This window comes from Barbatula barbatula (genome assembly GCF_947034865.1).
Source record: "Barbatula barbatula genome assembly, chromosome: 12".
In the NCBI taxonomy this organism is placed as follows: domain Eukaryota; kingdom Metazoa; phylum Chordata; class Actinopteri; order Cypriniformes; family Nemacheilidae; genus Barbatula; species Barbatula barbatula.
Genome location: NC_136775.1, coordinates 5,165,736 through 5,309,914, shown reverse-complemented (window position 1 = coordinate 5,309,914; position 144,179 = coordinate 5,165,736). Strand labels below are relative to the sequence as shown.

The following is a 144,179-nucleotide window of genomic DNA, read 5'->3' as shown; positions in this document are numbered from 1 at the left end:
CATCCCAAAATTAAATTTGTGTGATATTTTACTCACCCACATTTTGAGCCCTCTCGGTTTCTTCGGAGCACAAATAAAGACGTTTAGGTGACATCCGAGCGATTTCCTGGCCTCCTCATAGACATAATGGTTATAGACTTCGTTAAATTGGCCCGTCTGCTCATAATGACTCTTTTTTGAAGCGACGACAATACTTTATGTGCGAAAAACAAAGCAAAATGACGACTTTAATCAATATATCCTCCTCTGTCTTGACAGTCTATGATGCGCGTTCACAGGAGCACTTCGACGCATGAATCACACGAATTTGGGATGAACGTACGCAGATAAATGTTAAATCATGTGCTTTTCTTGTTAATCTTTGTAACATGCCTATAAAGAAAAACATTGTGAATAGACACAGAAAAAATACCCAATTTAGTTAAATCCGTAACACAAGTGGTTCAGACTTTTTGCGTTACATTTGGATATACATAAGAGGTCACTTGTAACATCCTACCTTCCATCTGTTTGAGCTCATTGATTTTAAAGGTAAGAAGTCCTTATTTCACTTTTTGATGTAAGTGGTTATTTGTGTTATTTGTACTCTACCATTATACAGCGTTCAGATGTTTTTATCTTAACAAGGTTCCTCTGTTTGCGATGGCAAGAAACACCTGCGTCTCGTCCACGTCTTGAACGTCATCCAGCGCAAAATCGTTCTCTTTATCTTGGTACGAAGTCAAGGACATTGTGAAAGCGAGAAGGTACGTTGCTAATGTTATTAAATCCAAACCACTCTCCCCGCTTCTCCCTCAGAAGTGTGCAAAGGTGAATCATTCAAATCGGTGATTCCAAGAGAAATTGACTTGTCACAGACACAAGCCAATCATAACCGAAGGACACTGTGAAAACATTTATTACGCTCCCAGCAGCATGAAGACAATCACATAAAAATTCCAGGTAATGTTTTCAAACGTCAGCTTAAAAGCCAGCAGGGTCGTGTTTGAGCAGATGGGGTGGAGAACTGGCTCCCATGGGGCGAAATCTATTCTGCCATGGATACCTCACTGTGTTTATCTTTAAGCTTTATTGGATGTTGATGTTGGCCCGGTGAGAGAACCTCTTGTTTAATGGCTATTTTTAAGGGGTGGACAGAGGGGGTAGTTCTTGGACTTAGGTTGCAGCAAACCATTGTGCCGTCTCACAAAATTCTGTAAACCTGGTAATCCCCCATGAAAAATTCCACCGACTAGTTTCAATCACCACATGATTAACTTGTTCTTTAGCACGACCATTTGATTTCTGGTCAGTAGATCTTCTCTGTGATTTATTTATTAATTAATTCTGAAAGATCTTGGTTCAGTGTTTATTCAAAGTATCTTGAAAGATTATCCAGAGCCTTACATCTATATCCAAGCAAGTAAAACAGATTATTAAAGCCAAAGTGACGTTGAAATACTTTCCCATCTTAATATTTTAAGAAAACAAAGCCATTTCCCATGAAAAGTGTAAACACAGTTTTTGCGGCTCTATCAAATTGTTTGAGTGTCCCACGCAGACCCATAGTGTTCAGTTTGGGCAGGGCTTTCTGTTTGTCTGACCTGTGGAAGACGGTGTGAATGTTCAGGAAAACATTTGCTACTTTTTGAGATCCGTTTGCTGATGCTTGTTGAACAGAAATTTTGCAGCTTCAACATGACCCTCTGTCCTCTAGATTGTCAGCAGTGACCCACCATTCCACCTCTTCACAATATTTAAGTAACCATAGAAACCGACACAAGAAACACTTTGAGGGTAATATTATTTTTGCTTCGCTGGCTGTCCGGTGACTGGATGACATCACACGATGTGTGTAAAATGCTGGATTTGAACAGTGTGCACCTGAGCAGAGTTTATAGATGACTCATGGGAAAAATAAACCCCAGACCCAATTGCCCCTGACTGAGACTGGCACTCCCTGGTTCGCTTTCTGGGTAACACAGGGCAGTAGGTGCTTAATTGACCCGTCACCAGATTTGACCAGACCTGTGGTGAAAATCAAGTTTTTAACGTTGTTTATATGTGTATGTGGTGTTTTCAATATTATTTGAAAGCACTGCTTCATCTTTCCGGCATGAGATCCTCAGGTCTGTCCCAAAATTCGCTCACATGTACCGTTGTGGACTCGTGCCTAGTGCCCTGACGTCACCAAATGTGCCATTTAGGACAGGGCCAATCACTGTTCCGATCTTAGGCGGGGACCAATTTGCATATTCATGAATCTGCATATACTAAATAAAGCAAGGGTGTAGTAACATTCAAGTTATTTTAATGCATGTTATTTTAATGCTTTAATGTGACTTTTAAATGATAAAATCAAATGCAGTGGGACTTTGTAGGATATCGAGGGATTGATTTTAATGTAGCGCCACAGATTAGATGCGTAAATACTCTTTTGGCTTTGCTGAGCTGGTTTTGGATACTGTTGTCAGGTTAGCAAAACAATTCTGACAATTCTGAAACCATTTCGTAATTTTGAATTCAGTGTAAAATTCAATTTAATTGTTTTACATAGCATCATTCCCATGCACACTTCGTTCCTCCTTTTGTATACTTGTTTTGGACGGACTTGCCAGAGTTGGGAAATGTTGCAGCGATATCTCATCATCAAGGAAAGATTCTAAACTTTTCTGGCCGAGCTTCACTAGTTTCCTAGTTCAATGCGTAATTAAGCTGTTTTTTTTGTTGCATAAACCAGGGCCAACATCCCAGGCCAGCCTGTTTTACTTTTACTGTAAGTCACAGACCCAGAATTCCTGTCAGGTTCATTCAGAACAATGACTTGACATAAGCTGGATGTTTTGTGGAGAAATTGGAGTAATCCCTGACAGATGTAGTGATATACACAAACATCGCCAATGCATAACCGCCATGGAATTTGAAAAATACATTGTCAATTTTTGTTAAAAAGTGTATACACGGCATGTCAATTTAAATGATTTGCTATTTTGTTATTGTTTTTAGATTTAACCATTTGAATTGAGAGAGTTTGTTAAGAGCTTGCTCGGTAATCCCTTGAGCGCTCAGGTTTACTCGCTGGCCAGAACCTGTTCAGCTACGCCTCAGTGTTAGCATGACTGCCAAGCAAAACATAGAGGTGTATTCGGTTTCAGAAAAGCATAAAAAATATGAAAAATGTGTTATCGGCCTGCTCTTAGTTTTGCTTAGTCTGCAGAATAACATGCTCCGGTGAAGAGACATGCTCTTTACTTACTGCCCATATTCAAACGTGTTCTGAAGACCTTGGCGTACCCGAGTAGTCAATATGCTTTTTATCGAAGCACTATAATGGCTTCCTTCAGTTCCTGCGAGACCTTCGGGTATGTTCACCTCGATGTCGGTGCACAGCAGGTCTGTTGGATATGATGTCACTCGGTTTTTGCTGTTGTTGAACTGCTGAGGATTTAGCCAACTTTGTCAGGGCCTCCAGATAGGGTAGAGTAGGGTAGCCTATCACCCGTCGTTATATTTATCAGTGGAATTGTGAGAAATCTCTTTGATGCTATCTTTGGAACACTCAAGTCCTTTTCTGTCAAACTGTGAAATACTGTATGTAATACCCCCTCTTTTATCTTTCGGACACTAAAAGAGCCTATTTTGGGATAAATCAGTTCTGAAAAGAGATCGTTTACATTTCCTCTGTCTCTCTTCACTATTCCTGTCAACATTTATGGCTTTTGTCCACAGCGGTTCACGCACCCATTTCGTACGTTGCGAGACCGTGAGCGGTTGGTCGAGAGCTAGTTTGATGTAGGTGTGGGTCTGTCTTCTCTGGGTTCTCTTCTCAATGTGATGATGAACAGCCATTATCAGCGAATGCCATCTCTACCTGTCAGCGAGGCCTTGCTTGGTCAGAGAGGCTGAATGCTCCATGGCTCCTCTTCAAAGCATGTGCCAGAGGTGCCCCTTTCTTCTCCATGTCTTTATGCTACATTTATTACTCCACTTAGATGATATCCTGTATAATTGTCCTTTTTAGAAGGTAATGAGGTCATATTGCAGTGACTTAGAAACCGCTGTGCTTGGGTATAAGGAATGTGTTGAAAAGCACTTCACCCTTTATGAAAACATTTTTTCTTTCACCTCACTCCCCAGCAATGAGTGTGTAAACAGTCATCAGTGGTTTCGTTTGGCTCATGGATTAAATAAATATTTAAAGATAGGCAGAGCTGTTGAATTGCAAAAGTAAAAACACACATACAGTATTTTAGTTGCGTTTGGTGCAGTTTGCATGCAGTAGATCGAGAAATATGAGCGGCATGCATCAATGAAAAAAATGCATAATTCGTTTTTTTCATGGAATGCATTTGGTTATTATGCTAGTATCCAAAGTGACATACAGTGCATTAAAGGTGTACATCAGGCCTGTCGCAATATATTGGTATTGACCGTGATTTAAAAAGACACAATTACAAAAGCTGCTAAAACGGCAGTGCAACAGTGTTTCATGCATTCTGAATTATTTACAATGTTGTCTTCTCATGCTTGACGTGGTCAACTTGTCAAAAAACAAGTTACACGTGACGTAGCATTTATGTGCTCGATACACTCCCCCAGTGTTAGTACAGGTTTTGGAAAGTTTTTTTTGAAGATGAAAATCAGTTTCTTGACAACTTTTCTAAGTCCCTTATTGGAAAATTCTCCCGGAAAAGCACATGGCGCGTCCACGCATCAACCAAAGAGAGCCGGAGAAAGAGCATGCGCACAAGTCACATTGACTTGCAAGAGAAAGAAAGAGCACTAAGTTCGTGAAGTTCAGCTGTATTGTTTGTTCGCTGCATTTGGGTGATGAATGTTATAAAAATGGTGGTTATAAAACTGGATTTGGAGATCGTTTGAAACTGATAGATGGAGCGGCGGTCCCAGAGCTAAAAGATGCCGGACATGAACTGCATGCGGTAAGTGAAACTGATGTCTGTGTTTTCTTGGCAATATGTGCGCACACGCATTGCTTGTGTTTTCGGAAATAATCGTACATCTGTATCTGTTTTTTATAAATGTGATCAAACTAAAGACTCTACTGATATTTGAAGGGTGCAATACTATTCTGTAAGTACTCAAGATTTACCGGAGATATGTAGATGCTGTCTGAGTTTCACCCACTTTAATTCTACATAGAATATAATATCGTAAATAGTTTGAATACATTTGAAACCACAATGGTTACAAACTCTTTGCCTCCCTGCTCTTGTACATTGTGTATGATTCATTGGACAAAAAACGAAGACACAAAATAAACAAACTTGAAGAATTTGACTAATACCATTATTAAAAGTGAAAGATACAGTAATATTGCTATCATGGATTATTTTGGCCACGATAAGGTGTAGTTCAAAATCTGAGATCGTGACAGCCCAAGTATACATTTTATCACTATGTGTGTTCCCTGTGATTTAAACACATTTGCAATGATAATACAATGCTCTACCATTAGCTGTTTCAGCGTCAACAACATAAACAATAGTAATATGGCCCAAACTTAACTTCCGGTAGACTTTCGCAAAGAATCAATCACTTTTGATAAGTTTTAATTAAATGAATATAGAATAAAATATTAATATGCATTTACATTAACGTAAATTAAAAACAAAATAATTTTTTATAGTACTAGCCACTAGCCAGAGTGATATTCATACTTAGACTGGAAGTTAACTTCGGGCCAGATGCGTGTTTCCGATTAAACTATGTTAAGATGTGACAGCAAATTCAATTGATTTATTTCTTTCGATTGTGAAATCTCTATCCACTAATTGAGTCACCTTGAACAAGGTGAGCACTGCAGACCACACATCGCCACGAGTGACAGCAGCCTCTCTGGAAATCTGTCCTCGCATTGCAGGTTCCAGATCATTAAAGACCAGACTCTTACTGTGGTATGTGAATGCATCATTTTGTCTGGTGGTGCAGGTCTTGCTTGCAGGAGCTGAGTTTTCTACTTCTTCAGTCATTCACGATAAACCGTGTCAAAATCAGTTGAAAGCTTTTCGTTTTTCCCAGACTATGACAATTCCCTGAACCAACATGATTAGTGTAAATAGTATTTGAACCTATTTCAAATAGGCTTCTAGATTTGGTTCCGGAAATTTTCTAAATGATGACTTCATTCTCAAGCTGTGAAACTGCAGCTGATATTTTACCTTGGATTTGTACATCCCATATGCCTCAAATTTATACCAGTTGTGAGACGTGTTTCTACAAGCAACGTTGCAAAAGCAATAAGAAGGGTATCTAATTTCAACAATCCAATTTTGCAGTTTTAAACCTGGAATATAAACATTGCAAGTGAGCAAACTGAACTGATAATAGAGTCACTTTAACACCGTTGGTCCCCCACGGTCAGACTGTGTATGTTCAATGCATGGATTTTCCCCCAGTACCATTAAAGGGATAGTTCCCCCAAAAATGACAATTCTGTCATGAATTCCTCACTCTTGAGTTGTTCCAAATGTGTAAACATTTCTTTATTTGGTTGAACACAGAGAAAGATATTTGGACGGATGCTTTTTACTACCATTGTAGTAAAAATTGCAATGTCAAAAGTGCCCCAGAAGTCTTTGCTGTCATATATTATTAAAAATATCAAATATAATAAAAAAATGATAAAGTAATTTTCCTACTATGGTTTTCAATGGTGGCCAAGAAACTATTTGGTTACAAACATTCTTCGAAATATATTTATCTGTGTTCATCAGAACAAACAAATGTATACAGATTTGAAACAACTCGAAGGTGAGTAAATGATGACAGAATCTTTATTTTTGGGCGAACTATCTCTTTAAAAGAATTGTTCACCCATAGATGAAAACATAAGTTTTTTCAAAAAAGCAAATCATTATTAGCTTACCACATTGTCCCAAACCATTAGCTATATCCACAGAACTATAGAAATGTACTTTTTCCCCCATACATCCAAGCTCAAAAACACTGTTAAAGTTTGAGTTGTGTGCTGTATTCAAAGTGTTCTGGAACCAACAGGTTAAAATTATTGGTTACCTTATAAGTACAAATTGTCTTACTTACTTTGACTAGTTATTTATTGCTGGTACTTATTAAAAAACAAATAACTTATTTTGATGAGTTAAGTCTAATAATGATGAGAAACACACAATCACACAATTTTACAGTGTAAGAAACAGTCTGTAATTCACCATTTACTCTTTCTGTCATAAAATCTCCTTTTGCGTTCCACAGAAATAAAAAAACAGCATACGGGTTTGAAACAACATGATTTTAATTAACAACAGAATTCTTTTCTTCTTCTCTTTTAACACATCCATGTATAGACAGCTCTTTATTTGCTTGATTCATGTGAAATTGGGTTTATTTATTCTGTTTATGTGGTAAGGGATATTGTTTACAGAGCAATGGCGCACAAGAATATATACGGTAACATTTTACAGTAAAGTTGTATATATTAACATTGGTAAACTCAATGAGAAATACTTCTACAGCATTTAATACACATGTTAATTTCAGCACTTGCTAATGCATTTTGCACAGTGAATAACATGAACAATTGTATTGACATTAACTACCATTAATAAATTCTGAGAACCTCGTGGTTAGTTACCTCAACATTTTTATAATGTTTTATAAAATGTAGAATCACATATAATGTTTTTTTACATTACTGCAAGAAGAGCTTTTGATAACTTTGAGAACTATAAAATATACACAACAAAGATAGCTGAAGGACACAATTATTAACCAATCAGCATGCGTGACTGGCAACATCCAATTTATAATGTTTTTAAAGAGAAGCACAACAGTGTAATTGTGAACATTGTTTGCTAAAACACGTTGCCCTTATAACAGAGTTACAGTTGAGCTTTATTTATCATCATTCATAGTGTACATATATCATGTGCATTCCTCTTATCAGTGAGCAGGACATGAGGTTGTGCGTTCTCATATGCAAAGCTTTCTTTTCAAGCGTGTTATATTATCTATGAAAGAAGCATGTTAAATGAGGCCTCGCCCTCCTGTTGTATCAGAAGCTCTGCGGGACGTCCCGGCATCACCCTGAGTGGGTTAAATGTCTGGGAACCGCTGCGGAGAGTGTAATTAACTTTAGTTGGTGCCCTGCTTTGCTGAACCATGACCTCACTCAGCCCACCCCCTGTGAGAGGCATGTTAGAGCAACATTAGCAGTAATGAGCTTTTATTTGTCAGATCTTTCGGTGGCAGGTTGCCTCCCAAGGCTTACGCTGTGATAAGGAGAGAAAACTGAGGCGCGGGACCATGGCTAGTGGGAGTCTGGAATGCGCCTCAGAAACGATGGAGGCTTCACTAGTCATTTTACATTTACATTTATTAATTTGGCAGACGCTTTTATCCAAAGCGACTTAGAAGTAGGAGAGCATATCAACATTTTGTCAACACACTAAACAGTACCCTTAGTTTACAAGCCCATGGTACTAGGGGGATTTAAGCTGGAGTAAGCAAAGAGAGAGACTAAACACCTTTTTCTCAAAGATGAGAGTGGAAGTTGGTGAACACAGATGGGGAACTAAGGACATTTCTTACTTATAGAGCAAGGAGACTTGATGGAGTTCTCTATATGTTAATTATCAACATTCTCCAAAATACCTAAAGAGCAGGAAAATGCACATAACTAAGTTTGACAAATAGCACTGCAGTGTTAGAACAAAATATCTGATATAGGAAATTATGAGACAAAAGAGAAAAAACATTCTCACATCTCAACTCGAGTTTCAGAAGACATCTCAGCAATGTCACAAACTGAGCCAAGTCTGCAATCTAATGTTGAGTTTGAATGCAAACATTTCCAATTCAATTAACCAGATTATCTTATCCATGCAATCTAATTTAATAGCTAACTTTGAATTGTATGGCTCAGTTCTCCTGAAATTTATTTGGAGAAACATCTGTGACGGCACTCCGTCAACTCTCCTGAGCGATGAAAGCAACCACCGAGCAATAACATTTTTCTCAAGGGACAGACAAAACAATCTAGACTGCGGTGTGGGAAGTGTGATTAGCTTGGTCGTCAGAGGAATAAAGCAAGGCAGTGCAGGAATCCTGACCTGTGGACTTGGTCCTAGCTGCTTGCCGGGCTGGTAGAAAGAACCTCTCCACAGAGGCGGCCTGGAATCTCAGTCCCGCCGCCCTCCCTTTTAAAACTCCCCAGCTCCCGCTGTGGGACAGGGGGATACAGGCGGCCCAGTCTCCCCTGATTCATCTACACCTACGGAGGAGGGCTCAGTATGTGCGGCCCAGTCTTAAAGATGGCGACCTCCTGCTCTTTAACTCCCCTTGGTCCATCTATTGTTGAGAAGAAAAGAGGGGGGCATGTCCACCCTCGTCGCATGAACACTTAAAAAGGGGAAATGAAAGTTGTTTCCCGCTTGTCTATGGTCTAGGTGAACGGCTTAGTGGCCTCCTCTCAGGGGTCTGCTCACTGAGGAGATGAAGCACAGCAGGTTTATGGGAAATCATCTTTTTTCGCTTTGTGGCTTAGCTATTCTCTTGCAATGTCTGCCGTATGTAGCGTTGGCTCTTATCAACATCTTTATTGGTCCCTGAACACCATTCTTGTCTACTTCAGGACCACTGAATAAGAGATAAGGCTTAGGAATAGGCTCAATATACTTTATTGAGAGAAATTGTGGTGCAAAATATGCAATTTATGCAATTTATAATGGGGCATTTTTGGTGACTAGCCTATTGTGTTTCGGATTAAGTGTTTTTATTCTCAGATGTAATCAATATGGTATACTTGTTTTCCAACATAAAAGACCCTTTTTGGAAATCACATCACGTGTTCAATATGTTTTTCCTCATTGGCTGTCTCAAGTCTCTATTTTTTTCGTGTGAATTCTGAAATGAATTTATCAGGTTGGGAAAACACCCAGTCTCAACCTACTGATGCATATCCTATGTGTCAAAAGCCTTGTTATCTTTAAAAAATCCAATGTGAAGAAAGTGCACTATAATATACTTAAATGTGCGTAAAGTGCTCTATTTTTACACACTTATTTTGTACTTAAAGCTGTAGTTCACCCAAAATATGAAATTCTGTCATCATTAACACCCTCTTAAGGTCACGCATATGACTTTCTCTTCTGCAGAACACGAAATAAGATATTTTGAAGAATGTTATTAATCGGCGGTACGCATTGACCCGCAATGGTTTTGTGTCTGTACAATAGAAGTGAATGGGTACCGCCATTGTTTAGTTGCCAACATTCTTCGAAATATCTTCTTTTGAGGAAAACAAGTCATACAGGTTTTAAATGACAAGAGGGTGAATAGATGATGACAGATTTTTTTTTTGGGTGAACTATATTCCCTTAATATGCAAAAAAAATTGTAGTACTTGTTAAGATCAACTTTAGATATGCTGTAAGTGTACTCAACTGTGCTGTTTTGTGATACCATGAATAGAAGTACAAAAGATATATTTGTAGTATTTAAAGTAAAATATTAATGTATGACAAGAGACCACTTCAAGTACATTATGGTGGTGTACTCAAATAAAGTGCACTTTTTTCCTGGGCTGAGTTAAATGATCCTCAGTAGTAAAACAATAAATAAAACATCAGGAAGGATAGATCAATAGTTTTGTGTAAGGGTTACTGAGATATTTATGAGATACAAATATACCATAGTGAGACAGACCTGTGTGTGTGTGAGGGTTTCTATGTGCTCATAAAAAAGCACTTCCCCTCTAATTGAGGATGATATCGTTCCCTGAGTGGTAAAAACAAACAGACTAGGAAGGGATGTCTGGAGCCTGTGAGAAGATCTACTAATCCCCCTCACTTCCCTGTGGATCTATGCATGTGTGTTGTGTTGGTATGTATGCTGTGCTTGAAACCTCCAATTGGCTTTGACAGTGAGAGACGGGTTGAGGAGATAATTTATTGTGGCCCTTTTCAGTACTCCAACTTCGCTCCTCTACAGAAGAACCCATAGAAAAGTCCTTCCCCTCTAATTGACATTATCATTCCCTCAGTGGTAAAAACAATAAGATCCGATTGAGGATTTAGTGAGACCCGTCGGCAATCTAGTCTGTTGAGTCCGGCCAATCAACGCGGGAGGCTGGGGCACTGGAAGGATTGGACATACTCGCACCGAATGCATTTGCAAGTTCGAGCTGCTTCAGTGATCGAGCATCAGTTGACGGAATAGGCATTTGCGCATTATTTTAAGTTATGCCAATTCACTAATACAAACCATTTTCAAGCATCAAGTAGGCCTACTCGCGTGCTCTCAAAAGACCATCTTCAGTCAGTGCACACAGGCAATGCATGCGCACATGGGACTCAGCCGCCACTCAAACTGCTCGCAACAAGTGTCAGATTGAGTTATTTTCGCTATTTATTATGCATACATGTTCAGACACAAACGTTTTGATGCCCGTCTTGGCGAGTATACACGTAAGCACAGTCTGTTGTCTTCAGTGAGTAAATGTGAACAGCATCTGTAATAAGTATTATTTCATTATGTCTTAACCGCCGCCACATCTTTTTTTATTACTGCGGAGAATTACTTAAATACTTTAATTCTGGTCATACAAATAAAGAAAGCTTGAAGTGTCTGCTTTTGAGTGATTCCAATGGATATATTAATATTCTTTATTCTCTGATTTCGTACTATGTATAAAAGTAAAGACAGATGCAGTTTCTTTTGCATCAGCTCGTTGTGTGACTCGGTTTCATTGTAAAGAGCAACAGGCATCAAGTGTAGCGTCTTTCTGACAACTATTGTTTGTTTATTTCATTACTGTTACTGTAGTAACCATGGTTTTTGGCCACAGTTTTTGTCTCGGTTATCGGTCTTCTTGATCTGTAATAATCGACATCGGCCATGAAAAACACATATTGGTCGACCTCTAACCGATTAGCCGTGTGCGTCTGCGTGCCATGGATGAACAATCCAAAACGGTTTGTGTTATATAAGCAGCACCTGGGCTACTTCTCACAGCCACTTGGAAACTTGCGTGTGGCCCGAGCTAACTACTCCCCGTCATGTCTGTCAGTACAACATGGGGCTAGTTTTAAGAATATTCGTCTTCTTCCCCAAAGTGCGTACGAAGACCAAATATGCTTTTAACAGGGTCATTATGTGTTTTGTCAATGTTCAATTTAATTTCTCATATGCACGCTGATATTTTCTCGAGTCGACTCATAAAACATCTCAATACCTCATTGAAAGCTGCATAGGAAACATCGTATTTCTTCTGCTGTTGGTCTGCTGGGAGGTTTCAGGTCGAAGGCAGTATAAATGTCAAACAAAGTACAATAATTAAATAGATTCTAATATTTCAAACATCTGGACATGATGTTACTGACGTCCTTGTGGAGTCCTCATTGGCTGTCTTCACCTAAGCCCTTGTCTGATCCTTCGGGGGGTTTTCCCCACAAAATGTATCACTTTAAGGAGAATTCCATGCCAAAATTGTGCTTCCATTCACATTCTGTTCCAAATGATGCCCCATGCTAGGTTATTTCGACTTAAATAACACCAAACACCTGGGTTGAATTTTCTCTACCTGAAAGTCCATCAAAGTCTATTTAATGCTTCATAAATGTTGCTTATTGTGCAATGTTTATATCAATATGATGTCCGGGGGCCTCCCGAATCTGCAACCCGAGGAGACGCTTACCACAGCCTGAGTGGCCCATTAGCTTAATGGCTGTCTAAAGTTTCACTCTGGATGTTTTGCTGTTATGGCTGAGAGCTTTGCGTTTTCCTCTTTATGGCTTCCTCGGATTCACAATGCCAGAGAACAGGGAAGGGAGATGGACAAAACAAATAGAAAGGGAATGTGAAACTACTGCTGGGAGTACGGGTGACTTGGCTCTTAGTGGCTATGCTTCCTTTAAGTGACTGTTCTGGTCAGTGTCCACTGTGCTGTGAACAGTGTTGACCTCAAGTCAGACCTTTGACCTTAGTCCACAGCTGGTGAATGGAGAACAGAGAGAGGTGTTCCCAATTTAATCCAGATTCCCACTTGCTCAGAATGGGGTCATGGAATGTCATATCAACATTGAACTGGGGACGTGGGGAAACATGAAGCGCCAAATTTAACCACAATTTTGTTTAAAAATCAATCTGGAATTTTTATGGCCATCTCTGCGGGTTACTTGACAGGCTTCTCTTTACCTGGGTTGAAGTAAAATGATATCAAACTGACATTTCCACGCATATCCAACCCGGCAGCTCATCTTGTCATCATAAGCTTACCATTGCGAATAAGTTTAAGGAGACAGTTATATAATAACACTTATTGCTGATGTACTTGCCCATTTTTGTTTATTTTTTTACATTTATTCATTTATCCAAAGCGAGTTACAGAGAGAGAGAGAGCATTAAAATATATATATTAAATATTCTTAAAGTTAACGGAAAAGTTATTGTGTCATTTATTCTCATCCTCATGTCATTTCAAACCTGTGTGCAGAACACAGAGGAGGATAGTTTAAAGAATGTTGGTAAATAAAACAACGGCGGTATCCACTCACTTGCATTGGTTTTACTGATAATGTATCAGTAAATTATGAAATTACCATGAATTTATATGAATAAATGCTGTATATGTATTGTTCATGTCATGATCACGATGGGTGTGACATGGACAGAGGATCCAGGTGCAGACAGCGGGTAAGGGGTTTACAATAATACAAAACACCCACGAGGGGGTAACATAACAAAACAGAGGGAAACAACAACAAGACAGGACTAATACTAACCACACTTAAACAAGACTAAAATCAACTATTAACATGAACATCACAACTACACTAACAAGCCACAGGAACTCACCCAACAACCACAATGTACCAGCACAAGACAGAAGACACAAGGGCATTAAATAAGGTACCAAATCAAGAAGGGAACAGGTGTAGGGCATGAACTAATTAAAACCGGAGAGAGCATATGGCAAGCCAAATAAACAATAGTCGCCTCTCTCCAAATTAAACATGAGGTTCTGTCATGATCCTGCCACTAGACCAAGAGAAAAAAATGACATGATGCGGCAGAATCATGAAAGTTCATTGTTAGTTCATGCAAGCGAATGCATTAACTAATTATTAACAAATAGCACCTTTTTGTAAAGTGTTACCAATATTTTCTTTATTTGGTGTTGTGCTTATAATAGTGATAATAAATACACATATATTGGTACTGGTTTGTTTTTCAAAGGGATAGTTCACCCAAAAATGTAATGTTTGTCTTCATTCTCTCAAATTGTTCCCAATCTGTAAACATTTCTTTTTTTCAGATGAACAGAAAGTTATTTGGAAGAATGTTAGCAAATTTCAGTTCTGGGACATCATCGACTAACCTAGTCGGAAAAGTTCAAAGGTCACCCACGTAATCTACTTTCCTAAATTCTTGAAAATATCTCATTTTGTTTTGTATGTAATGTAATGTAAGCATTTATTTTTCAGGGACAATGCAGCGCACATTATTACATACATAATTATCATAGACAACAATAAAAACATGTGTAAATGTGTTGCATAAAAGGTTTCTAGCCAATAGGCTAATTTGCAACCCCAGTCCCTGGTCAGACCTTTCTAGTCGCCTCTCTCCAAATTTCAGAACAAAAGACATATCATATTTTTTGTCTACTGTGGTAGTGAATGATATCCCAGAATTTACAGAAATCTTCCAAATATCTTTCTGTGTTTTCAACAGAACAAATAAACGTATAAAGGGTTTGTAACAACTTAAGTGTGACTAAATGATGACAAAGTTTTCATTTTTGGGTGAACTGTGCCTTTAGAATACCCATATACACTATAATGTATTTTAGATGTATTTAGACACTAATGGTTATTTACTCTCTAAGATCCCGGATGTAACCAATCCCTATTGTCTGATTCATTTATTATCCATCATAAGGACTTTAGATTGCCAATTAGCTGTATACTGACATCATCTGCACCCTGTGTTTATCATATTGACCTGTTGACTCAACAGAAGAGCTGACGCAGAGATGACTTGTGCTCAGTTGTGACTCAGTTACTCGAACAGTAATTGCTGCTAATTTGATTTACGGGTCACTCTGTGCTGTCTCAAGATCATAGTTTCTCTGGAATACGAATACAATTGCAGCTGGAAAATAAAAACCTAACTGCGTCACTTGGGTTGCTTGTTCCAGGAAAAGAACGCTGGCCTAAATGTTTATTCGAACTGACAGAAATGTTTCACAATGTCACTTTTAAAAAATATGTTTCATGTAATTCCTTTGACTTTTGTGACCTTTCTAGCCTTGTGCACTAATGTTAGAGCCACAGATTTAGAGTTAAACATCTGATACCACTCTTGAAAGGTCCATGATAACGACTTGAACATTTTTCCCTTACGTTGTGGACATAGTTCACATGCAGTTAAAATGTCTGGAATATTTTGAATGCTGGTTGGTCTCTTTTGATAATGATAATGTCTTCCTGTAAAGAATTAAGTTCTATTAGATTTTTTGACTAAAACTTTCCATTTGCTTTTGTTCATGTAGGGGATGATTTTCAAAATTAGAAATATCTCATGCGATTCTTCATACAATTGGTGACAATATTTGCGTTTCCATGAGCAGAGGTGATATTAATAAAAATAAAGTTGTGATAATCTTTTAAGGAGTGCCTTGTCTATTGTGGTTTAGTAATTTCGACAAATGTACATTCATTGCTATAAATACTCCATATGGTGAATATTAAGCTTTTCGAAATATTTGGAAAGGCACTGTGTGTGACAAATGAGTAAATTTGTAAATTTAATAAGGGCTAAAAAGTAGACGTTGTACTTTTCAATTCATGAAATTCTTACAAACACATCACCCACAAAAATGTTGGCCCGGCCGAGTCAAAGTCATTAGAACCCAGTCGGTCTTTTCATGCTCAATAGCAAAGAGTCAAGTTTTATTTCGGCTCCCGCAGGGAAAACCAGCATGCGGCTGCTCGCATTCGTGCTCATATATAGAGCTGGTGTGAGCACTTTCACACAGGCCTGACCGCTTGGCCCTGTTACTTTTATCATGCTCGGTTTGGGGCTAAAGGGAGTAAATACGTGATCTTTGGCTCCTGGTAGAGTAGATCTGACACTGACCATGGTGCCGTTATCTTGGCTTTCCTACCACAGTAAGGAAGCTCTTCTCAATCACCCCCAGTTCTCTTGACCCTGCTTGACCCAGCCTGCCCATTCTCCACTTACTGCCTAAACAAGAGACCTCTCCGATGGCTTGTTTGAGCTATTTCCACTTGGTACAAGTGTCTGTCCGAGTGTCGGTTTTGCCTGTCTTTAGAAAGAAGCTTCTTACACTTGTGAACAGCGTGTCTATGTGTACGATGGTTCTGCAATCTACAACTGTATGTTTGTGTTCACCAGTCGTTCAGTAAATTGCATCAGTCCCTACTGACCTCGTGTAGAATATTTTCATCGTATCGCTTAATTTAAATAATTTTATTTGGAAACTTCTATAAAGAATTAGTCTTTATAGTCACATGCATGTGTGGTGCTTTAAAACAAATGTATTTAATTTAATAAATAGCAATATTGTTGGCTAGATCTTTAAGAAGCTCACTATTTTTTCATTTTATTAAGAATTGTAGCCTTTTTTTAATTGACGTCAAGTTCATTTTAATGGTTGTATGAGGTCAGTTCCCATAGTACCTTAGATGAGTAGTAAATCACAATAACTTTTGACATTTACAAATGTCTAATAACTACTAACTTACTAACTATTAATAAGCAAACCAATGAAGACTTTATCGAGGGAAAAGTCATTATTAATTGTTTGTTAATAGCAAGAATTGCCCCCTATACTGAAGTGTGACCCATAGTTGGGTATATTATATTGCATTTCTGTCAATAGATCATCCATAATATAACACTATTGGTCTATTGGACTACACGCTGGTCCTTTAAAATTTCAGTTGGTTTGATATTCTGTTGATATTCTGTTATAAACGGAACATTCGGAAAGTTTCAAATGTGGCTAAAGTGTCATTCCTTTTTGGCGGTCACTATACAATTTGCTACATTGAACTATTTGTAGTTTTAATGTTATGAATTTGCCTATACCTTTCTCAACAGCATCTGCAGACAGGCAGAGATTGATGCGACCCTGGGAAGTTCAGTTCCACGTCTTTGCATATTTAGGTGGACAGCACAGCGACTGCGATTTCAGTATTTGTTGAGTTTGGTCAGTGTTTTAAGAGGGACAAAGGTATATGGCACATGTGACATCTTGATTCATACACTCATGGTAAATTATATCCCAAACTCACTTTCCCACTTTGTCATGTGTGATTAACAAGCAACTGGCACTCACCCCTAAACAAGCAGCGATTTTTCAGACCTCTGTCATCCGTCACCCCGTCTGCTCCCAGCGACAGCCACTCACTTCAGCCTCTTCTCCACACATCCAGGGCTCAGAGGTCAAATCCGTGTTGTGAGGAGAGAGGTCACATTGTGAAGGAATGCTTCAGCTCCATTAATGGTTAAAATATTTTAATTAAACAGAATTTCTTTCTTATGTACATATATATTTCTTAACTTTGATAATACAGCACTTGCTCATCATTCTTTATTTATATATTTCTCACATTTAAAATTTTTTGCAATGGTAAACAAAACGATAACAACAAAAACAAACAAACAAATAAAACACAATTTCAACTACATGACAGTCAAAGTATTTATTCATATTCAAATTAGCCTCCTATAGCCTTTAATGTCTAAAAATCCTCTCATCATGTGATGCTATATAAAGGGATAGTTCACCCAAACATTTCTGATTCTGTCATCATTTACTCACCCTCTTGTCTTTTCAGACATGTATGACTTACTTTCTGCTGCAGGACACAAAAGAAGATATTTTGATAGATGTTGGTTACCGAACAACGGCGAAGCCCTTTCACTACCATTCATCAATACTCCCTTAAAGCAGTATTGAAAGAATTCACACAAGTAATTTGGGCATTTATTGGTGCATAATGGGAAGTTCATAAAAGTTCGTCATAGTTTTCGAATGAAAGGCAATAAAATGTTGGGACAATTATATTTAGTCTACAAACGTAATTTTAAACATTTAAGCATTCAGATTCAAAGATTTTTAAGATCATAAGAAACATTTCAGTCAATTGTCAGGAAACTGGAATGGTAGTGTAAAACACTTTGCTTAGTTTGTCAACGTCAATTGTTTCCTAATGGCCTTAGCACAATGCATTATGGGATTGTTTTCTAGAAGCATTACATGTATTATTTTTAACGTGCACACACATTAGATATTCCTGAAAATGTGTCATTTAGCATGAGATAAGATTAAAATGTAAAATGTATGATATGTTTGTACCATTAGTGTTTATGACAGATGTAATTGAAACTTCATCTTAACAAACAGTTTTGGTACTTTCAGTACGGTCCTAAATAGGAGCTCCTCATTACTGACATAGAAAACAGCTGCGCCGATGGACACCAACTTAGCCAACGTAAAGAAACTTTGCCTCAGTGTGATTTATAGTATTTTCCCAAAACAGTAAACATCTGCTTTTTTGTTCCCCCCTTATCTAACTCAACCAGTGCCGTAAGTTTGGGACAGTCCTAACAACTTAAGGCCAGAATTATCAGCAATGACTTATGTTTGCACTTCCATTTTATGCCACTAGTGGTACATGAATCAGGAAATTCTGTGAAGTATAAAAGAGGAAACATTGTTATCTTTTCCTGATTAAGACCCCGGGCCTCTGACCTTACACACTACTTACATAATGCACAGACACTTCCTAACATCTGCTGCACAGAAGAGGGAGCGAAAGAATGGGGGAGGAGCTTCGGAGACTTTTCTCACACTCTCTGTGCGTTTTAAGTGTGAAAGCGTATTTACAGTAAAAGAATTGTGCGGCCCATGTGGCTCCCATTATCACTGATCTCCCCTGTGGTCAACACCGGACGGAGTCCCTATGCGCACCAGCATGTGCTTGTGATGGTAGAGTAACTTTAGTGCACTGTGGAGACACAGCTGTTCAGAAATGGACTTACTGTATGTTGATTCTATTGGTCAAGTTGACATCATTAACATCGCATAGAGTTTACGATGAAATGTATTGATTGTTGCTTTTCATTCGTTCATTCGTTTTGTTTGCTTTAGGTGACATCATCTGACACAGTGGCCCATTTCTGCTTCAAAACTACGAGGGGATTGAACACCGCTCGAGATACGTTGTTTTCACGCCAAACGGGAACATTTATTAGCCATTTTAGGGTCGGCAACAGTTTACTGTGGAGCACGGAGCTGAGCTTCCATTGTCCGCAATCATCTGGCCAGGAAAGCTCCTGGGAGCAGATAAATGGAGAAATTCTGCAGCGGGGTGAAAGACTGACCATGTGCGTCTCTCCATTACTCATCCTTTTATTTATTTATTTGTTCTGGGAATAAAGTGCTAAATTTATGGCCTGTGCTGGCTTCATAGTGATAGGAGGAATTTGCAAGGCAGTAAAAAGTTTCATTGTTCCAGTTGCTTCTCGCACACTACACTAAAATGAGTCCAGTTTCTCTCTTTGTCTCGTTTTATGCTTTTTTAATGGAGGAAGGTGATTGCGGACACGGTGACAACTTAATTCGGCTCTTCGGATGGGAAGGACGAAGAAATGAATGCTGTTGAGAAGTTTTTTCATTGGTTAGCCAAAAGTTATTTCAAGGAATATTTTTACATACATTTTTGAAAATGGAAGTGTCACGCCACTGAAAATGCTACAGATGGTCATTTTTGGACACTACATTACCTTTAAAGGGGAAGTTTACACAAAAATAAAAAGGTTGCCATCATTTACTCACTCTTGTCATTTCAAATCTGCATGACTTTCTTTCTTGTGCAGAACACTAAAGGAGATATTTTGACGAATGTTTGCAACCAAACAACGGCGGTACGCATTTTCTCATTTTAACTTATTCATTGACAGATAAGACCGCACAGCAGCATGACCTTATTTATCTTTTACTTTTCCAAAGAAGAGAGAACAATTCCACAGTGTTTTAACATTAAGTCTGACGAGGCCTCAGTCATTCCTACCCTCTTTCCTGCCCTCTCAGATTGTGATGTACATCTGTGTCTCTATACTCCCAGATTTGTATATTGTACTTACGCTTTGTTTATTTTCTAAGTAATTATTTCCAAGTTGCGAGGCGGGCTGCTTTGGCACATTTGTGTAACGTGTGATATAGCTGTTGGGCCCCTTTTTAGTTTCCTGTTAACATGCATTGACAGAGTTGCGGCCACCACAGCGCAAGATGGATGGAGAGTCTGCGTGTGACATCTTTAACCTGTTACTTGTGAGTGTCTGTTTATTTGAATTCTTGAGAGCCATGATCACGTTAAGTGGAATTCTTTTGGATTTCCGATATAGGGGTGCAACTAGTGTGGAAAACCGAGAAACCGCTGCGAAATGAAATGTAGTTTTATGTAGAACATTGGTTTATTTAAGTCAGACCCCTGGCTGTAGATGTAACAGGGTACTTTTGTTTATTTTTTATTGAGCATAGCTGTAGCTGTAAATGACGGATTTGCGTGGAGTTTGAATGGTTAACAATGTGTTTTAAATTCTCCTTGCTTTGCCGTTGTCACTCAAATTAAAATAAGCCAGCAAAGTCAATTACTTGAACTTTGCCTTCTACATTTTTGTATAAAACAAGATGCTTGGTGATCAACATCAACAACTTCATTGACAGCATCTTTGGTTTGTTGTGAATTAGCGGAGGAATAATTTTGACTCATCTCTTTTCTTTTAAAACCAATGAAACTCTGTATGCAGTACATTTACGTTCATGCATTTGGCAGATACTCTCATTCAGAGTGATCTACGGTGCATTCCTTGCTATACAATTTATCATTACATGTGCATGATGTGCAGCCCATGATGTCTGATACGTATTTTATTTGAGAGCTATAGAGCAGAAATATGAAGAATGTTTGCTTAAGATATTTGGGTATAATTCCTGACCCAGTTGTTTTCATGACCACAACCAAAGCATATACTTTTATTTAATTTAAAACAATATAATCTTGGGTTAGATGTAGGTCAGGTGTGTGTGTGGGTCAGTGTTGAGATACCTGTTATTATTTTGTCTGATCCATAATTTAATAAGGCAAAACCTGAATGTCTGAGCTGCAATAAAGCAGGTGTTTACTTCCCCACACTGAGGCTATAATCCAATACTGCTAATACTGCAATGCTTTGAAAAACCTGTGTATGACTTTTTTTCCACAGTACACAAATGAAAAGTTTTTGTAAAAGAATGTGGTTTTATTCATACAGTTAAGGTCAATGCGTCTAATGTTGTGAAGTAAGTACCGCCATTCTTTTATTCTGTTCTTTTGTGTTCAGCGGAAGAATGTCATACAGATTTGAAAGCATGTGTGAGTAGGTAAATGATGATATAAATCAAATTTTTAGGTGAACTATCCCTTTAAGGTTATTTGAAAATGCCACAGAAATGCATAAATTATTTCAGCATCCATTCAGGTTGGAACATTAGGTTTGATCACAATCGAGCTTTTTTACTCGTGTCTGCTTGTGCATTTGCCAGATGATGACCTCACTGATCGAAAGATAGTTTGCAGATTTGAATATTGGTGAACATATATGATGATTCCACTTCTTTGTAACAAGTAAAACATTTATTTGTTTATAGTTGAAGGACTCTGAAGCTTTTTAGTATTAGATTAATAAGAAATGCAGAATTATTTATATTTATGTCCAAAATATACTGATAACAAAGTATAATAGTGGTTACAAAGTAAACTAGAAAAGCTTGTCCATGCATGCGTTTATTTTGATAACTAAATGAAGAATCAACATTTTGATCAAACTTTTTGTAATCGTGAATCAGGAACGACTTTTTAAAAATCAAACCCATTTATTTCTGATTCTGTCTACCCAAAGACTAAAATATTTTCCCTGACCCCCTAAAAAAACTACAGAATGTATATACTATTCAGATAAATTTGCTCTTTTTCTAAAGATAGTTGTGCTGATTGTATAATGAGTTGGTCAGGGATTTCTGACTGTTTGAACCGTGTTTGATTCATGGCTCAGTCTATGTGGTAGGTAAGTTCCTCGAGGCATCAGTCCTTGACTAAGTGATTCATTTGCTCTGCTATAGTTTCTGTTGTATGGGCTGTGTTGCCTCTTTAACTCAGAGGAAAACAGATCAGTCTGGGCAGGGAACGGATATTTAAGACTACTTTTGCCCGCGAGCCCATGAACGGTCACTTCATAGATCAAACTACAAGTTCATTAGTGATGAGTTCAGTTGATCAGGTTGAACAAAGCATCCTTTTAACTCTTTGCAAATACTTAAGAGAAGTAAACCACTTCTCAAAAACTTCAAGCATTTCTCATGAACTAAGAATGAACGTATTAGTATTTTTCTGTTGTTTTCCAGTAGAAATATAAGAAAAAGATTTTTCTAGAGAAGCAAAAAGATTTTGCATGATAAAAATAAAAATAAGTGAATTTAGGCTTTAAAGGGGCCATGCAACGAAGTTTCATGCATTCTGACTTATTTACAATGTTACATGGTCAACTTGTCCAAAAACGAGTTGGACCTATTACATAGTCTGTGCTTGATACACTATAGTGGTTCTATTATTCTTTGTAATCAGTATATTTTGGACATAAATATTAAGTCTTCTGCATTTCTTATGAACAGGGCTTAACCGGCATAAATTATGGTATTTGTAAAATGTTGTACTGGAAACCATGACACACAAAAAAGCTTAAATTCTCTGCATCTCTTGCAGGTACCATTCTTTGAGTACAAAACCAACTTCTGATGATCGCACACCTGCAAAGATCTAGATACTGTTACATTTACTTTTTACTGACTGGTGCATTATGAAAAATGGAGGGCTTCCTCCATCATCTAGTAAAGACTTGAATAAGCATGTCCAGGGTTCAAGCCAGGATTTCAACCCCCCCGCCCCCTCGCAACCGATTGTAATTAACCATGCTTGTCATCTCAGCCCAATGTAGACAACATTTATTGTGTGATGTTCCATTGCTTCCTTCCAATTTCCTGAACCCTTGTGTTGCCTCTACAAACTGCCAACGTGTGCTAAGAGGGTATTTTCCACTCACGCCCCCCTTTGACGTCTGAACTCAGTACCGGGTTTGACCATTTGCAACGAGGTTCTCGCAGATTTGGAACAGGCGTCATTGAGCACCAAGCATGTGCTGAACAGCCCGAGCTGCTCTGTAAAAATTCCTTGCATAATGTCAACAATCCCCTCACAGATCCTCACCAGAGTTATCAGCCTTATCAAGTGTTATCAACCAGCCGATGTGCTCGTACCTGTGTGGAGAAATACAAGTATGTAAGTATGCTGCCAGAACAGAATGATTTTGTTTAAAATTCTTCTTTTTATCCCGTAAACAAAGAACCACCAGATAACGTCAGAGCAACATACTGGAAGTAAAAATATATTTCAATTCCTATCACTTGGGATTTTAAAATGACACCACGGGGGCACATTAGAGGTTAATATAGGAAAGTGAGTTGGTTGTAAATGGTGACTATTATTCCCGAGAGCCCGAAGACCTTTCCTCGTGACCCTACGCAGAGAGGAAAACAAGCCGTCAGTGTTTCCCAACCCCAAATCCAACCCCCCTACACAAACACCAGACATATGCTATCTCACTCTCAATACCATGAATCTATGAAACTGTTTTATATTCAAATCGTGGCTCTAAATCTTTCATTTTTTGCACAAAAGCTACTTCAATGATTGATAACTCGCCGTTTTAATGTTAGGTGTCCACTAAACCTGTCACAATCGTTCATGCGGTTGTGGCTTCTGTCTTACTTCTTTTCATATCTATTTGTCTTTTCCTTCTCTTGTTTACAAGGACACATAAATCGCTTTCAGGATGATTGCGTCCGACAGGGGTTCAGTACACACGGACGCCCGCCAGCCAATCGCGTGGAGCGAAAAACACATCGGCTCATTCATCTTCGAACTATGCAGTACACAGATTATAGAAAATGAATAAAGACTGTCTCACTTTCTCGTTGCTGACAGGTTTCGTAAATAGAATCCAGTCTACCGTAAGTTTAAGCAGAGCACTACAAACACGAGGCAATTCAATCCATCGGAAAACATTGGATATGTTTAGGGTATAAATCTCAATTTTCCCATGACCGGTTTTAGTAAACGGACACTTGTGTCTAAACACCTTTATCTTGGCTGCAGGAAGTTTAAATGAATAGTAACTGTAGTGTGTCTAAAGACATCGTGTTATAACAAAACACATTTGTATTTGAATAGTCTGTAATTTCTTTGTTGTTTTGAGGGTGTGTGTGATTTCCTGTTGAAGCAGGAAATTGTCACAGCCGCTGTTTTCGCAATGTTTTTTGCTACGTTCTTGCAACAGCAACTAGTCTGTTAGTTGTCTTGGTAGAGAGAATTAGATGTCTTAGAAAATAAATAATCTATCTAAGTAAATGGATACAAAACCACAGACAAGTTTTTCTAGATTTTCACGGAGAACATTTCATGTTTCTCCGAAGAAAACTTCATAAACATCCAAATACCATTTTGGTACGAAATCTTTAAAAATCCTTTTCTTCTTTCTTCTTTCAGATGTGACCGGTAGCCATAGTATATAATCACTCTTGTATAATCAATAGTATTACAAGTGTGACCACTGGGCCGCACAGGCATGAGAACACATAGTAGTTGGTCTATCACACATTCCTGCCCCCGCCCACCTGTATTAGATGACCTCTTAAACAACTCCAATTACCCAGTCACTGACAGACGGACAGATGAGACACTGCTCCGGGGGTCCACAGACGTCTGCAGACCCAAAGAAGAGTGAGAGAAACGCACGAGGGACAAGAAAGAATGAGGGAATGATTGAGAGAGCCGAGCTTCTGGTGGAGAAACAGCAGACAGTGAGGAGAAGCACTGATAAATCTCTCAGCGGTCATGGTCTAGATGGACCTCTGGTAGACCATTAGCAAGGTCATCTTGTGTTGGTGGCTAGAGTTTCCCCAACTGCTTTTAATTGTCAGCCTGCTCCGTCCAACTGCAAATACAGTTGATCTAATAGCCAGACGCCACAACACTTGGCCTGTAGAGTTTTAGTCTTGATGGAAACAGCTTAGCTGGTGCGAAGTCATTAATAATATTAAAGTATACATTTCTCATTTGCAAGGAGTATTCTCTTGGGTGAAAGAATGTCAAAAAAGAACCCATAAAGGTTGTAGACGGGGACCTCGGAACATTGCAGGAATTTCCTGGGTTAAGAAGCACCATTAAATACAGCATTAACTGCCACTCAGGGAGCAGGAAGTAAAATTTTGTTTTAAGATTTATTTATCTGCAAATTTATGACTTCTTTCTTTTTAATATTTTCAAACATGTTCTTCAACTTTTAAGGGAATTGGAAGCGTCTGGTGGAATTTATTTCTGCTACATTCTTAAAAATCCAAATGAAATAAAATGTGACCTTATTTACTTTGTTATAGAGAAAACTACTATGTTTTCACAATCTTGACTGCCCTGTACTGGCAGTCCTCTGATGACGGTAGGTTGATGGCTTGGGTAAAACATCTGTTAACCCCTCCTCTCAAACTGTCAAATTGCTGCCAAAGTAGGTCACAACTTCACTCTTAAAGATTTTAGCATCCCGTGTTTTTCTCGAAATAATCGTTCAGCTGTACCTCTCTTTTATAAATTGATCACACTAAATATTCTTCGAAGATATGACATATGCAATACTACTGTATAGGCACTAAATATTAATATGAGATTGGCAGAAACTGCCTGTCACTCGATCTTTAATCTTTCTGTCTAAACATTATTTTTGTTTTATGTATTTACAGTTTAACCTTGCAAACAACTAAAAATAACAAAAAAAGCATCTGACTAATACAACTCAATTCAGTTTTGAAATTCTGTAGGTATATGTATTCAACACTGGTCGAACATTTCACATTTATGATTTTAAGACTTATTTGTGAATCAATTCAAACAGTTCATTCAAATGAACTGGCAGAGGTGCTGTTTATGTTTGCTTTTTTACAGAAGTTTTTAAACCTATTTTATAATTTTATATAAACTGAAGTCTCCGTGGACTGTATATGTCTACTGAGGTGATAACAGAGGGTATGATGTGTTAAAGAGAAGTTTCATAAGCCTTTGAGAAGATTAAAACAGTAACTCCATTGTCCAGCATCTCTATACATGCTATATAGCTCTCTCAGATCCCATATAGAGTGCCAAAGCACAATGTCCTCATCCAAGCATCAAACCCTCGGTTGCATTCACAGCAGACAAATCAGCCCTTTTGTAACTCGAGAAAATCGCTGAGTGCAAAATCATATCCCCTTGATCAATGGCACATGGTGGTTTCAGTATCAGTTTTCTGGCTTGTAAAGGAAACATTTATACAAGGTCGTTGTTGATCCCAGTGTACCAACACATCTAAAGACAACTTTCAGATCGTCCACACCAGTTTGTTGATCTATTGGTTGTACCTGTAGTTTAACATCGATTTTCAAATCAGTTTTAGATTATTCTATTGTGTTTTGATTCGTAGAAAATGCTTAGAACTGTGATGTTGAAGAATACTGTAGCTACTGTAAATGGGCATTCAACGGATACTCCACCCAAAAAATGAAATTCTGTCTCAATTGAATCACCCTTCAGTTGTTCCAAATCTGTATACATGTATTTGTTCTGTTGAACACAAAGAAAGATATTTATAGCAGCTGGTATTTCAGGGAAATCATTGATTACTATGGTAGAAAAAACTGTTTTATAAAACACACAGTTCTGGGGCACCTGACTGCCGTTTCTTTCCTGCCAGGGGTAGTCAATGATGTCCCAGAAATGTCAATTGCTAACATTTATCCAAGTGTCTTCTTTTGTGTTCAACAGAACAAAGAAATGTATACAGGTTTGGAACAACTTGGTGGGGGGATAATTCATGACTGAATTGTCCATTTTCGGGTGGAGTAGCCTTTCCCTTTAACATGTGGTTGCAATGGGTGCCACATTTGTAAATTTAAACTTTAGGTTAAAGGTCCAGTGCGTCATTTTTGGGATGATCTATTGATAGAAATGCAATATAATATACATGAAACGTCGTGTTATTATTACCTTAGAATGAGCTATCTACATACACCGCGGGTCCCCTTGCATGTAATTTGACCTGTTCTGTCAGCCGTCGTAGTGTTTCGAAAAGGTGGGCGGTGGATATGGAGTGAGTGGTTGGTTGCAATTGGCATTCTGACTGGACCTTTAAATTATAAGGTTCAATCATAACACATAGACAATTTGTTTTTCAAATGGTCCAAAATACTCCAACAAGTGATATTATCTGGCACAAATTAGGGGAAACAAATTTGTACACAAATTGTACAGCAGGATTTTTTCCTAAAACCAGGAGTAATGAGATGTCGATTATATAACCGTATGCAAAACACTGGATCCATTAAACGCAATATTTCACTAAATGTGCTTCGCTGCAACAACAGATTATTATAGACAAAACGCTAAGTGCCCTAACATTACATGTTTTGTCTCCAACATTTGCGGTGAAACAAATTCACTGTAATTCTTGGAAAAGCCCTTGGTTCGTCTTATATGAGTTGTCTGAAATTAGTTCAAAGGCACTATTTGAAACCTTGCCGAATTGTAGATGTTTTATCATAAATCCAATTTCTCCTGCTTGATTAGATTCGACCCTGGAGTGTTTTCAGACTTGGCAAACATTGTCAGCTTGAGATTTACAATGACTGAAACTTTGGTATCAATAAACATCAAACGGTTTCAACAAACACACAGCAGCTCAGTCTGGTTAAACATCTTTGTGGTATTCTGCTGTGTTTACGTGTGAACAAACTACCATGGGAAAAAGAACCGTGAAAGAAAACAAATGTCCTGTAATGCTAATATTTAAAGCTGTTATTAAGCTAACAAGGCATAAAGAACACACCTAACATATACCAGGATTTAATTTATTCCATCAGCTTACATTTTACTATAATTTTTGAGAAATTGGCCTCTGGTTACATGACCCTTTTCCTGTTTATTTTGTCCAAAAAGCGAAAGAGGGCTCTGTCAGACGGCCCTTCAATAAGTTCAACAATCAAACAGGCCGCTCATTGGAAACAGATGACTCTTCTTCTGCGCCGCACCACACCACAGTTGAGCGACCTCTCAGATGCTAGTGAAATTTAGTTTCAACCGACTTCTTAAATTGTTAGAATTCTCATTTTGTAAACGGTTGCGGCTTGCGTTTGCTAAATATGAACCTATATGACCAAAATAAAACTTAAACTTAATGTCACTTTTGAAGTTTATCAACCCTATATTTAGTTTGGTGAAGCCACTGAAATCCAGAAGACAATCTTTAAACGCTTAAGACGCTATAAAATATTAATTCTGTCCAAGATATTTCTCCTGCAGTATAACTCTCATTCTTTAAAGTTCTAAATTGAATGTGCATGTATATCATTTTTTCTTTGGAAAATATGTTTTGCTACTATTGAAAATCTTATCTTAGATTGCAGGCACAGTTTGTGATCTCTTCTGAAACTCTAGATGTGGAAAAATTACTTGGGTCTTTATCACAAGAGAACAATCTGATATGCTGAGATGCATTTAACCTTTTCTTGAAGAAAATTATTTTCATGTTGTACTGTAGTCTCTCACCGTAACTCTTTACAGTCTTCCTCAAAAGTGACCCATCCATCCAATGACTGTACAGGTGTATTGTCCGAAGCCTCTGAGATGAAGACACATATTTGTTTTCTTTTGGTTGCACTTCTTCAGCTCTTCTGGTTGCTTTCTGTGTTTTCACAACCAGCGGGAGAGACACGGAGGCCTCGGAACGAGGAGAATATTACACCCATGCCCACAGTTTATCCAGCTGCTTTGCCTGTCTAAAACAAACTCGACATCTGCTTTTACTCTGTGTTTAACTCTTAGTAAGGACGCTTGTGTGAATAGAACAGAGCAGTCAAACTCAAAACACAACTTCTGGTTTCATATGAGCAGGATATTAGACTGGGATTTGGATAAAGGGTTAGCTTAATTTGTGACTGGAAAAATCTGCCTGCATGATGCCTGCCATCGCACAATTTATTTCGGTTTATGACTCCGGATATGGTAGACAGAGGTAAAGTGGCGCTTTTTCCAAATTTTTCTTTTCCTCCTAATTTTTTGTCACCTGCTGTGATGTGGTCTGTCCTGCCTACATAGGTTTGACCTTTCTCCTGTCCGGTGCTTTGAGTAATCGGTTCTGCGTTCACCACAGCAGGCCAGGAAAAGATGAATGATCTGTTATTCCGTAACTCAGCGCACCCCCGTCCCCCCAGTTAACGTCACCCGTGGAAAACAAACAATGACAGTAGTGAACTTTGCTTTATTGATGACTGCTCTTCAGCCGAAGTTTTAGTACATTTGCCAATAAACTTTCCACCTCACCAGTTCAACTGAGTTGGTCCGACCCAGCTGTTCCACGTGTTTAATGCGAGAACTGACATTTACCGTAGCCCTAAAAATAACCCTAATAACGCCCTGGTGCCGATGATGAGGAAGTGTTGATGTCCTGCTTGACGTGTTGCAAAGAAACGCCCCAGTGTTTCCTTCAGAAGTGTAGCGACAGTCGCCATGGCAGCGCAGTGACCCCCGTCCCGCAGGTGTCAGTGATGGTTGTTTGTTTTGAAAGCACTTAGTGCTCGGTTGCCCCTCAACTCCACGTCTCACTCCACCTCCCTGGAATGCGTGGCATTCTGTGTTCTTGCACAATCATGTTTTTTCATATTTTTCTGCATCTCAAAAAGTGTCAAAACAAGATGTTTTTGTTGTGTAATTACAGAGGGATCGCAAATCTAAGCACGCCTGGGATGATCGCAGTATGCACTACGCAGCGTACGCCAAGGAACGCAAATAGCATGCAGTGAGCGGATGGTTGCTCCTGATGCAGATAACTCTTTATAATTTAGTACAGACTCGCTGATGTGATGCAACCTGTACGCTGTGTTGACCAGGTGGAGCTGTAAATGTAGGTGGACAAAATCTGACGATTTATCAGTAAGTCAACGCGTGTGACGGATAATACCTGCACACTAACATGGTTTCATTAGGGCTGTCTAACAAGGCCAAGGTTGAATCCAGTGGTACGCATTTGATAAGTAAAGCTGCAATTTGTAACTTTTTTGGTTCAAATGAACAAAAATAAGTTATAAACATCAGTGTCTAAAGGGTTAGATCAACCACAAAAAATTTCATCATTTATTCATCCTCAAGTTGTTTCAAACATGCATCAATTTGGTTGTTCTGCTCAAAAGATATTTGGAACCATGATTGTAATCAAACTTTTCTGAGGCACTATGGACACATCTATGGTTTCTTCCAGTTTCTTCTCTTTAATCTGCCAGTATACAGTATGTCCACCTGAGGACAATTATGAAAAATTTTCACAGTTTTCTGACATCATCTAGCTTTTTAATTGATGTTTCATATCTTTCTCTGGTTTAATCTTACCGCTTTTTCCACACACTTAGCATCTCTTTTCTCAATAATATGAAGCAACAGCCGCATCATCATGTAGTGGTTGGCTTTTCACTCCCTCGCTGTTATAATAGGTATAATAACTACAATGCTCAGATCCTTACCTTTCATCGCACTGCCTAATGAGGAGGCAGGAGCCATCTTAACCAGCTAAGGTCAGCTAACACATGCTTATTAAAATTATTCCAACCTGGAATCATGTATGTGTTCTAACGGCACAAGTAAATCTCAAAGACAAGGAAAATTATGTAATAAAGAAAAATACTACGATACCATACAAATCAAATAGATGAAAGGATATAAACAAGACTGACATGCACATCTGTAATCTGTTTGAGATTTCGCAAACAACAAATGAAATTAGTTTTTAGTGCCGAAGTACAGGAGCGATCTATTACGATGTACGTGTCGAATGCATGTGCGTGAGTCGAGGTTGCGTGGCCTTCTCTGTCATTATAGTTTAAGGTAATTTGTTTTTGGGTTGCATGCAAGTAGACCTTTGTCTTCAGCGCATGGCTCGGGGATCTGATGAGACTTCCTGACCAAATGTTTAATTCCTCCCCGCTGAACCACATGCACATTAAAAGGCTTTAGATGTATTTTATAAAACTTTGTAAACAAGTTTATCACAAGCATGAACCCTTAAAGGAAATTTCCACCGTAAAACGCTTTTAGACTGTAGGACGGGCTTTTCGCTTGCTCAATACACGATGACTTTTGTTTTGAAGGTTTGAGCTTTTTTTAGTTATTTAATTAGTTTTGTTTGTTGGTCTTTTGGCCTGATGTAACGTCTTTAGTGCACTACTTTGTTTGCCATAACATCACACATCGTATAATGGCACTCAGAATCTCACTGGTATAGAGTTGGACAGAACAGAGAAGTTCATGAATCGTAAAGTGATCTTGATAATCAGAAGACAAAATAAAATAGACTTTGCAAACATAAACCACTTTTTTAAGCAATACTTTCAGAACCTAATAATCTCATAAAGTCACACTTTTTACACATTTTGACACTTTTTACAATTTCTGATTAAATTAATTTTATCGAATTTATTTATCGTGCAAAAGTAAACAAAAGAACTCAAACATTCTCAAGGAATTCATGTTAGAAACCAATAGGAAAAATCCAACAAGCTTGCTTTTATAGTTTGGTTTGTAAAGATCTCCTCAATTTGTGGTTTCATGTTCATGCCACATATTCACTGGACACAACAAATTGTTTCAACTCGCTGTGACTACCGAGAGAGTATTTCTCCAACATCCCGATTAGTGGTGAATTAATCAGACTTTTTTATATTGATAAATATTTATATCCAATATTGAATGTTCGGGTATCCTTTGTATGTGTATGCTTTTCAATAATGGGGACATATCATGCAATCTGTCAGTGAAGCTAGCCGCTAATTCCGTATGCTCTCTGGTTACACAACTCAAAGAAAATGTTATTTTTCAGTTGACCACTTGTGTTCGATTGAGCAAAGAAACCGCAAAAAGCTGAAAATCCATCTTCAGTCACACATATAGTGTAATAATGCTGATTTTTTTTTGCAAAAAACCTTAAGATAGAACTGCTCGAGCATAGTTTGAGACGAACAAACCAGAGTTGCGTTTTCACTTTAACTGAAGACATATGTCCACTGTCTCTCATTTTTGAATGATTCTGATTTTAGTACGAAGGGCCTATTAGATGAAACAGTAACAAAAACATGTGACCATGATTTACTTGTGTTGTTCCCAAACCATATGACTTTCTGTGCAGGTTGTCAAGCTCTTGAAGGACAACACCCTTCAAGTATCCATATGACTTGTGCGCTGTATTCCAAGTCACATTGACAAGAAGAACCAAATTAACTAAAATGTAAGTGTTATTATTATCTTAAACTTGCTAATACAAATATGCCATGTGCACAAGCGTTGCTTTAGGTTTGACGTCAGTAACGCAACGCATTTGCTTCTCACGTGTCACATGACCGGCCCCCATGCAGCATGTCTGAATGTAGAAAAGTGCAAATGAGATTCCTTATTAGAAACTTATGTAAGACATTCATGCCATATTGATGCCATTACCTTTGCCTACAAGCATTCGAATCAAAGACTCCATGTGCAGCACATCCAGTCGGGCTCATCTGTACTTACTAAACTCATGTCGTGCGTGCAGCATTAGTCTGAACTAGATGTAGTGAGTGAGGATGGGGAGTGACTACTGTGCAGTTTACATCACCTCTAACTGATATCTGTCATCGGTTTGCCTCTTCATTGCCAGAGCGTGCGACGCAGTGGGCACTGGAGGAAGTGGTTTTCCGTCAGTGCACATGAAGGTTAATGCGTTTAAGGTTCCGCATGTGTCTGTGATTGTGGTTTGAGCGAGAAGAAGGTTCTCTTCCTTGATGAACAGCTACTCGTGTCCTCATCTGAGGCCAGACACTCTGGAATGTTAAGCCACAGCATGTTTTGGCCAATTCATTTATTATGAATATTAACTTTCATCATTGACTTACAATCGATCACGTATCAGGGTCCTAACCAGGTGCAACGTGATAAAATGTTGAGCAATAAATCTCTTCCATATTAATGGGAGTGTTTGGGCTAACCAGCCTCATTAAGCAGCACGCAACAAGACAGTTTTTTGGATCCTGTTTTTGGCACATCATGCTGGCAAGTCTCACAACACTGATCAAAAATCTCGCTTCACAGAGCCGTAGATCAAATATCAAATGTTGGTTGTACGTTTCAGTTGTGTGATTGATTGTAACTTGGTTAGCCCAGACATTCATTCACTTTCAATGAGGACAAAAATATTGTTTCGTAGTTGGGGTGCATTGAGGTGGAGACTCGTCACCTTGTGAATCTTTTGGTTGTTGAGTAAATGATGAAAAGTATTTTAATTTTGGGTGAACTCTCTTTTTAATATGTTGCAGGTATATCAGGTTCTAGATCAGAGGTTGCCAGCCATGTTGTTCTTGGAGAACATTTCAGAGATCCACCTGTAAGGGTTCGATGCATCTTTATAATGACTTACAGGAAGCTTCCAGTCGCTGTCCATTACATGTAAACACCTGTCATCTGGCTGCTCCCCCTTAGAAAAGCAGTGCCAGAGAGTTCGACTTTCACATTCTCAGTCCCTGACACAATAGCATGCTATATCTGCGCTAACTCGTTCTCACTTCACTTATCTCTTTCTCGATGTCTCTGTCTGTCTTTGACTCTTAGGCCTGTTTTACTCTACACATGTTTCAGGACTCACTCTGTCTGTGTAAGCACTGTGGTGGAACAGTATATTGGTTTCAACTTAGAAAGAGGTTTGAATGTGTTATTATTAGTTTCACACATCTTAACGTAAGGATAAACAACTGTTTTAACGGCTTTTTCTATATTTACATTTATTCATTTGGAAGACGATTTTATCCAAAGCGACACAATTTGGTAATTAATACACCTTCAAATGTGAAAATGATATTAGTTTATGTAGAAAATAACCCAATAACTCAAATGAAACTATAGCTGCAAGCAGCAATTATTGGGTCAAGCCCTTCAACAGCACAGAGGGAAATAGGGATATTTTTTCATCTTCAACAATTATTTTACATTTACATTTAGTCATTTAGCAGACGCTTTTATCCAAAGCGACTTACAAAGAGTTCGGGGAGCACAAGCGATATGTCATACAAAAAGCAATAGTACATAAGGTGCTAATTCAAAGTTACTAGTTTCAACAAAAGCTAAACCACTACCTGTTCAGAGAAGATGGTTAGTGTACATTTTTTTTTTTTTTTCTGTCAAGTATTCGCCAAAGAGATGGGTTTTAAGAAGTTTTTTGAAGGTTGTGAGAGATGTGGTTGACCGGACAATGGGTGTGAAAGTATGCCGGCGCAGATCCAGGGATAGACCTGTGTGCAAACATCAGTGACTTGAATCTACCGGCTTCAACCGGTAGCCAGTGGAGAGAGATGAAGCCAGTGGAGAGAGATGAATTATAAGCAACAGTATTTGGGGGGGTTGTGCCTCCCCGGAACAATATCGCAAACAGACTGATTTTGGTACCCCAATGGTGACAGGTATGTGACAGGCCCAACCAGCATCTCTTTTACAGTCATTTTGAATTCAGAACATTAAAGCGATTTAAAGACAAATGCATCAGAAATCCTGACAGAGCTCAGCTCGTTGTCTGTTTATTTAGTGCATACACTCTGCACACTGAACAGAACTGGGCGAAAAAGAAAACTTGCTGTAGAGAAATGACGCGGGGAACCATTCACGGTTTTAAGTGGTCCAAGAAAAAACCTTATACATGTGGTAATAAAAAAACTGCTACAAACTGGTATATTTTTCTAAGTGTGAAATACAGTCCATCCTGCTGTCTGGCAGGTTCCTCCAAAATTTTCCAGAGCACGGCTTAAGAAATCCCTTTTCTAACTAAACACGAAAGGCTTTTCCCTGAATTTAGAAGCTGATTTTGCCCTGAATTTAGAAACCAATACCTCTTCTGTGAATGCAAAAGATGGGGTGAAACAGAGAATAATATATTCTTTTAGACGCTGCCAAACTGAAGTTTTCTAACAGTGCCAAGGGCATACATCTTGAGAGGTTTAATAAAATCCATAAATTGTGTGTGTGGAATGCTGGGGATTGTTTGGCAGACGGGCAGCAACAGTGCAACGCAAATGAGAAGCAGTCGGTGGGGGGGCTACAGTAGAGAGCAATGCTCCTTCAGCGCTCAGAGGCAGAGCAGAGGTCACCAGTCACACACTCATTAATATTAGACTGATCTCAGGTCGGGTTTCAATCCGCTGGGCCCTGTTCTCTCACTTACCCAGACGTGAGCGTGTGTTGGGGCCGCAGGAGGCATGACAGAGCTCTGATGGACAGCTCTGTTGTGCAACGCTTAAATAAACACAGTGGATTTCAGGAAAGAGCACTGCAGTGTTTGCAACAAGAATCGGCCACTTTGAGTGAAGAGATCAACCTATTTTTAATTTACAAGATAAATTTTGTTATTGACACATTTCTTGTGCTGAGATTATATTCTGATGAGGTTTAAATATGTATTTATGAACGTTGCTTCTTTGAAGACCTGTCTTCGCAGAGAAACTTTCCCTGATGGTCAGAAACTAGTTTACTTCATTGTAATCAATTTGTTTGAAACTTCTATTCCTTGAGGTCATTCTGCACATCCTGTAGTTGAACTGGTAGAGCAGAACGTTGCCAGGGTACAATTGATTTGTATCCAAAGAATCGGACGTGCTGATTAAATACATGCCAAGAATGCACTTAAAGTCAACATGGAAAGACATTTGCAACCCATTTTACTTTAGTAATGTGACTTTCAGGATTTTCGACAAGAAAAAAATTATATGGCAGTATTTTGCAGATTCTTCATCTGCATTTGATTGGATTCTGAAAAGTGGACATTCTGCACCAGAATAAAAGCAGAACTAATTTGGAGTTTGATACTTATATACCATCCATTCTGAAGAAGACCGAAGCTCAAGTTGAACATTAAAGGGAGAATTTTGTTGCAAAATTCTGTCATCATTTACTCACCCACCAATCCAAAGTATTCTTGACCACGATTAACTACCATAGTAGGAAAAATTGCAATGGTAGTAAAAAATGCCTCAGAACTGTTTGCTTTCTTACATGCTTCAGAAAATTTTCAGTGGAATTTACTATGGTTGTCAATGGTGGCCAACAACTGTTTGGTAACAAGCATTCTTCCAAGTATCTTTCTCTGTGCTCATTAGAACAAAAAAGTTATACAGATTTGGAACGACTTGAGGGTGAGTAAATTCAGGGCTGGAATATCCAATGGGCATTATGGGCACAGGCCCAGGGGCCCATGTGCTCTTGGGGCCCAAGCAAGGGGAAGAAACTTTCACATAACAGTGTTTCTGCTATTTCTGCTATCTGCTATTCATTCTGCCGTGCGCTTCGCTGGCCCGCGCACATGGAGCACTTGTGCGCATACAAAACAGTGTGTCTAACTTAGGAAGTCTGTCTCTTGATTTAACTTTTACTAGCCTTATAGCAGCTTTTGTTCTGAAGAAAAGCATAGTGACAAATGTAGCTACTTCTTGGATAAACCTTACATTTCATTCAGTCAGTGCTGCCCCGCGAACGCAAGGTCTTTCATTCCCGGGGCAGGCATAAGTATAGGCTACTTATAATACTCTTTAATGCCATTTAACACAATACTCGCTTACATACGTAAGAACGTTAGTTGCAAGGCGCTTGTTACACAAATAAAGTTGAACAAATTGACAAATTACTCTTACAGTATAATTATTGATAAAGTCTGTCCGTTTATTCTTAGAAAAAAAGAAGAATATTCTTAGGTGACATTCTCAGATATTTTCTTATTAACATCTTAAGACATTCCAATAAATGATGTAAAAAAAAGTCCTTATATTTTCTCCTAAGAACAGTTTTGTGAATCTGGCCTGTTTGTGTGTGAATTATGCAAGAATCTGATAGAACTGAATTGGTAGAGGTGTGGTAGTGTGTGCTGCTTGCATATGCCAGTAAGATACCGTATGCAGGGAAATGTCTTAATATTGTTGCAGCTGGTCAAGGAAAGCACTGTTGCAATGATGTGGTGTAAATGATGCATGATGTTAGATGCGTACAGGTGTTGATATTGTCCTTCAGGTTGCGATCATAGTTTGTAACTTGTCAATGTAATCCTGTTTAAGATAGAGGTGTTTCCTACACAGCGCCCAATTCCAAACTTTATTGAATGCATATGTGTGTATGGGAGGGGGGGGGGTCGGTTGGGCATGGTGGTCCACAAGACATTTGTGCCCAGGGGCCTCTGTATTCTTAATCCGGGCCTGAGTAAATGAAAACAGAATTTTCCTTTTCGGGTGAACTATCCCTTTAAGACAAGCAAGCCAAATCCGTTTCTAACTATTGTATCTATAACATATTTGACCTTATTCATAGTCCACTGTTATTTACTCCTTCATCAAGCCTGGATGTACAGTAGGTGAACTCGTGAACTGGTTTTTGACTTATGGCTTTGTTTGTATAACTGTGACTGACATATTAAAAAATTATCTAACGTTGCTTAGAGGAAAAAGAGAGAAATGTACGTCTTTCGAACCCTGGCACAAAAATCTTTATAAGCCCACCCAGCACCTGCACTTCAATATGCCAAGTTGGCAATCAAAGCTTACTCAGCATTCAGCACCACATGTGAGGTGCCCATCCGAAGAATGACCTAACAGGCAGTCACACCGTGCGCTAAAGCACACAAACGATCTGATTGGCCGTCTCTGGCGGGGAGGGTGTGATGAGAGCATGCGAGCTGCGGGAGAAGTTTTTGCAGCTCGTTAAACGCTCTTTAATCACGTCCCACGGCGTGCCAACACTTAAGTCCCTCTCTCTCCAACAATTGCGAGATGCTTGATAAATGTGTTTAATAACTTTAGGAAACGAGAGCACTTAAGCTAACCATCAATCTGGCCGGAGGCGAGGACTCCAGATCCGAGGGATTTGGCTTTGGTTCGTACCAGAGACTTTTCTAGATACGTAAAGACAAATTGGCAGGGGCGATGTGTACCAGCGTGTTTGTACGCTTGTGGGTATCTATAGCACGAGATGGACTCGCTTGAGAGCTCTGAGGTTGTGTAAGTCCTTTGAGGGCATGAGGAGAAAGAGAATTAGCATGAAACTAAAAAGGAAAAGCAAGAGAGAAAACGATGGCACACATTAGGAAAGAGTGTCATGGCTGCGGCTTGCTTCATTGTCTATGAACTCAGACCGTAATGTTTTTTCCCCTGACTTTACAAGAGGATTCTAAACACAGCGCACACTGGATTTGGGTTTTGCTCGACGACATGTAATGTACGTAAATAGCAACAACAAAAAACGCTAGACTTATGTTCAATCGTTCAGGTTTGTTGTCATGACAATGTAAAGCTGGTATCTTCTGCATAATGACGCCGCAAGGACACCAAAAAGGGGAGTGATGTTGCTGTCTTAAAGAGATACTTCAACCTAAAATATTTATGCACCCTCATGACATTTAAAACCTGCATTGGAATATTTCTACTGTTTGTTTAAAAAAGGCATATGTTTATAATGTCCAAACTTTAAAAAGCAGGCAGAAACTTGATGCCATGTTGATCCTCAATGCTCCACATTTTGACCTTGAAGTGAAAAATGAATCATGGATATGCATAAGAGTACATGGCCAGTTGAGTCAGACCTGGCAACGATGATGGGTTCAGATAAAGCGTGTGTTTGTCAGTGTTTGCTTGCTTTGTGTACAAAACTGCCCCAGCTTTGATCCTTAATGTTTTCAGCACTCAGCAGCCTCAGGGAATGATGTAAGGGACGCTACCTCCACAAGCCCAAGCTGTGAGGTGTTAAACTGTGAAACGATGCAAACAACAGGGCTTCTTAATGCCCGACTGCTTTTAAATGTGATTGAAAATTATTCAACTCCACAATGAAGAATCCATTTATGCTACGATGAAGATACATCTATGCTTTTTAAAGCCCATCATTTCGAAAACAAAGTGTTAAGCAAAACAGTATTTAAGGTTGTGCTGTATAGTAAATATGTCACTCCACTTCACACCGTGCCCAATGACACCCTTAACCATCACTTATTCACGATACAGCACTAGTCTTGAGTAACTTGTTGGTTTTAAATAACGGTTACATTACTTTACAAATATTAAACTCAATGCAACTTTCATAAAGTAAAATCCCAAAAGCTGAACTGTGTACAGAATCGATGGTTGCAGCTACTGACCAATCAGAATCAAGAACTGAAAATTGAAACTGACATTTATTAATAAAACATGGTAGACATTACATAGTTACACATATTGTCGCAACTTTGTAAAGTCTATCTATTGAACTATTGAAGTTATTATTTTTTATATGTGTTTACTTATTATATTATTTTATAAACTGCGTTTAGTGGTTTTAGTGATCATGAGAATTTGAATCACTTTTTATATTCACATTTTGTATCATATTTAAAAAACTGTCTGCTCTCTCTGTTGTTTGTAAAAAGTGTGTAAGATGTATGAACTCACCAATGTGAACCAAATCTACATTCAGGTACAAATAATGGAACCCGAAACTTTCTGAGTACCTAAACTCTGGAATAGCCTTCCTGATACGATTCGAGGGTCAGACACACTCTTCCAATTTAAATCTAGATTAAAGACACATCTTTTCTGCTAAGCATTCACTTAATGCATATTATGCAAAATAAAAAATAATAATGAACAGCAGCCACTCTAATTATTCTCTTTCTGCCTTCCTTCGCCGTCATATGCCCATCCCTATATAGAAATTACCCAGCTCAATCAATTCCATCCCCAACCAAGAGCAAAGACGGTTGGGGACGGTCACATTAATGCTAAATTTACACAACATGGCAGCACTATGAAGTTAGAGCTGCAGTCAGTTACACTATGCCATTACTATTTTCCCTGCTTATAACATTCCTCTGTATCGATCACAAAATAGGACAAAATTAGACCTAAACAGTTTCTACAAATGAAATTTCCTAAATCACAACTCATAAGCGCTTCCTATTTTTCATAAACATTTACTCAGTAACTTAAATCAAAGTCACTATGTTGTGACAGGTCAGAGGGGACCTGGCCCTCCCGACTAAGACTGGTTTCTCCTGAGGTTTTTACTGTATCTATCATTGGAGTTTGGGTTCCTCGCCACAGGGCCGTGTTGGCTTGCTCACCGGGAGACTGCATTTATTAGATATTATTTATCAGAATGATCTTGCTTGTTCTATAGCTTGTGCTGTCTTTTACCTTATCTGTGTTTTGTCTTATTTTCTCCTGTAAAGCTGCTTTGGAACAATGCACATTGTGAAAAGCGCTATACAAATAAAACTGAATTGAATAAGCAATTTGAAAATGCTTATAAAAGTGGACAATGGCAACACTGATGCAAACCTCTGATTCATTCTTTCAATAACTTTAAAGAACCTGTTCATATGGGCCTCAGCATTTCCTCACCTGCATTAGGTTATGCACCCCCGATCTGGGCTATCAATGAAAACCAGCATCCATCTGTCTTGAGCACTTAAAGTGAGACTCGGATTAACCCATTTTAGATGCACATAGTGCAGTCGTAAACCCCTTCCCTTCACTCTGGGTTCTCTAATAATAATACCCAGTGTTGAATGGTCCACCCATACATTAAAAACCTATAAATACACCCATATTATAGATCCCCTTCATAGTTCATAACAGAGGTATTTGTCAGGTCTTGCAATAAACGGCATACTGCTCCCTAATGTTCCTACGAGATCTTTCGGTGCCAAACGCTCCGACTGTTCTTTACAGCAGGAAGCGTGCAGGAAACCAGCCTTCATTTATGACCACCTTACATATTAGTTCCAGGAAAAAGCATTATGGTGTAGATAAGTTTACGACCTGCAGCACGCACTGAAAGCTTATGGAGCTCAATAGTTGAGCTGAAGCAAAGCAATTATTATAGAAGCAAAGGGATTTTGAGGTGATCTGAAGAGGGATGACGAACAAACACCTGCTTGCAATTTCGAGCAAGACTCAAGAGTCTGATCTCAGCCCCGCTCGAGCAGCAGAACCTGGGATGTTCCTGATACACGGCCAGTGGATCAGAGAAACTGAACATGTGAAATATACACTATTATATTATGGGGTAACTTTTTTTCACCGAATCCAGCTTTTGGAGCGGACACATACTGTATACTGTTTGTTTCTGTCAAGACATGGAGTGCTGTTGTATGTTTCTTTTTCTGTACGTTCCATTTCAGTCTTTTCTTTTTTCATTTCTTACATTTGTTTTATCTCTACCTTTTGTAGAGATAATATATTGCATTGCATTGAAAGTAAAGCAAGGAATTGTGAAGCATACTGCTCTTACGACAATAGGGAACAATGCATTATAATTACATACATTTTTATTGTATTTTTTTAGCGTTGTGTCGCCTGATTTAGGGTTAATTGAAATCTCCATACAATGATAGTATAATTTTCTGGCACAAAATGTTTAAGATATTTCAAAGAGGGAATATACTGAGTGTATCTTAATGTTAAATAAGCCTTTCTCCAACATGTGGGATCTCCGTCTTCAATTGAATTACGTTTCAATAATTAGCCAAATAATTCATTTTCAAATGCGAAATTTATTTAAACTACGACAAAAAGAAAAGACAAAAATGGAAGCGGAAGAGAAGAAATGGATGTGCGAACAATTCAAGCTCAAGATGAGTCATGCATTCTCTGCGCTTCCTCGCTCAACTGACTGCTGAGAGATGCAGTGAACTTCATGCCTTTGAGCAAAGATTTCGATCTCCTTATCGTGACCCAAATATACCGCTCGGTACTGATTTCCTGAATGCCTTTGCCTAACCACACACATTTTGTTGCAGGTTATTAGTTTGGTATGTGTGAGAGTCTTTTCCCATGTACGGTACCTGCTTTGAATTTGATGCAGATATCTATTTACGTAACCGCACAGGCCCCTGTACTGCTGTCCAACTGGAAGCTGATTCGGTGCCTGATCCAGAGCAGTATATCTAAGAATGAGCATCTCTCAGTGAGCTTTTGTCTCTTTGGATTTAGTCAAATGTGGGGTAGTTTTATGATGCATTGGTGATAATAATCGTTTCAAATTCTGATGGGCTTACATGCAATGGCCTTGAGCTTTTACTGTAGATAAATGACACGCAATCAGATAAATAACAGAAGATTAAGAAAGTGAATAGCTATAATGCTTTGGTTTCATGGGGTTGTTGCCAAAACGTTGCTATGCAGTAGCTGAGGTGTTGTTGCCAAGGTGTTGCCATGCAATTGCTGATGTGTTTTGAGCGGTTGTTTTGACATTTCGATTTGCAGTTGCGGATGTGTTTTGAGTGATTGCCAAAGCGTTGCTGTGCAGTTTCTGAGGTGTTTCGAGTGGTTGCCATGGAGTTGCTGTACAGTTGCTGAGATGTCTTGGGTGGTTGTTAATTAAGGTATTGCTGTACAGTTGTTAAGGTGGTTTGGGTGTTTTTTAGCTGGTAAATGTGTGGTATGGTATTATATGCAACTACTCACAGAGCAGGAAACCAGCTTGATCTCATCTACACCCGTAACTGCACAACAGATAACATTAAAGTCACACCTCTTCACGTTTCTGAACACTTCTTCATCACTTTCAACATGCACTTTCCTACACACACTATACCTACACCACCGGCAGTTTAATTTAGACGTAACCTTCAGTCTCTCTTACCTAGCGCCCTCTTTGCTGAAGTGACATCCTATCTTCCCTCCAACTTTGTATCGCTGTCCACTGCTCACCACATGACCACTGGGGTACCTCAGGGATTGGTGCTTGGACCGCTACTTTTCTCCATCTACACAACATCATTGGGACCCATCATATCGGCACACGGCTTCTCTTATCACTGTTATGCTGACAACACCCAGATTTACATCTCATCTCACCCAGATGATACCAATGTATCAGCTTGCATTACAGCCTGCCTAGAAGACATCTCAGCTTGGATGATAGAGCATCACCTCCAGCTGAACCCTGCCAAGACAGAACTACCCTTTTTTCCGGCACACACCGCGGTGCAACACAATCTCACCATCCAACTTGGCAATACCACAATCACACCTTCCAAAACAGCCAACAGAGTCATATTTGATGAACACCTTCAATTATTGTATTGCAAAGACTACCCAGTCTTGCCAATATGCCTTATTTTACATTAATAAGGCTAGACCCTATCTCACTGAGTATCTGGCACAACTCCTTGACTAGGCCCTTGTAATCTCAAGGTTGGACTACTGCAATGCTGTCCTTGCTGATCTTCCTGCAAAGGCTATCAAACCACTCCAGCTGGTTCAGAATGCAGCAGCATGCCTTGTCTTCCAACAGCCCACAAGGGCTCATGTGACACCCCTGTTCTTCACTCTCCACTGGCTACCAGTTTAAGCCCGTATCAGATTCAAGTCACAAATGCATGCCTACAGGACTCTCATTGGATCAGCACCTGCATACTTACACATACGCCTAGATCCCTTCAAAACCCCTGCATTCAGCAAACGAGCAGTGTCTTTTATTGCCTTCTCAAAAGGGCAGTAAATCGTATTCCCGCTCATGTCCTTCCTGGTGAAACATTCTTCCTAACTCAGTCTGGTAAACCAGATCTCTCACAACATTCAAAAAACTACTTAAAACCCATCTCTTCTGTGAATACTTCACTGACTAATGAGAAGAAAAAAAGGAATAAAAAAGGAAAGATTACCCTCTCTCTTTCTCTCAACTGGTATTGTTCTGGCTTTTGTTGAAACTAGTAACTTGGTATTAGCATCTATTCTATTATTGCTCCCTGAACTCTCTTTGGATAATGTAAGTCGCTTTGGATAAAAGCATCTACTAAATATAAATGTGTAGTTTAAAGGTGGCTCCTTTTTGGCAATTATTTGTTCTTGTTTAATCTCTATGTTTTCCCCTGGACATGGTATGGTCCCTTCATTGTACCAATGGGTTGGTTTTTAATTACCTTTTCATTGTCTGCCAGACACATTTCAGCATTCATTTGTATGAGACTGCAAAACGTTGTGTTGTTACAAGTGATGGTGCCTGCATCATTAAAGTAGGAGAGTCAGAGGGACCCAGAAGAGACTGGAACGTCCAGCACGAAATGTGAAAACACTGTGCGTCTGAGCTGCGGGAAAAATGACGCAGTACTTTGCGCTGCTGTGATAAGAGGTTCGGAACAGTGGTTCTGATTGTGTACCTAAAGCCCTGAAGCTGAGCGAGGAGCCATGCAGGAATGTACACACATTTGAAAACAAACAACTTTTGGAGACGTGGTCCATTTCAGCCCCAGATTGTGTACCTGAAGAGCTGCAAAGGTGTTATTTCAACACGATGTTCTTTTTATCACCTCACCCGCCACTACTTTATTGTGATGGTACATTCACAAAATCAAAGTTTGCTGTATGCATCATATTGAATATTTGTGGAATAGGGAAAAAGTGTTTTTTTATTGCTTTTTTGTGCATCATACTGAGATTTGTTTTTTGAGAATATTTCCTACTGTTGAGTTGTCTTTTCTAGTTTTTATCATAAACCTCTATAAATTTGTTAGATGTGTATACAGATATTTTTATGAGATTGTTAGAAATTACACAAGACAAAAAACGGATTACAATTTTGTGAAGTGTAGTATTTTAGCAAAATAAACACTGGAAACGCATAACATCAGGGGATGTGTGACACACGCCAGCAACTAACCGACATGTTGGAGTTTTTATCAATCACAACACTTAATGTGGAGCTTGTCTCTGAAGCTCTCTGTATAAACGTTTGAAAGATAAAAACTCTGCTTCCCCTGTGAGAACAGAGTTTACTGCCGAGATCAGATGTAAGATTTCCTTTCAACACGAAGCAGAAATAAACAGATTCACAGTGATACACTAACACTGTAAAATATCAGCATTCTGATCACCCTGTATGGGTTTGCTTTGTGATCAAATGTTTGCAAAATTTAAAGGACGCTTTACAAATGCATTAAAGAGCAACACAGTTGTTGTTATCTTTTCATGAGGATCAAAGGTACTGTATGGTGTCACCAAACGCCAAGGTCATGGGTTTGAACCCCAGGGATAATGCACACTGATAACGAATATGGTTTAAATGCACTATAGGTCCATTTGGATAAAAGCATCTGCCAAATGTAAAATGTAGTATGTTGTTGAAAGCTTCGATTATGCGTGCTGGGACTGAAAGAAGAGAAATTGAGTGTGATGAAAGGATAAGAGAGGAGAGTCGTTTGGAAGCCAGGCCTAGGTTTATCAGCTCAGCCAATCAGAGCCTTCTATCTGGCCCAGTGAAAGTATGGGAAATGGGGGAATATGGGAAGGCACTAGAACTCCTTATCTGTGGCCACAGCAATGCAAGAAGACTAACCTTGTTAAATACAACCAATTACATCTGCTAGGCTGGGGTCCTCTTTCCATCATGGCAAAAATCTTGATCTTTACAAGCATATATGCTTCTATCTTGTTTTCTAGTATGAAATAAAATATCTCACAATCTTTAAAACAGCACACTTTAATGTGAAAGAACAAAACCCCCAAAAACAGGTTTTTGCAGTGCTGACACAACCACAACTTGAAATGATTTGTTGCTTCAGCAAAGTTGTCTAAAGAAACCTGCAAATGAGACTTGCCCATATCCAGACAAGGTTACTTTGGATCACTAGGGGCACTAAATAATTTTGGATCTGTTACAACTTTACTGAAGATGTTTAGAGAGGGAAAGGCAAAAGCGCGTGGTGAGGTAAAGAAGGTGTAAAGAAGATGAGGGCATCGTAATCTGTTTACCACTCATGCGGGTGTAACACAGCAAACACAGACACACACATTCAGACCCATATACTCAAACAAAAAACCTGCACAACCTCTTGCCCCATAAAGTCCACCAGGGTCAAAGAATTTCAAAACAACGATTTAAGCTATCAATCATAATAACTGTCCTGTAAAACGCTTGGAACTTGGCATTTAGAGATCTTTCCCCGTTGAAATACGCATTCTTTTTCTTTAGACACACAGCAGCTTTGTTTTTTGAATTTTGCAGGGTGAATCTATGGGTGTTGGGTGAAAATAGGTGAAACCTGTCAGAAATATATCCATCTCATATTTAAGATAAATTCATAAGATAAATTCCATTTTACCATTTACATATATTTCTATTGCAATTTTATAACAATTAATAAACCAGTCTCAGACCAACTTATGTATCATTGTCACTACTGTAATGTGAGAAAGAATGTAACATATTTATTGAAATGGTTGAAATGGGATTAGAATTTGCACATTTTTAATGCGCATTCATTGTGTGCATCACGACAAAGTTTTTGTCTAATTTAACCTGCAAACAACATAGTATTTGTTTCATCGTGAAAACTCTTTAAGAACGTTTTCGGGGGCTGTTTTTAAAGACTGATGATTCATTCTCCAATTGGGACCTCAAAGACATTCCTGAGATCTTTCAACATGTGACTCACTGTTAAACGATTAACACAGGAGAACATGAACATTAGAGATGAAAGTGAGAAATTCTTGAAAAAACATCCAACTGCACAAAGATTCAGGACACAGTCATCAATACAAGAACCATCTTCAAGACATATTGCCGAAAGAAAACATGTGAGAACTCTTCACTGTAATCCACTGCCACGCAAATGCAATGGTGAGTCCTTTGAAGACTGTGACCTACATATTCTTATCATGTGTAATCATTTCTATCACTATTGAAGACTAGCTGAATGTTTATGTGAAATGTATAGCAGAAGACAGCTTTGCGGGCACATGAAACTGTTAACTTTCTTTTGTTGTGGTCTGCATTCGGCAGTTTCCCTCTGAAAAACATCTCTATCTGTAGATTGACTGATGCTTCTCCATTGCCCGATGAGTCTTCCGATCTGATGTGTCAACCGGCATGTAATTGCTGTTCGTTCAAGGTAAAAATTTGGAAGCCTCTCCGGAAATTGGCTAAACGTGAGGTGCTGGTGGCATCAGTGTTCAGAAAGAACCAAAAACAATCCACCCAACCCAACCAATCACTTGAATATTAGAATGAGAATAGTTTTGTTTTTGGTCATAACCAAAGCTTAGCCATATTCTATGGTAGGGCAATTGGAAAATCTTGAAATAAGATCTCCATTCACACTACTTGGAGTGTTTTCATCACTTCTAGTTCTAGTCTGTCAACTTTTTGAGGAGATATATTGGGATATTGTTTTGGAGTAATCCTGTGGTCCCCAAAAAGGGTGCAAGAACATATCTCTAGTCACCCCAATGCATTGAACCCTAGCTCGAAAGACCCATCAAAACACATTTCTTGTAACTGTAACTAGAACTGTAATGCTGCAAGCAACAATATAATGGGTTCGAATCCCATGCACTGCATGAACTCATAAAATACTAAAATTGAATGAAATACATGCAAATACACAAATGTTGTATACAATTCTAAAAAAAAGAAAATCTCAAAAACAGGTCTTAATGGCTGATGTTGATGAATGCCTGTAAAAGATACGCTGCAGGTAGGATATGGTTACAGGTTACGCTGGTGGAGGGGAGGGCAGGGAAGAGAACAGATAAAAAGCCACATGGCCCAGGCAGGATGTTTGTGTTCCAATGAGGCATGACCCTGCGAGACCGGGCCAGGGCTCTCTATCTTCACAGCCCGGCCTTTGAACACAGGTGAGCAGGGTCCCTATGTTCCCTTTTTTGATTCTTCATCATTCTCTTGTTCTCCCTCCTAAATCTGCACACTTCTCTCGTTGCCTTGTTTTCCGTCCTGTCTCCTCTTTTCAATCCACATCTTTCTCACTTTCTCAGTCTTGTTCTCTGGGGAACAGTACGTTTACTCTTTGCTCTGAGCAATTGTCATCACCAGGGTTCATGAGTGATGGCAGTTCTCAATAGCAGTTCTGAGACGGAGGGTGTAGGCAATGTAGGATGTATGTGTGCGTTTGTGCAGGTTTGTTGACATGTTTTTATTATTTTCTTTTTTTGGCACTTTTGATATTTGTACAGTTTAGTGAGAGAGAGGACAGGAAGTGAAGTGGGAACAATAAAGGGGGTGGGTTCGGGAAAGGACCACGAAACTGGAATCGAACCTGGTTCGCCCGATGTGCAGCCTCCATATGTTGGAGCATGCCCACTAGGCTATCGGCTCCGACGACATGTGTTTTTTCCTAAAGCACTTCAAATGGCACGGGAAATATAAGGAGCCACAAGGTAATGCTGCCTCAAACATGCTACAGAAACCTATGCAAATGCCAAATTTTGCAAAGTGTCACCCTAAACATGCCCTATGTATCCATATATAAAATATTTTTTGGTTTTTATTTGGAGTTACACAATAAAGTTGTATTTGTTAAAGGTCCAAAGTGTAGTTTTTCAGAGGATCTATTGACAGAAATGCAATATAATATACAAAACTATGTCTTTGAATGAATGAAGCGTGAAGTTATTTTTTTGAGCTGTTCTATTCGATCGCTGAATTAAAGCTCTTGTGTTGTTGTACTTGTTACAGATAAGAGTATATTTGCCTGTTCCAATCCTTAACAGATGAGCATGACAGAAACAGTGCGTCTGGGAGAAGCAGAACATATCATGGATAGACGTATATTCCTGTTGGGCCTTTGTGTGTGCAGTAAAAGTGAAGAGCGAGGACTGCCTTTGGACGAGCGACAAGCAAAGTCTCTTATAAGGTTGCATTTTTCCGTTCTCACAAAACACTTCACAGCACTCATAAATCTTCAACAGCTCGGCATTAACATCTAGTAGATTAAATAGGTGGAGGTTGATTGCTTTATTGATGCTAGAAAATATAAATACGTCTTTATGGCCAGCCAAGCTGTTATCTGGAGTGTTTTGAAATCTAAGCGCACTCATCAGTACAGCTGGAGAGAGGGATCACAAAGGCTATTTGTGATGGCTTGTAGTATATTTTTGGTAAAGTTATATTGATGCTTGAAGTATACGCTTAAAAATAAGGGTGCTTCACAATGCCATAGAAGAACTTCTTTTGTCTAAATCAGTGGTTCTCAATTCTGGCCCACGAGATCCATTTTCCTGCTGAGTTTAGCCCAAACTCTGATAAAACACACCTGAAAAAGATAATCAGCATATTTAGGAATAGGTTCGTTCAACCGAATGTGGTGCAAATATAGTGGCTCAGTGGTTAAAGCATGGCGCTAGCTATGCAAAGGTCATGGGTTTTATCCCAAAGGATTGCACATAGTCTGAAACAAATGTATACCTTTCTGTCTCACAAAAGGTTGTTTGTGGCAAAAAAAGTTCTTTTGCTGAACCACAAATGGTTCTTCTAGATTGCACATTTTGTTAACTGGTAATTATTTGGTTGTTTGACAACCTCTACATTCATTGAAAAGAAATGATTTTTTCTACTTTAGATGTGTGTTAATGGTGATAGATTCCAAGGGGATAATGGGAAGTGTAATGTTGCAGTGTGTGAGTGATCCGTAAGTGCATGTAGAGACTTTTTAGATATACAGAGTGAAAGATTTGCCGTCTCGCTCACATTTTCTCTCACATACTTTCTTTGCCACCTGTTGGCTATTACAAAATTCCAGTAAGTTTAAAAATAAGACAAACATGAGTCATCTATAATGGCAATTGCTAATCTCCGGGTCGTGTTTAAAGACTGTCCCTATCTTTAACATTGTGGTGTTTGATCATAGAGTTGGTTTCTTCTCTCCAATGGCAGAGTCAGCAGTCATTTCCTGCTTTATGAATTTACAAGATCTGTACATAGCTGACGGCATACTGTAAATACATGTGTTTTTGATATATAGCTCATACGGTTCAATGTATAGCGATGTAATGCCGATGTAAAGATTTTCAAAACTTTTCAAAGATCTAATTTTTAGTGCATGATTTTCCATTGTGAGGTAAATACCATTTTCAGGATTGATACATCCATCCGGTACATATGAATGGTAACAAAAGAGCCATCCCTTCTCCATTAGGTATATTGCTTTTGGTTTGTGTATTTCCACAGAAATTCTACAAAGTAAAATCTTAAAAAAGGTGCTTCAAAAGGTTATTTGGTGCCATGGAAGAACCTTTTGGTTACAGAAAGAACCTTTAACACTGGAAGAACCAGTTGGTTTCACAAAAGGTTTCTTCAGAATGTAAAAAAGTAAGAAACAGATGGTTCTTTAAAGAACCTTTGACTGGATGCTTCTTTATGGAACCAAAAAAATGGTTTTTCTATGGCATCCCTGTGAAGAACCTTTTAAGCCACTTTATTTTTAGAGTGTGTGCTGTTTCTCAAAAATGGTGTCCTCTTTTGTTACACCCTTAATGCATGTTTCCCAAATTTTCCTTTTTTTTAAATAAAAAACTCATGCACTCACTGCTATCTTTCTGATGTCATAACGCTAGAATTGCCCAATAGTATAATTTCCTCATACTTAAAGTAAATTAAATGCAATGAAATGTAATGTAAAAATTTATTGATATTCGTTTTTGAAAATGCAAATGAATTTTTGAATAATTAGTTGGCACCTTAACTTAGAACTCAGTCTGATATGATGTGATTTGTGTGCCAGTGATTTTACATTCTCTCTCTCTCTCTCTCTCTAAAACAGCTCGCATTGATCAGTACTTTAATTATTTTTGTGCATTTACCAGTTAAGTAGTTTTCCTTTTATACTCAAGTACTGATTTATGTACTTTTTCTGTTGTTTAACACTTTCAAACACCAAAGTTATGAGCACTAAAATGTCCGTCAGGGTCTGCCATACTCCAAAGTGCAGCGATTGAAGTGGCCTTGGTTACTGACTGAAGTTGTGTGACCAGCGGCATAATTAGCACAGTGGCTGTTTAATAGAGGGGCTATTATCACTCACCATAAACAGCCAAAAGTCGCCATTCTCCACCCAGCAGCTTTTTACAGGCTGACACACGGTGCGCACGTGTTTCCCTCAGCCACCGCGATCGATCTGCGCCCTGATGCTTCATTCATAGGGCTAGTCTGTGCGGTGAGGCCAGTCTCGTGACCATTATTTTCCATGTTGGTCTTAATTATTCGTTAGGTTTTGATAATAAAATCGCATTCCTTGAATCATACTGTTTTATGGGTATTCTGTATATTTTTATATGATGGGTTTTGAGAACATTCAATGAATGCATGCGGTGCGTAATTAGCGCCGCTGAGTTTTTACAACTTTGCGACCTTTTCTTTTTCTTTTAGATTTTAAAATACAAAGATGCTGCAACTTAATGGCCAAATGTTCTGGTTTCTTTTAAAACAGGCATCTTTATGTCTCGGTATGCTTAGGAACAGGTATTGTACTCAATATAATTTAAGGTGCTTTTAATGAACACGATCGGCTAATTTAAACAACTGAAGAGTGTTATGGACATTTATGAGCACATTAAGATTAGATTTGTTTCTTACTTTACAATCTACAGACTATTGTCAAGCAATGGCATGCACTATTAACCCTCATCAAAACAAATATTGATTTTAATTGATTTAACTTACACCTTATATTCAGTAAAACCCATTGAACCCATTTTGCTTGGATATGTCATTCATTTTTTAGCTTTGCTTCAGGCCCCAATTAGTTGAGTGGTTATGTGAAACACTTTGGTTAATGTGGTTTTATCACGTGGGGATGGAGGGTTCAATATGTTACAGGCCCCAAAACTGACCTAGACAAAATAATAAGAACACATTACGGTCTAATAATCATCCTTTAAGAGGGCACTGAGAGACTGGCATGTAGGAAAATAGGAATAATGTCCAGGCTATGCAGGGACAAGCATGTCTTATACAGCTTCCTCTGTAATGGGCAGGGGGCTCATTTTAGCCACATAAAATAATTTCCATCCCACTCAATCATGTGGTATTAAAAGGTGGTTCTGCCCCGACTCAAAGAGGTAAAATTACTCTTTCATGTGTGTTGCTTGTTTCATAAGTTTCCATTGCAAACACAGAATGGAAAGGAAGGTTTGAAATGTTGAATAAAGTGTCCCGTGGTTTTTTTTTCAGTATGGGAAATGTCAATGTGGTTAAGGCTGGAAGTAAATGGTTTATTAAAATTAATCTGTTTTGAAAATAGGTCCTGGGAACAGCTTGTTCACCATGATTGTCCACCATAACTTTCTCTTGCTAATATTTTGCATTTTGACGAGTGCTGTTTTATTAGCCTATATTGTCAATAGTCTTGCTGCTAAAATGGTTCCAATTGAAATGTATTTATAAATTTTATTAAAACATTTTAAAAATGATTAAATTGTAGGCTAAACAGATTATACAGCACAACACTTACGATCATGTGCATGTTAAATTAAATTACTAGATAAACCATTTCAACCAAGTGCAAGATCTGTACATTAAAGTGATAGTTCACCCGAAAATAAAGATTGTGTCATCATTTACCTGTTTGACTTACTTTCTTAAAGAACACAAAAAAATATATATTTTGAAGAATATTGTTATCTGGCCCCCATTCACTTGCTTTGGTTTTGTGTCCATACAATAGAAGTGAATGGGGCCAGTGGTGTTCGGATAGCAACTTTCTGCGGAAGAAAGAAAGTCATGTGTCAAGGTTTGAAATGACAAGAGGTTGAGTAAATGCTAACAGAATTTTCATTTTTGGGTGAACTATCACTTTAATTTTGGTTAATGCATTTAATCTCACTGACTCCCTTAATTTATTCTTCTCCTCACCCCAAAAGGAAACTTCTTTCATTATTTACTCACCCTCATGTCTTTCCAAACCTGTATGGCTTTCTTTCTTCTGCAGAACACAAACGTTTTTTGAAGGCTTTGGTAACCCAACAACGTTGGACCTCATTGACTTCCATTATATGGATGCCAAACCACACAGATATTTCTCAAAATATCCTCTTTTGTTGATGGTGACCAAAGGATGACTGAATTCTTTTCAGACGGAGCTATCCAGTTAACTCCATTTTAACACAGTGGAGGCCTCCCCCTCCATTGCACCTCATTAAGAGCCTGTAAAAAATGTTGGGGTGGAGCAATAAAATCCCCACTCTAATGAGCGGTTAAGTGCAAACAAACAAACGAGAGAGAGGTCAAGGGCACCCGAAACACAACACCCGTCATGTGTGTTAACAGGCTGGCAGATAAACTGCAGACTTTCACACACAGGGCTGATCATTCCTCATTTCGCCATACCACGTAGGCCCAGGAGTGATTACATTTGGACAATGGAGCAGCCTGGAATAGACAGACCACCTGTCAGGAGGTGTGGGGGAGGCTTAATCAAGAAGAAAAAATCTAACGGCATCATGCTGATTTATATAAATCTCCAAACCCTTTATAGACGCCCGATCCTGTCGCACGGGATGGCCCGAGTTGGCTCGCGGGTTGCTGGGTAACAGCGTGAGCGAATGAAGTGTTGGAATGGCCGTGATTAAAGCTCAGGAGGGCTGTGGGTTCCACTCCACTGTACTGAGCAGCTGTCTCGCCACAGGAATTCAGATGCCTGCAAATCCCGCTCGAGTCTGGGTATGTCGTAGGCCTGACTCGGTCTGTTTTCTTAGATTAGATCAATCCCAACAAAGCTTTCACGCCATTATTAAGCACATGTGTGTCATGTTGAAACTGTTGTGGATTGACCACCTAATGCCGATTCTTTAAAGGTCTTAACCACTTCAGCACTCTGATCAGAGAGTCGGAGTCATCAAATGTCTTTCAATCATTTATTTTGTACAGGGTGTTATACACATGCTGATATGCATTGGAGGTAGTTTCTGCAATGAACAATAAACAAAGTAAATAACTCAATGTTTAACATAAATATTTCCATACTGTTAAAACAGCACATTTCAAATGAAGTGATAACTCAATTAGCTTGCCATTATACAACTAGTAACGTAACTACAGGATGCAAACAGAAGGTGCATATAAACAACTTATTATACATTACACCACATCCTCATTACGAAATGTAACATAAACTGTAGAATATATATTGTACGTCCGAAACATGTTACATTAGAAACGTTAGCAAGATTAGCCGCGATGCTAGCGTCTCTTCCACATGCGTTTCACGTAATAAATAGAGTATCAAAGATCACAAACCGCCAAGAACATCACAGGCTTAGATACAAACAGATTAGCAGTTTAAACATCCAGTATACAAAGTCATGGAGCAAACTTACTTGATCAGTAACTTTGCCCTGCACATGGAGATCCTGTACTAGTTAAAACGGCTTCACATTTGTCAGCTCTGTATGCGTAACAAATAACGCGTAATTTACGCCAAACACGTATGACACTAGAAGTGGCGTCTTTACATAATAAAGCTCCCACCATATACAAACCCAAAGCATCAGTATGTGATATAAATAATTCACAACAGAAGCCATGCTAGAAAATTCCATCTTTCCAGAAGATTCTTGCTTCTTTTAAAGGGGAGGTGTGTGCAGCACAGGGCCAGTAAAAAACGTCTGCAGAAAGGCTTGGAAACATCTGCCGAAAGACCTTTAAATTTGCAGAGGATTTCACCGAGCAGGTGAAAGTGAGCTTTTAGTCCCAGGTCTGCACTTTCCTTTTGCAGCTGACAGACGCAAACTTTTGATTATCTGTCCTTAGCACATGGCAGACCCGTCACCCGCCAAACGTGATCCTTCAGTACCACTAACAACCTCATGCTGTTTTAATCCCCTTGACTCCAAATATGAGAGTTTCATGACGCAACGGTCTGTTTATTAGACAGCTCTGCAAAATAGCAGGTCGCGCTGTTCCCCATTCTGAGATCTTTCCTTAGCGATGTTTATGGGTGAAGAATGTGAAGGGATCACGATGGATGAGAGCTCATATGGAGCCATGTGATCCACTGATTCTACAAAAACTGGTTGACCCCAAACACACCTTCAACTTCATCTTTGGCTTTATATGTTCTCTTTGAACTAGTGTCTGAAATAAAAATACACTATATAAATCGTCGATAACTGAGTTCTCAGTTACTTTTATGATCATTTTAATTAATTTATGAAATTACGCTTTTCAGAAAAAAGAAAGCAAGAAACTTAAAGGGATAGTTCACCCAAAAATGTCAATTCTGTCATCGTTTATTCACCCTTGTTCAACTGTATATTACTTTTTCTTCTGCATAACACAAAAGGTGACATTTTGAAGAACATTGGTAACCAGACAACACTTGCCCTTATTGACTTCCATTGTATTGATGCAAAACCACTGAGACATTTCCCTTTTTTTGTGGTTCACATAAGTCATAAACTGGTTTTGAAAAACATGATGGTAAATATATGCTGACAGAATTTTCATTTGTGGGTGAACCATTCTTTCTAATTTAATCTCACAACAGAATAATAGAAAATACTTCTAAAATATAAAATATTTTTTCTTATTTCTTACGGGGTGTTTGAACGATGCACTGGTTGACTGCCTCCATGTGTGATATCGCAGGCCTCACACTTTAAAGTTACCTTTGCTCTGTGTTGGAGTGCTGCACCTGCCCGGCTTCATTTCAGGCTGCTGACGGTTTCTCTCATCGGCCGTCGCATAGAGTGACCAAATGACCTCACCTCCTCTTCCCTGCTCCCAGTTAGAGCTTGTCGCTGGGACTAATTTATCAGAGGAGTAGGGGCCACAAAGGCTGGCTTTATTCTGCCCCCCTTCCATATGAAGATCAACTCCATTGGAATGTCCACCCCCCACATCGACTGCCACAGACTTTTAAAACCACGTTTTATCCCTTACAGCTGAATTTACCAAAGAATACTCATTAATGAATAATCAAGAACAAATACTGCCCTGAAATCCGTCTAATCTGAAAGCCGACCTCCCTCTACAAACCGGCCTCTGAAAACCGTGCTTTACTAGGAGTCTTACAAAGTTATTGCATTTTTTTCCGCCCACTGTGATTGATGGCGCCGCCACATCGGGGGAAACGTTGGTCCGCCTCGTATTCTTCTAAACATCAACATGCTGGTTAAGAAAAGCAGGCCTCTTCCACCCAGTGCCAGACGTGTAAATAAGCTTCCCTGTGGGAAAAGAGGGAACCACTGCATTGTGCAGAAGTCCCGTGTACGCTAGTAATCATTACCACTGTTTACGTACGACAGCGCACACACGCACAGAAATGCAGAGATCTGTCTTTATGTGGTGGTTGCTGCATATCAACAGAAAATATATCTCTGGCATAATACAACAAAAACCCCAAAGTTTATTTGCACAAATGCAGCCGGCTCTTACATCACTGACCCCCTCTAGAGGCTGACAATGGAACTTGCGCAATAATATTTAATTCACAGAGTAACTAATTTTACGCAATGTAAATAATCTTCTCTGGTCTTTCAAATATAAAATATGTATGTATGTAACAACAATATAAACAATAAAGTAACAACAAGTAGTGTTTTAACACTAGTTTAATACAATATATTAATTCAACAATCTAAACATCTAAACCTAGATATGGACATTTAGATTTATGGTTTAATTAAATGATATCTTGAAATTATCTACGGACCTTTTTAATATAAAAAAGCAGATCATGCATAACTTTTAGTCATTTCTACTCATGCATTTTACTTATAAAAAATTGGGGAAACATACATCTACTAGGAAAAATGTAAGTGCATTAAATTGCTTTTTGGTTCATTTATTTTTAAATAATCGTTTAACGTATTATTACTATGATTATATATTATAATTTTTTCGTTATCTGTTTTAATTCACCACGCAGGAAACCCACGCTAATATACTGGTAGAGAAAGAATGACACCCGTGCGTTTTTCTGCAAGTGTTGGTAGCATGTGGGGTGTCTGACGTGGGGGGCTCGCCCTCTAAATAAACTTTGGAGTTCAGAGAGGGGTAGAGAGACTGCAGAGAGCTGAAGTCATCAGTTACCAAACGAGCCTACGAGCTGAGAGCAGGCAATAGAAAGAGAGAGATAGTGAATTGCTCAACCGTGAAGCACAGCTCTCGAGATTGCGTTGGATACAGAAGAGCGACGCTACGGCAACTCTTACCCGTTAAAGCATCACTGTGAGTTTTTAGAGATGCTGCGATGATGATGACGCGAGGACCTCCTACATGTCAAGCTCAATAAATAAAGTCACCTTCACACCTGGACGTGCCGTGGTGGACCGCAGAGAGGAATACAGTTATTCAAGAAGAGAATCCAACTTCATCACCATGCCAATTTAATCCGATTCCTCCTCCCCTTAAATTTTGCATGCAGTGCTCTCGATGGAGAACTAATACTTGCATTGTTTCCATGGATTGAGTACCTTTCGGATACATCTCAGTGGCACGTATGTGGATTGTTTCCAGGATGTTGCTGCCGAAACGGCCCAGGTGCTATTGGGCCATTGTCAATTCTATTTCTCTTGCCTCTGAGCACAGCTGGGGCTTCTGCCCGGTTTAGGAATAACATTGAGTATCGCACAGATCACAGTGCAACAAGTCACAGGTTGGTCGAAGAAATTGATATTGACAAGACAAGCATCATTCCCCTGATTACTATGCAATTACAACTGATCTCCATTGTTTTGATCTTGCATTGTATGGATTACACAAACTGTCAGCATCACGCCTCCAGGCACCGGCTACACAAACGTAAGTTTGCGCACTGCTGATCTGATGCTTTACGCACACCTGCACCGTGACTTATGTTGTCATTTTACATGTGGATTCTTGTGTACATCAACTTAGTATGTGCAACTTGTTAAATCATGCTGTCTTATTATTTAATTCAGAAAATTGCGTATGACATTGGAGCGCGTATATTCAACTTTAAGTGACTATGTGATAACTGATGAAATTGTATTTATCTTATCCTTTTTGCGGTCATACGCATTGCAAAATAAGCTAACATTTAACGATAAGGGTAAATGGTGAACCACGTTGAATCTTACTGACTTACTATAATTTATAAACCGTTGAATAAACAAAAAAACTTTCATTTTAATAACAGTTAGACTAACACAAAGTAGTATTTTTTCAATAGGGTGTGCTGACTGTCTTAAATATTTTGTATAGCGTGCAGCTTTAGTGATACCATAACTTCTCTTTGCAAATATGCACCGTTATACGTTTGGTTGCTCGATCTTTTCCACTGTTCAGCATTGACGTCTTGTTTGGATCGCTCTCTAGCGGCCATACATTACGCAAAAAAAACCCATCTAATGCTCTCCAGTGTCTGTTCCCTATTAGTCGTTATGATACAGCGCGGTCGTTTGATAAGCGCAATACGTGTGCAACATTCTTGCGCTTTGGCATATCTTGGATAGAAGCTGTTTTAGGATTTTCTACAGTTTATTCAAATGATAAAAAACATACTGGTCGGATATAAATCGGTTTTCGATTTGGGTATTTCGTTTGAAAAGAAATCACATTCTTGGGAATTGTTTTAGTAGTCGTCATAGAGTTTGTAGACTTAGAAATAAGTTGTGCGTGATGGTCTACAGCACTATTGAACTGTTTGTCATTTGTATTTTAGTAAGTGCATATCCTCTCTACAAATAGAACCAGAAAGGCGCGATTAGAGTGAATGTAACATGTGGTCTAAATTAGTCGATGACAAAACCAATTAGATGTAAGAGAACAGTGTTTGGTGTCAGGGAGCCACAAAAATGCCATCATGAGTCTGTGGCACTGGCAGGGTTATTTCCACTTTCTTTCTTCATACTGCAGTGATACTGAGGAATTCAAAATATGAAAGCATATCCATATTTTCACTTGAAAACTAAGATGCCAAAATTGAGGTTTGTGGTCTGGGCATTGTCTTGCATATGTGGCTTATTCGTTATTAGAAGAAGGAATTGGTTCTTTGTTTCACCGTATTTAAAAGTTGACATGATAGATAGATAGATTGAAGATATTCTAAAACTCTCAATGTTATTGCAAAATCTCAGGCTGGCTGTGACTGATATGCAAATTCAGATTTGAAAGTAAATCTGCTGGTGGTCGAAGAGTGCGTTAAGGCGGCCAGACATAAACAAAATAATGATGATAACTCATCAGTTCATTCATATGCAACAGCCATGATCCAAGACTAATTAAAAGACTATGAAACCGCTGTGATGGACAAAAATCTGGGTGAATGACCATAACAAATTTATCAGTTCACAGCAAGTGACCAAACGGTCGCCTGACCTTAGACGTTTCCTGTCTTCTGTGTGTATGTGTGTGTAGGCAACACGATTTTGATGGAACAGACGCTTTAAATGTCAATGAAATTAAAAATAATTGTTATATGTGTGTGAACAGATGCTTAACTTTTTGTGTGCACTTTTTGTGTGCTGGATCACAGGGAGGGTTAAAGAGAAGGTCATCATTTACGATTTAGCTTTAAAAAAGTCTTACAAATACTGTCAATGCCAATGGCAACGGGTCGCCTTTCCACTATTAGAACTCATGCACAAAGTCATGGTTGTGTTTAAAAAATTATCTTTGCTTGTGTGTGGCCTCCCCATGTTGTAAATATCCCAGGAAATGAATTGTGTCGGCCCGTCTGATCAACCTAGACCGCAAGACTTTGGGCAAAGAGCAAACTGAGTTGTTTAATTTCTATGTCTGACATTTTGTTATTAAATTAGGTTTTAACAGCACCTATTTGCCGATGGATTCTGGGAATACTTGATTTTACGGTCATTGAGTTTAAAGTCATTGAGCTATTTCAAACATTCTGATTTCAGGAGTGCTTTCGCGGTAGTTGTGCAAGCTGACCCAGGGGCTGTGGCAGCGTAAGGGCAGGCAGAATCCCTCTGTGTAAAGGGTTCTGTGAATCAGAGGGCTTTGGCAGGAACATATGTGGGCAAATGGACAGCAGTTGTAAAGATTGCTTAGATATGTCAAACAGAATATCCTTGATCTATGGCAATCTGGCGGCCAAGACTGAACTCTGGGAAACAAGGGAGGGAGTTGGAAAAAAACAACAATGATGCCCTAGCCCTGTTCAGATGTGTGGAATGCAAGACCGGGGAAGGAACAGGTTGAAAACAGCTTTATGCTTCAGTAGCACCACAGGGATAAACTTACTGTTTGTTTATTTGTTTTTATCTAAGCACATAAGCGCAAGGAGATCACTGGAGAGCACAGAGAGTTTGTTGAGGATAACATTATAAATAGTTTTTGTCTGACATCCCAGAAGCTTTACTAACTCACTGCTGCCTTATTTTGTAAATTTGCTGATGTCTGTAAAAATAACTTCATATGAAGCATCCTTTTAAGCCCTATCATTTCTAATTACATGTCAGCGAAAATAGGAGCTTTTTTCACCTCTCAGAAGTTGAGCTAGACTAATTCAAATTTTGCCCTGTCATTCCCTTATCCAGATGCGTGAGACCAGGTCTGACCCTTTTAAAATCCAAAGCCATTTTGGATCAGAAAATAACCTGGATGAGACACCTGGAATCAATTGACTTTAATCAGATATTCTCCAAGTAACAGACATTTTCTTTTCCAGTGTATTATGTGAGGATACCAGACTGTGCTTTACTATATTTTATAAAGCACATAGGTACTTTCAGTTATAAAAGAATGGGAACATTTCTTATAATGTTCCACTGTTTGCATGACCACTTCGCAAGATGTAAACACTGGTCCAGAAGCACCTCCGGTTTCATTTGTATTTGTTCTTTTTTTAAATCTTACATACATTGGTAAATCTTAGATAGCCGTTTAACATTTTGATTTGGTTGTAAATGTTCTCTTGGTTGTATTTTGTTCAAACGTTTGTCAGTGTTACAAACGGAAACATGCATTAGATCACCGTTGCTTATGTTTTCCGAAGTGGTCTGTAGTTCTGCTTTGTGGCATTTTAGACAGACTGTCAATCTGTGGGTTGCCTGGCAACGAGTAACTTTAGCTTCATTTGAGGCTGTTCTTGTTTCTATAATAAAACAAAGAAAGGTGATTTAGAAAAAATGCCAGTGTGGATTTTAAGAAGTCCTTCTTATATAATACAAAATATTATTATTATGGTAAAAAAAATCACCATTTGTGATGGACTGAAATATCCCGGTTCAGTACTTACAATGGTTTTGGGTTCACAACAAAATCAAATTCTTTAGTTTTAAAACATGGTGGCTGTCACAATTTTTATTATTAACCTTTTGATTTTGAGCATGTTTTGAATCCTAAAAAACAGATAGATGTCATATACATGAATTATTTATTTGTGCTAATAGGTCTTAAATGTTATATTTTAAGGTGAACATTTTCAATTTAAAGTAGTTCAGCTTCAAATTGAAAATGTTCTCATCATTTACTCACCCTCTTGTCATTTCAGCTCTGTATGACTTTCTTTCTTCTGCAGAACACAAAAGAAGATTTTATTTTAATTTGCTAACATAAGAGCACAGCCTCACATTCACTTATATTGTAACCAATGCAAGTGCATGGGGGGCTGTTAACATTTCTTCAAAATATCTTATTTTTTGTTCTGCGTAAGAAAGAAAGTCATTCAAGTTTGAAATGACAAGAAGGTGAACTATTCGTCTTCATTTTGAAGGTGAACTACCCTCCTTGAATGTTTTAAAAAGTGTTCAATTTTAGGTTTTAAAATCTGGACATTGGCTGTTAAATGAAACAGTAACAAAGTGGCTATTACACCTTTCGTATTGCAACAATGGAATCCAGCATTCATAGCAAGATGCATCTGTTTCACATACTTGTGTAGAGTTTCTGGCCTAGGTAATCTGTACTAGTTTTTGTTTTTTAATGTGAAACTCTGATGGAAGTCACAACACAAGAAGGATGCAAGTAAAAGGCAGAGAAAAAAGACACACAGCACATTTAATGTAGGTTACAAGTGTAATTATTTGTGTCATTGTGTGTACAGTATACCGAAGCTCTGTATTCGTTCAGTTCAGTAAGAATACATAACCACTTGCATCTATAAAAGAATATGCAAACATGTCATCAAATAAAGTAAGCAATGCAAGGCATTGTGGGACTTAAAGACACCCTAGGTGTGTGAGTAATAAGGAGGTAAATGTTATAAAGACAGAAAATAAAAAATCATCACCACGTTTCTTCAACAGTATGTATGAGCCCACATGTTGATATTCAGTACAACAACACCTTTGCCTTCAGGCAGATTTGTGATTAGATCACTGAACGTGTGTTTCTCTCTCTGTAAAGGTAACTTCAATCACATCTGACATCTTAAAATCTTAAACCAAAACAATGAGGCCGAAGTGTTGAAAAATTATTCATAGTCCCTGGAGGACAAAACTGAAGAAAAACATATTCTCCGTTCTATAGACGCCTTTACTGTTAGTAAACATTGTGACACGTTTTGTGGGCGAGCTCAGGTGACCGCATTACTAATGCTAGGTAGCATGTTTTGTTTGCTTGCTTTTTGACAATGAGAAAAAATCGGATTCAATTTGAAAACGTAAGGTAACTTCAACGCAAGGAACCTGGCCGATCTGTACTCGCTCACTCAATGGATCCAGGGACGAATTGACAGGATTAACTGAAGTTAAGTGGCCTGACATCTACACCTACCAGACAGAGAAACCAAGCGTGTAAAGTAAAGATAGATCGAGCGCGTATACGTATATATGCCTGCATAACAGTGGCAAACGTTAGCAAATGCTAACACAAACCTGACACATAACACGAGCTGTTCCCTCTCCTTTTATACTAACGGCTGGAATACACTATACAAGACTTTTTAATGTGAATCTTTTTAATCTGAACAGTTTTTTTAAACAAGACATTATACACTTGCAGAATTTTTGAAAGTTTCAGATAGAAACACACTAACTAATAGGCGTAATCTGCGAGTGGACGAGTTTCAGATTGGAATAGACAAAATGTAAGAAAGGCAAATGTAAATAGTCTAGTTCTGCTGTCGTAAAACATGCCTAACCTACTTCATGTCGTCGAGGGTTCGGGACTGCTGCTCGCTGAACTTTTTCCCTATCACATATCAGTTTGTAAAGGCATTTATTTTTAATAAAATGATGAAAATATTGGAAAATGGCGGTTCAAGTCATACATGTAACAAACATTTTGCGCTTTAATACACTTTGGTGCTATATTTTCGTCTTTATTGTTCTAGACATGTGGTTATCATCTATAGCAAGATTAATTACATTTTGATACTTGATAGAAAACTACAATAAATGGAAAATGTCACATCTTTGTAGTTCCATGAGTTGAAAAAAACAAAATTTTGGAAGTTCCTTGTATATTTGTAGCCTATGTAGCAAAGTCCGTAGTAGCCTACTAAGTGAAAATAAGATTTTTTTTAAAGATTTTACTTTTCCATTTGTTTCCCTGTCCTTGAATGTTGGTCCTTATTAGCAGGGGGGGCCCAAACGTCTCTATCCTTGACCCACCGACAGGTGTCAAACACCAATCTTTTTACATACAAATACACATTCGTTTCAGTAGTTTATATTTTTTAACGAATTAATACGTTTATTTACGTGTGGCAACACCCATCCTTATATATAATTATACGATTTTGTCCCCACCACTTTAAAAACAAAGTTAAACCACTGCAACAGAGTCCAGACTGAAATTCTGGGCACAATCTGAGCAAAAGTCTTGTAGTGTATTTTAGCCTTAACGCACTTGTGACAACTAAAAATATATATATGACAAACAGTTTCATGTATGTTTAGTTTCTGGAAGTGAATGTATGTTTAGTGTTATGGAGTGAAACGTAAGCATTTTTGATGATCTTTCTGTTTAGTCCGCTCATTTATTGTGTTTAACTACAGCGTTTTGTTAAAATGTGTTAAAATATCAAATTTGAGACTGTCGATTGTGGAACTAAACAACACAACAATATGATGTTTTAAACTCCTTGGGGCGGTTTCCCGGACAGGGATTAGCCCAGGCTATCCTTTTGTGGTGCGCCACTTGTATTCTCCGCGTGCGGTCTCCGGATGAGACACGCTGACGATCGGTACGAGGTCCATATGATCACAAAGGCTACTGTGCTGCCGTTTGCGTGCAAACCCCGGTATGCGACGTGTCTCTGGTGATTAGTTTCTTTGCCGGGAGAATCCACAGATGACTGTGTTTCCTGTCGTGTTTATTATTACACTACATTATGGTCACTGTTGTAGCTCTAATTGATGGCTCTGTTCTTATTTCTGTGAACCTGGAAGCATTTAGCCTTACCCACCATTCCCGTTTGCTCTTAAAAAAGTTGAGAATGTGCATGCCAAGTTTGTTTTGAAGGTGTTTTTACTATTTTGGCAAAAACGATGCTTTCTGTCCTATTCCCATGTCTCCTAAAATATTCTTCAGCCTAAACTCCAAATTCGTATGGTTTGGAAAACTTTTTCTATACAGTATGTTTTCTGGAAAAATATGAAGCTTAGGATAAGAAAATGCTAAAAAGTTAGATTTGAACTCGCATTGCAAATGTGAGAATTACTGCTAACATGACTTTTAATCGTTTTAAACAGGGATCTAGATTGGTTGATTCTGATCTATGATGTCAGTGTTGGCATTTACATTTTTGTTATTAGTTTGTGCTAAACGGTTGATATATCTGATATATTCGTACTTTACAAATCTGATATATTCGTACTTTAATATCAACTCAATTTCTCTATTTTCATATATAATTTTTAATAGCTAATTTCTTGCAGCAATGTAAAGGTTTAAACGTTCAAATTTTTATATAAACTTCAATATTATTAACTTTTAATGTTTTTACCCATTTTATGACTAATGGTTTAAGTTTAAGCAAGCTTGAATATTAATAATAGTATTGTGGGTTTTTTATATATTCTAGAAATATTATCAATTCATATTGTATTAATATTGCTTTATTGTTTGTTTTGTGTTGCTTTACACTTTCGCCAGTGTCCTGATCACAGATCAGCCGATTATATAGAATCTATTACATATATAACAAAGTCTGTCGCTGTTTACGAATGATTTGCTAAGCATTACTGGAAATAAACAAAAGACCTGGACCAACTCCAATGTCTTCCAACAGAAGCAATGTGTTGACATTTTCCAGTATCACTTATATTCATATCCATTATTACACTTGAACTAATGATTCTCTTACCACACCGGATTTTTATTCTAATATCAAAATGACGTTTGTGCCACAGAGGGTTCAGGGGTGAGCTCCCAGGGGTGCCAGGGAGGCTGTCAAACCTGCTCGGTTTACAATGGCTGTCTGACGTGCAAACCCAAGCTTTTTATTCACCTGGAGAGGGACGGCATGAGGCAGATCGGAGTGTGCCTGGCCTCCTGCCCCAACGGTTTCTACGGCACCCGTTCCCCCGACAGAAACGACTGCACAAGTAAGACACATGCTTTATCTCAGCATCTGCTGGACATATTTACACTACAAAGCACTTTAAGTCTTAGTTACTGCAATAAAGATACAGACGTAGACGTGAGTACTGCAGAATTCTTGTCTGGGCTCATGCCATGCGGTAACAAGTGTGCATCCTGTTTTTCAGAGTGCGGGTCAGAATGCGACTCGTGCTTCAACAGGAACTTCTGCCTGCGCTGCAGATCCGGCTCCTACTTGCACAAGGGAAAGTGCATGGAGAGCTGTCCCGATGGGCTGGTGCCCAGTGATACCAAGAAAGAATGCGTACCTGGTGAGTGACACCATTTCTTGTTCACACCAATGCGCAACAATCACATTTGGTTTTCGGTTCCGATCTTTAAGACTGACCCTGATAGATTTATTAGTGTAGTCAGTAATTGGTGCATCTGCATCTGTTGCTATAGTAACGATACAGGATGCATGATGTGCAGAGATTGCTATTCACTATGTAGTTAATGCCACAGAGTTCGGTATTATTAACAATATTTTGCACTTAATATGATGTTGCGCTGGTTTTATAGCATGTCCAGCGGACTGTGACTCCTGCCAGAACAGTGACACATGCACGCAATGTGTCACGGGACACTACCTCCTGCATGGACAATGCCCTCACACCTGCCCAGAGGAGTTCGAGCCCAATGACCAAACTATGGAGTGCATCCCCACAGGTTAGTCATCATCATAAATTAGCCATATAGGTCTGTATTGTATGTATAGCGCTTATTGACTCATGCTGTTGTTCTAGTGCACTGTGAAGTTGGCGACTGGAGCGAGTGGGGCCCCTGTTCACGCTCAGGAAAAACCTGCGGCTTCAAATGGGGCGAAGAGACACGGACCCGGAAGGTCTTACAAAACTCCACTCCTAAAGGAACCCCGTGCCCCCTGGTGTCTGAAAAGAGGGAATGCTTTGTCAAAAGACGAAGATGTAAGTGTTTTAAGTCATAGTTAAATGGTGGTTAATGCTTTATGGTTAGACCGTGTCACTGTGTCACCTTAGATGTGTACAGCATACCTCAGGCTACACCATCTTGTCATTTCCAACCTGTATGACTTTCTTTCAAAAGAAGATATTTTGAAGAAAGTTGTTAAACGAACAGCGTCATCACCCATTCACTTCTATTGTATGGACCAATGCCAGTTAACAACATTCTTCAAAAAAGCTTTTGTGTTTAAGATTCAAGATTTGAAGTCCTGTTTTCTGATTTAAAACAAAATTAAGAGTTTATGTTTAAGACAATAAGAAAATATTTGTCAATGAGGTAAGAAAAATAAACTAGATTTATGGATTATGATAGTCAAAATACGTCATCAATGATCAAAAATGATATTACCCAACACCAGCAATGTTATGGGTAACCTGGTATTACATGGGTAAAAACATACTGGTAGGCCAATATCCTGTTTCTCACCATTGTATTATCATAAAATGGCTTGTTTTGCATCGTCTCGAATAGTAAATGTAGGAGCCAGAAATATTTTCCAACCAATGCAAAACAAATACATGGAGCAAATTCAAGCATCGACTTGAGTTGTTAGCTTTACCATATTTGGACAGTTATGTTTAGAATGTTTATTTGTGTAACGGTATTTGTGGTACATTACTGGTTTATGACAGACAGCAGGCCAACTCGACGCCCCATCGTTCTTCACCTCATAAACAGTCAGGACCTCAGAAAAGAGAGGAAGAACAGAGAGGAAAATAAAGAGAGCTGGAGAACAATAGTACAGCTAACAGGCACAAAAGACAAAACAACCGCAAAAACACGTCACATGTAATTTCAGTGCTGAAAAGATCCGTGTAAAGAATTATGAATTTGAATGCTGGTTTGTTTTGGTTAGGGTTGGTCAATCGAAATGTTTGAATGCTCATTTGCATATGCAAACGTTTATGAAGGCCATTGACCATGAGCCTATCACCCTTGTCCATGGAGGATAATGTGCTATAATGTGTTCTGTAAAGTTGCACATTAAACATAGGCCAGGAGTCCGTGCGGTGTCGATCTGCCAGGGGGCCGCGGCTGGGGTGACTTTTACACACTGCAGACACTGGTTATCGACCTCACCCCTCTCTTGTGATTACACCGACTGCAACATCGGCTGGCCTAATTATCTGGCGGAGCTTTGTCCTGACCATGTTTACGCTCCACATACACAAATCGGGTCAGTGGTCTGCTCCCCCCGCCAGGTCAATGTAATCCCCAGCCGCCAATGACACATCCTTGCCCCCCTCCACATGATACACACATGCAACTGCTTTACTTGTTGTTGCTCCAACCAGATACCTCTCCGATCTTCTCCCCTTACTTGTCATTTGTTTTTCTTTCATGCTACTCCACCTGACCTTTTTCTAATATGGCTTGTTCAGATGCAACACGACCGCTGCTGCTTTTCTCTTGGGCTTTTCTTCTGCTTGTAGTCTGAACATGTACAAGCTATTTTTATGTACCCATTTACTTCCATTCAATATGGACACAAAACCAATGGAAGTCAATGGGTACCGCCATTGTTTGGTAACCAATATTCTGTAAGAAAGTCATAGAGGTTTGAAATGAAAAGAGGATGAGTAAATGATGACAGACGTTTTATTTTTGGATGAACAGTTTCTGTAAGAGCCAAAAGGATTATTGGTGTTAATTCTACCCATATCAATAATTCAACACCTGTTTTTCAAGATCTTGCTCTCTGTGTTACTTCACTCGTATTTTGAGTGTGATTTATTGCCCAAATAAGAGAAAAAACAAAATAAATCAAATTAAAAATGAGTTTGAATGAATCCATGTTAGTGAATGCAAGTCCAAATGCATTTGAGTGGTGTTTGCTATAAAAATGTATCTTTTATGTAAGAGAAGAATATGGAGACCCACCAGCATTGTTTGGTGTTTGTGTGCTTGGCCCATTCACCCACTAAACTTTCAGACTCTGTATGTGTCCCTGCTCACTTCTGCCCTGCACACCAGCACCAACCCTCCCAAAGGGAGAGCAACCATACTGGGTCTTCAAAGCACGGGCATTCCTCCTGTGGGATGAGCCGGAGCCCTTAATCCCCGCCTGGCTCCTGCCAAAAGCCCCCGGACGACAGCACGCCTGCAGGGGAGGATGTGAACCTCACCCCCGGGGTTCATTTATAAAATCGTGCCCGACATCATATCCCATTTCAAACATCTCCACCTCTGCGCCCACAAAACCAGTAAGCCAAGATGATTTGGGCTGTCAGAGTTGATTTTGGATTCGCATTTTATGACTGTAACGCCCCCCTCTTTTCCATCTGGCTCGACACACTTTTCACCCTCTCATCCAAGATCTCCTCCTTTTCTTCCCTCTCAATCACTCTTTTAAGAATAACGTATAATCATAGCCAGATGACTAATTTTTCATATGTTGAAACATCTAGATAGACGCAAGGATGAAATTCCAAATGCGTAAATTCCGTTCCAGGCTTGCAACATATCTTGAAGGAGTATTAAACTGCAGTTCACTCATTTGCCCGGTTTATTGATGACACAAAGTGATAAATAGAACCATTTGCACATGGCATGTTTCAGGGGTAGATTATGCACCTGCAAATGTGTTCCTGTGTCCAAATGCTTTACACGTTTTCCTGCTAAATAAACTCAGATGTTCATTTTTCCAAGACCAAATAATCCAAGCTGTGCAATCTACACAAACTGTAATGCTTTAAAGTCATCGCTTGACAGTTTATTGAAAAAGTTGACAGCCTTCCAGCTCTAAAAGGTTGACAGTAAACATATCCATAATAATCACAACAGCACTCTGGTCATGTTACGCCTTGGTGTTTAGGAATGGCAGAGGATTATGACTAATCCATTGATCTCCAAATCGCTACGACAAAGACAACAGTGTGTGCAGAGGGAACTTCCTGTGTTTAAAGAGACGGGATAGCGAGAGGGGAGGTGACGACAGCGAGTGCAAGGGAAATGTGTGTGTTTTGATCGGTCAGACACCCTTCGTGAGTCAGCCCGTTCAGAATGCACAGTATAATGCGGGCCCCTGAACTTGTTTCAGTCACAGACCATCGTCTCACGGACGAGGTTACGGCTGGTGGAAGACTAAACATGCGCTCCTGCAGCGGCCCGCTATATTGCTCCGGCCAGACCCCAGGAATGTGTGGGTTCCAGCAGGCAGAGAGTCGTGCTCCCCGGCACCAGAGCGAGAGCGGCTGATTAATAGAGTCAGCGTCTGGGGGGGTCAGATGCGGGGGAGAGGTAGCTGTGCACCTCAGCATTTTTCTCAATGCTCGCTCGCTCAAAGATAAGCCTCTGACAATGATGCAGATTGGCCCGCTGCGAGCGTTGTGCAAGGGGAGATAATATTGACCACATTTTTATTTTAAGGTTTTCTATTTTTGATGAGTCCCAGCAGTAAAGAAAATGTGCAATGCCTTGAAAGAACAAGACAAGTTTATCTTGCGTTTATGTATTTTGGTGTCAAACTTTCAGCTGGGCAGCTTCACCTTGGTTGTTTTGCCAGACAGTTTTATTCCAAAGAGACATAAAGTACAGTAATCACAGGAAGTTTTCCTGGAAGAAACTCGTGGACGTGTTGCTCAAGAGCACAATGGTAATAAAGTTCTCTGATTCTGCAATTTATGGGTCACCCCCACACAGGATTAACTTTTGCGTTTCCAGTGAATAGTTGAAAATATTGGTATAATTTGCTCACCCTGGTGTTATTTGAGAAGATACATGGTATTTTTTCAAGGTTAAAGAATCTTGTCGCAGTTCTTTTTCGTACAATAACCGCTCATAGTTTTTCCAACATAGCCTACGCACCATTCTTAAGGGGAAAAAAAGATGATTTACCCACATTCATGTCATGAAAGAAAATTAAGATTGAAAATTGTTGTGCAAGACTGTCATCTTGTGGCAGACTATAAAACAAACATCACAGATCACCAGATGTTTCCACATTTCATAGATTGTAGATGGTCCTAGTTATTCATTTAACCTGAATTTAACCATCCAACACTAAACAATCAATGAAAAGTACTTATAATGTAGTGATGATATCTGGATGAACGTCTCTGAAGAACCATGGGCAATTGGTTTAATGAGTAATGCCATCTGGAGCTGGAGAGAGATGAAGGATGATGGGAAAATCACTAAAGCCTTATTAACAGAATCATAGAATGATTGAACAAACCTGCATGGAAAATGTATCAGCCCAGATGTTTCCTACATTTTGACTTAATAATGTGTTAGATTTTTGGTTAAATGTAAAGACTGTCATTTTTGTTTCATGTTAACATAGTTTCCCTTATCCCACCCACAGTATGCAGGTAAAACTGTAAGAAAGCTTTTGCAGGTTTATTATCCCCCAAAAGTGTAAAAAGTGTGGTTTTCTGGCAAAATCTAAACATCTGTTTTCATGATAACGTTGGCTCAACCAGTGATGTTAGAGTTTGGGGCTGTAAAATCTGTTTACTGGCTAATGGCAGACAGGTGACTCACAGCAAGGTCTCAGTGCAAAAGCTAACGCTGTCAAAATGTTTCTTTGCAGGTAAGCCAGGAAAAGGACAGCGGAGGGGAGAGAAGAAAAAAAACTTTAACGTACAGGATAAAGAGAATCCAGAGGTTCGTCGCGAGAGGAAGAGAGAGCGAGAGAGGGAGAAAGAGTCGAGCGACCGAGAGGACTCAGAAAACAGAAACAAAACAGAGCAACGTCGCCGGAGGGACCAGAGCAGAGACACTGGAACAGTATAGATAGATACTGCTCCTCAATTCTCCCCTGCCTTTCTTTCCCTTTTTGGTCCATGTCACCCCTTACCCTCTTAACCTCTCACGGAGGGGTTTTGCTGCTACCTGTATAATTTAAACGTATACTGTTTATGCACAAGAGAGAGGGGGCGCTTGTCATCCACACCATTGCAGATAGCGAGGACAACCTTTAAACTTCTCTCCTAAGAGGGCACGCCTCACTCCCTCAGACCTGGTCTGGTGCTGGACCGAGGATGAACTGTATATTGTGGGGTGAGGCATTCAAATAAATTCAGTCCAGTGATTGGTGGAATGGGTTTTTAAATGGGGTCCAGGTACAGCGCTGTGTCATGGTTTGAATGTAGGTTTTTGAGACATTAAGTAGAGTTGTTGTATAAACATCTTTTTTGGCTAAATAAATTAAAAATGAGTACGCTTACTGCCATTGTGGACATTGACTGCCGTCGAAAGGCCATGACTGCATGTTGATTGGTGTAAAAATGGACCAGGCTGAATGATGAACTGGCTTTCTTAATACTGGATGAGCAACAAGACTCTCGCTGCAACATTTAATTAAAGTTTTTTCTCAGAGCAAAGTGTTGATTTGCCTGTCTATATAAACAGGATCTGTGCTTTTCCTGAAGCCATGTGACCAGAAATCAAAAGCACCTGTATGTCAAATAAACAATACCGTGTTTGTATTTTGTGTAGTGTCTTGTTTTACTTACAAGGGTGAATGTTTATTGTTGACAGACCAATAGATCTGTATATGTTATGTGAAACATGACACTATTCTATGATGATACAAAGTTGCAATATTACTTTTGGAAAACATAAGGACAGTAACATATACATAGACTGTAATATAACATTATCTTCTAATTTATCCAATTTAAAAGGTAAATTCCCATTTCTTGAGCAATCCGCTTAAAATACTGTCAGACTTATGGAGTTGGTGCAGATGCCAGCCATTCATTACAATTGACTCAAAGTATTTAATGTTTAATATGATATATGCTTCATGCTTGAGATTCTTTAGTAGATGTTCAACAAAATCAACAATCGTAATGCGGTTTATCCTCCAGTCCCGTAGTTGGCGCTAATGGCAATTGCGTTCGCTTTAACATCACCACAAAGAAGACAGATCCGAGCCCGAATGGAAGCGTCAGTGTGATGTTTTCATACCACCTGGGTGTTTTATATCATATAAATAATGCGTCCACAGTATTTTTACTCTTCATTTTTTATGACGAGGGCTAATAAACGTGTAGTTTAGATACATTTAGGTGCCGTACAACGTGCTCAGGTTTTGTGAGCCATTTAGATTAATAGAACGTGTTATACAGTAACTTGCTGTGACTTTTATATAAACATATATTCGGATAACGTGTTCACCAAAGGTTTTAATTCGTTGTCTTATTTTAATCGAAACGAGAACAAACATGTCAGTGACAGGTGAGTCGGACAATGATAAATCCAGCGGCTGTTTTTCCAATACATCCACTAATCTAAACGAAAGGACGCTGACACCAGAAGAGATGGAGAAACTCAAGAACGACAGAGCAGTAGTGTCAGACTTCAAGCAGAAGAAACTCGAAACGGATGCTCAGAAAAATTGGGACTTGTTTTATAAAAGGAATTCAACTAACTTTTTCAAAGACAGGCACTGGACTACCAGAGAGTTTGATGAGTTAAAAAACTGCAGACAGGTAACGTTAAGAAAACACGTTAGTATGTACTGTAATAAAGCGTCAGTCATTAATTTGCATCAATCTGATCGTTTTTTATTCTTTCAGTCTGAGGGGCAGAAATTGGTGTTGTTGGAAGCTGGTTGTGGTGTTGGAAATTGCATTTTTCCACTTTTGGAAGAGGATCTTAACATCTTCGTATATGCCTGTGACTTCTCTTCACGGGCTGTTGAGTTTGTGAAGGTAAATGCTTACAAACCTTTGTTTAATCTCACAACAAAACTCACTTTTGTGTATTAAAATGTTAATTTTTACTGTTGTTGCAGCGGAATTCCTTGTATTGCCCAGAGCGATGCCTTGCTTTTCAATGTGACCTGACTAAAGATGATCTGCAGACCACCATACAATCAGAGACGGTGGATGTGGCTACTTTAATATTTGTCTTGTCTGCAATTCACCCTGACAAGATGCAGCAAGCCATAGAAAATATTTTTAGGGTAATGCTTGATTGTAATTTCTGTATGCTGCTTTCCCATTATCTATGTTATGAGCTATGATTTGTTAATATTCAATTTATATCTGAACTCGCAGGTATTAAAACCAGGAGGTGTTGTCCTCTTCCGGGACTATGGACTGTATGATCATGCAATGCTGAGGTTTAAGTCAGGCAACAAGCTGGGGGAGAATTTCTATGTGAGGCAGGATGGGACTCGTTCCTTTTTCTTCTCTAGAGGTCAGTGAAGCCGTCGTTTTAACCACTGGCTGTTTTAGTGCTTTGAATTAATGCTTTAAATACATTCATTTGGTCTGTTTTTTAGAGCACCTGGGCAGTTTGTTCCAGCAGGCAGGATTTGAGGCTGCTGTGAATGAGTATGTGCTGAGGGAAACTGTGAATAAAAAAGAGGGACTGTGTGTTCCTCGAGTGTTCCTGCAGTGTAAATTTTGCAAACCTGCGCCATAAAAGGCCTTTACATGTACTATGTACCTAATAAAAGATGAGTTTTTCTAGTCGAAACATAGCTTCCCTGGTGGTCTAGTGGTTAGGATTCGGCGCTCTCACCGCCGCGGCCCGGGTTCGATTCCCGGTCAGGGAACTTGCATTTTTTTCTGCTAACTTTACTAAGATATTGAAATGTCAGAAATCGTATTACAAGGTAGCACCGTGAGAGAACTATTCACCAAATAACGATAAATTGTAGACATGCACACTATATAATTTAACAGTTAAAGGCTGAGTGCTTATGGTGGATGAAAGCATATAATCCAGCTTTAAAGCCGGTGTTTAAATTAGCGGTTTCCGCTATTGCAGTGACGTTCTTTACTTTGTACTGTAACATGAGGCTTGTTTGAGATGAACAAAATCTGCGCAAAACCGATCACCGGTGATCACCGCGAGCTGCATGCCGGTTAGAAAAGTGTCCGAGTTACGTCCGCCTTTGCTCTGATGTCATGCTGACGTGTGCCAAAAAACTCTCGCGACGGCGAGCGCAGTTGCTCTCCTCCGACTGCGCTTTTCAAAAGCATGATGGGAAACGATTGACTGATGACATAGCTTCAAGCTCATTAGCTGAGAATGTCAACTGATAAATTTTCTCTTCTCTAAATTTTCTCTTAGATTACGCATCTTATAATTTATATTTACATGCAAACTAAAAAAAAACACGACTAGTGAAGTTAAGAATTAGGACATGCGTTTATTTTAAATTTCTCTTCATTAGAATTCTTCCTTGTTGTAATTTTCACTTTATTCTATTGTATGTTTGTGTGAATTAATAAATCAATCCATTAAAGATATACATGCACGCATACATATCTAAATGGACTGTTTAGTCATTATGCCTCATCTTAGTGTGGTTTCATCCGAGAAGTGTCTGGGTCTTAAAACAAGGGAAGAAATTCTGAAGAATGTTTGCTACAATACAGCTTTGACTTGCATGGTATGGAAAAATACTATGGACGTGAAATGGTGGCAGAAACCTGCTTGTTATTAAATATCACAAACATTTGTTATCTCACAAAAGCAACTTGCTATCCATTTACCATTTGTTTATACAATCCTTGAAAATGTCTTACATGTTTTTGTGTAAGCTGTTTATTTGGACATTATTTGACAGTACATTCAGTGATTATTATTGTAACCATCTTCATGTAAAAACAGTGGTATTTCGATTAAATCCACATCGTCTGCGATAAAAACCCTCTATTGTTCACGTTTGCAAGCGACCAAACAGCGAGATTCACGAAGTGTCCGACTTCAAAGGTCTTTCACGGTCTGCAGCCGCCTTCTCTCGAATACGTTTCAGGTGAGGCAAGGCGCATCTCAACAAGCCTATGTTCTCACTGGTACGGTGGCCGGAAAGTGCAAAAAAACAAATCGCAAAACTAAAGTCAAATCTAAAAGCAAAATAAAAAACCCAAAATCAAAATGACAAATCTGAAAACACATCAAATCTAAAAACAAAATAGCAAATCATAAAACACAACAATAATTCGGGAAACAAAATAATCACGAGGCCTGGATATCTTGATTGAAAGGAGTTTCAAAAATTAACAGTATCTATCCCATTCCAACAAAGTGCCGAAATCTTTCAGGGTTTGACTGATTTCGATGTGGTTTTGACTTGTTATTTTCTTTTCCTAATGGTTGTTGTGTTTTAAGATTTGCTGTTCTGTTTTTAGATATGATATCGCGTTTTCATGTCATTTTGATTTTGAATTAGTTTTGCAACTTGTTGTACGCGTTCATGTGTTTTGGAGGAGGCGTGGCTTTGGACGGCGATTCGCATCGAGGGTGGGATCATGATTTCAGCGCTAAAACAATTTTCTCCATCTGTAATCGTCTCGGCTATATATTGATCTGTGTTATTACAAGTGCAGTACATGTGAGTTGTCGTGGCCGAGTGGTTAAGGCGATGGACTAGAAATCCATTGGGGTCTCCCCGCGCAGGTTCGAATCCTGCCGACAACGAATTACATTTTTAACACAAATTCAGATTGTATCTGTTACAAAACGTCGCATAAATATATTTTTAACATTTTCTTTAACGTTACTTTGGTACATTAAAGTTGAATTGGTCAAATATAATAAGAGCTGTAATGTAACCTTACCAAGCGAACAGGAAGGAAATGATCCAACGTTTCTATAGCGACAGGAGCGGCGTTCTGTTCCGGACAATCATGGCGGACGATTTGGACGATTTACTTGATGAAGTCGAATCTAAGTTTTGCTGCAACACGTCGAAATCAAAACAAAGTACTTATCGTTTAAAACAAACGGACCGAAGGTGTGCGAGTCCTCAGGACAAGAAACAGTCAAGGTAGCAGACACGTACCAACATGGCTAAACGACTAACGTTAATCTTTTAAAACCAAAACCTTATGAAAACCGTCACAGCTGATCACTTTTCATGTGTTATTTCTTTACCAACGGTTCGTAGGTTTCAAGTTTGATGATGAATAGTTTAAAATGAACGCGTTGCTCGTATGCTAACACACCAGTATCACGTGCGTTTTCGTGATGTTTTAGCCAACCCATCCATCCTATAATCTCAAAGATACAGAGGGTTCTCCTTTAATGAATTTACCTTTTTGTATCCCCAGAAAACAAGGAAGCAAAGGAACTGAAAATGATGACATTGATGCTATGCTGCAGGAAATATTGGAGGACGATTATCAGCCCATAAATTTACATGCAAGTCATGCACACATCATTTAAATACAACATGCTTAAAATCAATGAGCTCATATGGTATCCATTAAAAATATGTATCAAATCGTACACAATAATGCAGTATTGTTGTTAAACCACACATATTCTAATAATCTTCAATATCTATAATGTACCGGGCAGGAACCCATTGGTCCAACTTCCACAGTTGATGCATGTTCCCAGACGGTGCCCAAAAAGTAAGTAGGCCTACATTAATTTTGCTATCTAAATCAAATTAAGATATAATATGTGCCAATAATCACTGATTGTTATTGTCCCTTTCTGCACAGATGTTGTCCTGTGTTTCTTGGTGGAAGCTCTGTACAGCATGGTGTTGGAACTAGTGTTTCTCAGAGGTAGAGTCACATCAAGATCTGTCTTGCCTGGATTTAAGTTTACCTGAAAAATCTGTCATCACCTGTTGTTCTTAACTGTGGGCGACAGACAGTAGAGACCCAAGGCGACGGTCACAGTTTGTATTCAAACCAATACAATTCCTATTATAACCATTAAACCTATTAGTATTTTGGTGATCTTGTTTTTAAAGGGCCTGCAACCAGTTAAGATGTACATCATGCGACTTTCGAGTGGCAATGTTTGACGACCACGAGTGGGACCCATCCTGCGATTATTTGTTTTTAAGGTGAGCCATCTTATAAAAAATAGCACAAGGTTACAACTTCCAATCAGAAGAGGGCAGCATTGATCCATGTTACTCAGGACAAGCAGATTCCATTACAACGGATGGAGTTATTCATTTATGATCAGTAAGTTTGCGTTATCATACTTTGTTATTAAACATCACTTGGTCCGTGTTTTTATCTCAATATGAAAGTGTCAGTTTACTTCAATGAAGTGCGTACATATAAAGTCACTTCATTAAATATTTAAATGGGCCTTAGCCATTGATAAAAATAGCTTTCGAATGCAAAAATTCAGCAATACAGTGTGGGAAGTTTTCAGTGCAGACTCAGTTTTTTGTCGGACTGCGTCATTTCCTTATTATCTACAGTGTCTTGCAGTCTTTTGCTCAATTGTAGCATCAAACAAACAATGAATCATTCGCTCTGTCTTTTATGTTGCTCTCTTTTGTATTAACGTCACGATGCACTTTTTCTACATACTCCGGTGCAGTCGAGCTCTTAAGTTAAAGTCGCTTTGGGTTTTGAAGATCAATTTTTCCGCTGTTGGAACTTTAATAAAGATAGCACATGGTTATAACTTCACAAGGAAACAGTCGCTTCATGTGATAGAAGCTGTGTTTGCTTTATCCTGCGCTCACAAACTTTAAGAAAGAAAATGTAATCTCTTCAATTTTGAGTGACATTTTAGATCACCACAAGCATGGGCTGGCAGTTTTATTACCACAACGTTGCTCTTTTAATGCGTCCTTGTGCTTTGTTGTAGTAAGCTTTTGTGTGACACAAGTAGGTACAACTTTCCTATATGGCAAAGAAAAACAGAAAACATTTGTCAACTACCCACATGTCTCCTTTAGTTAGCCAGCGGCAATTTGAAATCAAAGAACAATCACAAAAAGAATATGTTTATTCAGTCATTTATGTATTTGTTTTTGCAGATTTGCACGTGAATATACAGGGTCTCCAGTTATGCAAAAAGTGTAGGGATTAATTGGAGATTCGCGATCTGCACACATGAATAAATATATTCAAGTCCTGACAACGTGTCTTTTTCTTCCCATCTTTAGGAATAACATGCCAGACTATCACAAGTTAAGAGCTAAACTGAGGAGGAGAAAGGGTGGTCGAGCTTACGCCTGCCAGTGTAGCTGGCACACTGCCCACACACTCTCAGACCTGAGAGCTCAACACCTTCTCAAGTGGGTCTGTGGCAAACACAAAGCATGAACTGAATACCCGTGACCTCTTCTCCATCTCAAAGTCTTGATGTTATCCTCCAGACAGAAGTGATGTGTGCTTTCCTCCTTGCTATAGAAAATGCTGGACATTTACAAAACCGAGTTTGATGGGGAAAGTCAATTGTGTCATTTTCTGTGCATGTTTTATTTTTGTGTTATGTTTTGGGGTGTGTCATTGCTATAGTTAGTTTACATGCAGCAGTTTGCCACTGAAGGATTAAGCACAGCGGCTGCTTTGTATTATATCAATGCTATGTAATGCGTGTAAATATTCTACATTCAATTGTGCAAAGAAAACTACAAAATTAGGACTTTAGTGATTTGAGGCACACCTCTTCCTAAACGTAGATGTTTCGTTCAAGTGATATTCCTAAATTGATTCCTCCTGCGATATTTTATGCAAAGATGGTAGATCAATGATTTTAAAGTGTTTATTGTAGATTGGATAAACAATATTTTGTTGTGTTGGAAAAGTCCTCTCAGGTATTGCAAGTGCCCATTACATTCCAATTGGATGTTTTTGGGATGCATTGTCGTTCTCAGTAAATAATAAATGCACATTGTCCATGGAAAGAATAGATTTCCTTTTCAAATGTTGTTAAAAGTTTTTTGTGTCACCCAGTGCCAGTTTTCATGTTTTCACCAGTTTTCAGGCTTATCATAGTCATTGTCTGAAGAGGAATGAGCATCTTGTTCTCTTGCTGGAGAACATCCATCATTCTGATTCCTTGGTTGAACATTCACATACGAATTCTCAGATGATGTGCTGGTGTTATCTGTTTCTAAAAACAAAACAAAATAGGTTTATGCTTTGTTTGTTACTGTCTTTGCTCTACTTCCAAATGTTCACTGTCTGATCCGAGTTCAAAAGAGTTGAGGTTTAAGAACAGGGAGATCTTCAAGCTGAGAAATGTCATATGATGGAAGTGCAAGTGGTACCTTGACTGAGGTTTCTAGGTATACGATGGTCTCGGTAACCGACAGCACTTCCTGTGCTGCTGTTGTAATCTACAGACGCCTCAGGAGGTAATGGGCTTTCCTTACCTTCAAACAGAAAACCAGAAGGAACCTCATTGTAGGTCAAAGTTTTATACTCAGTTTATAGAGTACATTCAAGTGGGAAATCTGAGACCACACTTAAATCTGGAATTCTAAATCATAACATTTGACACACAAAATAAACATTATGTACTTACTAACCATGTTATCCTTGTACAAAGAACAATATGTTCATTTTCAATTCATGCAGGAAAAAACGGACCTCAAATTCACGTGAACATACCAATCTCTATGTTTTGATAGCACTCTCCTGAAGATGTGCTGTCTGAATCATTCCCAACTGGCGCTAAAAAACAAATTCACACTTTTTATTCTAGATTTATTCTAGAAATTGTCAATATTGTCCCATTGTTAAATGAAAGAAGTACCTTGTTCGCAGATGCCACTGTAAACAACAGTGTTTCCTGTCATCTGAGCGTTGTGAGGTGTCAGGGGTGACTGCTCATGAAGTGATGGGCTTTCCTCATCTTCTAGAGAAAACAATTTAGCTGACTGGATAAATCCACTAAGTGTTCAGCAAAAATATATTTTAAAAACCTCAACCTACCAGACTTGAGATCATTGTCCGACTCAATGTTTTGATAGACCTCAGAAGACATACTGTCCGAATCATTCACATTTTCTGCTAAAGAGTAAATAGAATGAATACATCTTAAATATATTTCTCAACTGAAAGATAGCTTTAAAGATGCAAAGTTCTACAGGTTCGTAATTCTACGAGGGTGAATACATTTTTCACTTCAGGCACACATTTGGTTTCATTGCAGTGGTTTTACCTTGTAAGTTCTGGTTACTGCAAGACATGGTTGTCAATGGTAAATTATCCTGAAGTGAAGCTTCCTCATCTTCAAGACAAAAATAAGAAGGAAAATATCAAGTAAATCAAACAAAAGCATAATATACATTTCATGAACCCAACACAGATCTATACATACTTGTTTTCATAACATTGTCCATGTCAGTCTTTGTGCTTTCATAGAACTCTCCTGAAGACGTACTGCTTGAATCATTCATATCGACTGCTGCGTAGAAAGCGAAGAATTAATTCATTTCAACCTCACGCTAAAAAATACCATTTAGTCTAGCAGTTAAATAAGAGTTAAACCTTGAGTTGGGGTGGCAGTCTCCAAGTCGGCGTCTCCAAAGGCCAATGGTGTAAATAGAGACTTATCAAGATGAGTTGGGATTCCATCTACTGTAGAAGAAAACAAGCTATTCAATGTGGAAAGATATTGATTCTGATAAATGGTGTGACTGATTTAATTCCTAAGGAACTCAAATATTCAAGCAGTTATTCTCAGTTATTCTCAAATCTCAGTTATTACTTCTGTGTATCTGTTCATACCTGACTTGTGGATGGTGTCCATGTCGATGTTTTGATAGTCTTCATCAGATGATGAACTGATTGAGTCATTCATGTTCACTGCTAGAGCAAACAATTCACAACCTATTAGATTAGATTTTTTACAGAGATCGTTGTTTATCATTTAATTCGGACCCTCTAGGATGTGAGTCAACCATGACAAAATAAGAAACTCTATTTAATTATTTAGTTTTGTGAACAGTACATCTTGTACATGCCAGTATTTTGCTGGGTCTTTGATAAACTGTCTACATTGGAAACTGCTTCAGTGTCCAGGTAGTAACTTCTTAGCATGTTTAGTACAACTTATTATTTAAATCATTTTTTACCATTTCAGCTCAAATCTAGCTTTGTCAGTTATTTATTTTGCCAGTGATTTAGACGTTGCATTCTTTGGGAGGATATGACGGACATAATGTAATATATAAATATAAATAAGTTCACATAAAATCACTACATACTGTCTAAATGACTTCAATTTGTTTATTTATGCCAATCTAAATTTGTGAGTGCATTACATGTCATAACCAGCACGTTCTCAAAGGAATTAGTGACATTGTCACGAACTGTAATCTATTTATTCGTGTTCATGAAAAATAACTTGTTTGTGTCAGTCAGAACACCCTTTTTTCGTGTCAGTCAGCATGAGTTTAAAGTGTAATGTATTTTAATATGCTGTATCTTTCAGGTGTTTAAATATTAACGCAATCTGATGGAAATTCATTTCTAATCTTACAAGGTGGCTCATTCGTGTGAATTCCTTTTTCCTACACCATGCTTCACCATGGTCACAGTGTGCTGTGGCTTGAATTCAGTGTTTGGAACCAAAAATAACAATCTTGCTTTCATCGGTCCACAAAATATTGCGCCATTTCTCTTTAGGCCAGTCAATGTGTTCTTTGGGAAATTGTAACCTTGTCAGCACATGCTGTTTTTTCAGCAATGGGACTTGGGGGGGCTTCTTGCCGATAGCTTGGCTTCACATTGGTGTCTTCTAATTGTTACAGTGCTCACAGGTAACATCAGACTTTCTTTGATCGCCCTGGAGCTGATCATTGGATGAGTCTTTGCTACTTTGGCTATACTTCGATCCATTCGAATGGTAGTTTTCCTTTTCTTTCTGGTTTTGGTTGCCATTGTAAAGCATTTGATATCATTTTAGCTGTGCAGCCTATCATTTTCTGCACTTCTTTATATGTTTTCCCTCTCCAATACATTTTTTATCAAAGCAAGCTGTTGTTCTGAACAAAGCCTTGAAACGAATCATTTTACTCAGATTTTCAGAGAGAATTTTGCTGCCTTCGTCCTTAAATAAGGGAAACTAGTTTGACACCAGTTTTTTCACAGAAAGATTAACCTCTTTATTTAAACTCCACACTGCTATTATTTTGAATTAAACAGAATGAACAGCATGTCATTACTGTTGGGTCTGTTGGTTTTCTATTATTCTACTACTACACCTACTAGTAATATATTTGCAATATATCATTTTCACCAAAAGCACTTTCATCTGGTAAGTGATGTTGGACTGCTATTATTTGTAGATAACTGTACATACAAACGTACTCTGTGTATTGAAAGTCATGCTGAGTGACACAAAAAAGGGGAAAATTTGTGTCCATGAACGAACAAGTCAAATTCCGTGCCTATGCCAAAAACTGCCTTGAGACTTGGTTGCCATAACATACTAAATTATATTATATACACACTTTCGATCAAAAGTTGACTTGCTGAACTAAAATGTTTCTCATGATCTTAAAAAGTGTTTCAAATAAACTTTACAGACATAAAATGAGCTAACAAATTTAAATGTGATGTTTAAGTAAATGTGATGTAAAAATAATAAAGTAGGCGGCCCTAAACTTTTATAACTTTTCGTGGATGGTATTGGCTGAAATGAATTTTGTTGCCTTGTGTAGATATCTTCAGCTAAAGCCTTCTTACCTGGTGGGTGTAGCTGTACTCGGTCACTGTTGTGATGTACATGGTCTGAATCAGGAGAAGAGCTGTGAGCAGATAGATTGTCTGTTATGTCAAATCCATGCCCATAGTTTGAGTTCTGTCTTGAACCGAGACTTTCTAAGGAGTACAAGACAAAATGTTCCATTCATGAGACAATAAATGCACATGAAAATTACAACATAAGATTTCAATATTAAAACAATGGTTTCCTGAAGTTGATCTTGAAATGCACTAATAATAATATTCTATATAGAAAAGCATTTTGTGTATAGTGTGGTCTGAGACCACTAGTGAAAATGTCATATGCCTCCATTTTGTTGTACTAACAAAACTCTTCAGCTGAAATGAATTTCACAAGTCAAATCCTGATAATCCATATAATACCTGCAATACTTGATACTTCACTGAATGCATTAAATAATTACATTTACATTTAGTCATTTAGCAGACGCTTTTATCCAAAGCGACTTACAGATGAGGAAACATTGGAAGCAATTATAAATATCAAAATAAATATGAATCACTGAATCAAATAACGTTATATGATCATTTTCAGGGTTAAACACGTTCTTAAATCCCAGGTCCCGTAACATCTTAAGGCTAAAAGTAGCTCCAAACTAGCTGATTTAGGAGAAGCTTTTAAAAATACAGGTGTGTCTGGCGTAGTTTTAGGACACCTACATTTTTGGGCTAAAAGTATTTCACCAAGCGTTTTAGCGCTAAAACTAGCTCCTAAACCTTGGAGACGTTAGCAGTAGTGAACTCACAACAATCCTAAAATGTCTGTAACACTGGTGGTCCACCTTGAAACGTAAACATTTTAGAAAGACAATGAGCTTAACCATAAAGACAAATATCTGCTAACTGTTAATGGGACAAGTAAAATACTTACAATTCACTGAACATATACTTTATTTCCAAAAGATAATATTTAAAAATCATGTTGTTTATTGTGTTTTCACGTGTTTATGGCATTTTATTGTTAGCTGTATTTCTACTTATTACTTAACTGTTACTTAATAAAAAACAAAAGCAAACATTTTGATTAATATTAATTGGAATACACAATAAAAACTTGAATTTAGAGAAATCGTTTCTGAGAGTTGTCAGTTTTTGTAAAAAACTCTTCACTTTTTGAATGAGTAACTTAGTGTATATTTTATAATCTAAATTTGAATAAGGCAATAATTATATATTAAAATATTTTATTTGAATATGACTACATTTTTATATTAAGATCATAATTTAAATATGTCAGGATGAGACCTCATTCTATAATACCTCTATGAGTAAATGACTGACAGAGAACCATCCTCTATCAGCTAAACACTGTGGTCATAGTCAGTAAGTTTGCAGACATCATCCATAGCAACGAGGTCAACCTCAGCAGCATTGTGTATAGGTTTTAAGTGGAAACTATTAACTAAAATATTTTACTGCTGTTAAGGAGAGCTCTTAGTGTTAAGGTAAAATGTTTGGGTAGATAAAACCTTGGGACTACAAACCATATTGACATGCTTCAGGAGCTGTGTTAATTCTCGGGTTGTAGATACCTGACAATGCATTCGTCTGGTACTCTGTGCCTGCTGGGAAATCACTTGGATGTTGCCGAATTTGACATGCTGTTGGCATAGAGGATGAACAAAAGTAGCTTTAATTTTCTCATGCAGCACTAATCCTGTCTTAAGATATATTTTGTAGTTCTAGTAAATGGTCACGTTTAAATGGAGGCAAACATAGAACTTTATTCATGTCGTTCACGAAAAAGCGCTTCCTGTTATCTGGATGGAATGTATTGCACACACACTGTGCTGTCTATAAATCATCAGACCTTTGAAATTATTACAACACAGTATCATACTGTCAGTATGTTTGAAGACGTCGGTGTTATACTCCTACTCACAGATGTTCAGCGAGGCAGGTCAGAATAAAACATAACCGGAGGTTTGCCGGTTGGATGTGTGGAATATTGAAGGGTTTTCTGATGTGCTCTGGCCCATTTTAGGCTGCCACTAAATTCAAGCTTGATTCAATTTGACAGTGATTGTTTACGACCGCTGTGACAATAATAAACACCAATGTATATTAAATTAATGTTCTTTAGCTGCACATCTGCATTGTTCATTATGTATACATATATGGTTGGAGAAAGAGTGAAAAGGTTTCCTCTGACAACTATATGATTATTTAATAATGAAAAGATGAAATTTGGACACAACTCAGTTTGATTCCGTTTCAGTTATGTTGATTATTTTAATAACATTTCAAATAGTTTTTTATTAAAAGTTGCACCCTCAACTTAAGCTTTCCACACGTCATCCGCTTATTCTGAGGTGTGAATCTTAGATGCAAAGTAACACTTTACAATAAGGTTGTATTATTTAACATTAGTCAAAGGGATAGTTCACCCAAATATGAAAAATCTGTCATCATTTACTCACCCTCAGGTTGTTTCAAACCTGTATACATTTCTTTGTTCCAATGAACACAGAGAAAGATATTTGGAAGACCGTTAGCAATTTTCAGTTCTGTGACATCCACTACCATACTAGGAAAAAAATGATGGCATTTTTTTGTTCTGTTGAACACATAATGAGATATTTTGAAGAATTTAGGAAAACAAAGGGTTCTCCCTTGACTACCATTTCATTCTTCCTACTATGGTAGTCAATGATGTCCCGGAACTGAAAATAACTAACATTCTTTTAAATATCTTTCTTTGTGTTCATCGCAACAAAGTAATTTATACAGGTATGAAATAACATGAACGTGAGTAAATGATGACAGAATTTTATTTTCCGGATGAACTGTCCTTTTAACGCATATGCTAATAGTAACTAACAATGAGCAATACTTCTACAGCATTTATTTATCTTAGTCCATGTTCATTTTTGCATTTATTTTTTAAATGAAAAGTTTAACTGTTAACATTGGTAAATGCTGCACAATACTAACATGAGAAACTGTATTGACATTAACTAACATTATCATAAATTCTGAAAAATGATTCAGATTTTCTGAAAAAAAAATGATTCCTTCATGTTAACTGAAGCATCGGCTAATGTTAACAAATGCAACCTTATTGTACAGTGTTACCGATGCAATTTAAATTCCTATTTATCAAGTACTTACATTGTTGGTTACATCAGACTTCACACTTACTTGTTGAAAACAATATTTTCGTTGATGTCTCAGTAATACATTTGAACTGCAATATGTGCTTATGAAGACACAAGCGTGCTGAAGAATGTACAATAAACAAAGCAAAACCTTTGTACTTGCCCTTTCTTTTAAAAAGCACACCGACAGCAGCATTTGACAGAATACAGAGCAGCAGAGCAACAGATAAGATGAAGCAGCCAACAACTGCTGGTGAAACTCCACTGTTGTCTTTTGTTGCCGCTACTGTGCTCGACTCTAAAAGGAGCAGAGAAATCCACGAAGGGCTTTTAGAATCGTATGTGCTTATTTAACCATGCTACCGGTGTTTAACCATTTCAAAATATATATTCGTTCAACTTTATAATTTATATATTCATAAAAAGAATTCACCTGCAGTCCATGTCATAAATGTCAAGAGTGTCTTGCTTGGTGTGGGCGAAGGCATTTTGCTCTCTGTCGTGAATATGAAATAAATATATTAACTGAAAATACATACATTTGAAAAAGGGATTCATATTTTAAATTAAATAACTGGATACATGGAAGGATTACCACTAAGGGATTATAACCAAATACATGTCAATCAGGATTTTACTGAAAGCAACTCGCACAAACTGACTTAAAACAAACTTGCTGGTCAAAAGTTTTGGAGCACTTGAGTGAAATGTTTCTAATGAATTATCTTATTTTGTTCTAAAGGTGTGTGTCTGAAATTTGTTTGATTTCTTTAGTTTTATTTATGTATTCCACAGTTTGGACCAAATTTTCTAAGTTCCAAAGCTTTTGACCATTAGTAAATATTTGTGATTTGACATTTTAAAGTAGAAACCCTGTCCTGCTCACATTTTCATCGACTGAAATGGAAATTATTCCCCACCACCCCCCCAAAATGACACATGACCTGAATTACCTCACACCAGGACCTGAAAACAAATTACCGCTCCACCTCAAGAGGTCACCAACCAAGACCTCTACCACAGGAAGTTTAGTTTGCAATGCAGTTGGCATTAAAATTTGGTGTCTATCCAAATGATATAAATGTCTAAGTGTTTAGTACCTGAACACACAATTCCAATATCTTCCTTATGTCCACAGTAGTCTGTGGGAGTGGTGTCGTTCACACTGCACTCCCATAAGTTCCTCTCTGTGCCAGAGCATTTCATCTTGCTGAGGTGGATGGGCCCTTTCCCAGCTCCAAAACGGTCTAGTTTAGTCATGCTGCCACAGCCCAGTTGGGCACAAACTACATCTCCACTTCCATTGTCAAAATCATCATCACATACTGTGCCCCACTGCCCATTGTACAGCAACTCCACCCGTCCGACACAGCGATCCTGTCCTCCGGCCAATCGGACGGCTTGATGCTCTGTAGAACAGAGGTGCCAGCCAATCAAATCACAAAGCAACGGAACAAAAGTGAAATGACGGAATATTGGCCTAAGATCTAAGATGACTCACCGCAGACAACTTCTGTTGCATTTGTGCAGTCATCTTCCGCTGCTGTAGTGCAATTGTGCAGCTTCGACTCTTTTAGAAAGCAATCCGCAAGGCAAACGCCACTGCTAACTGTTGCGTTCATAGCATATACTTGACCACAACCAAGGTTTTTGCATATTTGGTTTGCAAGATTCTGCTCCTGGGCATCCAGCAGGTTGAGGGTCACACCCGCTGTGATGTTTGTGCGATGGGCCCTTAGAACACCAGAGCAGCCGTGGGACAGACTAAGCATTGAAAGGCCTACTAAAGTTCAGAAAGAGAAAAATAAAATAATATCTCATTTACAATTCTTGCGAGTCGATTATTATGAATATATATGTTTTTATTTAAATGGGCTGTAACAGTGTGAACCGTTTCCAACATTGCATCCCTGTGCTGATGATACTTGAGACTTTCGATTTTGTTTTCAATGAGAATTAATGTGTAGCAGTCGCTAGACTTTTGTTTAGACAACAAAGTGAATATCTAACCCGTGGGGCATTGTTTTATGTTGCAAATTTTGTAGCAGTACACTGCAACACAGCCACATCCCGTGAGTCACTTCCTGTGGAAATGTCATACTGTAGCATGGAGGACACTGGGGAAAGAACTTTTTTTAGAAGATGTATGACACTGTGTGGTTTAAGATCATGAAATTCTCAAAATTTTGGGACTACGGGCACATTGTGTCTTCTGTGCAGGGCTTGTGGAAACATAATAGGACTGAACAATTTGACGGGTCGCTTGTATGACAAGGAACTGATTACTTGTAATCTGGATAATGTAATCAGATGTAAAAACTCAAGTACTTGTAATTGAATAACATTATATTTTAAAATACTTGTTTAGTTAGAGTTTAGTTTAGTACAGAGTTTAGTTACTATTTTATCGTTACAGATTACATTACGTATAACTTTTTTTTGTAAGCCTTTAACTGTCAAGCCAACACATGATAGCGAGTCTAACATGTTGTTGTTTATAAGCACTTTTGTGCGTTATGATTTGTTTGAGAACAGTGTTAATCATCACAATCTAGCAAGAACAATCCTTCGCTCGAACTGCAGCATCTTTGTCTTGTGTCTATAAAAAAAATCTTCCCTGTTGTTCATTCTCTTCCTTGCTTTCTTCAGCTGTAATCCTCCTTGTAAACATGTGTTGTGGGCACATATATACCACTGACAGCTCTGTAATAGTTTGTAGAGTCAGCATGGATATGTAAGTGCCAAAATTACATATTTTATTAACTTTTTAAGTGAAATATCTCTAAAGTGTGTGTGCAACGTTCGTACAATAAAATGTACCAAATGACATATTAGGCTGTTCTTTTAATAGATTTTCACCGTGTAATGAAATCTCTAAGATCTGGATGTCTCTGGAGTGGTTACATTAAGGCTTTTGGCCGCCATGAGATGTAAGGATGCCATTAAAATAAAACATTGATCAAGGCTTTTAACAGTGCGGGTCTTTTTTGAGTAACAGTATTTATTAACTCACTGGATGAGTGATCTTCAGGCTTCTTCACATTCTTAGGAGGAAGGTCATTCGTAATACTGAACCCTGGCAAGATAAAGAAAAGATAGAAATGATGGGTTTTACATGTGGACGAATCTGTTCCCTAACTCGTTTATTATAAATGAATGGTTATAGAGTCTGTCATTTGCGATCCAGATGGGGTGTACAAGACGTTATTTAAACCTAACTTAATTCAAAGTAACTCACTATGGCCCAGTTTCACAGACACCTAACTTACAGGTAAGCCAGGACTATGACTTTGTTTAATTAGTATATTTAAGTTGCTCTTATAAAAATGCCTTGGAAAGAACAATTTCTGGCATCTTGAGACAAAACAATGGTACTGACATATTTTAAGATATATATATATATATATATGTTAAGATACAAGCTGTTTTCAGTATAGACAGCTTAAGTATTCATTTTAGTCTAGAACTAGCCTTTTTTTGAAACTGGGCAAAAAGTTTTGAAGATTAATTAAACCATATTTTCTTTAATAATCATGACTTACATATTGTCATCACTGATGGAATTTGATTTCTTTTTATATAAAATAATTTTCGGTGACATCGACCCAAATATCTCATTAAAACCTCAATGAAACATATTTATCAATTGTTCAACCCAAAGTTTATTTTCTATAATCATCATGTTGTTTCAAACGTTTCTTCTTTGATAAAACACATTTTGAAGTTTGCTGAATACTTTTTCTTTTGTGTCAAAGAGAATGAAAACCCATACATGTTGAAACAACTAGAGTAAATGTCAGGTTTTCATATTTGGGTGAATTATACCTCAAAACACTTCTGTGTAAGTAAGACGTACATTTGCAACACTTTCATTAGCCTCTTTTTTGTATGTTCAAAGAATGGCCCGGAGCCTAGCAATTTAAGATCACATGTGAGATCTGTTTGCAAAAGCGCTTCGATCTGCGGCCCTTTTAATGTGTCGGTCTTCAATAACAATACTTAATTGTAAGAAAAAGCAGTTAGGTTCTGAAAAGTGCGGGTTTAGCTCAACATAAAAACAAAAATCAAAGCGTCAGTAAGGATTGTGTGAGTTACAAAGTTAAACTTAGTCACGTTTTCGGACGCAAACCTTATTTTGTCAAAATGAGCATATCTGTATTAATGTACCCTACATTCTTTTTTGAGTCCTACATATCTATGGATTTTTGATCATGCACAGTACTATAGTAATACTAAATATAGCTAAATTATGTTATATTTACTACTGGATGACTATTAATAACTATTTATGACAACTAATAAAGCCTTCCTGTAGCTCAGTGGTTAGAGCATGGCGACAATGCCAAGGTCATGGGTTCAATCCCAGGGGATTGTGCATACTAAAATACAATGTATAGTATAATGCAATGCAAGTCGCTTCCAAAGCGTCTGCCAAATGTGTAAATGTATTAAGGAATCTGCTAAACTAAAATAGACAAATTTAAACATCTGCTGATCGCACAGTCGATAGCCACATGCTCTACATCAAAAAGGTTCAGATGGCTCCATACTTCATTTTGTCACATTAAACACATGACAATACTTTAGAACAATAAATATAGTACTTTGAATTATTTACACCTCACATGACCAAAATACAACCTGCTGCTTAGATGTTGAAGATGAACACAGTAGATTATCTACTGTAGATAATAATTGTAATCTAGTGTAATCCAGCATTTTAGTTTGTGTTTGATGTCATATTGACTTTAACATAATATTTAATGTTGTCTAGGAAACTGATTTTTTTGTTTTCTTACAACGGCAGATATGTAATCTTGATGTATTTGTGATACATTTTCTTTGCAAGACAATGCTGATGTATTTTTAGATAAACAGGTATACTGACCACATATTTTGATATAAATCAAAATGTGAAGTTAAAATTTCCGTCACTTGCCACAAAAGTACAACATGCAACTTTTTCTAATTCTGAAGATAAAACATTAGATCTCTGTCTTTAATACCTGCTTGGCATGTTAATACCGATAACATTGTCCACCTTTATAAAATGAACTCTGTGTAATATGTACATTAGCTAAATGTATCCATATGATTTGTTTTACTTTTACTGTGTAAAAATCTCAAATAGCATTAACAGAAATGTAATAATGTGCTTGCATGCAGTCTGCGTGAAGTTAAAAAACGCAGTTAAGTAGAAGCACATTGAATCTCTGGTTGGATTTTATGCAAACAATTTTTTAGTAAAACTGTCTGTGTACTTTCATTCATTGGTAATGTTTTTGAGAAATTTAGCTTTGTTTGAACCTCAAAAGCGTCTTACACAAAGCAGTCTTTTGATAAAAGTAAGCTGTTGATTTTCCAAGATAGTGATTTTACTATGACAGTACTTTTCCGTTACAATTTCAGAATTTTGCAACTTCTTTACTCAAGTATAATCACAGAATGACCGCTTTGTTTTACAATATTAGACAAAACCAAAAATATAGAAAATATAACAGACCACAGATGAGCCCACGCTGTCTCAACTTAAACCTCCAGTCTGTTCTACCCAAGCATCTATCAGGACTGCTTTACCTTGAGACAGAGACAAAGTCTGTAGAACAGTGTAAAGCAGCAAAGGTGACATCTCTCAGTCAGAAGTCTCAGAAGTCAGTCAGATCTCTGCTCATGACCATGAACCTGCAGGTTTTAGTTTGTGCAGTAGCTCCCTGTGGTTTCCACTATGGGGCAAATTCGAGCATCATGCCTCACACATGCACCCGGCACCACAAACACACGCCCTTATTTTGCTATCGTCACAGGTCAAATGCAATGTTGCTGTGTTACATGTTCGCTTTGGTTTCAAGTGAACTGTGCCAATTTGAGGGCAACATTTTTAAATCAGTTTGTATTTCCCTTCATGTTAATTCTGCAAAATGAATGAAACATGGATACAGCGCCACCTTAAGTCCCCTACTTTAGCTCTCATTTATTGTCTGCAATTTCTAATAAATTATAGAGAACTACTGGCTGCTGTATCTGCATGTATATCACTGGGAGAAAGGTTAGAAGCAAATGCTTCACATTCTCACAAACACAGATCTAATGCAGTTTTTCATCCACAAAATGAACCAGACATCATGGGGTGGTGTGGCGTAGTAGTTAAAGATATGGGTTGGACTTTATTTTACAGTACGTGCACTTTCAGTGTACTTTAGTCAGTGCTGATCCTAGATGTCTGGGGGCCCTAAGCAATCCTTTGTGGGGGCCCTAGTCATAGTTACATTTAGAAAAGCATAACTGTATACGTATTAAAATTAAGACACTGGATGGATAATAAATTGTATATTCACATATGCAAATTTGTATGTAGAAATAACCTACTGGAATCTTCTGTCACCAAAACAAATTCCCTGTGTAATAAATATATGACGTTTGGAGATATTCATATAGGGTAAAAATGAGTTGCTAAGTAAGATGAATCAGAATAACAGTTTCATTTACAATACATTAAACTAACTTAAAGGACCTTAGTGTAATTTTTAGCGGCACCTTGCGGTTAAATTGTGAATTGCAATCAACTACTCACTATACTCCTCCCCCCCCTTCGAAGCAGTACGGATGCTGAGAGAGGATTAAGATTTTCGCTTATAGGAGATAACATATTTATTTTTGGTATTAACGTGTTGGTATTATGTTTTGTTCGTCTTTTCCCCCATCGTGGGTGTTTGTTTTATCGTGTATATATTAAAGTTATTCCCCTTCACTTCTGCCTGCACTTGGCTTCTTCCTCCACCACGTTCATGACGGGGTGGATGTTGTTTGGTTAGCAACATTCATCAAAAAAGTCATACAGATTTGGAATGAAATGACGGTAGGTAAATTAGCAAAGACTTTTCATTTTTGGGTGTACTTTCCCTTCGAGCAAATATCATACATGACAGGTTTGCTCCAAATGGACTATAGGGCATCGGTCATGACATCTTTGGACATGATTTTAGATTCATTACTGTTACCAGAAGTATTGGGGCAGCAGGTGCACCCAAGCAATTGCAGTGGTTTGTCTATGGCAGTCATCCTTTTGCTTCGTTCCGTCCCTCTTAACATCTTTATCAAACATGTGTGCCCCAGTGAAAACCCAGGCTAACATCTCATAAACGAATAATTATTAGACCACAAGCATCAGATTAATTTGCTTAGATTTTTTTATTATTCAGTCAATATTGAAGATATTGTTATATTTTCACAGAATATTCCGTAGGATGATTTTATGAAGGACTTTTGCTGGGTTTTCACAAGCAGGGTCACCTTTTGAAATGAACAACGTTTTAATTGGGAAATTATTTAAAGACTGAAGTAGTTCTGGAATGAATGGCATGGAAAGGCTAATTTAGTAAGTAACTTTGTTTCAGTTTATACTCATATTACATTTAAAATTTTTACATTACATTTGCTGTTTGCATGTTGTCAGTAGTTTTTTTATTTACAAATATTAATTATCAGACTTCTAATAAGAGGGCATTTCCATTAAGCCACAGAGCTTATACGTAAATAAAGCAAAATATAATACAAATGGCCTGATTTAAGATCATATCTTTTATAAAGTATATCCAACCGGGCTAAATTGATTAAATATTTATTTTTAAAAAACGTGTCCTTGAATACCCCTGGGCTATGGTATTGGTAAACTTAAATCAGTGTATATCTGCATACTACCACAGGAGGGAGTCAACTGTGCAATAGCCAAAATCTAACTACGAAATCGGATGAGAAAGTAGCACTATATTTTAAAGAATCGATTGTACTCACCGGAAACCCAATGTTAATGATCTTTTCCAAGATTCACTTCAACTGTGTTAATATCTTTTTGGATGTCGTGTTTCTAAATGCACAGCTGAGTAAATGTAGGCAGTTGCTCCTGTCTATCCACAGCACAAATGCACTCTTATGTCTCTCTCATCTATTATAATGGATAACCATGTTATGGTTTTCTCGAGAAACCTTCATGTTGACGGCATACGGTCCTAAAAGCAAGGCCTTCTTCAGGGACTGCATTAAAGTAATTCTCCTGTCTGTTTCTGTGTCTATGTAGCAAGGTCAGTTTTCTCCTCTCTATTTTTTTATTGTATGCCTTGTAAAAGTAAATGTATAACCTTAGTTAAATTTTATTTTCAAAATCCGCGTTTTAGGAATAAAAACATGAGCCTTTGAAAGCTTGAGATCTTTGAACATATGGAACTAATGCCATGTAAGTTTGCATTGCTCAAATTTAACCAGACACTAGGGAAAACAGAAACATCATAAAAATACAATGACAATGAATTGCTGTCTGGCGTGAAATTAATTCATTGCCATACTGACTACGCAGAGATAGTAGGATATTATTGCAAAAACAAATGCTGCCCTGAGTCAACGGTTTCAAATTAATAAATGAAAGTTATTCTCTATGGGGTTCAGGTCAGGCGGGTTTGCTGGCCAACCAAGCACAGTAACACCACGGTCATTGAACCAGCTTTTGGTACCTTGGCACTGTGGGCAGGTGCCAAGTCCTGCTGGAAACTGAAATCAGCATCTCCACAAAGCTTGTCAAATGAAAATGAATTTCCTGGTAGGTGACTGTGTTGACTGTGGACCTCAGAAAACACAGTGGACCAACACCAGCAGATGACGTGGCATAAAAAGCTGGTTCAATGACCATGCTTGATTGGCCAGCATACCTGCCTGACTTGAACTTGTCAAGAGGAAGATGAGACACCAGACCCAACCATGCAGATGACCTGAAGGCCGCTATCAAAGCAACCTGGGCTTCCATTTCACCTGAGCAGTGCCACAGACTGTTTGCCTCCACGCCACGCCGCATTGATACAGCAATTCATGCAAACAGAGGCCCAACCGAGTATTAAGTGCATAGAAATTAACATACTTTTCTGTTTAAAATATCATTTTTTTAATTGATCTCCTGTACTATTCAAGTTTTCTGAGACACTGTATTTTGGGTTTTCATTATCTGCAAGCCATAGTCATCAAAATTTTAAGAAATAAAGGCTTGAAATGTTTCACTCTGTGTAATGAATCTATATAATATATTGGTTTTAATATATCCATTCATACTGTACATCAGTGCATAAGAAAGACCCTCAACCAATATTTGAAGGATGAGATGTCAAGGTCCATTTGGCAAAAACACACAAAAGTAACAATCTTACATTAATGATTTTTATATAAGAGGTTTGTTATTGTACCGCTTGTATTCATCTTTGTTTCAATAATAACATGCATTTTCAAAAGATGCTCATTTAGACAATTTCTCTCGTTGAGTTACTTCACAAAAAATTTGCTCTCTGGTTCATGATAAGGCATATAGGTGATTCTACCCTGGCACAAACAGCCTGATGGTGTTTCAAGGTTAACAGTTTGCACAAAAACAAGTGCTTCCTTTGCGAGGAGAGAAAACATTCACTCTTTGGGCTTTATAGCTTTAATAAGCTTTATAAAACTGTACATTCAATAAAAATGTAACCAAAAATAGTCATTTCATTACCTGTGATAATAGTTCTGCTATCTATTGAATTCTTCAATATGAATTAAATCCACCATACAGTTCACACAATCTTCTCTTATGCCTTGAATGCTAAATGGTATTCTATCGGTTCGGTTTATAGGCGTGTTAAGTCGAATGCACTTTACACGTCTCAGGTGACAAACTACCTAAGTTTTCATTTAAAACAGCTGTATTTTTCATCTCTAAAATCTTACCATTTATCTTCTTTGTTGTAAAACAGTTGGCTTTATGTTCCCGAATCTCACTCCTACACAACCATCATTAAAACTGTATTTGCACTTGTTTTCTGCTAGAGCCGAAGTTCTGTCTCCTTCAATTTAATTGGCTGAACAGTGTCTACTTCAGTTCTGCTTGAACTCTATAATTTGTTTGGCAAGAATCTGTAAACCGTGTTTGATTGGTCAGATACAAATTGTAATATAGTGGCGGTTAATGACGGTGAAGTCAAAGTCCAGGTATTACATCTGTAAAACACCTTCAGATTTTTGCGAATTCTATTTCTGTCACACAACTCAAGTTATTTTTGATAAGATGACATGCATCAAGCCGTGAAGCATTTTTATTATTCTGTTGCAGCAGAATTCGTTTCACTATCAATGCGCAACAGGGGACTGTCATCAATGTCATTTACTTGAGGAAAAGCAATTTCCTCAAACATTATCCACGAGTTTCAGGGGTTTCTATTTGACTTGATTTAAATTTGTGTTTGGTCATTCAAAACATGGCAACTTTGTGAGGGAGAGAATAACTCACAGCGATTGCTATGGTGAATTATACAGTGAGGGAATTAATGATTTGATCCCCTGCTGATTTAATAAGTTTGCCTGCTTACAAAGAAATGAAGGGTCTATAATTGTTATGGTAGGTTTATTTTTACTGATAAGAGCCAGAATATCAAATAAATTAGGGGAAAAAACGTATATAAAGGCTATAAATTGATTTGCATATCAGTCAGTGAAATAAGTATGTGATCCCCTACCAACCAGCAAGAATTCTGGCTCCACAGATTATGTGCCTATATGGACCACAGATTATTCCTGTCACTTTACAAAAATTCTCCCAAGTCAGCTTGTTCCCTTCCAACAGAATCTATATCTTCTATTTTAACCTCTCCACCACCCACCATGGTCAAGGCCAAATGGGTTTCAAAGGATGTCAGGGACAAGATTGTAGACATTGAATAGGCTACAGACAGAAGCTTGGTGAGAAGGAAACAACTGTTGGTGTGATTATTTGGAAATAGAAGAAATACAAAATAACTATCAATTGTCCTTGGTCTGGAGGTCCCTGCAAGATTTCCGCAGTGGGGTAAAGATGATGTTGGGAAAGGTTTAAGATCAGCCCAGAACCCCATGGGAGAAGCTTGGGACCACATTTAGCAATTTGTATTCTCACTGTTCCCTCTCCCTTTATGCACTTGTGACAACTAAAGAAGAGATGACAACAGTTTTCTTTTTCTTTAGTTTATGGCTGATAGTTATTTACTAGTTGTAAAACTAACAAAGTTAGCTAGCACTCCCTATACGTTCAAGAGTTAACGCAACGTGAAAAATAAACTTGTTCCCCAATTTCTGATTTGGGCATAGTTTATGTGAGATATAGAAACATACCCAAATCATAATCCACACCAACAAAAGACAGAAGTTTTTTTTTTAATCTTAAGTGTTATTAAGTGAAACACAAGCATTTTCAATGATCGTTTCTGTTCAGTCCGCTCATTTTATTGTGTATGACTACAGCTGTCGTAAGTGGTTTTGTTTGGCAATGGCATCAGGTATGTGTTTCAAATAGGAGACCGTATTCTGTCGATTGTGGCACTAAACAACACAACAAGATGATATTTTAAACTCCTTATGTAACCGAATCTGTGCCGCTTTGTATTAGCCGCCCGCCTCCAGTTTTCCCTTCCTTTTGCCTCCAGCTAATGCCGTGACGTAAGCGTGACATCGGCCGTAAAGGGGTCTATATATGATTAAAATATAATAATAATAATAATAATACGTTATTATAATATGGATAGTTTGGATACGCCAAATTTTCAATTGTGTTATTAGCTTTTCATCATTTTAAAACTGTGACTTTCTTCTGCAAAACACAAAAGAAGATATTTTGAAGAATGTTGGTAACCACACTAAACCAAAACCCATTGACTGCTATTGTGTGGACAACAAAACACTGAGACATTATTTTAAATATCGTCTTTGTGTTCCACAAAAAAAAGAAAGTCAAGCAGGTTTTGACTGACGGGTGAATAAATGAGGATAAAATGTATTTATTAAATTAAATCTATATTCCAACACGCAGAGAATCTACTAGACAAATGAAAATGATCCATCTGCAAACTGCTTCTATTGTACGTATAAACAGATATTTATGAGCACTACATGAGCTTCCTCTTTTTACAACTTCAGCCTGTTGCTGGGGTCAAATGTTACAAAATTTAAAGTAATACAAGACAGCTCAACCTCATTTATATTGTGTTGTCAGGAAGTATTGAATAGTAATGACGGGTGTTAAGAAGTGGAGAAAAGATCTTCCACCCACTCACATGCTTAACGTTATCAGGCACAAGGGAAAAAGGACATCCAGCGCATTTCCAAAGAGAAAACACAGATGCAAACAACCAGTCTCACATACAGAGATGCAATGTGTGGGTGTATTGCTCTGATAATAAGAGTTTAAAGCACATGGTGAGACTGTATGTTCCTGCTGCTGTCTCAGACTACAATTTTACTCATTTGGTTACTCCATGACAGCTTTGATTAAATACCGATATCAACTGGCTCAATGCATAAGAAGAAAAAATCCACCATGGCTGCTTGGTATCTCTTCTTAATAAGGGCATATGCACAGCTGTCTTGCTTCCAACAGGGGGCACTCTTCAGCTATTGAATTGACAGCTCAAAGAATCACATTCATTAGGCATAAAAAGATGTTTTAACCTTACCAACTAAGAATTTGCAGAAACCATCAAGTGATGGTTGAAGATGGTGGTTGAAGTCATGGGGTTTTTTGAGAGTTATTTGTTCCCATACCCTTCACAACCACATACACCATCTGAATGATGGTTTAAAACAGGGGTCTCCAACGTGGTGCCCGTGGGCACCTGGTAGCCCGCATGAACTCTGTAAGGTGCCCGCTAAACACAGGGCTCACCAATAATGCTCAAGACAGTTGACAAATCTGTGACTATACCGATCAGCCAAGTGCTACATCGTCATGAAAGTTTATTATTAACAAGTGTTATAAGCTTTAATATATTCAAGTGCAAAGATATCTGAAAGAAAACTGCATTTGGTTCTGTGAGTGTAAAAAAACGCATCACATGTTTAAAGTTTGAAAGTATGTTATCAAAAAGTAGCCCTCCAGAGGATTTTAGATATTTTGGTAGCCCTCGCTTACAAAAAGGTTGGAGACCCCTGGTTTAAAATATATGCTGGTCCACACAATCTACCATGCAACATTGTCGCTGTGTGCATGCTTTTGATGATGGTTTATACACGTGGATGAGTTGGATTAGTATTAGCAAACACAAAAAACTAGTTGTGACAATGGACAGATGTGCAAAAATAAGTCTAATTTTATTTTAAATTTTTAAAAAGCATATATGCATATACTTTATAAAACTATAAGATGGATACAGACTGTTTGAATTTTTGCTAAATAAACCACAATTAAAGGGGATTGTTCACCCACAATAGAAAATTCTGTCATCATTTACTCACCCTCTTGTCATTTCAATGACTTTCTTCAGCAGAACACAAAAGAGATTTTGAAGGATGTTGGTAACCAAACGGCGGTACCCATTCATTTCTTTTGAACAGACACAAAACCAATGCAAGTGAATGGGTACTGCCGTTGTTCTGATCCAAACATTTGTAAAAATGGTCTTATTTTGTGTTCTGCATACAGAGAAAGTCTTACAGGTTTGAAATGACAAGAGGGTGATTAAAGGATGACAGAATTGTCTGTTTTTGGTGAACCTTATATGTATGTATTTGATATTTTGTACAAGGTAATGTAGCATTCACACACTTGAGAATGTTTGAAAGATTAGAGGCCTCACACCTCTAAATGGCAAGTCAAATTTGACCGTTTTTTTAGCAACCAAAGCCGTCTGTACAAACAAGGGATTATGCAACGGCTCTGCTATCGTCTAGATGAATGAGCGTGTTTTAAGGCTTGATCTTTTTTCAAAGAGACAGACATCAAATTTTAAGTGTCTAACTACTCTAAAGCTGAATATTCTAGATTAAGAGTTCAGTTTAATGTCAGATGACACTGTGATATTAAAGCCAAAAATGTTAGGCCAAAGATTTAAATATCTCTCCACCACATTTTAACCAAGTCGGACTAGTAATGATAGAAAAACAATGAGTTTAAAGTAGAAATCCCCTAACTATAATACTTCATGCATCTGAAAAACTCTGGGTCCTTTTTGTTGGGTAAAATATCGACGTTGGGTTGAAAATCACACTATGCTAAGGTTATTTCAGTCCATAGTTGGGTAACAACAACCCAGAATTTCTGAGTGTAACATCACGTTGTGGGGATTTACCTAAATAGACTGAGATGTAAATAACAGATTACGCTGTGAGAGGATATACTCAAGCGGTTAAGCGCTTGATTTGGTCATGATCCAAGAAATGTAACATCTGGTTATATTAATACTTTCTCCATCGCACAACTGCTGGATCTTTCAGTGCAAGATTTGATATTACAGAAGACAAGACACAAGAGTTTAAGCAATGCATATACTTTCATTAATTAGTATCTAATAATGATATGACGGATTACATTCAGTTCTTAGCCCTTTCAAAATATTAAAGGAGAATTAAAATGCCAACATGGACAAGAAAACAGAAAAATCGATTTAAAAGAAATGAGGGAATCATAAATTACAGGAAACTTGAAAAATCTTCATAAAGTCAAATACAGTATAATCGCAGACTCTGTCTCTTTACTTTATTTATAACCCATTACGCCATAATGGCAAACTGAATAAGGGAATGAGGGAACAATCTATTCACTTGTCTTTGCAGCCAGATTCTATGTGTGAAGACATGTAATATTCCCCGCCCACATTCTACTCGAGCCCCACCCCTCTCTTGTGGTTTGCAGAGATAGTAAAGTGCTGGTAACTGATCCAGTGTTCAGGAAACACACATGAACCACACAGAAAAATTATGAAACAAAAAAAACAGCTGCAGGCCAGAATAAGAAGAAATATATAAAAACTGTACAAAGTTTACAATATAACCTACATTAAAACAATCCCAGAATATTACAACATATTTCAAACAAAGAAATCATCTCAGAATACCATCAGGTTACATTTGGAAAGATGAAAACAATTAATTGTTCCATAACTAAACTGCAAATCTACTGTTAGATTCCAAAAGCAAGATAAGATCAATCACTGTAAACCTATTGCTAAATCCCACAGAGGTCTCGCAATCTAAAAAAGCAAAAAATACTCAAAGTGTATCTGTTATTGCATATGATATTCTAGTTTTATTAAATATCCCTTTACAAAATTAGTTTTGTTAATCTGACATCTTCACATGTGATCAAGTATTCAGTTCTGAGACACAAGGGTCTCAAGCAGTATCGCTGGGTTTTATCCACCAGCTTCTCTTGTGAAAAATACAAACTCTAAACCCGGCAGGAATAAACTCGGTTATGTCTCCAAGCAGTCTTTTAACAAATGTCACTCTGGACAGCGGTTAGTGCAGTCAGTAAAAACAAAAGGAGGCTATATGTCACTCACTTCCTTATAATGCTTTCAATTCCCATTCAAGATGTGTAGCAATGACCGCCATGCCCCGGCACGTGACCTCGCTAACACAAAGACTCCAATGAGACGCTGAGGAAAACGGACAGGTTTTCTTTCGCCACAGTTCCTTTGGGCTGCATGCTAACATACATTTCAGTTTGTCACGGCCGAACGTTGAAGTGCAGCAATGCAAGGCATGATCTTCGACGACAACCAAGAAACATACAATGCAACATGAGCTGTACGACACAACACAAAATGTTACCAACTGTAGCGTCGAGTTTATTTACCAGGATGTACTTCCTGAGAATAAATCGTTAAAAAGGCACCGAGGCGGCAACAGCCTTGTCAGGTGAATTCTGCAATAGACTTCCTACCCCACAGCACTATATACACATGTACAAGCTTTAAAAAAAAGCTTCTATCTGATTTGTCACCTGCAATTACTAGAAACAGTCAACCAAGAATTTCATCTGAATTTCAACTCTTAAAACATACTTGCATGGTCTGCTAGTGGTTATTTAATCAAAGCATTAAATGCTGCTCCTTGTTTAAAACAATTGAACCTGTTGCAAAACTACGCTTCTGTATTCTGTGTACAACAACTGAATCGGTTGTGAGTCTACATGACTTCACCTGAGGGTTTTTGCAGGGAGAGGATTCCTGTGAATAGCCAACAATCAGATTACCCAACATTCCCATCTTTAGCGGATACTGTAGCAGCAAAGTAGCAGGAATAACAGTTGTGACAGCAAAAAGACAATTAAAGTAAAGAGGAAAGAAGGTTGAAAGGAAAATTCTATAGAAAAATAACATGTATATATAAGAGGTTAAATTATTAAGAACGAGAGGCGCCATTGAGACGTGACACCGTAAAAAACTACTCGCGAGTATGCAAGTAGTGCAAATAGTGTTCAGAAAACACGCAGGAACTTATAACAATTCCCATCAAACATTTGTTCTTTTGCACAGGATCTTTAATTCTGTAGAGTAAGTTGTATTGCTTAAAATAGTTGTAATGCAAATTTGAACTCTGAAAGAAACATAGAGAATAAAATAATGGGACGTAATTCATGGATTGTCTATATTCCTGAAAGTGAATCTCAGTCACTGCTGTCATCCTCATCTTCGTCATCAGAGAGGTTATTAGAGGAGAACTCTGAACTGGGCCGACTGTAGGAGTCCGAGCGGTGGGGCAGGGTAGCCCCCGTGGAGAGCTGTTTGTAACAGAACTCGCAGACGCGAACCGGTTTGGATGACTGACTAGGCAGCAGGAACTTCTTTTCTGAACAGGGCCCGCACACGACAAAGCCACATTTCCTGCAGTGGTGCCGTCTGCTGACGGGGGTGAACTTCACTTTATGGCAGCGCATGCATATGGTCGCCTCAGAGTCGGGCACCCAGACCGCGGCGTGCTCCCCGGTGGGAGATTTCCCGCTCTTCTCCAGCAGGTCCGAGACACATTTGCTGATGTGGCTCATCCATTCTGACTTCTCCGTTGCCGTGGCGGCGTAGACGGCGAAAGATTTGGTGGGCGTTTTAATGAGCCAGCCGTTCCGCAGGTCACCCTCGTCGTCTACAGTGTCTATGGTGACGCTCTCTAGAGGGATGATGTGCTGCTTGTTGTATTTCTTCTTCTGGATGACGATGTTGCCGTACACCAGGATGTCATTGAAGAGGAAGAACTGCCGGGCTTTGGGCTTTTTGCGGCACAATTTCGTGAGGACACCCTCGCCGATGAGCACTCGACCCGAGATGGCCAGCGGCTGGCCTGCTGTGCCAAAACAGGCTTCCACAACTGTTATGCGTTTGGAATTGGCTTCACTGTTTGCCAAGCGGTCCACCATCTTTCAAACGCCTGGGAAGAGAGAAAATTGTATTGTTTATTAACAGGAAAAAAATTGAAGAAATAATAGTGATGGTCTGACAAAACATGAGAACTTCTGGTTTGTCAAAAAAGCTTTTAGAGAAGTGAAAAAATCTGAACTGATTCTTTGTGCCTTTCAGAGTTGAAAATTACAAGAGATCATTGAAAGTCTCAACTCAAGTTTTAATGAACAGTGAGCAAATATTTTTTAGTAACCTTTTTAAGTTGTCTCTGAACAGAATTTAGGGCTGACTGTTTCAATTTGTCTTCCAACAATTATGAAAACTGAATAATCAATGTAAAATAATGATCGTGCCACATTCCGTTACACAAGGATTTCTTCTTGTGTTGTAAATCCAAAGCACACTCTTATCTTAAAATGGTTGTGTCATGTTTCTTCAGATATTTGAACCAAAATGTTCAATGTACTTTTAGAAGTTTTTAGTTAGTTGTAGTTGTGCACCGCATTTTTGAAAATTATTGATAACAGCAATGTTGTTTCTACAGTAGCCCTAAACGGGCAAACTGCTAGCTCTACAGAGCGCGTTTCATAAGTACATTATCTACTTCGGCAAAGAAGAGAAAACATAACATCTTTGTCCTTTGAGAGCCGCCGTAGTATCAGCTCTCTCCCAATGCTAGAGAGAGAGAGAGCTACATTATCCATTCAAGGTAGTACAACGAGATCTGATCACTCACGTTACATCCCATCTGTTAGTCTCTTCACAAGCACCTGCGCTGGCCGTAAACCAACGTTAAGACCGTCCCAGTTACACACATTATAAGCACACACTCCATAATGCTACAGATTAATCTAATAAGCAGGTCCTAAGAATAAACTCATGTGTTACACTGTACCGTCACCTCTTGTTTATTCATTCAAACAAATGATGTAATCCACAGCTTTGCACAAAGACGGCTTAGCAAGCAGATACACAAATGCACTGAAAGTGTCACATTGTTACATGCAGATGCAAAGGCACAGCAATGTAAATCTTTGCTATTTTTGCATCACTTCCTCTGTGTGAAATAGAAGCGTTCGGACCGTTCAGGGTCTCGGCTTCCTGCTAATTCCACGATTCGAAGCTGCTGAAAGTGGAGAATCTCAAGGTCATCTGGGGGAGAAATGGAGATCTAAAAGCAACACTGGCCATATTTCTGTTTCCATTGTGTCAGGGATAAGGCAAACCCCACTCCTGTCTATATGATATGATTCTGTAGTCTAAAAATGAGGCATACAAAACTGATTCCCCCCCACCAGGAGGGTAAACAAAATGACATTTAATACATCCTACACCTTGACCTAGATGTAAAAAAAACAAGCTTGCCTGTCTGTCTACAACTTCACACCCAAATCAGACATTTATCTAATGTGACCTGCATGGCATGCCCACACAGGACGTTACTCATAACGTACAGGCTAGAATTCACTCTTTTTTAAATTATCAGCACCGGTCGTCCTCTATCTAATATCATCTGCAATAATTATGTTTTATCATCATTAATTAACGTAATTCATTGCAATTCAATGATAGCCTTATTCATATTTGCAAAAGCAAAACCCGTATACATAAACCAATTGTTGTTGTAATCACTATATCTTAGATAAAACAAAAATCACAATACAATACAATACAATAGGGATGGCAGAAAGAATTTATTCAGAATGAATATCGATTCAATCTGCTAGCGATTCTAATCCATTCACAAATAAAAAAAAAAATTTTTTTAAACGTTACTCAATATAATAAATAAGGCGAAAGTCAACTGGGTATAAATATGTGACAGTTATAAGAGTAGAAGCCAAAATACCAACAAGTCTGACTCTGAACGCAAACGTTGAAGCGATGACCTCCTAAATATGCTAATTGAATTGATTCTGAATTGAATCATGAGGGACCACACAATTCCCACCCCTACAATACAACATATTACAATACGATTTATATTGCAATACTTCTTTAAACAAAAATTGTTAAAATGCCATGCTGGCCTATATCGATACAATATAAAAGAAAATATATATATTGCGATAGTTCATCAATATTTTGGAACATCCCTACTTGAAACAACATTTGATTTCTGCTAATGTAACAAAGGTGGAGGCTACACGAGGCTTGATGCCTGGCAAAGCTACAGAATGATGGGCTAGTAGGTTTTTATACAGCACAAGAGCTAAAACTGTGAATTGCAAGGCCACCTTTGTTCATCTTAAGAACCAAAAGTAAAAGCAAGATCATTCTCATGCTCTTCACGGCGTAAAAGGAATTTGCTCTTTACGGCACAGTATACAAGGTTACAGGTATAATAAAATCCACCTACAATCAAAATAGCATGCCGGGCTTTATAAGGATGAACTTTAACACCAAACATTCTAAAAATACAAACTTCGAAAGAACTTAGCAAGCAGGTTGAGGTAAAAGGAGGGGCAGGCAAAGCTGAACTTTCCTGAATGACTTCCTCCTCTATCCTTAAATGAAAATCTCTGCAGGGGACACAACCTATATATGAATTTAAGTTGCATGTTACAGTACACAGCACCTTTTCAACTGCCTTGTAGGAAGATCCGCTCTATGTTACATCAAGGTCAATGACGAACACTTTGGCACATTTAGAAACCCTGCAAGACATCAGACCCCTCTCACTCATAAAGTAAACAGTCTAACAAGACCAGACACATCAGGGCCGGGTGTCAGCGCGTAAAGCCATGACTATTTATTCAGCAAACTGCTTAAAAATGGCACTGACTAATATAATCTTAAATGAAATACTATTTTTGATTATGGACGGTTAAACAATATTTAATTCTTATTAACGCTAGATTTTAAACAATTAGGAAGCCCATTATAGACACTAAAACACTCAAAACACAACAGATAAACAGTTACACCATCCCCTTGGTTTCACCAGATTGCTTGAATTCAAATGACAATAGCTCGAGTCCAACTATCAGGTCTCTGACTGAATTTGCTTAGATTGCGTGCAGGCAGTGACAAAATGACTCTGATCTAGATGAAAGAGCTGGAAGGGCTACCATGGATACACTACGCATGTAGACAGATGTCATTTTAATTTGGATATCCTTCATGACAAGGCCTGATGGATATGTGCCTGTCTTCATAATTAGACTCTTCAGTAGGATATACTAAAGCACTAAACCTCTATCTCCCCCAGCTCTCAAACCTTCAAAAGCCCTTTTATCATTCCGCAGGCAGAAATTGAACAGAATGCTCATAAATTGGTGTTGAAAGCGTATTTGGCAGACTGATTGTTATTTGTGTTATTATTAAATTATTTATGCAAATGATGAGCGACTTTTGGGAGCAACTACCAATAGGAGTAAAGCAGCATAGCTCACATCGTCCGTTTCTCGTCAGTAACTGCAGACTTTGTTTATAAATGTCTAAATGCCTAGCAACCAAAGCTAGGACCTCGTAGCAAGAGACTAGAGACACCTAGCGACTAGCGGTGTGAAAGCACGTTTATAGCCAGAATGCTATCAGTTACTTTTCATTTTATGAAACTAGTCAAATTTAAGGCAATATAGCCAATAATTAACACATTATTTTCAATAATAATATAATAACATTTATTTATATAGCACTTCTCATAAATAAAATCAACTCAAAGTGCTTCACAGCTGCAAAAACAGTTCCAAATTTCTTGAGCATAATAACGAAATGAGGTGCCACCAGATTGCCTGAAATTGACCGTGCGATAGGGTTGGGCGATTTTGCCTAAAATCTAAATTTCGATTAATTGAACATGTTCTGTCGATTACGATTATTGAACAATTATTTTGTTTTTGTTTATTTTTCTTTGTATTTTGCCCGCGTAGATCACTGACAAGGTTTGTAATGTAAATATGCTAAAGGTAGGGTATATTTTCTAATGAAACATTTCTTATCTCATGTTATTATAAATAAAAGAAAATACAAAGTATTATGGTTATTTATTGAACATTTTGAATAATAGACATCTTTGTGTTATTTTTTGGAAACATTTCCCTTGCCAACGAAGACAGAAGAACAAACGCAAGACAGAAGAACAAACGCAACACAAAGCAGCAAATCATCTGTCTGCATGTGTCGTGACAAATCGGGTGTACTTTAGGACCCTGCCTGGAGACAACAGTCCTGCCGTCATAAGAGCTGTCACGTGAAAGAAACAGACGTCAAGTCTGACAAAAATCGTCAATCTTTCTAAAGAAATATGACATAAACGTGTTTCAGTATATCTATATTTCTTTAGACATGCGTTTCATGTTTATATGCAGAGTTAGACTTAATATCATTTTTAACTCTATTCTTTGGTGGACTGGTAGCCAGTGTAATTCCGTTAAAACTGGTGTAATGGGATCACTCCCTTTTGCTTTCATTGATACTCTGGCTGCTGCATTTTGTATTAATTGTAACTTTGATATAGAGCCCTAAGGCAAACCAGTATACATAGCATTACAATAATCAAGTCAAGAAAAAAGAAATGCATAAATCCATTTCTCGGCATCATTTATGGATAAAAAGGCAATGTTCCTCAGGTGATTAAAACAATTTTATTAATCGATTAATGTGTGATTTAAAAATCAGATCACAGTCCAGAATAACTCCTACATTTGTTACCTCTTTTTTGATTGCAGTAGAAATAAAGCCAGTCCCAATTCTATTCTCTCCCTCTCATGCTTTGGACACACAATAAAGATTTCAGTTTTATCATCATTTAACTTAAAAGAAAAATTGCATTCATCCACCTTCTAATGCTGCACAAACAGCCAGATTGCCTCTTTATTACGACTGTATCGTCACACTCGACTGTACAATTGTATATCATCAGCATACAAATGATAATTCATGCCATACTCCTGAATTTAACCTCCCGAAAGGGAGCATATGTAGAACAGTGATTCTAAATCATCCTTTGCAATCAGTTGGTTTAACACCAATATGGTAGGTGTCATGCTTTCCTCCATAATTTAACACAGTTGCTCTGCAAAACATCAGCTGCTAAATGTGCTTTGACTTTTTCAGCACTTTGAATAAGAGATCAGAGACAGCTGCAGGTGGGAGAGAAGCAGCAGCTGCAGACCAGACTGCTCTTTCTCTGCAGAACGCTGAACACACTACAGGTCTAACAGTCAGCACCTGGCCCTTTGGAAGCTAAGCAACCTCACAGTCCATCTGTAGGAGAAGAGCGCAAGCTGTCCGACACGCCAATCAACTGAAACACAAATGACTTGTTGACAAATGAGTGTAAAAATCTCTGATCTCACATTTGTGGACTTCGTAATGCTCTGCACCTTAGTGGCAAGTTACAACTGTTACACAAGTGAGCTGTAAATATCCTATGACAGAAAGAGCTAGCTATGAACTCATGAGTACCAAGCAGGGTAAGAAATTAACCAGGGTTTAGGGCAAAATGCCTAAATATCCTACATATTTAAAAGGTGCAGTCAAAGAAATTCCCTAGTAAATTTCGAACATACCATACCTTTTTAAAATGAGAGAGGAGGACACTAGAATAAGATGCAAAAGGCTTACAGCATAGAGATGAGAAAAGAACTGAAGGTTCAGGTTACACTGATGTTTAATAAATGATCTGTTTCCAAGTTTCCGTGTTCGTCTGATCATTTGCCAATTGAGAGTCTAATACCCAGCATTACATAATGACGACTCAACAGCAGTGTCGTCATTTTTATTCAGTTTTGTATGGTCAGTTGCACTTGCCAAATAAAACAGGCCGATGTCAACAACAGTGCTTTACAGGGCATATTATCGCCACAATATTACTTTTAAGTTTTACGTTTTGTTACCAGAAAAGAGAGGCTACTAATACTCGCAAACAGGGCCGGGACAATTATTATACCCGTCTTGAATCGATTCTGAAACCGTAAAGGCTCAGATTCTGTGTTTTATGCACAGCTCTTCCATGTAGTACGGCTCTTAGACCAGTAGGAAGTACTGCTCGATCTAAAACTCCTGCTAGATTGAGTCGTTTATAGCGCGCATTTAAAAACATCTTCATTGTAAATATACTTTATTATCATGAAAATACCTGAAAAGGTTTAAAGAACAGCTATAGAATATCAACACTGTCATTTCCTGGAACTGTGCGCAGTGGTGCTGTATTTACAGAGTTTTGCCTTCAGAAAGGGGACAAGTGTCTTTTAAAAAAAACTTTAACTTCGTTTTAAACCTTAAAACCTTAAATTCTTTCTTGGCGTCTTCTCTGTTCAGTGAGCGGCAGAAGCAGCACATTCACGACCATACCGCAGCTTACTGGTACAAAACACTATTTACAAATACCGGTCTGTTACTGACTAGACATATGAACATAAACATTTGTCGGTAATTATTTTTTTACGTCTGACAACAGAAATAGGGCTGGGTATCGAATCTAATGTTCCGATTCGATTCTGGTTCACAAGCTCTCGATTCGAGTCAATGATTATAGATTTAATACAAAAATTTATAGATATTTGTAAAAAAAGATTAGTAAATATCAGGTGACAATGGTGAATTAAAAAATGAAATGAAGAGCCACAAATCCCTACATTAAACTTCAAACACACTTAAGTATATTGAAACGGAACAGTCGCGTACCTAGATCAAACAGGATCGGGTTATTTATTTTACATTTAAGATACAGTAGTGTATAACAAAAAAATATTCACAAGATTAGCTGTAAAGAGAGGCTGTACTCATATGAACCGCTGCCTTTTATGTGAAATTATGTTAAATTTGACGACACACCCGCATACGCCATTTAAACTAAGCAATGAATGAAAGATATGATCCCTGTTGTAACATCCACCCTTTGCTGTGACAAGTAAGATTTAGTATTTAAAGTTTATTTATGACAATGTTTAGTCATTTACATATATAAATTAATATTTAGTTCTGAGTCACTTTTGAGTTTTGAGCAAGCTAATCAAATGTATTTTATAGGATAAAACTAGAGAAGGCCAGTAGCAAAATTACAGCTTTTCGCAAAGAGAGCAATAAAGGAGGATTGTGAAGAGTGACAGGTTATATTTCAGATGATTTCATAGACAATATATAACTTGAATATAAAACTAAATAACAACTGTATAAAGTAACAAATAAAAAGTTTCTTTACATTTCTTTTCGATTTATTAGGCTTGCAAGTGTTAAAGCGCAAATATGAAGTGCTCTCTAGCCGATTATTTTAAAAGACAGAGTGACAAATTATTAAAAGGATTCATCTTAAAATGGTTTAAAATCCCACTGCACTCTGGACTTGAATTACAACATTCCATCTCAAACTGAATCTATTTTTAAGACAAGAGGTGTCCCCATTCCTTATTATGTGGTTGATATAACTGTACGCTATTTGAAAATAAGAATGGAAAAATCACAATCGCTACGATCCAAAGTTCAAATTGTGCATGTCTTTAAAATGATAGTTTGTACAAAATCATGGAATGGTGTTAATTAACCAGTCCATACATGCAACCACTAAAGTATTATACAGTTCGATGTACACATCGCTTCACCAAGCAGAACTACACTTGGCTACACTACAGAATAGATGGTACTGATAAAGATTTGATATCTTTATCTTTGATGTGCATGATTTCGAAAATAAAGTTTTGGAGGCCACAAAATTAAACATGCACAAATATCTAACCATACATCCTGTCACATCAGCACACCTAAATAACCCACTGGTAATGAGATAAGATCATGGTCTTGACGTTTTCCTCACAGATGCAAGGAAATACAGCTCGAATAGAAATGGATATATCTTGCATTCGGAAAGTATTCACACCGCTTCACTTTTTCTAGAAAAAAGTTTCATATTTTGTTTTTTTTTCTACATAGTATGATGCTATTTCACACCTATTTTTGGGCACTTTCTCCCATTTGCCTTTGCAAGATCTCAAGCTCCATCAGGTTGGATGAGGAGCACACCCATTTTCAGATCTCTCGAGAGATGTTCAATCGGGTTCAAGTCTGGGCTCTGGCTGGGCCACTCAAGGACATTCACAATGTTGTCCTGTAGCCACTCCTTTGTTATCTTGGCTGTGTGCTTAGGGTCATTTCCTGTTGGAAGATGAACCTTCGCCCCAGTCTGAGGTCCAGAGTGCTCTAGAGCAGGTTTTCATCGAGGATGTCTCTGTACATTGCTGCATTCATCTTTCGGTATTGGCCAGGTGATATACAGGGTGCTGGTTTCCTCCAGGCAGGACGCTTGCCATTCAGGCCAAAGAGTTATTTTAGGTCACCTGCCTGACTAAGGCCCTTCTCCACTGATCGCTTAGTTTGGCCGGGCGGCCAGCTCTAGGAAGAGTCCTGATGGTTCCAAACTTCTTCAATTTACGGATTATGGAGGCCGCTGAGCTCATTGGGACCTTCAATGCTGCAGAAATGTTTCTCTACCCTTCCCCATATCTCTGCCTCGATACAATCCTGTCTCGGAAGTCTACAGACAATTCCTTGGACTTCATGGCTTGGTTTCTGCTCTGACATGAACTGTTAACTGTGGGACCTTACATAGGCAGGTGTGTACCTTTCCAAATCATGTCCAATCAACTGAATTTACCAGAGGTGGACTCCAATTAAGTTGTAGGAACATCTCAAGGAAGATCAGTGGAAACAGGATGGACCTGAGCTCAATTTTGAGTGTCATGGCAAAGGCTGTGAATACTTATGTACATGTGCTTTTTTTATTTTTTTATTTTTAATACATTTGCAAAGATTTCAAACAAACGTCTTTCACGTTGTCACTATGGGGTATTGTTTGTAGAATTTTGAGGAAAATAATTAATTGAATCCATTTTGGAATAAGGCTGTAACATGACAAAATGTGGAAAAAATGAAGCGCCGTGAATACATTTACGGATGCACTGTATTTGCCTTTCACATCCTAGAGTGTAGGTCAACAGGTTATCCAGCATTATAAATAAACAACTTTGACAAACAAATGTTTTGAAATTGAATTTAGGATATAGTCCAATAACTGGCAAATTAAACCTATTGCTTTATACAGAATACAATATGCTATTCTGTGTTCTAAGCTGCACATAATTATTTCTGACTTCACCACAAGTTCAGAGTACTTGAGGCTAAAATTCTCTTGTGTTCAGCTTAAACATTATTTACTGAAGTGTTTTGGAACCTAGCCCAGAATGCACATGTATTTAAAGAAAATGCAGTGGGACTTGGGCCATTAACTAATTCCAGGTACTTGGTTAAGTCAAAGTGCTAAACCAATCCACTCCAAATCAACGCTGCTACATGGATTAAATGAGAGTTAAGGGTTTACAGTGCTAAGAACTCACTCTGGAATAAAACCAAGCAGTCAAAAGCAAAAGGGGTATGTACAGAAATCTTGGAGCTAAATTTTCTACTTTTAAGACCTATTTCTATATATTTTAAGACCACTTGAAGTTTTAATCGTACTTTGGCGTCACTCTAACTTACATTAACTATATACTGATCGCAAGATAGCACAACTTAACAGTCTTAGTTTGTGATAACTCCTTAAGGCAACATAATTCAGAAGGGTGGGAACGAAGCCCCAGTTAAGTAATTGACTGACTAACCCAATGCAAGGTTTATTAGAAAGAGAATCGAGGCTATGCTACTCGCCTTCCCACACACGGTGCAGTTACCCACACAGTTATTCCTAGAGACGGCCCTCAGCCATGGTTACAACTTCTCCTCCAACCTTGCATGAAAACTTGCATTTCCCCAAGTTTTGTTTAACAACCGGGCGTGATTGGACTTCCCACTATTCGCCATCTCAATGATTAAATTCAGGTAAATGTTAGCGTATGACCTCTTTGGACAAATATGAAAAGACGATAAAAAAATGTTTACCTTGGAAAATGCCATTTAAGACTTTTTAAGGGCTTTTTTTCTAAATATATTTATCATACTGTTTAAGACCCCTCGCAAACGTGCCCTGAAGGGATGTGACGAGACACTTATCTCAATAGACACAAGAGCACGCCTCCCGAACGTATATATTTTGAGGTCGCACAGGTTAAATTTAGGCAGCATATGCGACTAAAATGGTCGCAATTTTGAGCCCGGCATTCCAACATGCCAATTGCGTAACTGTGTTCTCGCGATACACATCAGATCTTATCTCATGCCACAAAATCTTGTCACACCCCTAGTGCCCCACTGAGCTACCATCCCCAAAGGGTCCCTTTTGTGCAAACTAAAATTTGACTTTCCTGTCTTGCCGAGACTTGACATGACTCCATCACAATTTCAATAAGGCCATACTTTGTCACCTGTGACAGTCTATCGTAAGCACTGGTTGCTTCTTTGGATGGATGTACAAAATCATATCATTATGCTCTATAAGAAACGTTTAGAATGGTTGAAGAACGAAAAAAACCAAATGTATTTAAAGCCAAAAGCAATAACGAATTTTGATAGAATTCTTAACTTATTTTATTGACAGAAGGAAAAGAGATTGTATTCACTGTGAGCTTTACCACTCGGCTGGGTCTCTGAATAGCACGGTTGGACAAGCAGCGCCAATGAACGATAAGAAACAAGGTAGAGAGGAAGGAATGTACCCAAAGAACATCTGTTTCTCTCATTCTGAAAATATATGAGTATTTTGAAACGGCTCTCTTACACGAACGCAGTACAAAATAATGAATACAGGAACCAGGTTGAAATCCGTTGGAAAAGTTTTCTCATTCATTCAAACTCAAATGCACCAAGGCATGTATCAATGTTTACAAATACAGATTCAAAAAAAGGCTTTTAAAAGTGCAGGTGTGATTCAAACAACTCATCTAAGCTCAATGCTGGATACAGAAGTGAAAACTAACAAATCCTCTCTGGACTAAATTTGACAGACTGTGGGGTTATATCAAAGAATTAGAGTCAACATGCACATCTATAATAATGTACCAAACCATAGGCTGGTAGAGGAAGCAGAAGTAACATTATTTTACCACCGCCTACTTTACAGCAAAGTACAGGACAGCATTGGACTGCTTCCTTAAGACTCTTTGTTTATCGTTCTTAATTTCCTGTACATACCATTACTGTACTTCATGTGGAAATAAGCGATCATATATATATACATATACACATGTATGTGTGTGATTAAAAAGATGACAAAAGAAAAAGCTGCTCCTCAATTTTCCTATTATAGTTTGACTGGCATCGTGCTGTAAAAAACAGGACTGGTTGGTTTTTTCACTGTCAAGTTTCGGTGATCTCTTTACGTCTTCACGGACCACTAGCTGCCACACAGATGTGTAAACCGAAGTGTGATAAAACTTGAAACACAAACCCACAGAAAGTTTTCTACGATTTAAAAAATAAAAACGCACCATCTTCTGCTTACTTTGTAAACGTTTGTGACTGTACGGGGTTATCGCTCAACAGCTAACGTTAACTTAAACTAAGTTAGCCGACTTGACATTTTCGATGACTGAAAGGAGTTGCCTACTGACGGCCTAGATATGACTAAATTGAATCGTTTGAGAAACAAGCCCAGGCAGCTCGCCCCACATGTTGTCAAGCTAGTTTTACGATAGTCGCGACAAAGTTTCCCCGTACGCTAGCATGCTAAATGCTACCTAGATAATTTGACGACACGGGCGGTCCTCTTACTTTAAATGACAAATGCATTTTGACTCAATTTTATTTAGACGTATTTTACTGATACTTATGTAAGTTAGCCGATTAAATGAACGTAAACTACACAAACAAACCAATGCGATAGTTCCGTGGCGCACAACAACTAGCTCGCTCTGACTGACGGACACAACGAGTAACGTTAAGTTTAAACAGGCACCTAGCGCGCTTACCTGAACCCAACCGAGCAACAGTCGTCAAAGCGAAGCAACAACCACGATAACTTTTTCCTTGCGCAGAATATATACGTTGAACTAAATAAAAAGCGTCCGTAGAAACTCCCTCGGCTTCCTTCCCGGGCCACCAAAGTAGGAAAGAGTAGTTTCAATATGGCTGAGCGGGCTGGAGCAGGGAATGTTAGCGTCACCGGCGTGACTGCGGGTCGGGGCTAGTGTGGGAGAATGGGCAGGACTAATCTAGATCAGCAGCACCAATCCATGTCTGTAACGCAGTGTGTAGTTCGTGCAGTTCTATTATGTTTGTAGGGACGAGCCGTATATACCGAACAAGCACGTGCCTCAGTTATGTGATAACTCATCATAATCAAATTACTGTTAGAATGAATAGTAAAAGCAGCCCCGCCCCCAACTGACTGATAAACTGGTATAGCCTACTATGTAAAGTGCACAGAGATTTTGCATCTGTTGTTGAGTTTTGGGGATATGTTAGGGATAAATGGCTAGTATACAAGTAGTTCTTAAGTCATTAGTTCTCTGCCAACCCGAAAAGATACAAAACAGTTGAGCAATTGTTGGTGGATGGGCAGTCGGAACCATGAACCGCCGATCTAGTATAAGATCATTAAGTAGCCCTATATTACATATTTTTGCAGAGGATGTCAGTTTGAAAAATATTTATTTTAGATAGAACGGAAATAGCTTTGAGAGCAGATCACACAGTAGATGTATTTCTGGACACCCAACAGAAGAGCATAACAGTGTAACTCTCTAGTGCCCTCAGACGCTTGCCCGTAAGAACACCCAGATAAATACCGATGTCTGTGTTAAAATGCATGTTTTTTTCTATCCATTAAATATATTTTGGTTCTCACTGTCTTAAATGTGAGTTCCCATTTTTTGCCAATCCACAGTTTGCTTCTTGTAAGAACCGAATTGGTCTAAAAATGAACCACAGGTTGATATTAATCATTTTATATCTTCCAATGGGGGCATCCACAGTAATTGTAGATAAAGCAAACAGTACACAAGGGGAAAATCCTGCAGCTGTGCGCGTCAAACTGGCATCACTGTCAAGCGCAGCCCTGTTCTTCACAAGCGCAATTTAACAGCGTGTTCGCCCGAAGTGGCAAGATTTTGCTGAAGGATTTCGCAGAATATCCGTTTTCCAGACTGGCACGGAATAGATTATCTGCCGTGCCGAGAGACGCCGACAAGTTGGAAAATGTATTATTTAATTAAGGTATGTCTAATTAAGGTACGTCTAATTTTGTAAGCTTTTTACAGAAAGGGTGTTTGCCACTCACCACCAATACTCTTTTTCATTTGGCAGGGGTGAATTTTTACAGACACCATGCACACGATGCCACAGCGCAGAAGAGAAATACCAGCGTGCCACTGACAGGGATTTTACGCGCAGCTGACCAAGGATGCCAGATGAGCTAGCAAACTGTAGTGTGTGTTGTTGTACCACGACAAATAAGATACTTACAGTCGTCTTCATGGTATTACTGATGCTTGCCATACTTTTTGGAAACGCTCTAACATTAGCCGTTGTCTTCGGAACCAAGCATTTCCAAACTCCGCAGGGTTATTTAAAAGCATCATTGGCTGTGGCAGATCTGGCGGTGGGGATTTTTGTGGTACCCGTCTCCGTTTACGCAGAAATATCTCTCATGATCCAGAAGTCAGCACCGGAGTGGATGGTGCGCAATTCACAAAAGGCAACTTTTCATCCCTGCAGTTTGATAGGACCTGTGTTTGCGGGGTGTACTTTAGTTTCCATTACAACCATTTTCCTCTTGACCATTGAAAGGAGCATCGCCGTTCTAAGGCCACTACACAAAGAGTCAGTCATTACCAAAAAAAGAACATGCATACTAATAGCCATTTCCTGGATTGGGAGCTTTTTCCTGGCAACGTCGCCGATGGTTTTCACGAATGAAATTGCATTGGAGTACAATCCTTGCAGCAGAATGTGCAATTACGCATTGGGAAGCACTGACTTCCCGTCCCAGGCTTGGAACATTCTCTTACTCTTCCCTGCCTTCGATTTTACTCTACTCGGAAGTACAGTTGTCATCAATCTCATATCGCTTACCACAATTCGCCAGCATTCTAAAAGAAGACAGCATCTCGCCGAAACAGAGACTCAAGGCGCAACGAAACCTACCTTCTCGGACATTAAGGCTGCCAAGACCATAGGGACTCTGACACTGGCTTACACGGCTTCTTTCACCCCCATCGCCGTGTTTGTTGTTGGAAACGTTTTCGGAAACGAATGGTGCGATTTTTCATTTTTTGCCTTTTGGATTTTGACTATGAATAGCGGCTGTAATGTTATTATATATAGTGTTAGGGACCAGAAGTTCAGAAACCGCGTTTATCAACTAATTGTATCTGCACAACTGAATAATGCGCCTAAAACCGAGTGTGAGAACACTGAGAGAACAAACACAATCAGGGAACACGCATGCAAACCTTGAGTTTAGCTATACTGGTAATGAAGCTGACCAAGGCATTTATTTTCTTCTGTGCTTTGAGGAGTCTGGGGTTAAGTGTATTTTGTGAGACGGGATTCAAACCCATAACTTTTTGATTATCAATCTAAGCAAATGCCAGTGTCATGCAACACCTTGCCTGTTGCGTGGCAACTGCTGATATCTTTAGGTCAACTCCCCAGATTTTTCTTAATTTCCCAACATTGATAGCCTACGCATGGGGAGGTGTATATATATATATATATATATTTATTTTCTGATTTATTTATTTCCTTAATTATTTTCTGATTTATATATATATATATATATATATATATATATATATATATATATATATATATATATATATATATAAATCAGAAAATAATATAAATATATAAACACACGGGGGCGATAGGGAACAGCTGATTATATGGTTCATTGATTGCTTTGATTTCCATAAATTAATATTTATCAGCATATTCGCACGAATGCATCATATGCATTGTCTCGACTGTCTCATTGTTTAAGGGATGTGTTCAAATTTTGGTGTTCAGTTTTGCTTTAATGGTCCCAAACATATTTATTGAATTGCTCAAATATTGGCAAACTGTTTATCTTTAACTATCCATATCTGATTATTATTTTAAATACATTAAAGATTTTTATTAAAAATAATTGTAATATATTGAATTGTTTTTATTCAGTGTACCACATGCGCTTTTAATCAGCTCATATGTAGGCCTCAAATGTCCAATGCAATCTCTCCTGCAAACCTACACGCACATGACATGATTTATTCATCTGAAGATCAAGCAGTATAGGTAAATGTGACCCATGTTAATCTTAAATCTGAAAATTACGTTTTTAATCTTGTTTCAGAGATTATGCTGATTACTGATGAAGCTCCAATAATTTGTCTCCTCAGCTGTGACAAGCCTAGAGGGCCCAGTTTTGCGCAATTTTACATTGTATATAATAACTCGGGAGGGGGACAGATGGCCTAGCCTAGCCGTAACAAGATTGTTATTTATCACAAAAAAATATGGCATCTGTCTTACTCATTGGGCTTCTGGTAAACAATGTTTTTTTCTTTTTTTAATACACGTTGCAATGGAGGAAATCCTCTTCAGTTTGTGCAGAAGACCAGTACATGGGCTTTGGGTTTTATCTCTCACAAAAGAGCTATAAAGTACCATTACTTAAAGGGACAGTTCACCCCAAAATAAAAATTCTGACATCATTTACTCACCCTCGAGTTGTTCCAAATCTGTATAAATTTCCAAAGATATTTGAAATACTGCTTTTATCCAAACAAAGTTAGAAAATAACTGTTTGATTTCCTACATTCTTCAAAACATCTTTTGTGTTCAACAAGACATTTACAAAAAACTTAGCTGGTGGCTAAGAACTGTTCAGCATTCTTCCAAATATATTTCTCTTTGTTCATCAGTACAAAAATATTTAGTTCATTTAAGGGCCTGTGCAAAATGTTATCACTTTGTTCTAGGTTGGCCTTTTACATATTTCAAAACAGCTCTATCTAAACCAACAATTAGATAGTTAGATAGATGAGCTCATAATGATTGATGTCTGTCTGACATAAAAAATATGACCTATTGCTACTGCCAAACTGGCACAATGTACTAGGAGGAATGTCGCATTGCATGAATTTGTCTTTGCTGGTGGCATTTTACATGTGAAAGTCACAAACATGCAAGCAGGCTGGAATTGTTTATTTTGTGACATAGTTCTGCTTTTAATCACCCATACATAAAAGCGGAGCATTTTCTTAAAAGAAAAGGAAACAAACTTTATTTGAACATAAAAATGATATAGTTACACAAGAAGTAGTGCAATGACCAAACCCAGAAGAACTTCAGCATGTTGTAATTTCTTTCATACTTCATAACTGCTCTTGTACAATCAATAAACTATTTTACAGGTCTTTCACTTCTTGGAGAAAATTGCTTTGATGGAATCCATGCGGAAATGAGTAATGGCAGCTAAATGTCAGAACAGTAGATCAGAGACACAATACCCCTCATTACACATGGCAGAGATGTAAGGGATAAATGCACGCAATTGCTTCATATGCCAGCAATCTCATAGCGTACAGTGGCTGGGAGAACAAAAAAAGTACAGTGGATATTAAACACTGGCTCAGAAAATTCATGGAGGAATTCTGCAACAAATGTAAGGTTTTATTTGAGTAAAAAATAATGTAAATACAACGCGTCTTTTGTTTTTCAGTCTTCATTGCAATTTCATTTGAGCTTAAAGTCCTAGAAATGGGGACTTCAATGTATATTCTATTCCATCGGGCTGATCGGCTATAAAATCAGCTCTATGACTGCAGCAAAACATTAAACACGCTGAGGCTTTTGAGAAAAATCATAGTCTCTGCTCTCTTATGATAATTGTCAAAGAAAAGTACACAGTTTATTTGTCATTCACACTGTTTACAATGATGGGTGCAATAACATGAGAATTATACATTCAGGCGAAGCAGACACATAGATACATCAACGTAGTGCTCACAAAACAAGAACGTTTAAACTGTGAATCAAATGCAATAGAAAAAAATGTAGCGCTGGTGCATAGATCCTTTGTTCAAATATGATTCTGTAGCATTCAGATTGCAGAGGAGAACTTACGACCTCACACGCTAATTATAATTTTTGCTCTTTTCACACTTTGCATTTGAAGAAGAATGTTCACACAATCAAATAAGCTTCTAACTACACCAGCTGCTGGAGCTTAATAAAGTAATTTAATGTCTGAAGAAAAGTGTTACTAATCCTTTTCTGAAAGAAAGACTAGTTTTATTGAATGCCAGAAAACCAACGGTTATATAAAACAGAAATATTGACATATTCACCCTTCTTCTGCAACCTTTAATCCATCCTGGCAACTGAGACAAATTTAAGCCTTATATGTGCTTATTAGAATTGTTATCTGTGAGAAATAATAGCCCACCCAAGATATTGAATTTATTGGTAAACCCATTTAAAGGACTTTTTTGAACTTGAAGATTCTATACTTGCAATATGGCATTGTTAAAAAAGGATATATTTCTTAGTTCTATACTTTGTGTAATCGCAGAGCCTTTCTAATCACCTAATTTCTCGTATTCTCACTGTACAGGAGAATTTCAATGTTCTTGTTACAAATTTCTATAAAACTAAGCCATTCAGAAACACTACAAAGTTAAAAACAATGGGCTCTACGCATGTGTGACTTCTGCGTTTCACAGGATGAAGCCTAGGCAGTTTATGGTTGGGGAGACTTAGTCAAGTTTTTCTACATTGTTACAAAGCACCTGTACAAGAAAACATATTGACTATAAGCAACACATAAGGTTATTCAAGGCAAAACACAGGTCAAAATATCAGACAGACTGTAAATTCCTATATGCAGTGTTAGTTCAATAAAAATATAAACAGTTCAAATGGTGGCAAGGAACCCAAAACTCCATTGGAGAAAAAAAAACTTGGCCTAACCAGGGGATTAAGCACTGAATGGTCTTATGCGTAAAGCAGACAGAAATGGGAAACTGAGAAAATTGTTTATTTTGACCGTATTTGAAAGTTTACGTTTCGTTATAACTTATGAAAGTATCATTTCAAATACAGTAGAACAGCACTTCTATGTCCAGCATCTGCTAAATGTAACTATTTTCTCACTTTCCTATTTCTCTCTGCTTTAGTGTCCCCAACCGGAATCTTCCTAGGGTTCTTCCAGTGAAACGCTGAAGTCACGCGTGCATATAGTCCATTGTAATTACATTGACATTTGAAAGGCTGAAACCCAGCTTCACTTTCAATTATTTTTTAAAACCCTAAAATGAGAGTCATAAATAGACTAACTCTCAAATACATTTTAATGAGAAATTACACACGAGAAAGATGATATGTTGGTCTTATGCTAATTCTTGTTGCAATAACGATAAAAAAAGGATTAAACGAGTGGCAACCGGCAAGTTCAGCACACGCCATCCTGAACCACAATGTCATTTGCATTTAAATGCTCATAGCAACCAGCACCTGCTTTCTTGTTACTCAGATAAGGGTTTTGCCTGTGAACGGCCTGAATTTTAAACAAACTAATGACTTCCCCCATAAAGCAATAGCACTCTGAAACAGAATTGTTGACCCTGCTCATCAGGAGGTGCATGCAAGTGTAAAACTTCTGTAAACTTTCTGTATATCTGTTGCTAACGGGACAATGGCTTACACACCTGAATACATTAAAACACACGTTTTTTTATTGTTCATTTCATGCCACCAACTATGCATATACAGCTGCAGAAAATACTAAGAGACCATTTCAAATTTTCATTTCAAATCAGCATTTCTAAATGTAATGTGGCCAATCCAGTCCAGTGTCTGTTGAATTTCAACTAAATCAGACCTCAGGATGGACTAAGTCATCCAACAGCAATGTGGAACACCGACAGGATGTCAAGCCAGATGAAAACTCTAAACTCTAAATAAACGACCAGGAGATGTAGTGTTTTAAGGTTTCTAGAGAGATGCGAGACCGGTGCACAGCTGACACTCACCATCACTCACGTTCCCTCACGGCTCTCGCCCCGCCTTGCTCGTTGCAAGGGCTATTCTGAAGGGTTCACACACATGTTACATTTCATGTATTTAATGTTTAGGTCTGTGATTCTCTGCAGACTTTATTTTTAATGACATTTTCCTTCGTCTAGAGTCACCTCATTAAAAAAAAAGAGACATTTTATTTTGCACTGCCGATGATTTTAATCAAGTCAGGCAATGTTTATGTCTCAAGTTTTGACAGACATTTCATCTGCACATGAAACACATCAGTAGGTCTTCTTCCATGAACGTAAATACAGATGAAATGGAAGCATGGGATTCCTCTTCTGCAGGCCTGGGTGGAATACATCAAAATCTGCTTTTCTCACTCGCTGCAGATAGTCCTCAAGAACAACCTGAAGCACACAAAGAACAGACCTTATTTAATTGGCTGTCAAGTCATGTGTCAATTTGGGTTCTCCAATGTCAAACCACACAGTTAAGATTTAACACCAGCAAAAGCAAATGGAGCGTAATGTGAATTTGTACAGTCTCTGGTGGGATAGTACTCTGTAGAAACATAATCAGGACATACAAACTAAAAGGTAAGAACAGAAATTATATTTACATTAACGCAGCCTATGCTTTCTACAATTAACAATTTGGTCGTATGAATAAAATAAATTTAAGTAAAACTGACAAAACCTTTTTGAGTAAATCCAAATCATTCAGATTGTACCAGTAATTTTAAGTTAATTAAACTCAATATTTATCCTTCTCAATGGTACTTTTTGTTATCAAAAATGTATTATATAGACTTGGGAGTGCTTTAACCTTCAAGAGCCTAAGCACATGTGCTACTCATGGTAACCCTAAAACAAAAAAATACAACAAACTATTTTGAACCTCAAAGGTAAATGAAAATTAAGCACAAACAAGTCTTTATCTTTACTGAAAAATACTTGAAATAACACAAAATTTTGAAATTTACTGCCTAAATGCAGTCTGACGCAAAGCATGCTGGGAACTGAAAATCCCCCTCAACCAGTCGTGTTGAATTAAATTGACCAATTTAACAATGGCTTTAGTTCTTTTCTGGACCTTGACAACAACTATAACCATGATGTCTATGAGGAGGCCTGGAAATCTCTCAGATGTCACCTAAAATATATTTATTTGTGTTCTGAAGACGCTGGGAGGTCTCAAAACAAGTTTTGGGTGAGTAAAAGATGACACAATTTTGAGATTAATTTATCCTTTAATGCTTTGGCATTTGGACTGAAAATTATAGTTTAGGTACCTCCCTCTGCCTTGCCTCATAACACGCTATAAGCTATTCCCTCAGCTTGCCCGGGGCAGGCTTCCTTTACGAGAATCGACTGTTAAAAAGGCTTAAGATTGAGTAATCAGGGCATGTGTTGGTAGCGGTGCCCCCAAGGAGCAAGAGTCATGTGAAGATATTAGTCTCCACCTCTCTTGATGCAAAATAAGGATAAGCCATGAGCTTCTCTGTCACATTACATCAGTGAGGGGGAGAGAGATGCTAAAAGAGACTAAATTACTCACTGTTTGCAGAAAGGCAGGCATGGCTGCACGCGGAACATTCATGCTGAAGGATCTAGCCTATAAGACATATGATAAGTGAAATTATGCAAATTAAAAATAGAGAACCTTTAACAGATTCGCCATGTACTTTCTGAGCAAAGGTACTGAATGGAGAGCTTAGGACAGCATAGAGTGCATACGTGTTGGAGATGAACATGAGCTTGGCTGGCAATGTCATACACAACATCCCTGATGTTCTGCTCTCTGCTGTTTCGGATAAAGTCCTCTTGAGAGGCGCCATGCTGGAAGAAAAACGAAGAATAATAAAATAGATGGAAGAATACACGGACAGACAAAAAAAAGAAACATTTCATAAAAGTATGTGATCTTCACCTAATAAAAATAAACTTAAATAATAAGAAATAGGAAGATGAGCCACATGCATGCAGGATGATCCACAACAGCAAGCAATCAATAGAAACAACTATCATCTGTTATTTATAAAGTTATTTGGTTCTCCAACAAAACCTTTTTTTCGCATTATCGCATTGATAAACCGGGTAAACATTTTTCATCTCAGACACCATTGATAGACCTGAATTATGGTGCAACGATAGTGCCCTCTCCTGGTGCAGTCTCAGACTCAGCAGTCATGCAGCACAAAAAACAATGTGATCTTAACATCATAGCTAAACTGTTGTTATTATCAGAGATTAGTAGAGACCAAATAATAGATAGTATGGCAAACTCTTTAAATTCAGATTCTAATGGCACTATATTTTGTCTGCCACTGCAACAGATGGCTAAAACAGAGCATTTGGGTTGGGTTTAGCAGCACTGAACAGCTTCACCTACATATATGCCATATGCTGCTTGAACAGTACAGGTCCTATAATTCAGAACCTCCTGAGACTGTAGCCAGATGCACAGATTATAGAGATGGGAATGTTGTGCATGTCGTATTTGAAAACGTGTTATTTCTGTGCTACTAGAAGAAACAAGCAGAATGTCAAAAGAAATTGCGGCCGTCCGTGGACACAGACATGTTGCTGGTTGAGCAATGCTAGTAATGGTGATATGTTGGGCTGAATTATTAACAAAAAATCAGTGTTGAAAGTGCTACAGAGCCAGTGTAAGTGGAGTTTATTTTTTATGAAAAGTTATATTCCAGATTAAATTTTATAGGTAGTTGTGAAATGCTGTAAATTATCACAGAAAGAACCCTGAATAACAACATACTGACAAAAAGGCACTTATACTAGATTTCAAACATAAACGTATAACTGCAGAGATAACTATATGAGTAAGTTGACTTCACAAAGAAAGTCAACACTTTAACATGTCAGCTTCTCCAACAACCAATGACGCAGAGTAGAGGGGATGACACCACTGTTTGATAAACACACCTGGAAACAATCCTAATTTTAACTATATTGTGTGGTGTCGCTAGTGGTTGCAAATTGTTATGAATTTCCCAAGCTTTCCAAAGTTCCAGGAGAATTGCAGTTCTCACCAGCATGCAGATGTCCATAGGCAGATAGACCTTGCGCCTACTGCTGTTGTAGGGAGTGGCCCTGAGGCAGGTCAGGATGCCCTGGGCTTTGCCAATGTGACTGGCGGCGTGGTCAGCATGGACGTTTCTTACACCTACATAATCAATCACACAAACCAAACAAGTTTATTAAACTGGTTTTGAACTTTAATGAAATGGTTCGTTCATTTGTCAAAAGCCTTATCTAAACTATTTCCGAATCTCAAAAAACTCATGATTACACCCTAAGAATTCACCACCCTGCATCACAATAGCAGTGCGAAAGAGAATTGTTGACTCTGCTCATCAGGAAGTGCATGCGAGTCTCTTCTCAACTAAAATATGTAAAAAATGTTTCACTGGAAAAGGGCTTATTATTCGCGATGAACTTTGACAGGTTCACAGACGCTAAATTTCATGCATTTGATGTTTAGGTCTGTGATTCTCTCCAAACCAATTTTTTTCCTTTCCTACAGTGACTGGATTAAAAAAAAGAAAAGGAAACATACAATTTGTTATCACTGCTGATGGTTTGATCAAGTCAGGCAATGTTTATGTCTCAAGTTTTGACAGACAGTTCATCTGCATATATTAAATGACACCCATCAGTAGATCTTCTTCCATGAGCGTAAATACAAATGAAATTGAAGCATTGGACTAGTATCTCGAAAACCAATTTTTTTCTGGAAATTAAGGATTATGTGTAATAAAAACAAGTTTAAATACATTTTAAAGCAAAAACATTGCAACATCAAAAACCTGAATAATTTAGCACATTAACTTTTATTATTTATTAACGTCACATACTATATGCTTAGAACTAAATCCCCCCCAGTGGAAGTGGAATAAACACTATTATTATAAAACAAATATGAGATTTATGCAACTATGGAATACTTTAGTAGAAGAGTCTCACCAAGAGTCTCCAGCAGAAGGTAGAGAAGAGAGGACTGTGTGTTCTCCCCATAGGCCTCTAACTCTTGAAGGTTCCTGTACGCTCTATCCTCAATGTCTTTCTCCTGTTCAGAACACCAAGAACACGTTTCATCAACCAATAATATGCAAAATCTCATTCACCACCCAATCCATCTTTGTTCACTTTCATGCCAATTGAATAACTTTTCAGTACTCGCATTAAAGAGAATGTATTCCTTACTTACTCTTTCATTTATAATTCTTAACATCCACCTCTTTGTTATTGTGTGTTTCCTAACTGCCTGGGAACAGAGAACAGTTATGTCATTGCAAAAATGATCTCTTAATGCACCTATCAAAATCTTACGTTAAGTACGTTTGCTCTTGTAAAACCCACCCTCCATAGTTCTGCACTGATGGGCTGGGCTGGAGGGTCATCTCTGTAAATATCCTCCACAGCGCTCTTCCAGAACTGCATCCGCATTAAACCAATGGTTTTCTGGGAAACGGAGTCCTTAATCTAAAAGTCAACATGTAAATATATGGGCATATATACTTACACACACACACATAAAAAGTGTACATCTGTAAACAACCATAAAAAGATACAGTAAACAATCAGATTTCCCACTAGAAATTGCAAAGAAGCAGTGATCTTTATATGAACTAAAGGTAAGAGTTTGTTAATAGTTGTTAGAATACCTGCCTGTGCCAGTTCTACATTAAAGGCCCTCAGTGCCAATGAAGAGCGGCGAGCAGCATCAGGTAGAAGCAGTGAGCACAAAAATCCATCATAGTCCCTCTTCCTACAAAAGAGAGGACTAATGTTTATAAAAAAATGAACAGCAGCAACGCTAATTGTTCTCTCTCTGGTATACCCATCCCAATGTAACCACAGATTATGCCTGCTCAAGTAGGACCACCTGGTGTCATCCTCCTGTGAGAGCCTGCGGACTGACTGAGCATTGGGATACCGTGCCATCCTCATACGAGAACTAGTGGACTTCATGTGTGCCATCCCCCTTTGAGATCCTGTGAATTTATGGCTGGAATACACTACAAGACTTTTTTAGACTAGACATCATACACTTGCAGACATTTTGAAATTTTCAGATAGAAACACAACTGATCAAATCTGGAGACTGGCACAGACGTTCTGCAACAAGTCCAGACTGAAAATCTGGGCAAAATCTGAGCAAAAGTCTTGTAGTGTGTTTTAGCCTTAAACTGATCATCCCAGCTCCAGCCCAGGCGATCTCCGTCAACAATCAAGAGCAAAGATGGACCAGTGTTATTTTAATCCTAATATTAACTTTTGTTTACTTTTTGTCTTTCTTCCTGGAAAGCTGCTTTGCAACAAAAAATTATTTTTGAATAGCGCTATATAAATTAATCAGAATTGAACAATGTTATTTACTTAGTCGTATATATGTATCATTAACAAACTAATGAAAATGAAAATCCAACGTTATGGACGTGACAATTAGCGTGACATAAAAATGCTCAGAGAAAGAATTTGTTACGAATATATTGAACCATCGGTTTATATTTTACTAAGCCCTTGTGGATACAGTCAAAGCTTAAAAAAATCACTCTATGAACAAATTTTCTTTTGAAGAAAAAGAGAAATAAACATGGATTTATGGATGTGAAAAAAAGGACGCGTTTTTTGTGAGACGACAAACTTTGTAGCATTTCTGTGAAATAAAAGGGACGATGCTGAAGCAATAATACCCAATGAATGGAGAAGGGATGCCTCTTTATAGAATATTAAATAGTTACTTTGTTGTGTCCACTCATGAGGAATATGTAAAGTTCCTGAAAATGGCATTTACCTGACTATGAAAAATCATGCAATAAAAATAAAACAAATGCTTTACAAATTTGAAGAGTGATCTCACATGGGTATTTGAACAACCAAATGTTCATATCTGTGCTGTTACCATAGTAAAAAACATTATATTTTTGTGGTAAGCTTGACATTTTCACTGAATTGCCCTAAAGGCAAATGAAAAACAGCACGTTCGTTTCCTATGACAGATCAGAACCAGATTTTGCCTTTATTGTAAATTAAAATATTTAAAACAGCATGTTGTACTCCATTAATGAAGATAAAAGATCATTTAAGTTCAACGAGGCCCTGTTAAAAACAAAACATTGTAAAATAAGGTTAGAAAACACTAATTTATTGCCTCTCTTTGTTATTTATGGGTAATGCTACTCGAACTATGTTCAACTTAAAATCATAACTTACCTTACAATATCAAAGCAGTATTTTTCATTGTGTTGACTTGTCGAATTTGTTAACGCTCTAAGGCATTTGACCTCTGTTGGCCTCTGTACACGTATGAAACTGTGAATCTTTAACTGAAGGGATTTTTTGGAGTTAAAAAGTCCATTTTTAATGTTTATACTGGATGCCATAACAAACCGCGCGCATCCAGTACCCTTCAACTATTACCTCCATTGGAGCCCCTCCCCTCGCGTGTGCGTCATATTTAAGCTTCCCCGTACACAAGAACTTCTGCTTTACGTTCTGCTTTAACAACACGTCTGAATACAGATTGTATTACGTTTATGAGCTATATTTGCTCTGTCGCGTTAAAATGATAAATTATAATAAAGTAAAAAATATTTTATAAATATAAATATTTCATAAAATGTGTCATTTCTGTGTATAGAATGTTATTTAATTTTAATGTTTTCTTGTAGAACAGCAGCACGAAATTATTTTTAGATGCCTCACTTACATTTATGAAAAATAATTATAACAAAATTGCAAACATTAACATTGTATGTAACTAGATAACAAATTCCTACGAGACTCGGCTGGCGTAACCACGTGATTCACATCATATGACATGGCACGTTAGGAAGTTCTTCTACTGAAGTGGATCGCTGCTCTTTTTCATCCACGTTTGAATATATCTATGGCCACATCGTCCTTGAAATTCGAGCAGATTGTTTTATTTGTTTTATTTCTACGAGCATGTGGTTTGTCCCAGTGCAAAGACATCCGGTAAGCACGTGTATTTTTTTAGTGGAGTTTTTTTTTAGTTAACTGTCTCGAGTAACCGGTTAACACTCTTAAGTGTATTCTGTTATTTAACGTCTGGCATCCTATTTTCACAGCTGGTAAATGTGGTGACTTCAATATGTTTTTTATACTTGTATTTATTCTAGTACTCTAGTTTCTAATACTAGTAAATCTAGTATTACCTGTCTCGACCCTAACGATGCATTTATACGTTGCCTTAATACATTTATACGACAAGCGTGAAGTAATTTTGGAGTTAACAGGAATTTAATGATATGACCAAAATACGTATCTTCTATTGTAAAAGACTAATGCTGCGTCCCAATTTGGGTCTACTACTTCCGGTAAAAATTCTGTTAACACTAACGGATGGTCTACTACTTCCGGTAAAAATTCTGTTAACACTAACGGTTATGACAAGAAGGGATACAGCCACCTCAACAGGGCTTTTTTTTGTCACGCTTACAAAAAATACACAATAACTGTTTTTTATTATGGTTAGGTTAGGTTTAGGGTTGGGGTAGATGTATTGCCCGAATCGCTGCAGACTCCACTGAGGTTACATACCCAGGAATCTTTGCGAACGCCCAATCCCAGAACAGATGGGAGGAGTCTCGTGGATGTCAGACATATACATAAATATGATATGTATGCTTTGATAAAATTCAAAATTAAAATGGTTTCTTATTCCCTTTATTGCTTATTTATTTTCTATTTAGCCAGCTATTCAAGAAAAAAAAACTTTTAATTCAGTGCATTTTCTTCAAGTGATACTTCAGGCCTATATCAAAATTTCCCATTTTTTACTCACCTTCAAGGCATCCTAAGTGGATGTGACTTTTTTTTTAAAGAATAATGCAGTTGGAGTTATAATACCACTTATACTTTTACATGGGGATGCACCAAGGGAAAATTCTTGCCCGAAGCCGAATCAAAATGAAACACTTGGCCAAAGACCGAATGCCGAACATGTATTTTTTGAATTTTTTCTATTTATTTAGCCACTTGTTTCACTATTGCATGAACTTTATTGTCAAAATATGCTTTTTATAATTTGTTTATGCTTTTCAATAAAACACAATACAACTTAAAATAGAATTGAGCAAAACAAGTCAACTAAAATTAAAAAATTGAGTACTCCCCCTTCATGAATAGCCTATATTAGGCCTATAACAGACTGCTAAAAGACTTTAATGCAAGTTACTCTACAACAAAACAGTTCATTAAAAAGTGTCATTCAACATTAGGCCTATAAGCTAAAAATAGGGAACTGAGTGCACATGACCACCCTATGATGTCGCGAGGTTCTGGGCTACTGTCAGACCACCTGCTCCAGTCTGAAGTAAAGCTACTGACCGGTAAAAACGCTTTAATTCTGAAATTTACTCCAGGGCACCAAGTCACATGCTGTGTCTTTCTCTGACACTTTCAAATGCTCCACACACACACTGCCTAAATGTTTGTGGCATTAATAAACCACATGTATGTCTTTCTCTTTCTCTCTAAGCTGGTTGCTGCTTGATCGTATCACAAAGTCATGCCTTTTGCTATTTTCGGCCAAACATTTCCGGTTTCCGAACATTCGTTGCATTCCTACTTTTACTTCCAAGCAGTTGAATGGGGGGGGGCAATTTTCTGAAGCCCCAAAAAGTTCATCCATCGATCAAAGAACTGCTCGACACGGCTCTGTGGTCTTAAAAGCTATTCTGAAGCGAATCGATGCGTTTGTTTCAGATAAATATACATTTTTACAACACTATCAGCGTTGATGTAAAACATCCGGTGCAGGCAAACAAGAGGGTTGTTTTTCCGTTTGATGATGGTGACGAAAGTTCCCGCCCAGAGGAGTCAGTGTTTCTATTGGCTGAAAACAAAAAATGCTGTGTTCGTCACAGGAAGTTGCTTTGTTATATACTAAAATGTACATACTTTTCCATAACAAAAACAGAACACACTTTAAATAGGCAAATTGGGAGGCAGCAATACTTTTTACTTTTTCGAGAAACTTTCCGCCACTCACGGAGATAATCCAATCAGTAAACAAGGGCTGTGCATGCGGCTCTCAGCCAATGGCGGTAATTTGGGTGGGGGTATCTGTTTGCTTAAAGGGATACTTCACCCAAAAATGAATATTCTGTCATCATTTACTCACCTTCGAGCTGTTCCAAGTTCCAAAATGTATTTGTTTTGATGAACACAGAGAAAGATATTTGGAAGAATGTTTATTACCAGACAGATTTTGCCCCCAATTGACTACAATATTACAAGGAAAAAATACAATGGTAGTCATAAGTGCCCCAGAACTGTTTGCTGTACATTATTCAAAGTATAATTTTTTTGTTCTATCGTACAAATGTACAAAGTAATTATTCCTACTATGGGAGTTAATGGGGTTAAGATCTGTTTGATTATATGCATTGTTACAAAAATCTTTTGGTGTTCATCAAAACATAGTAATGTATACAGATTTGTAACAACTCAAAGGTGTGTACATGATGACAGAAGGTGTGAAGTATCCCTACAACCAATTAAAGTTAGGGGAGAGCGTCACTTTGACAGTGTCCTCTTGTGTCGCGCCCTGGTTTCAAAAATTATACAACAGCATTTGAATGTTTTTATATAAACTGTAAGGAATGAGATAGTTTATTGTTTCCAATATGGATCTGTATAATATAAATATATAAATGTAAAGTTTATTTTGGTACTGTTATTTTTACAGGCTGATGTTAGGATTTTATTAGGCTTTGCATACAAACACTTGCTATGTTTCCCTTCAGCTTAATCTACAATTTGTTTGCATATTAAATTTGCATTATGTGTAAGGATTACCAGTGCCACTTATCTAAAATATAACAAGAATTGCACAACCAATCATGTGGAGCTAAGTATCTGCTGCTACTCAATTGATTTTTACTTTTTATTTCAAATCAGCATGTCATCAGTTCAAACTGAGAAATATTCAAAACAACAGGTGTCTTTTAAGAGATATGTGCTCATGAGAATGTGATTTTGTTGCAAAACACGGCCACATCTACATGTTACTGTAGAAGCCTATGGCTTTGATTCATAGGAAACACACACACCCATTAAAATTGTATAAATTGGCCGTGGCTCTCTATCTCCTTTATAGTGCACTAAATAGGGTGTCCGCCATTTTGTAAGGATGCCACAAATGTATGATTAAAAGTAAAAGTGTCTCCCAAATTCACAAATGTAAATCATTTTAACTAAAGTTCATCATGTCAACTTTCCATGTTTTCTTTTACAGAAACTCTTTGGATGATGACCTGTTGTTACCTTACACCAAATCCCACGGCCCATCACACTCCCATCGCCATGTAAGGGACTGTCAACCCATCGCTCATGGCAACGTAACCCACGAAATCTGGGCAGCAAGCAAGCACTCTAACTCTCCAGTGGTCGAGTCCAAGATATTCGTCTCCAACATCCTAGATGACACTGGCACGGCCGGATGGAAAAGTGGCCACATCACAGTGGTTCATGACCCAGTAAGAACCTTATCCATCCTGGAGCCAGGGGGTCCTGGAGGGTGCGAGCAGAACCACAAAGAGCTAGTTGAGGTCACTGCCAAAACTAAAAAGTGCCTTGTTGCTCAGAATGGCGGCTTTTTTAATAGGGACACTGGAGTGTGCTTAGGCAATGTTGTGAGTGATGAGAAACTGGTGAGAAACAGTGGTGGAGTTCAAAATGCCCAGTTTGGCATCAGAAAGGATGGATCGCTAGTGTTTGGGTAAGGCCACAGTCTGCAGTCTTTGGGTGTTGTGGTGATTTACATTATCACAGAATTGTGAAAACATTCAAATTTGATCTAGAGTAGTTGATGCTGGTGTACTTTTGAAATGGCTATAATTATATCAGGGTGCACATTGGGAGAGTTCATCCAAAACCACAAATGCTGTTATCTTGACCTTACTTGCATGTATTTTTAAAACCGTTTGAGATATTGAGCATATTAAAATACAACCCAAGTTCACACATCAACACAAACTTGGTGTTTAGAAGTTTAGACAATCCTACATATAGACCTATTTCATTGCGTGATGTGATGTGTACAAAACTGGAAGTAGGGTAAACGCTTGTCCGGTCAATGCCCTAGCTTGATTCCCCTTCACAGAACAGTTGCGGAGACTAGAAGCAGTTAGGCATAAATAAATCAATGTTTTTGTAATGTTTGTTTTCCCTGTTTTTACATCTCCCAGTAAACCATGAACAAATCGGACAATTATGCTACGGTTGCATTTTGTAAATAAAATGAATGCCTGTGAGAACTGGTTTGCAAAGAAGTATTAAAAAGTTATTGTCAAGTCTGATAACACAGGATTTAAAAAGTACATTGTTTTTTCCAGTCACTGATAAACAGTGACAGGGACACGTGAGGTTTCAGAAGGAGATTGAAATGTTGTGTTGAGCAGATGTTAGTCAAACATCACATATGTCATTGAAGTGTTGGCGTCTTAAAGCTACAGTAGCAAGACATGGAGGGGTAAGAGAGGGGTGTAAAACTGAATAATGACTGTTGTTGTTATCAATCCACAAATAAATACTCGTAAAGTTCAGTCCAGCTGAAGACCTATTTAGTGTAACAACTAAATGCAGTCTCAATGAGCAGTGGTTATCAGCATCAGTTCATTTCAAAGCTGTTCCCTTTACTACATGCTTCTGTAGCAGTCAACACAACAAACCTCAACCTAAATATGGGTGCAGAATTTGGAGGGAAGTAAGCTGTGGGAACAAAGAGCCCCAAGAACATCTGTTTCCTAAAATAGAAACCTTACAAAAACACGGCAATGTTGTGTAATGCACCAGTGCTCTTCATAATAGGCAGTGGTTTGGAACTCCATGTACTCAGGGTCTCTCTATGTCATTCATTATGATGTTATTGGCTATTGCCCGGAAAGTTTAGCTGTTAGATAAGATGTTTACATAGTCTGTTTGGACATTCACCTGGATCAGGTGTAGGGCCTCCATAACAGCGTAATTGTAGTCAGGAAGAGTATTATAAACATGGTCAACAAGTAACACGGCAGTTTGTGTGTGTGGTTGAATTGGGAGTTTATATTAATTGTCCTTCTATTATCTTGCTAATTTATCGTTTATGCGTATAGGTTTAGAGGTTTATGTAGGTTTAAAATCAAGATTTAAGTAAGTTTGGATAGTAAAGTTGTCATGTTTGTAAGTTTTTATGTACACTCTTTAAAAATTGTTCTTCACAATGCCATAGAAGAACCATTTTAGCAAAATTGTTCCGTATGGAACCTTTAGAATCCAATGAACCTTTTTGTTTCACAACTGTAGAAAAAAAGTAAGATGTTCTTATAAGAACCTTTTGAGTACATGATTCTTCTGTGGCATTACTGTGAAGAACCTTTTGTCACACCTTTTTTAAAGTGTATATTCTAGTACAGGGGTCCTTTTTCTTTGAGGGCCAGATTGCACAAGTATAAATAGGATGCGGGCCTACCATATCATAATTTCTTCTGTTATTTTGTATTTCTTTTGTGTTATTTATTGCATTTTGTTCATTTTATACGATTGTTGTTGCTTTATAGGTCATATATTGAAACAAGCACACAAATATTGCATCCAAACTATTTGCAAAAAATGTTTAGCAAATAATTTATACCCAGTAGCATACTTCCCAAGAAGTGGGTGGCATTATTTTAAGATTTATGAAGATCGTTGAATTAATAAAAGTAAATTTTTAATAAATGCAGCTCAAAAGTAATCCCTGCCCCTTGATGTTAAACTGGCGTCTCAAAGCGAATCAACTGCTTCCTGCAAGAAACAACGCCTGATCTTCGGGTGAATTCCAATCGCATTAATGTGCCCCACGCACTTAGAAGGGGCGATCCTTTAAAGTGCAAGTTCTGGAAGGAGATGTTTTTGTAAATATAATCATTTAAATCACACATTATAAATGCAGTAATAAAGACAACATAGCTTTTCCCTTATCTGAGACAGTTCGTGTGGTGTCCCCTTCCTGCAGTAATTTTCAAGGCCAGAAGATGCGTTTTGGACACGACCTATCGCGTGTGCAATGTGGCTGTGGATTGCCGATTAAAGTGTTGTAAATAATATTAAACTTCCTGGACAGACGATAAAATCGCTTTATAGGACGTCAACCGCTATGAGCCGCTATACTTTCCTATTGAATGTAGCAGCGTTTTGGACTATCAAAGATGTGGCGTCTCAGGAAGTGCAAGTCTCTCCAGTTCACTTGAAATTTTAAGGTGGGCCAGGTTAAGATGATTGACTAGCCCTGTTGTAGTGGTCTGTGTTATAAAATGATGGTCTATATTTTAGAGCATGTATTTCTATTACCCTCTTTAAAGTTCACAATATGCCGGAATGAAGCTTTAGTAGATCATTTTTCCAGCAAAATAGACCAAAATAGGAATTACTTATAATATTGATGTTCACATGGACCTTTACAGTTTCTTTTGTGTAATAGAATGCCTCCTCTGCCGCAAGGAAATCATGGTGCATGTGGATTTTTGGCTGCAGAAAACATGTTATATTTTGTAAAATTTAAATTTGTAAAATTGGGATGGATTCACAAAACTGTTCTTAAATCACCATCCAAACAAACAGGAAAATTCGAAGTGTTTTACACAGTGTTGCAATGATTATTAAAAATTATTAGAATTTTTTCATATGCACATATCTTTAATCAAAAACGTTAAGCCCTCTCTCAACAAAACTCTTCACCACATGAGGTCAACAACAAAAAAGAGGTAAGGCTATACTGACTGTCCAATGGCCAGACCTTACCTTGCAGGCTAAAAACCAATAAAAAAGGGAAGGGCGAAGCTCTAAAGCCCTGCCCTACATTTGTTTCTAGTTTCAGAAGCCGTTTCACTAGGATAAACGTCACGATACGGAAAAGAAGTCAATCGCAACTTCCGTTTCATGGTGACTTTAAAGGAAAAGTTCCTCTCTTTTTTTACTCACCCACAACACGTTAAACATGTTTTAAGACCTCCTGGCGTCTTCGTAACACAAAGATATTTTAGGTGACATCCAAGAGATTTCCAGGCCTCCTCATAGACACCTATGGTTTTAGTTGTTGTCAAGATCCAGAAAAGTACTAAAGACATCGATAAATTGGTCCATCCGCTCATAGTGGCTCAATTGATTTTATTTGAAGCTACGACAATACTTTGTGCGAAATACAAAATAATAACTTTAATCGATATATTCTCCTCTGTCTTGTCAGTCTATGGTGCACGTTCACGAGAGCACTTAGATGCATGCGCAATCGGTTTATACTGTTCGGCAAAAAAAGTGCAAGTCTTTGTCAATATCAAAATCGTCAGACATTTTGCGAAGATCATCTTATGTACAGCGTGTACATGCACCAAATGTGCACCAGAACATGCACAAAAGACTGAGGAGAACATATTGATTAAAGTTGTTATTTTGTTGTGTTTTTCACACATGAATGCACTACGAGTGAATTGACCAATTTAACAAAGTCTTTAGTACTTTTTTGGACCTTGACAACAACTATATCCATGATGTCTATGAGGACATCTCTCGGATGTCACCTAAAATATTTATTTCTGTTTTTCAAAGACGCCGGGAGGTCTTAACATGCTGAACGGCATGTGGATGCGTGAGCAAAAATAACACTTTTTTCATTTTGAGATTTTCTTTTCCTTTAAGACAAAATACAAGATTGTTCATAAGATAAATTAAAGGAAGTGCTTAAGAATGTTCCTTCTTAAAGTGGAAGGTCTTTATTTCTTTTGTGTATAATATAACCTTTTAGCTGCACACCACCCGTTTTTTCCTTTCCTCCCACTAAATATTTCTCTGATTTGGGTTTTATTTCTTCGGTTTGTAGGTATTTGTCTGAAGAAGATGTTCTGGACCAGGTTAACCCCTTCGTACAGTTAGTCAGTGGGGTGGTGTGGCTGCTGAGAGCCGGTGAGATCTACATCAATGAAAGCATCCAGGCAGAGTGTGACAAAACTCAGGAGACCGGTAAGATTTCAACACATTACGCTGTGATTGTGTTTTAAGCCTATTTATCTAATTTGTTTGACCCAAAGACTACGTCAGAACCAGCTGTGCATATATTCAATAGCAGCTCGGATACTACAGTATCTGTTCAAGCCTGTTGATTTCAGTTTATTTCAGTGAATCATCCAAACACAGAATTCACCAAAAACAAATACAAAAGTGAGATTTATTAGGTGATCAATGTTTAATATTTCAGGAAAATTTCAGTACTTTGTGGACACGGTGTCGGCACGCACTGCGGTGGGTCACGATGCAGATGGAAAGCTCATTCTCTTCCACGTCGATGGTCAGACGGATTACAGAGGGTAAGATGGACATTGAACCTGACCTGATCACAGCTGTTTATCGCTGTAAACATTGATTTCCTCCTCCACAGTGTGCATATTTCTAAAGCAGTAAATGACCTAGAATAAACCTTGCGAGATTTATTGCTCAAGAAGAGAAGGAACAGCAGATGGGAATAAATTTAACCCCAGACTACTGTACCTTTTTTAACTTTTATATTGTCGCAGCCCTTCCAGAACCTCGGATGTCCATTTTTACTGTTTTTCTCGAAGTTGAAAAAACACTGTACTTTTTAAACGAATAAATACTTTTTGGTCAAAGTTGACAAGCACTTTAAATGATTTTATTGGTTAGAAATTCATAAGGACAGCAGCAAAAGGTAAATGATGGTTGTGAGGATTGGCTGACATCTGCGAAGTGGCAGAGTTCACACTGTAGAAATGAAAACTAACTGAGCACGCATATGTCCTAACCATATTTTAAATTTAATCATTATTAAGGAGACATTTCAAACTGAGTCTTAGAAAAGTAGTCAAATTAAATACTCCATCCTGTTCTTTCTGCTTATGGTTCTGATATCAAGATTTTCAAGTCATATGTTTTTGTAGTTTGATTTACGTAAATAATCTGGGTGTATTGTAGCTTAGAACCTGTATGTCATTACACAACTCTTTTCTAACCAGATCCTGCTTTCAGTGATATGTGAAAACACTTGAAAGCAGTACCTGGTGTTCGCAAACAGTTCTCGTGTTAACTAAAGTTACGTCATTGTAGAATGAATCTCAGGCAAGTGGCAAAGTTTCTTAAGGATCAGGGCGTCATCAACGCTATCAATCTGGATGGGGGTGGCTCGGCTACCTACATTCTCAATGGATCCCAAGCCAGTTACCCCTCAGATCACTGGTGTGTACATGCATTTACATCAACATATGCAAAACACTTTGCATATCACTCTCTGTCCTGGCTTCTAGTTTGAACAACGTTATTTTTGACAAAATCCAGTCCAGATGCGATGTGGCGTTGTCCACGGGCCGTATCCACTGTGCTGTGTGTTCATGAGAGGCTGTGCCAGCCGGAGGACTGTAGCGGGCATGGGCGCTGTATAGATGGTCAGTGCGAATGCCAGCAGGGCTGGAGTGGACCTGGATGTGCCAATCTCACATGCCAGAAGCCAGATTGTGGCGATCACGGGATCTGCACTGAGAGTGAGTCATTGTGTTGCTCTATATATGAAAAATAATGACAGATTTGGGAATTTGATGTACATCACAGACTGTTGATGTTACTCAGATATGTGCTAAAAAGTCACTGATCCCTGAATCATCTCTCTATCTACCAAGGAGCATAGCCTGTAAAGGCCTCTGCTTTAAGTGCTTGTACATCCATTACTTTAAATGAATGTCATTGTTCACAAATACTTCTATGTGGTTAGTTATCTTTCTGCAACAAAGAAAATAAAACCAATGGTTTTTTGGTAACCCCATATCTTCTATTATCCCTCTCTTTCTGTCAGATGGGTGTGTTTGTGATTCTGGATGGAGAGGTTTAAACTGTAGCCGAGGTAATTGCAGTACAAGTCCACATGGCTGATACAGGTTTGATATTTAGGAAAGCGAAGACTCGCTATTTTACTGGGTTTGTTACATAAGCGTTTGTGTTATATCATTAGAGATCGCAACATGTTGTTGCAGTCTGTGGTTTTAATTGCACTGATTTTATGCTCAAACCAATATATTCGTTAATATCATCTGTCTGTACAGTATGTGAGTCGGGTTTCTATGGCGATGGATGCAATCAATCATGCACATGTGTAAATGGGGGCTCATGTGATCCTGTTCACGGACGGTGCACCTGTCGTCCTGGTTTCCATGGAGATTTCTGTAAGCAAGGTATGCAGTCATATTTCAGAAACACCTAACACATCTTTAACAAAAAAGTGTTTTTTTATCTGAATGCTTGGTAAAGGTTAAGAAAATGAACAAAATGGGCATTTTAAGAATATTTAGTTAACCTTTTCGGATACAGACCATGCATAACAGACATTCACCATATACAAAGGCTTACTACAGAAATAGTAATATGAAATAATATTATAATTTTTCAAAATTTGTGTTGCTTTTGCTCTCTCTGTCACATTCCAGAGTGCCCTTTCGGCTTCTACGGGCTGAACTGTGAGCAGCCGTGCCAGTGTGAGAACATGTGCCCTTGTGACTCCGTTACAGGGAGCTGTAATACTACATATGAGGGAGAGAGAAACATCAGCCTGCATAGAGGTTCAGTACAGTATACCTCCATTAGCACCCACACGACATGTACACAACAGATTCCATGTGTGATGCCTCTATAGATCATTTTAATGTTCACACTTCCTCAGCACATAACTCACTCTACTTATAGCTTTCGCTATCTGCATTCCACACTACCCTTACTGTGTGTGCACGCATGCTAGTGTCTAGCTGTCCTTTTGTATTGACACATATTAGCCGGAACATGTTTCCTTGGTGGAAAAAAAGTAGGTTAGATAAAACCACAAAGGTTTTTTATGATTTTCCAGTGTTGTTTTGACCGTGTTACCAGCCTCTCTATGGTGATATAGCTTATCATTTCGCAGCCTACATCAACAGCTGCTTTCTAGAAAACCGACCTTGCGGAGCCTCTATCTACCCAGTAGCCCTTATTTTAATGATTAGACAGGCCTGAAAATCTGTGTCAGCACCAGAAAAAAAAACGGCAGCTTGCTACATTCCAACTTTTCGACCTCTGAGACTTAACTTTCTCAAGCTTCTTTGCAGAAAGTATAGTCCAAAAGCTTGTAGGTGTAGTTGTATCATTTTGTATGTGTAAACATATGATGAATATCCCACCCGGTAAGCAAATGTGGACATGTAGTTTAATATAGTTGCTACATGAGAATGTTTTGTTTGCTGACTTTGGCAATCACACTAAAACATCAAATAATTTCGTTATATTGACACAGACAGTTTTTTCAGGAGGGTATTAACTGAGCGGAGTCACGTTTTATCCACCCCCAGTTCTTATCTCCCACAATATTGAGGATGTTTAAGTCAGTATAATAAAATCCTTTTTGACACATGCTTGCTTGTGTGAACTCAACCAATTATTTTGATGATCTCAGAAGAAATGTATGGCCAGATTTTTATTGTGAAATGAAAGTGTCTGTTAGAGAATTGTTGTCCTATCAAGAGATTTGATTTGTTTTTTCCCCCACAATACTTCAGCTGGTCACTGTTTGGCTAACCAGTTGTGGAGGGAATGGAGGGATGTAGAGGAAGGTCAAACTCCCAGACCCTATTTATCTGAGTAAGTGCTCTAAACTTAGACCAATATAGCTTGTATATATTTTTAGTATACTTTGGGTAATTTTGGTGTATGCATTTTATTTCTGTGCATATATATATATATATATATATATAAAATACATAGTTGGTGGAAAAGACACACTTTGTCACTGTTTTAAATGCAGTAAGTATAAATATATAGGTAAATATTGGGTACCATAACATCTCGACTTCTGTTACTATATTTTATATAGTCTCCATAGCTCTACACTGCCAAGAGCTCTGGTTACATAAAAAATATATTATCTCAAACAGCTTCTCATTTAAACCTCTCCCAATCTGTCTATCTGAGTAACTTGATTATCGGTATGGAAATACACTCTGACAAATGCCAGACCCGTCTTTAGCAGAACCCGTCTGAACCGAGTGCCCTCACTGTACTGGTAAACAACTCTGCAGCAGTGGAGTGGCAGAGATGAATTTATTAGTCAGCTCAGCCTTTCAAATGCAAGTAAGGGATTGTATGATGTTTCCATGGCTACAGTCAAGTGCTTTGTAGACCCAGTGGGCAGCGGCAGTGGAGTCAAGGGTCAGAGTGCAACTCCTCACCCTGTGAGTGTTTTGTTTGTGTGTGTGCAGACAAAGCTGGTTGGTTGTCTGCGCTATCCTGGCAACGTCGCTGCTGGCCAGCCTCGCCGGTAACCTAATCCAGACGTGCAGAAAATGCAAAGCGCGCAGAGAGAGGGAGGGCTACTCCTACTTGCCATTGGGAGAGATCAACGGGGCCGCAGAGCGTGGCAGAGGTCAGAGGACAAAGCCTGGGAAAAATCTCTTTCAGGCAGAAGACTTGGACTCGCAAGACTCCTCTTGATTGCAAAGTGCGTGCGAAATGTGTGCACGGGTTCACATCACTGTTTGAAACACCAGAGTCCAGAGTGCCTCAATAATTACAGCTGGCTGGGCAATTTCAAGACACTGACTGGCAGTGAGATGTAGGCAATGTGTCATGGGCCCCATCTACATTAGCAAAAGGAAAAAGGGTTTGTTTATTCTTGCAGTGAATCGATGAGCTTTTGAAAAGCTCCCGTTGTAGTTGGAGCGAGACCATCTAAACTGAAAATGAGGGACAATGAAATGAGTGTAGAATCCAAACAGCTGTCCGATCGACTCCACAGATGCCACATTCACCCCAGCTGAGCCTAAACCTTGAGCCAGCTCTGTTCACACATGCAAAGTGCCCTGGTTGTGCAGTGCGACTGACTTATGCATTTGTTTGTTTGATTTTTGTACTTTAACTTAATAGCAGCTGGTCACAACTCGAGGATTGGTTTCTTATGTAATTCACGATTCAAACCGTGCTGAAAGTATTATATCATTGACCTCAATAAAACCTTTCATTAAGAGAACCAAGATGAATAGCAATATCACCACAAAACCTTTTAATTCAGTGTGTGGGTTCCACCCGTTGCCATGGGAACAGACTAGTTTTGAACTATGAACCCATTTTTTTACGAAATCCTTCCTGCATGAACTTGCCAAACTGCTATTTTGAAATGTTTTTATTGAATGAGGCTTTATTCTCTAGGCACCAGAGGTCATTCGGTTTTCCAACATCGTTCCTATTTTTTTCTTATAGGCTTTGCCAGCCCTTGCCTGTCTTATCGTGGTGATTCTCTGTTTTGCATGTTGTCCCAGGCACTTTAAATCAGACGGTATAAAACAAATGAAGGCCTGGATTGTTTTCTCACTCTGCAGTTATGAAAGAGTTTTTTAGTGTCACTCTGTTATGATGTTTTAAAGCAGTAAATCCAGATTTTGGGGTGAGATTTGAGGTGTTGGGCTCTGTTTTAGCTCTGCAACATGACACATCGTATGGAAGAGGAACATTTATTTGAGACAGTTTTACAGTTAGTTCCCCTGCCGTTTCCTGTGTGGCGTCATAAAAAAGGTTTTTGGCACATCTCTGTGGTTTGAAGAGGTTCTGTGAGTAAGAACATTCAGGGGGGGTGCAGTGAATTTTATGAAACTTCACAGACATGAACAATAAAAATATATTTAGTTTAAAAAGAAATGATCTTTTGCACTTTTCATAACATTAAGGGATAGTTCAGCTGAAAACATTTTTTTTAACGATTGTTGGTAACCAGACAGCACTTCCCCCCCCATTGACTTCCATTGTATGGACACAAAAGCACTTTTCTGAAAATATCTTTTACATTTTTAACCACAGGAAGCCAAATACAGATTTTTTATTTTTGGGTCACCTGTCCCTTTAATTAAAAGTTTATGAAATCATAATTATAAAACATTTGACTGTTTATTAACTTCCACCTGGCTCACTGCCTGCTTTGCATATGATCCTCTGCGAATTACCTCTGAGCCGTAAGTGTAACACAGCCAGGCACAAAGACCTCAATCTAGTTTTTTTATGTAGTAAATATACTGTTTTATACTCTGCTTATTTTCCTTGGTTAATCTGCTATCAATGATTGAAGTCCTTTTAGATCCTATAAGAAGCTTGAAGACCTTATGCCTCCATAGTATGATTATGATAATACTTCAATGAAATGTTATGTCGTTTATATGTCAGATTTTCTACAGAGGACCCTTGCTTCACATTTGAATACCAATGGGTCCGAGATTTCCATTCGAATAACAATGGGTCGGTGATTCAAATTAAGTGACTGTTTCATTGATCAATGGCAGCAGCTATGCCAGTGTTGTTTATTCTGGCAAATGGAAATGAAAGGTGTGTCTTTTTTCAAGAAAATTTTACAAGTGGGTTCAATAGAACAGGGTGTGTTCAAAACATCAGTTGTGCAAAATACATTTTTATTTCATTTTAACGTAAGTTTGTGAGCAATATTTAATTGTCGTGCCAAATCAAACCATTACAAAGAGTATTTGCCATGTACTATACCGTAAACTTCCTTTCATATGTTGACGAGCATTTATTGGTTATGGAGCCCAGATGAAAGAAAATCTGCCACATTCCAGAGAATTTAAAAAAAGACTTGAAATAATTTGTATTTCTACATGTACATGTGTTATGTATTCATTGTATTTCTATAATTAAATGGAATATCTGAAGCTGAGGCCTCAGCTTGCGTGTGGTGTGAACATATTTTTAGATCTTTGTTATGTGTACAAGATTCCTACAACATTTGTTTTTTTAGGTAGTGCTTCTAAGCTTCAGCATTAATTTAGATCTAAAAAACTGCCTCATTGCTGCAAAACATGTAGTGTTTTGACTGAGAGAATGTAATGCCTGATGGCTCTCTGACTCATAGACACCTATTTGTCTTCGCATGATGCAACCCTCTGCCCAGATGTCAGCTTCTCCTTATTATTTCTGTCTTCTTGGTCTCTGTCTATTCAAACACAGTCCTTTGTATGTATTAATATCTCAAAAATATATTTATTTATTAACCAAATAATTCGCCATATAAAACACATATAATGTATTAATATAATGGAACTTTGACCATGTTAACTTCTTAAAAGGTAAAACTTTCTTGGTTCTGAAGCACATATAATGCTTTTTGGTCTCAAACTAGGTTTTTTTACAGACAGGCAGC

The 144,179-nt window shown here is 38.1% G+C and overlaps 8 protein-coding genes across 16 annotated transcripts; 5 read left to right on the top strand and 3 right to left on the bottom strand.

Moving 5' to 3' along the window:
• Positions 1-57,485: 57,485 nt before the first annotated feature.
• rspo3 (R-spondin 3) lies at positions 57,486-71,845 on the top strand. Its single transcript, XM_079468711.1, has 6 exons — positions 57,486-57,719; positions 65,201-65,395; positions 65,558-65,701; positions 65,952-66,098; positions 66,176-66,355; positions 70,948-71,845. Exons 1-6 carry the CDS (start codon positions 57,626-57,628, stop codon positions 71,148-71,150), a joined length of 963 nt encoding a protein of 320 aa, XP_079324837.1. The 5' UTR covers positions 57,486-57,625; the 3' UTR covers positions 71,151-71,845.
• A 360-nt stretch (positions 71,846-72,205) lies between these two features.
• mettl6 (methyltransferase 6, methylcytidine) lies at positions 72,206-74,667 on the top strand. The gene is made up of 5 exons (XM_079470581.1): positions 72,206-72,853; positions 72,941-73,075; positions 73,159-73,329; positions 73,424-73,565; positions 73,651-74,667. Exons 1-5 carry the CDS (start codon positions 72,587-72,589, stop codon positions 73,791-73,793), a joined length of 858 nt encoding a protein of 285 aa, XP_079326707.1. The 5' UTR covers positions 72,206-72,586; the 3' UTR covers positions 73,794-74,667.
• A 1,079-nt stretch (positions 74,668-75,746) lies between these two features.
• cfap418 (cilia and flagella associated protein 418) lies at positions 75,747-79,320 on the top strand. Its single transcript, XM_079469630.1, has 6 exons — positions 75,747-76,149; positions 76,433-76,523; positions 76,683-76,738; positions 76,832-76,897; positions 77,089-77,184; positions 78,250-79,320. The coding sequence occupies exons 1-6, from the start codon at positions 75,959-75,961 to the stop codon at positions 78,407-78,409; spliced, it is 660 nt and encodes a 219-aa protein (XP_079325756.1). The 5' UTR covers positions 75,747-75,958; the 3' UTR covers positions 78,410-79,320.
• On the bottom strand, positions 78,073-91,650 carry LOC306901678 (uncharacterized protein). Of its 4 annotated transcripts, none has more exons than XM_079469627.1 (17): positions 91,501-91,650; positions 88,937-88,999; positions 87,425-87,706; positions 87,024-87,332; positions 86,357-86,419; positions 86,087-86,221; positions 84,310-84,426; positions 82,787-82,921; positions 80,825-80,905; positions 80,585-80,674; positions 80,415-80,501; positions 80,256-80,324; positions 80,027-80,101; positions 79,848-79,946; positions 79,703-79,765; positions 79,360-79,464; positions 78,073-79,202 (listed from the first exon to the last, which is right to left on the bottom strand). In XM_079469627.1, exons 1-17 carry the CDS (start codon positions 91,550-91,552, stop codon positions 79,060-79,062), a joined length of 1,968 nt encoding a protein of 655 aa, XP_079325753.1. In that variant the 5' UTR covers positions 91,553-91,650; the 3' UTR covers positions 78,073-79,059. The 4 variants fall into 4 exon arrangements, with proteins under 4 accessions (XP_079325753.1, XP_079325755.1, XP_079325752.1 ...); XM_079469629.1 differs by having other exon boundaries at positions 80,027-80,104; positions 80,415-80,498; positions 84,358-84,426; XM_079469626.1 differs by having other exon boundaries at positions 78,074-79,202; positions 79,848-79,949; positions 80,027-80,104.
• Positions 91,651-100,210: 8,560 nt separating this feature from the next.
• Positions 100,211-115,318, bottom strand: plekhf2 (pleckstrin homology domain containing, family F (with FYVE domain) member 2). The gene is made up of 2 exons (XM_079469625.1): positions 114,914-115,318; positions 100,211-103,101 (listed from the first exon to the last, which is right to left on the bottom strand). Exon 2 carries the CDS (start codon positions 103,088-103,090, stop codon positions 102,347-102,349), a length of 744 nt encoding a protein of 247 aa, XP_079325751.1. The 5' UTR covers positions 103,091-103,101; positions 114,914-115,318; the 3' UTR covers positions 100,211-102,346.
• A 935-nt stretch (positions 115,319-116,253) lies between these two features.
• LOC306901812 (beta-2 adrenergic receptor) lies at positions 116,254-117,622 on the top strand. The gene has a single exon (XM_079469918.1). It carries the CDS (start codon positions 116,347-116,349, stop codon positions 117,400-117,402), a length of 1,056 nt encoding a protein of 351 aa, XP_079326044.1. The 5' UTR covers positions 116,254-116,346; the 3' UTR covers positions 117,403-117,622.
• A 2,189-nt stretch (positions 117,623-119,811) lies between these two features.
• Positions 119,812-128,450, bottom strand: ndufaf6 (NADH:ubiquinone oxidoreductase complex assembly factor 6). 6 transcript variants are annotated; one of them, XM_079468876.1, is made up of 9 exons: positions 128,189-128,448; positions 126,641-126,740; positions 126,332-126,454; positions 126,180-126,236; positions 125,936-126,038; positions 125,002-125,135; positions 123,689-123,790; positions 123,510-123,566; positions 119,812-122,359 (listed from the first exon to the last, which is right to left on the bottom strand). In XM_079468876.1, exons 1-9 carry the CDS (start codon positions 128,356-128,358, stop codon positions 122,231-122,233), a joined length of 975 nt encoding a protein of 324 aa, XP_079325002.1. In that variant the 5' UTR covers positions 128,359-128,448; the 3' UTR covers positions 119,812-122,230. The 6 variants fall into 6 exon arrangements, with proteins under 6 accessions (XP_079325002.1, XP_079325005.1, XP_079325006.1 ...); XM_079468879.1 differs by having other exon boundaries at positions 119,814-122,359; positions 126,637-126,740; positions 128,189-128,450; XM_079468880.1 differs by having other exon boundaries at positions 121,643-122,359; positions 126,637-126,740; positions 126,858-128,425.
• Positions 128,451-128,765: 315 nt separating this feature from the next.
• Positions 128,766-143,691, top strand: nagpa (N-acetylglucosamine-1-phosphodiester alpha-N-acetylglucosaminidase). Its single transcript, XM_079468874.1, has 11 exons — positions 128,766-128,953; positions 132,240-132,722; positions 136,839-136,978; positions 137,214-137,322; positions 138,077-138,205; positions 138,305-138,507; positions 138,816-138,863; positions 139,063-139,191; positions 139,444-139,575; positions 140,542-140,623; positions 141,241-143,691. The coding sequence occupies exons 1-11, from the start codon at positions 128,865-128,867 to the stop codon at positions 141,470-141,472; spliced, it is 1,776 nt and encodes a 591-aa protein (XP_079325000.1). The 5' UTR covers positions 128,766-128,864; the 3' UTR covers positions 141,473-143,691.
• Positions 143,692-144,179: the final 488 nt, after the last annotated feature.

Excerpts from the sequence above, each read along its gene's own strand:
- cfap418 (XM_079469630.1), top strand. The coding sequence starts at position 75,959 with ATGATCCAACGTTTCTATAGCGACAGGAGCGGCGTTCTGTTCCGGACA. Across the intron at positions 76,739-76,831 it reads TCCCAGACGGTGCCCAAAAA|ATGTTGTCCTGTGTTTCTTG; the intron begins GTAAGTAGGCCT and ends CTTTCTGCACAG. Across the intron at positions 76,898-77,088 it reads GGAACTAGTGTTTCTCAGAG|GGCCTGCAACCAGTTAAGAT; the intron begins GTAGAGTCACAT and ends TTGTTTTTAAAG.
- rspo3 (XM_079468711.1), top strand. The coding sequence starts at position 57,626 with ATGCAATTACAACTGATCTCCATTGTTTTGATCTTGCATTGTATGGAT. Across the intron at positions 57,720-65,200 it reads CAGGCACCGGCTACACAAAC|AGGGTTCAGGGGTGAGCTCC; the intron begins GTAAGTTTGCGC and ends TTTGTGCCACAG. Across the intron at positions 65,396-65,557 it reads CGACAGAAACGACTGCACAA|AGTGCGGGTCAGAATGCGAC; the intron begins GTAAGACACATG and ends CCTGTTTTTCAG.
- plekhf2 (XM_079469625.1), bottom strand. The coding sequence starts at position 103,090 with ATGGTGGACCGCTTGGCAAACAGTGAAGCCAATTCCAAACGCATAACA.
- mettl6 (XM_079470581.1), top strand. The coding sequence starts at position 72,587 with ATGTCAGTGACAGGTGAGTCGGACAATGATAAATCCAGCGGCTGTTTT. Across the intron at positions 73,330-73,423 it reads CCATAGAAAATATTTTTAGG|GTATTAAAACCAGGAGGTGT; the intron begins GTAATGCTTGAT and ends CTGAACTCGCAG. Across the intron at positions 73,566-73,650 it reads TTCCTTTTTCTTCTCTAGAG|AGCACCTGGGCAGTTTGTTC; the intron begins GTCAGTGAAGCC and ends TCTGTTTTTTAG.
- ndufaf6 (XM_079468875.1), bottom strand. The coding sequence starts at position 126,952 with ATGGCACACATGAAGTCCACTAGTTCTCGTATGAGGATGGCACGGTAT. Across the intron at positions 123,791-125,001 it reads CTATGGACATCTGCATGCTG|CATGGCGCCTCTCAAGAGGA; the intron begins GTGAGAACTGCA and ends TTTTTCTTCCAG. Across the intron at positions 123,567-123,688 it reads CTCATGTTCATCTCCAACAC|GCTAGATCCTTCAGCATGAA; the intron begins GTATGCACTCTA and ends TATGTCTTATAG.
- nagpa (XM_079468874.1), top strand. The coding sequence starts at position 128,865 with ATGGCCACATCGTCCTTGAAATTCGAGCAGATTGTTTTATTTGTTTTA. Across the intron at positions 136,979-137,213 it reads TGACAAAACTCAGGAGACCG|GAAAATTTCAGTACTTTGTG; the intron begins GTAAGATTTCAA and ends TTAATATTTCAG. Across the intron at positions 138,508-138,815 it reads TCACGGGATCTGCACTGAGA|ATGGGTGTGTTTGTGATTCT; the intron begins GTGAGTCATTGT and ends TCTTTCTGTCAG.
- LOC306901812 (XM_079469918.1), top strand. The coding sequence starts at position 116,347 with ATGCCAGATGAGCTAGCAAACTGTAGTGTGTGTTGTTGTACCACGACA.
- LOC306901678 (XM_079469626.1), bottom strand. The coding sequence starts at position 91,552 with ATGTCACCTTTGCTGCTTTACACTGTTCTACAGACTTTGTCTCTGTCT. Across the intron at positions 86,222-86,356 it reads ATTTATGACATGGACTGCAG|AGTCGAGCACAGTAGCGGCA; the intron begins GTGAATTCTTTT and ends TGCTCCTTTTAG. Across the intron at positions 79,950-80,026 it reads GGACAATGATCTCAAGTCTG|AAGATGAGGAAAGCCCATCA; the intron begins GTAGGTTGAGGT and ends TGTTTTCTCTAG.